General features: G+C 32.2%; 7 protein-coding genes and 1 long non-coding RNA gene across 11 annotated transcripts; 2 read left to right on the forward strand and 6 right to left on the reverse strand.

Annotated features, from left to right (window-relative positions):
* Window positions 1–244: 244 nt before the first annotated feature.
* Window positions 245–20,381, reverse strand: LOC134716248 (glycosylated lysosomal membrane protein-like). The gene is made up of 6 exons (XM_063579123.1): window positions 20,233–20,381; window positions 19,061–19,345; window positions 18,249–18,458; window positions 15,819–16,046; window positions 14,942–15,222; window positions 245–993 (listed from the first exon to the last, which is right to left on the reverse strand). The coding sequence occupies exons 1-6, from the start codon at window positions 20,320–20,322 to the stop codon at window positions 807–809; spliced, it is 1,281 nt and encodes a 426-aa protein (XP_063435193.1). The 5' UTR covers window positions 20,323–20,381; the 3' UTR covers window positions 245–806.
* Window positions 20,382–23,612: 3,231 nt separating this feature from the next.
* Window positions 23,613–29,014, reverse strand: LOC134716249 (universal stress protein YxiE-like). Its single transcript, XM_063579125.1, has 4 exons — window positions 28,724–29,014; window positions 26,776–26,856; window positions 25,374–25,486; window positions 23,613–24,036 (listed from the first exon to the last, which is right to left on the reverse strand). Exons 1-4 carry the CDS (start codon window positions 28,791–28,793, stop codon window positions 23,809–23,811), a joined length of 492 nt encoding a protein of 163 aa, XP_063435195.1. The 5' UTR covers window positions 28,794–29,014; the 3' UTR covers window positions 23,613–23,808.
* A 4,302-nt stretch (window positions 29,015–33,316) lies between these two features.
* Window positions 33,317–50,295, reverse strand: LOC134714280 (universal stress protein YxiE-like). 2 transcript variants are annotated; one of them, XM_063575517.1, is made up of 4 exons: window positions 50,181–50,295; window positions 36,368–36,448; window positions 34,980–35,086; window positions 33,317–33,738 (listed from the first exon to the last, which is right to left on the reverse strand). In XM_063575517.1, exons 1-4 carry the CDS (start codon window positions 50,245–50,247, stop codon window positions 33,541–33,543), a joined length of 453 nt encoding a protein of 150 aa, XP_063431587.1. In that variant the 5' UTR covers window positions 50,248–50,295; the 3' UTR covers window positions 33,317–33,540. The 2 variants fall into 2 exon arrangements, with proteins under 2 accessions (XP_063431587.1, XP_063431586.1); XM_063575516.1 differs by lacking the exon at window positions 50,181–50,295 and adding an exon at window positions 40,361–40,674.
* A 2,489-nt stretch (window positions 50,296–52,784) lies between these two features.
* Window positions 52,785–60,859, forward strand: LOC134716250 (peptidylglycine alpha-hydroxylating monooxygenase-like). Of its 3 annotated transcripts, none has more exons than XM_063579126.1 (12): window positions 52,785–52,929; window positions 53,382–53,436; window positions 54,313–54,400; window positions 54,771–54,883; window positions 55,478–55,555; window positions 56,164–56,212; window positions 56,839–56,903; window positions 57,155–57,238; window positions 57,604–57,680; window positions 58,364–58,417; window positions 60,206–60,255; window positions 60,633–60,859. In XM_063579126.1, the coding sequence occupies exons 1-12, from the start codon at window positions 52,813–52,815 to the stop codon at window positions 60,829–60,831; spliced, it is 1,029 nt and encodes a 342-aa protein (XP_063435196.1). In that variant the 5' UTR covers window positions 52,785–52,812; the 3' UTR covers window positions 60,832–60,859. The 3 variants fall into 3 exon arrangements, with proteins under 3 accessions (XP_063435196.1, XP_063435197.1, XP_063435198.1); XM_063579127.1 differs by having other exon boundaries at window positions 52,808–52,943; XM_063579128.1 differs by lacking the exon at window positions 53,382–53,436 and having other exon boundaries at window positions 52,823–52,929.
* A 101-nt stretch (window positions 60,860–60,960) lies between these two features.
* LOC134716251 (dynein axonemal assembly factor 4-like) lies at window positions 60,961–81,273 on the reverse strand. Its single transcript, XM_063579129.1, has 11 exons — window positions 80,994–81,273; window positions 78,414–78,564; window positions 77,292–77,425; window positions 75,611–75,721; window positions 75,061–75,142; window positions 67,740–67,867; window positions 67,134–67,234; window positions 66,502–66,582; window positions 65,784–65,856; window positions 63,692–63,797; window positions 60,961–61,835 (listed from the first exon to the last, which is right to left on the reverse strand). The coding sequence occupies exons 1-11, from the start codon at window positions 81,114–81,116 to the stop codon at window positions 61,729–61,731; spliced, it is 1,197 nt and encodes a 398-aa protein (XP_063435199.1). The 5' UTR covers window positions 81,117–81,273; the 3' UTR covers window positions 60,961–61,728.
* LOC134716252 (uncharacterized) lies at window positions 69,838–72,175 on the reverse strand. The gene is made up of 2 exons (XR_010106853.1): window positions 71,558–72,175; window positions 69,838–71,117 (listed from the first exon to the last, which is right to left on the reverse strand). It is a non-coding gene; the product is annotated as an uncharacterized LOC134716252 (long non-coding RNA).
* An 8,595-nt stretch (window positions 81,274–89,868) lies between the features above and the next one.
* Window positions 89,869–103,750, reverse strand: LOC134716253 (uncharacterized protein C3orf38 homolog). The gene is made up of 3 exons (XM_063579130.1): window positions 103,577–103,750; window positions 91,257–91,450; window positions 89,869–90,745 (listed from the first exon to the last, which is right to left on the reverse strand). Exons 1-3 carry the CDS (start codon window positions 103,692–103,694, stop codon window positions 90,086–90,088), a joined length of 972 nt encoding a protein of 323 aa, XP_063435200.1. The 5' UTR covers window positions 103,695–103,750; the 3' UTR covers window positions 89,869–90,085.
* Window positions 103,751–118,371: 14,621 nt separating this feature from the next.
* Window positions 118,372–129,922, forward strand: LOC134716254 (protein fem-1 homolog C-like). Its single transcript, XM_063579132.1, has 2 exons — window positions 118,372–119,057; window positions 127,398–129,922. Exons 1-2 carry the CDS (start codon window positions 118,505–118,507, stop codon window positions 128,702–128,704), a joined length of 1,860 nt encoding a protein of 619 aa, XP_063435202.1. The 5' UTR covers window positions 118,372–118,504; the 3' UTR covers window positions 128,705–129,922.
* Window positions 129,923–134,506: the final 4,584 nt, after the last annotated feature.

Here is a 134,506-nt window from a genome sequence, read left to right on the forward strand (position 1 = left end):
AGTTGGAAAATATATCATCCCTTCTCATGACAGGAACACATGGTTATCTATTGTTACAAATACATGCAAATCACAAAGCCTTACTAAGACCAATGTATAAATCAAAGGAACCAATGGAAGACCTGACAATTTTTAGAATCAGTTCTTTTTTGTAGTTTACCTTAAAGTGGTGTAAAGATAGTTCAATTTTATTCATTTTTTCATTGTATGATTTTACCAGCCAAAACCCAAATATCAACATACATAAAATTTAACTTTTTTTATTAAAGTAAAACATACTTTAAGAACAAAGATATCACAGTTAAACAGATAATATGTACTTTTAAATGGACAGAAACAATTTCAATGATAATTTACTGATTTCAAATTGTATGGCTTTAAACCTTCCGTTTATTATTTGTAACTCATCTGAAAATTTATCAATTTTTCTCAGAAACTGATACATTTTCAAAAACACTTTTTGATAAAAAAATATTTGCATGTTCTTTAACAACACTGGTCACACAGTTAGCATACTATTTTCTTAACAATTGTCCTGATATTCTCATAAAAAGTTCTCCTTCTTCAATGCTTGTATTTCAAAATATAGCACAATAACATGTCAGTATCTATTATCATTTGATTTCCTTGACATATTTTTATTATCTAAAAATGTGTTTAATTAATCAGATACCATGAAAGCTGTAGACTATAAAAGACTTAATTGGATATTTACCTTATTTTAATAGTATATATCTAAGACTTATAAAGAACATTCAGTAAAACTATTAAATGAGTATTTTTTTAATCACTTCACAGAATTGAACTCAGTTTACAGACATAGCACTTTTAGAAACATCAACTAAAAGAGGATCTGATTTTTTCTTTAGACAGACAAAAATGCCGCCAAATATAATAAGTACAACAGGTATACCAAGTCCAACAGATATCACAACAACCACTAGAGATGATACAGCATCCATTGGAGGTTTCCCGTAACCTAGGGAACCAGTCCTGCAACAAAAAAAATCATTATTAATCAAATTGGAAATAAGAATTACTTCATTTTAATTTTTTAAATACCAGCAATCTAAAATTTTCATTACTAATCTTGTGTGTTTTGCCAACATTTTCATAAAAAGTGGTATACATTTTGATTTAAAGAAAACTGACATCTATGCAGATCAATGCATCTTATCTGAACTTGTATGTCAGTATATATCAACAAATGAAGTATTTCAAACACATCAAAGGGAGACAAGTCATTCTATTCGAACAAAGATGAAACAATATTTATTTTCTCATGAAAAATTTACTCTTTGGGCTGGGTGTTTTTTCTTGATGTTTTTTTTGTCTCTATTAAAAACCTTTTTAGGCAAATTTCACAGCTTACTCTTTAAAGTTGTTTAAAATTTTAATATTCTTCAACTAAACATTGCACAAATCACCAGATATCAGTTATAGTAATTCATAAAACTCCTAAATGTGTTGTACTGTCACGAAAAAGAAATTCCTTCATAACATAAGTTCTAAATGGGAAAAATATTTTGGAATATTATTTCCACTGGAATAGATATTAAAATATATGTTTCTAACAGAAATAAATGTTATAGAATATTTGTTCCAACAGGAACAGATATTATGTATGACATTGTTTATAACAAATTTTTTAATAGCAGTTCTGTTATGCAGTGGTAAAAAATATAACTACAGTACAGTACTACACCACAAAATTGTACCATGATTAAAGCAGTTTGGAGCTTAACATACAATATAGACATTTGTTTTTTGTTGATAGTCTGTTTGACCTTAGCACTTTCTACTGTTGTATTATACCTACATCAGTCAGGGGACTTACTGAAATAAGTGATTTTTAAATCACTTTTTTGAGTAGCAAATACGAGGTTTTGTCACAAATTGGGATTTTGTAGTTTTTTCAAAATTTTAAACACACAGGTTTACAAAACATCTTCAAAAATTAGTAAAATTAAAAAATATGAACTTTTTGCTTCTTTTAAGTAGCAAGGTTTATGCCTTTGATGCTATCATTTACCTGAAAATTCTATTTTAGTTCAAAAAATGCTATAATAATGGCATTCCATAATGAACTGATACTTTCTTAAAAGATATTTCACAGCAGTGGGATTATTTTTCCTGTGAAGTTCAAGGTTTCATCTTTCAGATTATGTAATAAAATTTTCTACTGTTCGCGATAAAAATTTCTCTGTTCAGGGGTGTTGAAATTAGTGGGGGTTATTAAAAGAATGATACTTAAAAAAGTGATTTTGGGAAGGAAATTGAGGTCTGATACTTAAACAAGAGATTTTTATGTCAGTATACTAGATTCAGTACAAGGTCATCACCTGACATGACCTGGTCATCCTAGACAACACAGATGTTGGTTCTGATAAGTTTAGAGACATAATTAGTCACTGGATCATTAGTATTCTATATTTAAAGCTACATTTATATTAAATCACTTCTTCTAGTGATTAATTTGTACTACTTAAATAGGTGATTATTAAAGAAAGACAACTCTAACTTCCAACCTTTATGGAAATAATGTTACTTGAATCAGTGATTTAGAAAATCACTTGTTTAAGTAAGTCCCCTGACTGTACCTTGAAGTCCATTTATTTCATCCTAAATTCATTTATAAGCTGCATAGCCAAAACTCAGCCATAGTGATTTGTTGGCCATTCTGTTTAAGCCTCTCTGTGGTTTTTTATGTACTTAACTTGTTCATACTTTGTGGTTGAGAAACTTTTGACCTTGACCAATAACTAAGCAATATGAAGTTTGCAATGGGCGTCAAGTTGGTTACCTATTCCCTATTCCCTATTCGTTACCTATTCTCTATTCCCTATTCGTTACCTATTCGTTACCTATTCCCTATTCCCTATTCGTTACCTATTCGTTACATATTCCCTATTCCCTATTCGTTACCTATTCGTTACCTATTCCCTATTCCCTATTCGTTGCCTATTCGTTACCTATTCCCTATTCCCTATTCGTTGCCTATTCGTTACCTATTCCCTATTCCCTATTCGTTACCTATTCGTTACCTATTCCCTATTCCCTATTCGTGACCTATTCGTTACCTATTCGTTACCTATTCCCTATTCCCTATTCGTGACCTATTCGTTACCTATTCGTTACTTATTTGATTTTTAATATCCATCCCCCTTTTTAATTATGGCATTGAAAAGTTTAATATGGCTGCCATGGAAACGGCACAATTGTGAAAAAAAATATGTTTTTGGTTTTTGGTGAACTGTTTGGATATGCTTCAACTCAGAATCATCATATTTTAAAACAATGTAGGTGCCCACTATATACAGGTGTTGGATGACTTTGGCGATCATTGGAACTACAATGTTGCCATGGAAACTACACCAAAATTTTCAAAATTCTCAAAATGCTCAAAACTTCATGAAACTTCACAGTAATGATGAGCAACAATGGTAGATGTGGCATTTGGAGTTGGAATTCCAAAATAGGTCTTGTTTCCATGGAAACAATGCAAAAAGGTCAAAAATTTCAAAAATAAGAATTTTGAGTAAACTGGATGAATCTTTACAGGATGGTAACTGGCATAGGCAGAGTCGGATTTTGAAGTTAAAATTTTCAAAATGGCAGCCGTAACCATGGAAACAGCAAAAATATCAAACATTTTAAAATGTTCAAACTTAATGAAACTTTGCAAAAATGTTAATAGACATCTGTAGATGCTCTCTTTCACTTTGGAATTGTCAAAATGGCTGCCGCTCACCTGGTAATAGGGGGAAGGGTGCCATCCGTTATTGCAATTACAAATCTAGTTGTTAATACTCTTACATATGGTAATAGTTCTTAATGTGTTGAGGTAAAATGATCTTTTTATGAACTATTTATATGTGTTTGTGCTCAACCGATCCTTTTACTTCATGTTCGATACGCATTTGTTCCTTACTTGTTTTTTTATACGTTCTACTTTTTAACTGCTTTATGTCCGTATGATTGAAGATGGATCTTGGCTCGACGGGATGAAATCACCGTGTTAGCACTTGCATAAAAAAGAAGATGTGGTATGATTGCCAATGAGGCAACACTCCACATTAGACCAAAATGACACAGAAATTATCAACTATAGTTTACTGTACGGCCTTCAACAATGAGCATAGCCCAAACCGTGTAGTCACCTATAAAAGGCCCAGGCACGATAACCTCATACAATTCAAACAACAAAATTGACCGCCGTATTTCATATACAATAAAAAAAACCGAAATATGTAACACAAAAACAAACAATGACTACTTAATTTCAGGCTTATAATACGAGTATCTTACGTTGCACCTTTTAAAACATCATTTTCAATTGTTTTGTTGTCACTGGTGGAAGATTTGGGCTCTTAGAGGTGATATAACTCTATAAGTGCATTTGTATCCGTTCCAGCGCTCGGAAAATACCCTGTTACCTATTCGTTACTTATTCGCTTTTCCAAAGTTTTTTGTACGTTGCACCTTTTAGGAAAGAATTTTCAATTAAGTTCATATCTCTGGTGGTAATAATGTGTTCTTATAGATGAAATACCCCTATTAGCACATATGTACTCGTTCTAGCGCTCGGATAATACCCTGTTACTTATTCGTTCCTTATTTGCTTTAATGCAAGAGGTATACGTTGCACCTTGAAATAAATCGTTTTTTAATTGTGTTCATGTCTCTGGTGGTAACAATGTGTTCTTAGGGATGAGATGACCCTATTAGAGCGCATGAACCCGTTCCAGCGCTCGGTAAATAACTTGTTACCTATTCGTTACCTATTCGTTACCTATTCGTTACCTATTCGTTACCTATTCACTTATGATACGTTTGTTGTACGTTGCACCTTTGAGAAAAGGATTTTCTATTAAATTCATATCTCTAGTGGTAATAATGTGTTCTCATAGATGAAATACCCCTATTACCGCGTATGTACCCGTTCCAGCGCTCAGTAAATACCCTGTTACCTATTCGTTACCTATTCACTTATAATACGTTTCTTGTACGTTGCATCTTTTAGAAAAGAATTTTCAATTGTGTCCGTGTCTCTGGTGGTAAAAATGTGTTCTTAGGATGAAAATACCCTATTGTCGCGCATGTACCTGTCCCAGCGCTCCGTTAATAACCTGTTACCTATTCGTTACCTATTCACTTTTAATATATTTGTTGTACGTTGCACCATTTAGAAAAGGATTTTCAATTGTGCCCATAAGTCTGGTGGTAACAATGTGTTCTTAGAGATGAAATGACCTTATTAGCGCGCATGTACCCGTTCCAGCGCACGGTAAATACCCTGTTACCTATTCGTTACCTATTCGTTACCTATTCACTTATAATCCGTTTGTTGTACGTTGTACCTGTTAGAAAAGTATTTTTAATTGTCTTTATGTCTCTTGTGATAACAATGTGTTCTTAGAGATGACATTACCCTATTACCGCGCATGTACCCGTTCGAGCGCTCGATTAATACCCTGTTACCTATTCACTTATAATACGTTTGTTGTACGTTGCACCTTTTAGAAAAGGATTTTTAATTGTCTCCATGTCTCTTGTGATAACAATGTGTTCTTAGAGACGAAATTATCCTATTAGCGCGCATGTACCCGTTTCAGCGCTAGGTAAATACCCTGTTACCTATTCGTTACCTTTTCGTTACCTATTCACTTATAGAACGTTTGTTGTACGTTGCACCTTTTAGCAAAGGATTTTCAATTAAATTCATATCTCTGGTGTTAATAATATGTTCTTAGAGATGAAAGACCCCTATTGGCGCGTATGTACCCGTTCCAGCCCTGAGTTAATACTCTGTTTCTTATTCGTTCCTTATTTGCTTTTTATGCACGAGGTATACGTTGCACCTTGAAATAAATCGTTTTTTAATTGTGTTCATGTCTCTGGTGGTAACAATGTGTTCTTAGAGATGAAATGACCCTATTAGAGCGCATGTACCCGTTCCAGCGCTCGGTAAATAACCTGTTACCTATTCGTTACTAATTCGCTTTTAATGCGCGGGGTATACGGTGCACCTTGGAATGAATCGTTTTTTAATTGTTTTCAAGTCTCTGGTGGTAACAATGTGTTCTTAGAGATGAAATTACCCTATTAGCGCGCATGTACCCGTTCCAGCGTTCGTTTAATACCCTGTTACCTATTCGTTACCTATTCGTTACCTATTCACTTATAATACGCTTGTTGTACATTGCACCTTTTAGAAAAGGATTTTCAATTGTGCACATGTCTCTGGTGGTAACAATGTGTTCTTAGAGATGAAATGACTCTATTCAAGCGCAAGTACCCGTTCCAGCGCTCGGTAAATACCCTGTTACCTATTCGTTACTTATTCGCTTTTAATGCGCGGGGTATACGGTGCACCTTGAAATAAATCGTTTTTTAATTGTGTTCATGTCTCTGGTGGTAACAATGTGTTCTTAGAGATGAAATGACCGTATTAGCGCGCATGTACCCGTTCCAGCGCTCGGTAAATAACCTGTTACCTATTCGTTACTTATTCGCTTTTAATGCGCGGGGTATACGGTTCACCTTGAAATGAATCTTTTTTTAATTGTTTTCAAGTCTCTGGTGGTAACAATGTGTTCTTAGAGATGAAATGACCCTATTAGGGTTCATGTACCCGTTCTAGCGCTCGGTTAATACCCTGTTACCTATTCGTTACCTATTCACTTATAATACGTTTGTTGTACATTGCACCTTTTAGCAAAGGATTTTCAATTGTGCCCATGTCTCTGGTGGTAACAATGTGTTCATAGAGATGAAATGACTCTATTAAAGCGCATGTACCCGTTCCAGCGCTCGGTAAATACCCTGTTACCTATTCGTTACTTATTCGCTTTTTAATGCGCGGGGTATACGGTGCACCTTGAAATAAATCGTTTTTTAATTGTGTTCATGTCTCTGGTGGTAACAATGTGTTCTTAGAGATGAAATGACCCTTTTAGAGCGCATGTAACCGTTCCAGCGCTTGGTAAATAACCTGTTACCTATTCGTTACTTATTCGCTTTTAATGTGCGGGGTATACGGTGCATCTTTAAATGAATCTTTTTTTAATTGTTTTCAAGTCTCTGGTGGTAACAATGTGTTCTTAGAGATGAAATGACCCTATTAGCGCGCATGTACCCGCTCCAGCGCTCGGTTAATACCCTGTTACCTATTCGTTACCTATTCACTTATAATAAGTTTGTTGTACATTGTACCTTTTAGAAAAGGATTTTCAATTGTGCCCATGTCTCTGGTGGTAACAATGTGTTCTTAGAGATGAAATGACTCTATTAGAGCGCATGCACCCGTTCCAGCGCTCGGTAAATAACTTGTTACCTATTCGTTACTTATTCGCTTTTAATGCGCGGGGTGTACGGTGCACCTTGAAATGAATCTTTTTTTAATTGTTTTCAAGTCTCTGGTGGTAAGAATGTGTTCTTAGAGATGAAATGACCCTATTAGCGCGCATGTACCCGTTCCTGCGTTCGGTTAACACCCTGTTACCTATTCGTTACCTATTTGCTACCTATTCGTTACCTATTCGTTACCTATTCGTTACCTATTCGTTACCTATTCACTTATAATACGTTTGTTGTACATTGCACCTTTTAGAAAAGGTTTTTTAATTGTCTACATGTCTCTTGTAGTAACAATGTGTTCTTAAAGATGAAATTACCCTATTAGCGTGCATGCACCCGTTCCAGCGCTCAGTAAATACCCTGTTACCTATTCGTTACCTATTCACTTTTAATATATTTGTTGTACGTTGCACCCTTAAGAAAAGGATTTTCAATTAAATTCATATCTCTGGTGGTAATAATGTGTTCTTATAGATGTATTACCCCTATAAGATTGCATGTACCCATTCCAGCGCTCGGTTAATACCCTGTTACCTATTCGTTACCTATTCGTTACCTATTCACTTATAGTACGTTTGTTGTACGTTACACCTTGTAGAAAAGGATTTTCAATTAAATTCATATCTCTGGTGGTAATAATGTGTTCTTGTAGATGAAATACCCCTATTAGCGCGTATGTACCCGTTCCAGCGCTCAGTTTATACCCTGTTTCTTATTCGTTCCTTATTTGCTTTTTATGCACGAGGTATACGTTGCACCTTGAAATAAATCGTTTTTTTATTGTGTTTATGTCTCTGGGTTTCATCTCTAAGAACACATTGTTACTATTAGAGACATGAACACAATTATAAAAAGATGTATTTGAAGGTGCACCGTATACCCCGCGCATCAAAAGCGAATAGGTAACGAATAGGTATCAGGTTATTTACCAAGCGCTGGAACGGGTACATTTGCTCTAATAGTGTCATTTCATCTCTAAGAACACATTGTTACCACCAGAGACATGTGCACAATTGAAAATCCTTTTTTAAAAGGTGCAACGTACAACAAACATATTGAAAGCGAATAAGTAACGAATAGGTAACGAATAGGTAACAGGGTATTAACCGAGCGCTTGAACGGGTACATGCGGGCTAATAGGGTCATGTCATCTCTAAGAACACATTGTTACCACCAGAGACACGGACACAATTGAAAATCCTTTCCTAAAAGGTGCAACGTACAACAAACGTATTATAAGTGAATAGTTAACGAATAGGTAACAGGGTTTTTACTGAGCGCTGGAACGGGTACATGGGCGCTAATAGGGGTATTTCATCTCTAAGAACACATTGTTACCACAAGAGACATGGAGACAATTAAAAATCCTTTTCTTAAAGGTGCCACGTACAACAAACGTATTGTAAGTGAATAGGTAACGAATAGGTAACGAATAGGTAACAGGGTATTAACCGAGCGCTGGAACGGGTTCATGCGCTCTTATAGGGTCATTTCATCTCTAATAAAATTGAGAATGGAAATGGGGAATGTGTCAAAGAGACAACAACCCGACCAAAATAAAAAAAACACAACAGCAGAAGGTCACCAACAGGTCTTCAATGTAGCGAGAAATTCCCGCGCCCGGAGGCGTCCTTCAGCTGGCCCCTAAACAAATATATACTAGTTCAGTGATAATGAACGCCATACTAATTTCCAAATTGTACACAAGAAACTAAAATTTAAATAATACAAGACTAACAAAGGCCAGAGGCTTCTGACTTGGGACAGGCGCAAAAATGCGGCGGGGTTAAACATGTTTGTGAGATCTCAACCCTCCCCCTAAGAACACATTGTTACCACCAGAGACATGTGCACAATTGAAAATCCTTTTTTAAAAGGTGCAACGTACAACAAACATATTGAAAGCGAATAAGTAACGAATAGGTAACGAATAGGTAACAGGGTATTAACCGAGCGCTTGAACGGGTACATGCGGGCTAATAGGGTCATGTCATCTCTAAGAACACATTGTTACCACCAGAGACACAGACACAATTGAAAATTCTTTCCTAAAAGGTGCAACGTACAACAAACGTATTATAAGTGAATAGGTAACGAATAGGTAACAGGGTATTTACTGAGCGCTGGAACGGGTACATGGGCGCTAAAAGGGGTATTTCATCTCTAAGAACACATTGTTACCACAAGAGACATGGAGACAATTAAAAATCCTTTTCTTAAAGGTGCAACGTACAACAAACGTATTGTAAGTGAATAGGTAACGAATAGGTAACGAATAGTTAACAGGGTATTAACCGAGCGCTGGAACGGGTTCATGCGATCTTATAGGGTCATTTCATCTCTAATAAAATTGAGAATAGAAATCGGAAATGTGTCAAAGAGACAACAACGCGACCAAAATAAAAAAAACACAACAGGAGAAGGTCACCAACAGGTCTTCAATGTAGCGAGAAATTCCCGCACCCGGAGGTGTCCTTCAGCTGGCCCCTAACAAACATATACTAGTTCAGTGATAATGAACGCCATACTAATTTCCAAATTTTACACAAGAAACTAAAATTTAAATAATACAAGACTAACAAAGGCCAGAGGCTCCTGACTTGGGACAGGCGCAAAAATGCAGCGGGGTTAAACATGTTTGTGAGATCTCAACCCTCCCCCTAAGAACACATTGTTACCACCAGAGACACGGACACAATTGAAAATCCTTTTCTAAAAGGTGCAACGTACAACAAACGTATTATAAGTGAATAGGTAACGAATAGGTATCAGGGTATTTACTGAGCGTTAGAACGGGTACATGGGCGCTTATAGGGTAATTACATCTCTAAGAACACATTGTTACCACAAGAAACATGGAGACAATTAAAAATCCTTTTCTAAAAGGTGCAACGTACAACAAACGTATTATAAGTGAATAGGTAACGAATAGGTAACGAATAGGTAACAGGGTATTAACCGAGCGCTGGAACGGGTTCATGCGCTCTTATAGGGTCATTTCATCACTAAGAACACATTGTTACCATTAGAGACATGAACACAATTATAAAAAGATGTATTTGAAGGTGCGCACCGTATACCCCGCGCATCAAAAGCGAATAGGTAACGAATAGGTAACAGGTTATTTACCAAGCGCTGGAACGGGTACATGCGCTCTAATAGGGTCATTTCATCTCTAAGAACACATTGTTACCACCAGAGACTTGAAAACAATTAAAAAAACGATTCATTTCAAGGTGCACCGTACACCCCGCGCATTAAAAGCGAATAAGTAACGAATAGGTATCAAGTTATTTACCGAGCGCTGGAACGGGTACATGCGCTCTAATAGAGTCATTTCATTTGTAAGAACACATTGTTACCACCAGAGACTTGAAAACAATTAAAAAAAGATTCATTTCAAAGGGCACCGTATACCCCGCGCATTAAAAGCGAATAAGTAACGAATAGGTAACAGGTTATTTACCGAGCGCTGGAACGGTTACATGCGCTTTAATAGGGTCATTTCATCTCTAGGAACACATTGTTACCACCAGAGACATGAACACAATTAAAAAACGATTTATTTCAAGGTGCACCGTATACCCCGCGCATTAACAAGCGAAAAAGTAACGAATAGGTAACAGGGTATTAACCGAGCGCTGGAACGGGTACATGCGCTTTAATAGAGTCATTTCATCTCTAAGAACACATTGTTACCACCAGAGACATGGGCACAATTGAAAATCCTTTTCTAAAAGGTGCAATGTACAACAAACGTATTATAAGTGAATAGGTAACGAATAGGTAACAGGGTATTAACCGAGCGCTGGAACGGGTACATGCGCGCTAATAGGGTCATTACATCTCTAAGAACACATTGTTACCACCAGAGACATGAACACAATTAAAAAACGATTTATTTTAAGGTGCACCGTATACCCCGCGCATTAAAAGCGAATAAGTAACGAATAGGTAACAGGGTATTTACCGAGCGCTGGAACGGGTACATGCGCTTTAATAGAGTCATTTCATCTCTAAGAACACATTGTTACCACCGGAGACATGTAGACAATTAAAAAACCTTTTCTAAAAGGTGCAATGTACAACAAACGTATTATAAGTGAATAGGTAACGAATAGGTAACGAATAGGTAACAGGGTATTAACCGAACGCTGGAACGGGTACATGCGCGCTAATAGGGTACTTTCATCTCTAAGAACACATTCTTACCACCAGAGACTTGAAAACAATTAAAAAACGATTCATTTCAAGGTGCACCGTATACCCCACGCATTGAAAGCGAATTCGTAACGAATAGGTAACAGGTTATTTACCGAGCGCTGGAACGGGTACATGCGCTCTAATAGGGTCATTTCATCTCTAAGAACACATTGTTACCACCAGAGACATGAACACAATTAAAAAACGATCTATTTCAAGGTGCAACGTATACCTCGTGCATAAAAAGCAAATAAGGAACGAATAAGAAACAGGGTATTAACTGAGCGCTGGAACGGGTACATACGCGCCAATAGGGGTCTTTCATCTCTAAGAACACATTATTAACACCAGAGATATGAATTTAATTGAAAATCCTTTGCTTAAAGGTGCAACGTACAACAAACGTTCTATAAGTGAATAGGTAACGAAAAGGTAACGAATAGGTAACAGGGTATTTACCTAGCGCTGAAACGGGTACATGCGCGCTAATAGGATAATTTCATCTCTAAGAACACATTGTTATCACAAGAGACATGGAGACAATTAAAAATCCTTTTCTAAAAGGTGCAACGTACAACAAACGTATTTTAAGTGAATAGGTAACAGGGTATTAACCGAGCGCTGGAACGGGTACATGCGCGGTAATAGGGTAATTTCATCTCTAAGAACACATTGTTATCACAAGAGACATAAAGACAATTAAAAATACTTTTCTAACAGGTACAACGTACAACAAACGGATTATAAGTGAATAGGTAACGAATAGGTAACGAAGAGGTAACGAATAGGTAACAGGGTATTTACCATGCGCTGGAACGGGTACATGCGCGCTAATATGGTCATTTCATCTCTAAGAACACATTGTTACCACCAGACTTATGGGCACAATTGAAAATCCCTTTCTAAAAGGTGCAACGTACAACAAATATATTAAAAGTGAATAGGTAACGAATAGGTAACAGGTTATAAACGGAGCGCTGGGACGGGTACATGCGCGCCAATAGGGTATTTTCATCTCTAAGAACACATTTTTACCACCAGAGACACTGACACAATTGAAAATTCTTTTCTAAAAGATGCAACGTACAAGAAACGTATTATAAGTGAATAGGTAACGAAAAGGTAACGAACAGGTAACAGGGTATTTACTGAGCGCTGGAACGGGTACATACGCGGTAATAGGGCTATTTCATCTATAAGAACACATTATTACCACTAGATATATGAATTTAATAGAAAATCCTTTTCTCAAAGGTGCAACGTACAACAAACGTATCATAAGTGAATAGGTAACGAATAGGTAACGAATAGGTAACAAGGTATTTACCGAGCGCTGGAACGGGTTCATGCGCTCTAATAGGGTCATCTCATCTCTAAGAACACATTGTTACCACCAGAGACATGAACACAATTAAAAAACGATTTATTTCAAGGTGCAACGTATACCCCGTGCATTAAAAGCAAATAAGGAACGAATAAGTAACAGGGTATTATCCGAGCGCTAGAACGAGTACATATGTGCTAATAGGGGTATTTCATCTATAAGAACACATTATTACCACCAGAGATATGAACTTAATTGAACATTCTTTTCTAAAAGGTGAAACGTACAAAAAAACTTTTGAAAAGCGAATAAGTAACGAATAGGTAACAGGGTATTTTCCGAGCGCTGGAACGGATACAAATGCACTTATAGAGTTATATCACCTCTAAGAGCCCAAATCTTCCACCAGTGACAACAAAACAATTGAAAATGATGTTTTAAAAGGTGCAACGTAAGATGTTCGTATTATAAGCCTGAAATTAAGTAGTTATTGTTTGTTTTTGTGTTACATATTTCCGTTTTTTTTTGTATATGAAATACGGCGGTCAATTTTGTTGTTTGAATTGTATGAGGTTGTCATGCCTGGGCCTTTTATAGGTGACTTCACGGTTTGGGCTTTGCTCATTGTTGAAGGCCGTACAGTAAACTATAGTTGATAATTTCTGTGTCATTTTGGTCTAATGTGGAGTGTTGTCTCATTGGCAATCATACCACATCTTCAAGTGCTAACACGGTGATTTCATCCCGTCGAACCAAGATCCATCTTCAAACATACGGACATAAAGCAGTTAAAAAGTAGAACGTATAAAAAAAAAACAAGTAAGGAACAAATGCGTATCGAACATGAAGTAAAAGGATCGGTTGAGCACAAACACATATAAATAGGTCAAAAAAAGATCATTTTACCTCAACAAATTTAGAACTATTACCATATGTAAGAGTATTAACAACTAGATTTGTAATTGCTAGCAATAACGGATGGCACCCTTCCCCCTATTACCAGGTGCGCGGCAGCCATTTTGACAATTCCAAAGTGAAAGAGAGCATCTACAGATGTCTAGTAACATTTTTGCAAAGTTTCATTAAGTTTGAACATTTTGAAATGTTAGATATTTTTGCTGTTTCCATGGTTACGGCTGCCATTTTGAAAATTCTAACTTCAAAATCCGACTCTGCCTATCTATGCCAGTTACCATCCTGTAAAGTTTCATCCAGTTTACTCAAAATTCTTATTTTTGAAATTTTTGACCTTTTTGCATTGTTTCCATGGTAACAAGACCTATTTTGGAAATTCCAACTCCAAATGCCACATCTACCATTGTTGCTCATCATTGCTGTGAAGTTTCATGAAGTTTTGAGCATTTTGAGAATTTTGAAAATTTTGGTGTAGTTTCCATGGCAACATTGTAGTTCCAATGATCGCCAAAGTCATCCAACACCTGTATATAGTGGGCACCTACATTGTTTTAAAATATGATGATTCTGAGTTGAAGCATATCCAAACAGTTCACCCCAAAAAAAAAACAGATTTTTTTTCACAATTGTGCCGTTTCCATGGCAGCCATATTAAACTTTTCAATGCCATAATTAAAAAGGGGGAAGGATATTAAAAATCAAATAAGTAACGAATAGGTAACGAATAGGGAATAGGGAATAGGTAACGAATAGGTAACGAATAGGGAATAGGGAATAGGTAACGAATAGGCAACGAATAGGGAATAGGGAATAGGTAACGAATAGGCAACGAATAGGGAATAGGGAATAGGTAACGAATAGGTAACGAATAGGGAATAGGGAATAGGTAACGAATAGGTAACGAATAGGGAATAGGGAATAGGTAACGAATAGGTAACGAATAGGGAATAGGGAATAGGTAACGAATAGGGAATAGGGAATAGGTAACCAACTTGACGCCCATAAGTTTGCAAAAAATATACAGAATTGTTTTTTTTTAAATTTACTGAAAAATTTTAAGTGAAAACACATCTCAGTTAAGTATACTTGAACCAATCATATTATTTGGTACAATTTTGTTTTTAAATAATATGTACTAACCAAACAGTGTAATTATTCTTTGTAAATGTTCCATCTTCACTTAGACCAAATGAAAAGTTTGTAGAGCTTATTCTCAAGTTAGCCATATGTGCACTTCCAAAGTAGGCTAGAACTGCACTTTGGTTTAATAAATACTGAAGGTCTGTCACTTTGGTCAGACCATAACCTCTGACATAAGTCCCAACAGCTCGCTCACGATGTGCTTTAGTATAACACACTGGTTTATGTTGAAGAAAACCACCCTGTTCTTCTTTCTCTGGTCTGGTTAGCCAGTTTGATATCTGTCAGAAATAAATTGGGTAATGTGAGAAATAAACAATAGAAACAAGGAACATGAATGGATAATAACAATTGGGAGTTTATTTACATTACATTTATCATGTTTATTGCAAAAATGTTTATTGCAAAAATGAAAACATTTACAGCATGAAACTCTACAGAACAGGAAGCAGAATTAAATTTGCTTCATCATTATGTAAAATAAATAAAGATAAATAATGAGATCAGCAAGAGTAATAAATAACTAAACAAGCCCTCATGATCAGTAAGAGTACTTTGAAAAGACAAGAGAATTGTTATTGAATAGACTAATTTATGAAATTACACATTCATTTGCAAAATGGGGGAAAATAAATAATAGTAAATATGTTATCATTTTCTCTACAAAAAATGTAGTACAAATGTATAAAAATAGGACAAAAACTATAAACTATATATACATGTGTTTGTTATAATTTCTACATGAAAGAACTAAAATTTGAATTATAAGATCTAGTGTGTTGGTCCTTGTCTAACAATAAAAAGGGATCACATGTGAACATAGCCAGTGTGACACTAAATATGATTAGAAATAAAAACTTAAATATAAAATACATACTGTAAACACTCCAGGTGTGTATTCATCATCTATAGACTTGGTCTCATCAAATTTCATATCTTTATCTGCAGAGTCTGTGCTGAACAATACAGTTTCTAAAGCAAATCTGGATAGTGACATGTTCCCTGTATTAATATTCATCAGTTTAAAGTCAAACTGACTGGTATCTTCAGTATACTGTAGATGGGGTAAATCTGTAGCCCTATCCATGTGGTCAAAAAACATAAACTGAAATTACAAATAAAACTATTTTTTTTATTGTGAAAGAAATGAGAGTCATGTGCTCTTGATCAAGGTATTTAAACTTTTGTCTAGTCTATTGTCCCATTGAATAAATACCATAGTTATTGTTCTCTGTAAAGTTTATTCAGTGGGAACTTTAAATTTCTTCTAGGAGAAATCTTTAACTCATTATTTAAGTTACCTGACCAAAAAAACATCTTCTTTGAAATGCTTTTGCTCCAATGAATTTGCATGTTTTTTGTGGTAGTTTAGTTATAGAATACATCTATAAAGACTTTGATTTAAGTGTCATCATTTTTTAAGTTTTTTTGTCAAACACACAAAAAGCATATTACATGCACCTTCGGGAGGATTACATGTCAGTCAATCATGACCCAATTCAAGCAGTTCATAAATTAATATTTTACATGTTTTTTTTGGTAGAATTTATATGGTGTGAATTCTCATCTTTTAAGGCAATATTTCTGTTTGGTTTGTTTGTTATTGAGTTGCGGTCTCCTGGAATACAATACATGTATATGAATCTCCATTCAGGGGCGTAGCTGCCGTAAGGCACTATAGGCACGTGCCTACACATAATTTTTCACAAATATTTTTTTTTTTTTTCTGAAAAAAAATGATAAACAACGTTATCTGTCAAAACTCTTTGATTATCGCATGTCATCTGTACACTAGCCTCTCGTTCTTATAGTGAATGAAATATTGGATAGAAATGAATGTCAGTATGATTTTACCTTTACATATAGAATCTATAAACTTGAACTTTAGTTGGTTCAGATCATTTCACTTCTATTAACAAGAACTTGAATAAACCTCAACATAGACACAGGAGGGTTTTATTTTAATTAGTTGTTGTTAGTTTTCAATTAGCTTTCCACTTTGCCTTCACCCGACTTGCCAATGTTGGTTGTCCGTTTGACTGTGCAGGATGTATAACTACGCAGTCACGTCAGGTCAGAATGAGGACATTAAATCCGATGCCTAGTTATAGAGAGAATGCCTCTCTTTGTGGAGTTCGTAGTTGGTCTACTGAAAGGCAAAATTTCTGCTCCTATCCAATAATCCCTCATTTTCCAATGCATGGCATTTTCAAATTTCCAGACCTTCGTCTTGGACGACACCTATTACAGGACCTATCTCCCTGTTGTATTTATTGTAAAAAAAATTGTCCAAATTCCTAAGCAGGTAGGGATTTTACAGAAAAGGATGTAAAGAAATACGAATTTCTTGAATTTTTTTACGATGGAATGAACAGAACAGAACTGTGTGTATGTGTTTGTGTGGCTATGGTAAAGGTTTAAGAATAAACAAATATTGATGTTTTTTTTGTCTAGCCAAAAAGATAGTTTTATTATAAAGTAATATCAGTGTTTACGTGGGTGCCTTATTTTTTTTTAATGAAGGATCGTCACAATATTTACTATTAATTAAGTTATACGTAATATATCAATCAGAACGGAATAGATATGAAAATACCAAACAGGGTGTACTGCTTAATTAAAGGGGTACGCTGATCTACGCTGGGCAGTGCATATATATATTGTAATTTTTTCACCATATTTCCGACTGTGCTGCGTTATCTAATTCACAAGTCAGATAACTCATAATTCTTCGAACTTTTCATCATGTATATTATAATTATCATGAATAAATGACCAGTAAATTTAATATTTTTGTTCATAAAATTATGCAGCTAAAATGCTGAAAACCGTTTTCCGTCTGCCTGGACCTACTGGGGGCTTTAAGCGGCCCCCAGACCCCCTGCCGATTGGTGCCTACAGTTCGCTGGATATCTAGCTACGCCCCTGCCATTCATTCATAATCACAAAAATGCATTCATAATCACATGAACAATGAGATTTTGACTGTTGTTGCAGTGAGTCATTACATTAAATTTAAATTATAAGTGGCTTCTTCAAATAACTAAAGATCTACATGTAATTGTTTGTTAAACAATTTAAATAAAAGTATGACCTAATGTGATAAGTACTTCTTCCGTAGTTAGTACAATCATTTTTCAGAAGTACATGTATCTTTAAATAAATTACTTGTTTGTCAATAAAATACATTTGTCAGAATGAAACATTACTGGTATGACTTAGTAGTTTAGTCATAATTATCCCTACAAGCATGACAAGTAACTAGTCTAAAATAAGTAAGGTATGTGCCTGTGAATTTTAAACTCACTTTAAATTCTAAGGAGCCATTATTTATTGTCTGTCCCATTATAGCTGAACTATTTTTAACCCTCAACTTAATAGCAGAATCTGATGAGATGGCTTTCAGGTCGAACCATTCAAACATTGATCTAGAGAAGTCAAACACTTTAAAGGCTGTTTTGTTCAGATTTAATTTCCCTAGCTCTGCTACATCTCCTGTGTCGTTGTATTGAAATAACTGAAAAGTAAATAAAATTATATTTATGTACATGATCAATGATGATTTAATTGAATATTAACCAAAGAAATCAATTTACACTATGATAATACAGTAATACATGTCTATTGATGTGTCTTCAAGAAATAAACTTACTCTAGATGTATAATAATATTAAGGTATCTTTAAGAAACTGATTATGACAATACATGTACATAAAGGTGTCCTCAAGAAACTGATTTATTCTATGACAATACATCATGTACATCAAGGCGTCTTCAAAAAATTGATGTACACTCTGATAATATACATGTATTGAAGTGTCTTCAAGAAACTGATTTACTCTTAAATAGTATGTTGAGGTGTCTTATTTTTTAGTTAATCACATTGTGATATAATACATGATACATGTATATGATATATAATATAATCAGTATTGAGTAGAGAACCCCCCAAAAAAAACAATCAACAGATTTATTTTATGCATGTGGCCTGTAAAATGAACAGAAAAATTGTCTGTTCTATGGTCATGATGATTGTGTTGTTGTCTCTTTGACACATTCCCCATTTCCATTCTCAACTTTAAGTGTATAAAATATATATATATATATCAGTTTATTTACCCTTGTAAAAACAACTCCATAAGAATACAATACTTTATAACTTGGATCTAGTTTGATTGAGTTTTCCATTTCTGTGATATTGCCTGATTTAAAGTTCTCCCAATTGATGCTTATTCCTGCATCTTTTGTTGTTTTCTCAGTCATGATGACCAGGACGGTGGGTGGTCCGATGGCTGTGAGTATATAATGGAATGTATTTTGATCTCCGATAGCTTTGATGTAAGCCACACCTCCTGCACAATCTTCCTTTGTGTCATCACACCCAGGATTTAATTCAGTTTGTATCTATAATTAAAAGATATATTTTAATAGCATCATCCATGTACAAATGTATCATATAAATATATAGACATGATAGACAGAACTGTTCAGCAGAATAGTTACTGTACCTGTAGATTTCAGAAAACTTCAACGAACAGAATATATATATGGCACATTTTATTTTGAATACAGTACACTATAGTGATGATTATTAACCTATAGATTCACTTATTATTCTGTAACAACATTTAATCATGATTTACATCAAACAGTTAATTTCCTTCTTTAATACACTGTATAACATGTATAATAAACTGATTAAAAGCTTTTTTTTCTTCTTTACATTGGTCTTGGTAGACTGAGTACCAGGGTGTCCTACCAAAGAGAAAGCAATCTGTCAAAAAATATAAACTCTGTGGTTTAAAGTCTGTAATATGAAAATAGTCTATCAATGCATTTTACTAGTAAACTTTAATATCACTATGTCCCATGACGCATTTTCCAACAAATCAACATGTCAGCCAGAATGGGTATTTTTAGGCGTATAAAATGTACTTGTTCTAGTTGAGTTACATGTTATTATAAAAAAAATATGCCAAATAGATTTACATTTTGTATTTATATACATGTACATGATGTATTGTAAGGATTTTTGAGGCAGTCTGATACGTTCTTTTTATTCTCAAATATTTTACGCTGAAATTGGAAAGTTGTCAATATCTAAACATTAATATTAATGGTATCAGAGAAATATATACACATATACATGCACATTTTTTATGTATCTAAAATTATAGTTGTACATTTAAATAATTTTTAAGTCACAGTTTTCAATTTCTCTTACATATCTCATTACTTGACAGAAATAATGGAAATATATTATTTTGTCTAAAAAAATAATATGATCTTACCGTTCTTAACGCAAAAGTTGTCTCCAATAGAACAATAAAAAGGAGAACAACTGAACAAACTTTTGAAACAAATGTTACGGTTACCGCCATCTTTAAACTGTGGTGATCACATGATTCATTATCAGCTGAGCGTCAAGTGATAACCAAAAGGTATGTTTCGTACCCGCATAAAACTTTTAAAGTATAACGGACTGAAAAGAACTTTATTTTTTATTTCAAATACTCTGTCACAAGTTAAAACAATTGTTTTGAAATAAAAAAAAATATAGTTTTGAGTAAATAGTTATCTCGTTATGGTCCAGTTAAAAAAATATTCCTTCAAAAATAGTTTGCCGCCCCGGCCTATGTCCTAGCTGACTCCGGCGGCCGTACTTTCAGTTAGGCTATGTAACGTAGATGTATTACACATGTTTTAGTTAGATTAGAACAAATTAATAAAAGTCTCAAGGCTTGCTCTCCGACATGATTTTACTGCAGATGAAATGAATTATGAAGTGCAAATAATAATCACGGTATTTTAATTATGTATTCGGTCGGGTTGCAGAAATATATCTAAAAAAAAACGAAAGATGTGTATACAATGATGCTATACAAATACTTGATAAGAATAAGGAGAGGTGAGCGGTTTTGATTACCAATAAGACAACTATAGGGGTATTCACTAATGTTCAAATATAGTGGATCGGCAAGCAATTATAGGCATCAAAACTGCCGACATGAAAACTAATGAAACAATTCAATTGAGCAAACTATACACCGGTTTAATTAGAACAAAACAATTTCGGTGAAAATATATAATAGACATGCACCAACAATCACTGAACAGAATGTATATGGCAGGTTCTTAACTTAATTGGGTAAGGTAACTATAAATATCGTCACGGTGGGTTCACACGGCATATATTTGAAGGTGCCTATCCACCCAGAACCCGGAAAAGTAATATCAACAGTACAACATATCAACTATAAACAATCAATTGAAAAGGGGTTAACTCTAAACATATGTTTAAAAAAAATGAAGTTATATCTAAAAGGAAAGTTAAGCAAAAGTCGATGTTCAGTCTATTAAGTCGCCCGGCGAAAGCATTCCAACATCATGAAAGATGATCCTAATCTCTAAACATTCAGCAACGAAACAACTTCACATAGTGAACGTCCCGCTTGAAATAGACCAGTCGGTCATTCGAATATATCATACTAGAGTTGATTTGATACTTTGGCAAGGTATATGACCCTTTATTTTACCTCCTATACATTTCTCGGAATATGATTGGTTAAAGGCAACCGCGTGGAGAACGTGTATATTTCATATGGGGTTTATTAAGTAGGTGGGGTTATTTCTTTACCCGGTTAGTAGTGGTGTTACTTACGTTCCTTTTTAAAAACAACACGATGGTTGGGGTAAATCTGAAGAGACGAAGAAATTGATGATGAACGATTACAAAATATTTAAAAAATGTACACCTAGACCAATGAAATTAGGTTCTTAATGCTAACGGTATTTAAGACTTGATCACTTTGATGGCCCGGCCTCTTGTCTAAATACCATATGTTAACATAACGGCAAGACAAATTCGTTACACAGTGTTCTAGTGACGAGGTATAGAAGTAAGCTTCACCTACAGTAACCCCATATGGAATATTCACGTTCTTCGCACGGTTTTTTCAGTCATTATCGTATTCCTAGAACGTTGAAAACCGTATATGTTTTGTTTACTAGTAACTTGTGTTGGTATATAACAACACCATCCTATCGGCATCAAAGTGGCTTTAGCAACAATCCAGATTAATAGTAAAATTTGATTTTTGTTTGAAACTGCGTAACTTTTAGCTGAATTTTGAAACATTATACTAGTGCATCGCTGTTAGAAGGCAGATTCGTTCACTGAATTTTGTAAAAAGGTTTAAAATCATCGCTGATGACAATCATGTAGTATTGTCTTGGAATTCAATAATTCATAGATTTGGTTTCCAACTTAAGACTAGTTAGAACTGGATGTCATTAGAACCTGCATTTTTTTTTCTATGTCACGGTCTTACCCCATCCTGTAACATCAGTGATTGGCATGTTTTGAGCTTATGGTGCTGTAAACAAACTGTCTATTGATGTCAGACCTAAACATGTCTGTTGGTAATTTCTTGTCGTTGGATTGCTGAATCGTCGACTTCCATCCGACACACGTCATGGATACGGAAACTATACATTTTCCCAATAGCCAGTGCTGAATAAGCATTGTAGATGTCCAGTTAAATAATTACGAATATATTCGAAAACTAGGTAAGATTCTAAATTCAGAAAAAAACAAGCATTGTGTTAGTCTTGCATGGCAATACATAATAGTCCCCTATACCAATTACAAATTCGTTGTATAGGAACACAATTCAAACTTGATCTATAACTTATCATGGTGTAAACTATATGACAAACAAGGACCCTCGGCACTAAAATATCAGACCGGAATAAAATTCCAGCTTGATATGTTGCTTGTCATGATCAAATCATAAAACCAATTTTCAAATCCTTATCTTAAAGCATGACGAACAAAAATTGCGGAAAACTGATTATTTGAGAGCATTTGTTTTAAGTCCAAGAACCATGTGCATAAAATCATCAGATTAGAACAAAATTCGAACTTGGTCTGTAACTTGTCATGATAAAAATTGAACGACCTTCATATAGTCGCAGGACACAACATATCTAAATTTGGAAAAAAAAACGTCAAACGGTTTTTATGTTATGGTAGAGATACTGTTTGGCAGACGACCACCAGCCCGACAACCCGACCGCCCGCGGTACATCTCAGTCAAATCAATAAACGATTTTCACTTTGATAATCCGGTTAAAACAACATGACTAGCGAAAATGATACCATACGAATGTATTTGCAGCCACCAAAGAAAACAAAACAATGACAAAAGCAAAACATAATCAATCCAGTGCCGGCAGTGACATGATTCATTTCACTCTTCACGACTTTAAATTTTCTATGAAATGTCATGTTGCGCTCTTTGTGGTGATGAATATTTTATCGTACTATCAATTGTAGTAGATATCATTGCATTCTTAGGATACCATTTGTTTGTCAGTTTTGTCATGACTGTACCAATGTCGTCAACTTATGTTTCGTGATCTAAACTCCCAGTGGCGGATCCAGTTCGCTCCTGACTCCTTGAACATGGATTTGAGAATTAAATTAAAAAGAATTACTATTATATTTTTTCTGTTTATTCAAAATATTATTTAACCTCAAAAATGCGCCGCACACTCACGCATGTTATTCAGTGTGAACCTTATTTTTTTATGTTATTTCTTCATACTACATAAAAAATATTAAAGTCATTTCTTAAATACTGATAAAATATACATAAAAACGTACAAATATAGTAAAGCAATAAACTTTTATTTGTCCTAAATCAAAAAGATTGTCGCTCTACACTTATCATAATATCGTTCATAAAAAGAAAATCAATCAATAAAATAAAATGGCTTTAATTTCTTTGCCACATTTCCTCCAAATTAAAAAATAAAAAAACATTTCCTCCGCCTAAAAAATCTTCGTCCTCATTTTTTTCATGTTAAGAATGCTTATCACTTCCATGATGATGATGATGTTCTGATTTACAGACAACTACAGGAATGTGAGCATGATGCACGAGATAATCACTGACACTGCCCATAATAGTTCTTCTGATTTTCCCTAAACCACGTGATCCTACTACGATGTATATTGCTTTGAGATCTTTTGCTTTTTCTAAAACAGCTGGACCTGGTTCTCCATTTACTCTCACAACCTCGCCTTCTATCTGATTAAAAAGAGATAAAAACACCTTTTTGGTATAATGTAACTATATACGATTATTTATATATTTGTTGACGTTTAGTATTCGTGTCATAATGTTTTGCGAAGATTAAAGGTTACAAATTAAAAAAACGTAAAAACCGCAAAATATAAATGTGCTAGATCCACTGGACAGGAATCTCGCAAGTGGTTGTCGTTTGTGATACCTTAAGGTAAACAACATGTATAGTTGTATTTCCAGCTTTCTGACAGGAAAAAAATACGTATTTTGGAAGGGATTTTTTTTCTTTATTACGATAGACATAAATATACTTATTTTTTTTTAATCGTAAAAATATTTGACTGGAAAATGTCTCGACTATCAGTTCTAAACCTGGTACTATAAGTACCATTATCCAAGGTTAAATCATTAATTTCACCAAAACGTGTAAAAGTGAGGAAGGGAGTCGGAAACAAAACTAAATGTTCTGCTTAATTGTGTGTTTTTTTTTAAATATGTCTTTGACGGCAAACCTTTGGTAGCCTTCATGGTAGCTTTATATTGTATTCACTTGCCTGGCCAATTTTAGAGTTTGATATATGTTACATGTACACATTTCTTGGAGATCAAATATGACACGCCTAAATAATCCAAAGAGATGTGGTACGATTTCCAATGAGACAACCATACACCAATAACCAATTAAAGGACGCAGATATGTGTATACGACCTTCATCAAATGCACAAAACCCATACCGTATAGTAGACGCAAACAACGACAGCCAATGAACAACATGGATTGGGAAACAATTTATATTGCAACTTATAGTAATCCCTCCTAACTTTGCGGGTGTGAGTGCTGCCTTGTAGCGGCATTAGCATGCTCTTTTTCAAAATCAACAATGGCGTCTTTTACGTGCAATATATATGGCTCTCACTTACTAGTAATACTAGTCAATCATTTATCTTCCCGATCCGACGGACTATCATTGTTTCTCAAGACCATACTCGCAAATGGTGTCAAAGGAGAGCCGTTAATTCCGTCTTTGGAATTTTCTCTCCGGAACGGGGATCGAACCAAGAACCTTTTTGTTAGTAGTCCGATATATACGCTAACTACTACACCACGGTTCTCTATCAAGGGGGGTCTAACAAGATTATACATGCACGTTCAAAATATGACATAACGGGACAATGTTTTTTTCAAAATACAGTTTAGGAGATTGCTGGTTCTTTTATCGTAACACATATCTTTTCTATTGAATTTATTCAGAGAATACATTGCACATGTTTTGAAAAATAAAGTTTCACGTGGACAAGACGTTATGTCGTCTCAGTGCTAGAAATTATATAGCTGTTACCTTCAAGTCGACTAAATCTTTACTTAGTTTTTTCACCATTTCTGTGCATTTAACCTCCTCCGACTCAACTATCCTCTGAACAAGAGCTGGATCCCCGGGTATCAGTGCAACAGCTAGAAAAAGTAAAAACTAAAACTTGATCTTTTTAATTTAAAAATAAGAAGACGTGGTATGATTGCAAATCAGACAACTCAACCAGAAACCAAAAGATGTAAAAGTTTACAACGTCAGGACACCGTAAGACGCGGCCTCCAAAAACAAGCAAAACTCATATAACATAGTAAGATATAAAAGAACCCGCAATAACAAATGTGAAACAATCCAAGCGAGAAAACTAATCAAGGTTTAATAAATATAGCAATTAACGAAAAACAAATATTATATACACCAACGACAACCGCTGAATTACATGCTCATGATTTGGGACGGGCGTAAAATTATACAGAATGTGGCGGGGATCAGGTTCGACATAACGAATGGACAAAAATGGCTGCGTTTACACATCAAGAACTAAACAGAATATTCCGTGCAGCTGGAAAAGTGTAATGGCCTGACATCCACTATATTTGTAAAAATTTAAGTGCCTTTTATGTTTAAGAAAGATAAAATCTTTTTGTTTTCTTCTTCCCTACTGTTGATGTAAAAAAATACAATGTAAACACTTAAGTTTCACCCCTTATTTAAATCACCTTTTGTGTAGATATATCTTTTGTCGATATCAATAAATACAAATATATGAAAAGGGCTTCTTAAACCATCTTAGTTCAGAGGCGAATTTAGAGGCAGGGTCCCCTCTTTTGTGGGAAAAAAATGGTTGACTATTCAAGGAGTAACTAGATGGGGCCCTTATTAAGGCAGTCAGTCAATGTTACTCTTATGGACATTTCTGGATCCGCCACTGTAGTTTATTTTTACGGCCCTCTGTATAGATTATATCGCCGTTAGACGCGGATTTCCGAATATGAAAAAAATAGGATTCCTTTACATTTTCCGCTACCATTGGCGTCTATTTTTCGAACATATCCAAGATATTGTTGATAGTAATCTATGATACAAGTGTCATACAAATCTTGCAAGATTTGTACATGTGTGAGCGTTAACAAGACTGGACTGATAGACATACGGACGGACGACAGATATGTTGATTTCTCCCATAGCGCGCACGGGTAACAAAAAGAACATATTTTCAAAGACATAAAATTTAAAACAGATTTTTATAGTATGAAGCTCAATTCTTTTTGATATTGTCTCTCAAAAATATAAAGTAACGTTTAAATTAGAAAGTACCACCAATGGCATTTTTTATTTTGATATTAATATTGCCGATTTTTAATAAAAAGTGTTCTCGCGTAATTGGTTTCCTACTATAATATAGACATGATAGAGATGATATCATACTTACATCCATAACTGATCTCGGTATAAGTAGCACAATACACAACGACTGCAAAATTACCAGGCTTGTAGAATTCTGCTGCATACTCTATAATTAAAAGAAAAGTACATGATTTTGTTTTTTTAAATATCTGAACTACAGTAACTCATCGAGAAAGTGAATGCGAATTCAAAGCTATTTATTTAAGGTGCGATATTTTTGTAATATAATTGCTGTATATTTTTATTGTAACTTTATTTTTCATGTTATATGAGGTAGCAATCTTATCCCACTGCTTACTCTCAAAATGAATTTTTGAGACGTCTTTCGAAATTTTTAATTGTCCTTCAAACATATTTGTATCAACAATGAATTTATACCCAGATGCTTTTCACTTGTTCCTTTGTTTAAAAGAGTTTGATTTTTGTAAGTTTTTGTGGATTTTCCCTTTAAAAATTTGTCTTGCAGTTCGCTATTTTATTAATGATTTTTATATGTGAAGGATACCATCAAGTCAGGTTTATAGACCGACTGAATGTTCGTGTAATTTGATGGCATCGACATAATATCTTATTCAACACGTCCACAAAATGACTATCTGATATCATTTCGTTTCTACATGTAAACTATAAATAGTGTGTAAATCCTATTCACAATTCTATATACATGCAGTATTGTTTGTGCACTTTTTTTAACATGTTTAGATTAAGGAAAGTGTGTGGTTTTTTTAAATGAATGCGACGTTTTTCTTGTAGAATAGCGATATGCTTTTATTATGAACAACTTTTCCAATGCGATATTTGTCTTATAGAAATGGATAGTAAAATAAAAAAAAAAAATACGTGCAATACATTAAAACAAAGAAGACAATTATTTATATTAGGTTCGATGGTACAGATAAAATAACACCTATGTTTCGTTTTACATTATGTACGTACATATAAATCAACCAATCATACGCTTACTATAAAATGAAGAAGGGCCTACTATTAAAGACACGATGTTCAATATCCCCTGCGGCAGATCGATCAATTTAGGTTTGCAATTCAAACTCGCATAACATTCTCCACATTCCTAATTCCGCTGAAAAAAACATGTCTAGTGTCATACTAGAACAATGAAGTCGGTTGACACAGATACATGTATTAATTGTCAAGTCTGTATCACGGGGGGGGGTCTCAACATGGGATTTTGGGTACAGGTGTGCAGCTGACATTTTAAAAACACCCCCCATTCATATATTGAATAATTGTGAAATCCCTACCTATACATATATTTCACAGCGAAATCATAACCCATTCATATATTTATCAGCTCAAATAGTACATATATGCATATACAATCTAATTATACATCAAAAACACTACCTATTGATATATTTCCTCGGTAAAATTGCACCCCATTGATATATTTGACGGATCAAAAAAGGGACCCATTCCAGCGGCACATATGTATATACCTTTATATAGGAAGAGACCCCCCCCCCCCCCCCGTGGTCTGTATTTAAAAAAGAAAAAAAGCATTGTTTGATTATGGCGCATGCAGACTGCAATGGGAATATTAAAGTTCATGTCAATGTCAAAGTAATTGAACTCCTCAGCATTATGGATCTTGGAAATAGGTTTCATTAATGCAGAAATTCTGAGAATTTCTTACTCTGCATCTCATATACAAAAGAAAATACGACAACTCCACATAAGAAACGGATTTCTCGATTCGCACTTTTCGACCGTTGTCTGTTTAAAGATCTTTAAAAATGAATTCACTTTTCACGGGTTTGTCAGGACAAACAAGGTAGTATCAGTTATACATACGTTTTATATTTTTGTTATTTGGTTATTTAGTACCTAAGTACCTAAATCATTTTCCTTTGGTATTCCCTACATAGTAAATATAAAGTACTTGTAAACTTATTGAAATGCAGTCAAGAATTTACTTAAAAAATAAATCTACATCTACTAGTACAAGTACTTACTTTGCAAAGCCAATTTAGCATGATCACTACCATCACTTGCTATAACCACCACTTTTTTCTCTTCGGCCATTTTCACATTTACGATTTCGTTTTTGTGTACAATTTAAGGTCAGCGTACGATTTTATCGCAAGGTCGTATTGGTACAAAGTGTCAATTTGGTATCAATTGTCAGTAACAACAAAGTGTATAACTGTAAACATTGTATATTTTTGTCGCAACATGTGTGCAGCGCAGTTAATGATATCAGTGATAATTGTATTGTCAGTTCTGTTATATCTGCAAGATTAGATAAGCTTGTGAAACATAAATTAGGTAAACTGTACGCCGCACTTTTGTACGCTAAGGAAACGGTTCAAATACACAGGTCAGTGACAAATCCAGGGGGAGGTTCCGGGCCCCCTTTTTTTGGACGATCAAATAATTTGAATGGGGACATATAGTTGTAAAAAACCCTTTTTTTTTAAATTACTGGATCCGCCTCTGCAGGTCATGGCACTGGACATGGCGTAACATAATTCATGTTTCAATCGATTATTAGCTTGTATTGCAAAAACAGAAAAAAAATCATATGGAAAAAGGTAAATTTTATTAAAATGATTCTAAATACAATTTTTAGAACATTCGATAGCGGTAGTTGACATCTGTAATCTATGTAAAAGCGCAATTGCCTTTTTTAGCTGGGATTATACAGAATTATATATGTATTTATGTCATACATGTAATTTGTATTTATAATCCACTTACATATTATTACTGTATATAACATGATAAATAGATTTAAAGGTTTCTCAAGGTTTATGACCGCTTCTGTGGCCTGTGAATTACGAAATTTTCAAATTGCAAAAGTATCAAAACAGCAAAGATAATGAATAATAGAGATGGGCCATTTTCTACCTATACCAAGTGGAAACTTCGTGCAAAGCATTATTATTTACAGTTTCATTGCATTTGATTGAAAAAGGGACGTTGCCAACTTGGTGAAAATAAAACAAACACCTTTGTAGAAAATGCATCGACTTTAATACCTAACACTGGTTTTTGTTATACATTTTTGAACATAGATTTTGAATAAAGATTATGCACTCGTTTTTCTATGATGCGATCAAATTCATTTGGTTTTTCGAAAACTTAAAAGTTTTGTCAACTGGAAATTTATTAATGTCAACAGCGAAGTGCTGTAAATTAATACGCCAGACGCGCGTTTCTTCTACATAAAACTCATCAGTGACGCTCAGTGCGAAACAGTTAAAAGTCAAACAAGTACAAAATTGAAGAGCATTGAGGACCTAATATTCCCCAAATGTTGTGCCAAATACGACTTAGGTAATCTATTCCTGGGATAAGAAAATCCTTAGTTTTTTCGAAAAACTTAAAGTTTTGTCGATAGGAATTTTATTAAAATGACCATATAATTGATATTCATGCCAACACCGAAGTGCTGACTACTGGACTGGTGATACCCTCGAGAATGTTTCTCGAGGACGAAACGTTCACCAGCAGTGGCATCGACCCACTGGTGTTAATAGTTATCAAAGGTACCAGGATATGTAAAACCCATCAAGAACCTCATGCATAAAATATGCTAATGGTGATATGCAGATTCTATTTTGAAATTTATGTTATATTATATGAAAATTGCAGGTTTTTGTTATCCATATGTTTCTAGTCTGCAAATGATATATTTTTCTCATATTACTATCATATTATATTTATAATTAAAAATGTTCTGATTTTAAACCTGAATGAATACATTGATTAACGATAAGATGGTTATTTAAATCGTATAGTAAACAATGTTAGAAACAAATTCTGAAGAAAAAAAAAAATAATAAAAAATAATATTAATTTATTTCAAACATGAGTATGATGAAATAATAGTATTAAATGATGCATGATATTCAAAAGATTAAAAGTTATGCAATAAGCCATACTGCTCTTCCGGGTTCTTGGACAGGGATGGTTCTTCCAATTCACTACAATCTACTTAACTGTGTAACTGTTATATGTAAGCCCGACTGATGGCAATGAAGAATAGGTCACTTAATATCCTTATAGATTTTATATAGTATTTTTTGACGTGTATAGATTGATAACTAAATAGGAAAATTACTTGATTTATGTTCTTGGTCTTGTGATACAAAATGTAACCTTCATAACATCACATCCATAATGATACTTTACATTGATTCAGCTATCATCCGATAAAAAAATGCGTCAAAAAGTTCGTGTGAAAAAACCCCGTTTCATTACAAATATTTCTGGATCTTTTGGCTGTCTTGTTATGAAAATACGGACAGCCAAACAGAAAATGTCCCATAAAACATGAAAAATAATCTTGAAGACCAGTTTTTATATAAACACACTTTGAATGCTAAATTAGTCATCAGCTTTCGAAAATTCACTTTCTTGCACAAAAACATTCATATTTGAAAATTCCAAAATGCAAAATTACATTCCTAACTGTTTATTGTTACCTAATGATTAAAATAAGTACACATGCTTAAAAATGGAGTTAGAGTTATAAAGGCATAAACTGTCAGAGATAACATGACCTTGTGCAATTCCAAAATAAATATTTTCAACAGAATTTAGTACTATAATTAAACTCATCATAGATACCAGGACTAAATTAGGTAAAAGAGTGCACACGCTGAAATGTCTCGCCTTCTTTACTAATCATAGATATTATGTTGATAGACCAAATACAAAGCTTTATTACAACTGTCACAGAAACTCAACATTAACCAAGAAAACAAAACATTGATCAATGAACCATAAAAATGAGGTCCAGATCAGATGAACCATGCCAGGCTGACATGTACAGCTAACAATTCTTCAATACAACAAATATAGTTGACTTATTGCTTATAAATTCAGAAAAAAACAGATCAAAACACAAGAACTTAACACTGAGCAATAAGCCATGAAAATGAGGTCAAGGTCAAATAAAACCTGCGTAACAGACATATAGATCATAAAATATTTCCATACACCAAATATAGTTGACCTAATGCATAAAGTATTAGAAAAATAGACCAAAACTCAAAAACTTAACTTTGACCACTGAACCATGAAAATAAGGTCAAGGTCAGATGACACCTGTCAGGTTGACATGTACACCTTACAATCATTCCATACACCAAATATAGAAGACATATTGCATATAGTATAAGAAAAACAGACCAAAACACAAAAACTTAACTATAACCACTGAACCATGAAAATGATGTCAAGGTCAAATGACACCTGTCTGCTAGACATGTACACCTTACAATCATTCCATACACCAAATATGGTAGACCTATTGCATATAGTGTAAGAAAAACAGACCAAAACACAAAAACTTAACTATAACCACTGAACAATGAAAATGAGGTCAAGGTCAGATGACACCTGCCAGTTCAATATGTACACCTTACCGTCCTTCTATACACCGAATATACTAGACCTCTTGCTTATAGTATCTGAGATATGGACTTGACCACCAAAACTTAACCTTGTTCACTGATCCATGAATTGAGGTCGAGGTCAAGTGAAAACTGTCTGACAGGCATGAGGACCTTGAAAGGTACGCACATACCAACTATAGTTATCCAATTACTTAAAATAAGAGAGAATTTAACATTACAAAAATTCTTAACTTTCTTTTAAGTAGTCACTGAACCATGAAAATGAGGTCAAGGACATTGGACATGTGACTGACAGAAAGTTCGTAACATGACGCATCTATATACAAATTAAAGTATGAAGCATCCAGGTCTTCTACCTTCTAAATTATAAAGCTTTTAAGAAGTTAGCTAACGCCGTCGAGTTTTCTGCAACAAAAGTTGCAGGCTCAACAATATACGCCAGATGCGCGTTTCGTATACAAAAGACGCTCGAATCCATTTTTTTTAAAAGGCCAAATACAGTACGAAGTTGAAGAGCATTGAAAACCCAAATTCCTAAAAGTTTTGCCAAATACAGCTAAGGTAATATATGCCTGCGGTAGAAAAGCCGTAGTATTTCAAAAAAATCAAACATTGTAAACAGTAAATTTATAAATATAGCCATATCATTGACAATTCATAGCAGCACAAGCAGTGCTGACTACTGGGCTTGTGATACCCTCGTGGAAATAAATCTCCACCAGCAGTGGCATCGACGCAGTGGTGGTAAATAAACTCATCATAGATACCAGGACTAAATTAAGTATATACACTGGACGCGCGTTTCGTATACAAAAGACTCATCAGTAACGCTTGAATCCCAAAAAAATAAAAAGGCCAAAAAAGTAGGAAGTTGAAGAGCATTGAGAACCAAAATTCCTATATCCATATCAATGAACAGTGCTGACTACTGGACGTGTGATAGCTTCGGGGAAATAAATCTCACCAGCAGTGGCATCGACCCAGTGGTTGTAAATAAACTTATCATAGATACCAGGACTTAATTTAGAATATACGCCAGACCAGCGTTTCGCCTACAAAAGCCTCATCAGTGACGCTCGAATCCAAAAAATTTAAAAAGGCCAAATGCCATTATAGTCATGGCTTTATAGGAATAATTACGTATATGCTTTAATTTATTGATAACGAAATCAATATTTGTACTGATAATTACAGCATTTCAAAATTTTATTACAGTGTTTGAAAAATAGAAAGCCTTTTGAACAAGTTTACTAATAAGATCAAAAAGTTTACACCGACTCTGATCATTTTCAGTATCACAATCTCGATAATTTGGAATCCGAATGCTAACAATATAAAATAGCAGCAACAGGTCAATTCTCGAACGAAAGCTGTAAGTTGTATGCCAAGACTGCAAATAATATTTTTCAACTTGGCATCTTGCAAACAACAATAGGGATGTGCGCATGGTGTAACAGGTAACTGCTGACGCTACCCAATAATGTTTTCCGCAGCTTTCCCAACCCACGTGATCCAGTGACAATAAAGCTAGCTTTAAGTTCCTTTGCTTTGTCCAGAATTGCTGGGCCCGGTTCTCCAAATGCTCTGATAATTTCTCCTTTTATCTGAAACATAAACAATGCATTTTACAATATGTGAATTAATGAATCCAATATACATTAAACCCGATCTCGCACCACTCCTATTTTCTGGTATATCGCGTGCCCAAATGCTTTCATGCGGCTCATCAGAAAACAGTCGCGATGCAAAATTTTGTATAAAAGATCGGTTTCTAATTAGATTTTGTTCAGTTGGGTGGTGGCGTTACATTTTGAGATGTGACCTGTATAAGTGTCCAATATGTTGGCTAATTCCTGTTTTCCTCTTTTTAAAATTTACAAAAATTATGTAGTCATGTTTTAGAATTTGGAAAAGCACTAAGGTTACACGGCAAGGTAAACGTGAACATATTAAGATCGGTAGCATCACTATTGAAGAATTATGATCGCTTCCAAGTACATGTATTTCTGTTGAATATTTCAGAATTTGTATAAGGTAGATAATTGCCTACTTGTGTTGCAATGAGATTCATTATCATTGGAACATTTGATTGTACAATCAAGTCATACAGATGCTTCATTATATGAAGGAGGTTACATTAGATATATCTAATATAACCTTCTTGATTATATCTTAAACAGTTGTGTTTCATCTGATTGTCATCTCTAGCGTATATTAATTTTAAATGAAACGTTCTAATCAAATGTATCTAGTATCTTAAATTTACAGATTAAGATGACGGAGCGAATAAGATAAACAAAAATATAAAAAAAAACAGTATATTAAAATGGAAGCGATATTTTTTTACTTAGTAATTAAAAGTTGAACTACTCATCATATATTTGAAGAAATTCTAGCAAAATTAAGCAAAAATGTGGTAAAATTCATAACCACCCCGATTCTTTCCAATAGTCTTTTTATTCGAATGAACATTCTGTAAAAAAATTTACCTTTTAAAATTAGAATAACAATTTATAAGATATTTATGAAATGGTTCTACCATTATCCTAGACCTTGAAAAATTATATCATAAATGATAGAAAAAAGTCTCAATCTTTCAAATCGGGTTTCGGATATTTTTTTCAAAAATTACCAGTGTGAAACCATTCAAGCAGGAAAATCAACGTTCTTGTCTATAAAAAAAACCGGGAAACGTGAAACACTTATGAACCTTAAAATAGTTTGAGACAACCAATAAAAAATAGAATTTTTAGGATACGTTTTCCAATGAAGAATTACACAACTAAAACATAAACTAAAAACCATTATCCATAACCTTATTTACTGTATTGGGTTCATACGTTACCTTACATTCATCCATACACGCCTTTACACGACTAATCTTCTCGCTAATTTTCTGTTCCTCTGCCTCTATAAGTGCCTTCACTAAAGATTTGTCCAATGGCCCAATAGCTAGAAACATACATAAAAATATGTATACTGAATTATTAGTAACAGTATTAACACATTGCAAGATTTGAATTGATATTGTTGAAATTGAAATTTTGCGAATACCTGTTTTGAAGTGTTATGTATTGCGTTACTGGCACATTTCAACATTTTAACCACAATTCATTTAATTGAATTAGATAATCACATCGGATAAAACAATACCTCACTAGTGCAGTTTTGGCAAATCGTCTAAGGTCCAATTTTGTTTCTTTGCTCCATAAAGTTCACCTGATATATATAATGGCCGCGGTACTTGAAATTTAATAAATCCCGTTAAACAGGGTAGGTGGTAGGTGTCTTCATTTGCAACGGATTGTAATAGTTTCAGCGATTTACTTACACGGGCACTCCTTGTCGACGAATTTCACAAGGAACAGAACTCAATGAGTAAAAAATACATAAGATTAAACGAATTTTTCACTTTTTGTTCCTTTTTAGTAATAACCAGGACACATTTCAACATTTTAACCACAATTCATTTAATTGAATTAGATAATCACATCGGATAAAACAATACCTCACTAGTGCAGTTTTGGCAAATCGTCTAAGGTCCAATTTTGTTTCTTTGCCCCATAAAGTTCACCTGATATATATAATGGCCGCGGTACTTGAAATTTAATAAATCCCGTTAAACAGGGTAGGTGGTAGGTGTCTTCATTTGCAACGGATTGTAATAGTTTCAGCGATTTACTTACACGGGCACTCCTTGTCGACGAATTTCACAAGGAACAGAACTCAATGAGTAAAAAATACATAAGATTAGACGAATTTTTCACTTTTTGTTCCTTTTTAGTAATAACCAGGACACTTATAAAGGTTAGCTTTCCAACTTTTTAGTTTCAATAATTCCTTATAAAAATTAACCCTCAAATGAACAGTTTACTCAAATTACGTTATACCTTGATACACTAGAGATCCATTAGTTATAGACATTCATTTCCCAAGACTGATGATAGATTGTATTCTATGTTTCTTAAGAATACAATGATTTGACGTTTGTTTAAAATATTTCTTTATACATTTCAGAACAATGCAAATTCAATGTAACAAAAACGTAACAAATGTTTTTGGCAGCTTACAGAACATATTAATTGCTATTTAAGTATAAAATCATAAGTATAGTTCTATCATGAAGTGTTTTGACAATCTTGCTCGACACAAGTGTTTTTTTTTGTCATTAAAGTGTCGTAGTGTAATCATTTAAATTATCCCTTTTGCATATTAAAAAGCGTACAAACTCACCACTGAATGCAACATCTGTCCTTTCGCCGACTAAAACAGCAACGACATGATGATTTGATTCCATTAATTCTTCTGAATATTCTATAATAAAAAAAAATACTATGAATTCCATTGTTAAATTAAACTTAAAAGTCTACTTAATGTATTTTCATAAGGCTTGTCGAACTTTAGCTTCTTAGTGTCCTATAGTCAAATGGCCTTCTTATCTTTCATATTTAGATTTTCAAAGGGTAAGGAGTCCTTTTCACAAGAACAAAAAATCCTTTGAATTGAGAGTGTATTTAGAGTTAAGCATAACATGGTCAAAGTTACTTACTTTATAGTCATTATGTCTTCGGTGGAGAGCTGTATCAAGAGCAACCATACCAACTCTCCTTATTTTGTATAATTAAACCATATCCTCTTGGTTTTTTATAGTGTTAAATGTCTTTCGACTTATTATTGTTCATTTATAAGTAAGGAGATGTACTGATGTAGCTATTTTGCCATTAGACAATTATCCAGCAGGTTGAATATAAGCATTTCTAATAGGTCATCATGTCTTCGATGAGTAAAACCTATGTCGTAAATTCAGCTATGAAAGTCACCGACACGAAAAATGTGAAACAATTCACAGTCGAAAACTAACGGCCTAATTTACAAGACAAACATGACAGACATGACCCAACGACAACCATGTTTGTGAACGCTCTACCCTCTCTCCCACCTGATCATAGGACAGTCATATTACAGCATAACATAATTAGGAAACTTTAAATCAAGTTGCTAATTGCATTGTTCAATGGATCGGAACGAAATACAGGGAAACAAATTATTACAAAAAGAATAGACTCAAAGCTCCGATATAATAGTCCTTGCAGTAACTGGATTCCAACTAATTACAACTGATAAATAAATCCTGTTATCTCAGAGTAAAGTATCATATAACCATCACGTAGCTTTGTATTTCTATCTACTAATTTATTTCATGTATTTTAATTTTAGTATATCAATAAAATACATCATTTGTATGTAGAATATTATAAACGAAGCTGAAACCGTTACAAAATCATATATTTCAACCAGCTGTGAATTACGTCTCTTTCATTATTCAATACAAACTAAAGCAACTAATTAGTTGGCTAATGATGAACCTGCTGTTTGTTGCCATTGCCAAAATTCCAACATAATCAAAACGCAGTATGATTATGCTCAAAATTTCCATATAGATGACATAGATTGAAGAAAGTATTTTAGAAGAAACAGTCGTTTTCCATTATTTCTCGTTAATATATATTAATAGTTATATTGCTTCAAAATACAGCAACGAAAATTCCACAAAGTAGAAAAGTCTAAAACATTTTCAAAAAAATGAAAACAACACGTTATAAATTTCAAAACTCTGAAGCGCTTTTCTGCATGGATTTATCTTTATAAGGAACGCTCAAAGTCGAATAAGTGTAAGCCTATGATCTGTATATATATCACCAAAACAGTTGAAGAGCAATATGATAAAGGAAAAATCCCGACCTAACGGCCTAAGCGAGTACCAAAATAAATCTAGGATCACTTTTCCTAAGCAAGATGATACCTTAGTTTCTTTACAATACAAAGAATTATATAAACGGAAAATATATGAAAAGTCTGTTCTAATTCATGTCAGGACCGAAACCTGATGACACCGTCGGGAATTAATTTCTTGGTCATTCAAGTTTTCCCCGTGTTCGGACCGAAAACTTTCTTGCTTTTCTTATGTAAAAAGAAAATCACAAAAATACCAAACTCCCAGCAAAATTCAAAACGAAAATTCAATAATCAAATGGCAAAACCAAAAGCTCAAACACATCAAACGAGTGGATAACAACTGTCAAATTCCTGACTTCGTACAGACATTTTTTCATATAGAAAATGGTGGATTTAACCTGGTTTTGTAGCTAGGTAAACCGCTCGCTTGTATGACAGTCGCATAAAATTCCATTATATTGACATATGATGCGTATACAAACTGACAAACAGACATAATAAATAAAAATGTCAATAATACAGTAGTCAACATTGTGCTATAATCATAATCACTAAAAAAAAAAAAAAACATGTAACAAAGAAGCACAAAATGGCATAAAAACAAGAATACAAAAATTAACCATAGTACAATAACACAATGACGGTAAATGTAAATTATAACTATTTTCACACTTTTTAAGTTATGCTATATTTCATGTCGTTTTAGGACTTTGCACTTAGACCTTTATCACATGATATAGGACACCCAGCAAATAGGCATTCGAGAACTTTTTCTTAAAATCTAAATCTTTTTCCCTACGGATTTGTCTAAAACGTCGAAAACCTTGTTAATCAAACAGCCCATAAATAGATAGAGCAAGTGGAAATGTTAAAGGAGGAAATGCTTTTGCCATTGTAAGTGTTATATCCTGTCGTAGAATAAAACTTCACTTATTACGTGACAAAAAGCCACACATTTTGATACCTGTGTCTCAGATGAACTTAATTTTTAAAATTTAACCTTTTAATGCATTGTCTCACATTCCGTATAAGTTTAAACATATTTATTTATAGTGAATTGGGGGAAAAGTTAGTTTAACTTTTAACAATCCCTTTCCACTTTGCTGGTGCGAGTGCTGCATTGTAGTTGCATCAGTCTGCTCTTTTTCGAAAGTTACAAGGGTGTCTTTTCCGTGCAAGAGATATTGCACTCTCTTCACATGGATCAGCCATGTATTGTCCCTTCCGACGTTCTATCGTTGTTCTTTAAGGTCATACTCACACATGGGGTCAAGGGAGAGCCGGTATTTGCCACATTCTACACACCGCAAATTCCATATAAGTAATAAGGTGGCAATATATGGCTTGAGTGTGCAGATGTTCTGGATCAGTGTGCTTACTCATAGGAATTTGCATATTTTTAACTGTCTGCCAAAAGCAATAATACGGACTTTAGTAAATAAATGTTCAGCATACAAAAACATACATAAGGTACGGCTAAAAAAACAGCCAATGCACTTTAATCACATGTTTAACTTTTTCAGAAACCAGTAATAGATAAATTCTAATCAGAGATTGCTCTGACGTATATATGTCTGTCCTTTCGAGACTTTCTTGGCCAAACATATTTCTTAAAAGACCATCGCAAGTCCGAGTAATCTCGAACTAACACATAAAACTGTCAAAATATGGTGAACAAAATAACATGCTTTAAACTTTACAGTAGAGAGGTCAATGGTCAGATGAAACACATAACTATTGTTTATGAATATCAAGTGACTACTAGTTGTATATGTATTTCACTATTGAAGTTCACAATGGAAATATTTAACAAAAAAAGAACAGAAAAAATGTCCTTGTTGATAACATTAATGTTTGACAATTATGTTTGCTTTAACTATTAAGGAAAAGACATAGCTCAAGCCAAAGAAACAACATAGCTCAAGTTACTGCTCACAAGGAAGCTATTAAACCAAGAGTTCCAAATGGTGAAGTTGAAATCATCCCTTCGTAAATTTTACGGACGCCATCACGAGTTGGTTGACCGTTATGGAATAACCGTTTCACAAATGATATCGGATATGTTCCTTACGTCGTAACTACAATCCCTTTCCCTTTCATGAATTTGACCTACCGAATTAGACTATTTACCGGATTTGTAATCACATAAGCAACACGACGGGTGCCGCATGTGGAGCAGGATCTGCTTACCCTTCCGGAGCACCTGAGATCACCCCTAGTTTTTGGTGGGGTTCGTGTTGTTTATTCTTTAGTTTTCTATGTTGTGTCATGTGTACTATTGTTTTTCTGTTTGTTTTTTTCATTTTGAGCCATGGCGTTGTCAGTTTGTTTTAGATTTACGAGTTTGACTGTCCCTTTGGTGTCTTTCGTCCCTCTTTTAAAAGAAACGACATAGCTAAAGCTAAAAGAAACGACATAGCTAAAGTTTAAAGAAACGACATAGCTTAACATGAATTTCGGAATGTCAATACTTCATATACATGTACTTACTTTTTATCGCGAAAAGAGAAACATCGCTACCATCCACACTTAGAAGTACAACTGAAATCTTTCGATCTTCCATATTTAATTAGTATTTTAAAGTATATAATCCCTATAATAACACTGCATACGTTTGAATAATATTAGATATAATGGCTACTGTTTCATTAAGTCATTTAAACATTTAAAGCGAACAATTAGTAAATATCGTATCTGATGAACATAGTTTTATCATCTTTGAAACCAGAGCACACAAAACTTTTTACAATTCAGGTTCAAAAAGTGACCCCTCTCAATATTCATTGACGTCACACGTCAGATTGGTATTTTGATTGCAAAAACACGCCTTGAAACTAATCTTTATTTTGTACATGTTACGTGTTAGACTGGAGTTAATAATATTTTGTTCTTTACAGAATTCATCATATAAAAGAGAAATTCTAATATTGACAACATATAGAATATCGATAATAAATATATGAAATTAATCTAACTGTCATTTCAGTTAATGACATTCTTGGAACAAAGATACCTAATTTTAGCACTATCAAAATTCCCTCGACCAATGATGATTATATATAATTTATATATAGATGTACCGTTATGAAAGAAGTAAATCAACACTAGTCCAGGATTTCTGAGGGGGAACAGTAAAAATTAGCAATATGAACATATTCAAAGACCCTTAAGGTAATGAATTCATTAATACAACGAATCAACCTGAGTACGAACTTTTCTGCAATATTGATTCTCTGTTTTATGACATAACATAACAAATAAAAAAGAAAAGAAAAAATAGTCCGAGGAGGAAGTATTGAACATTATCCGTACCCTTATCAATTGCAATAATAAAAATCTTCCATCCTTTCATTATTATGAGAATAAGTAGAGAGTAAAATCACAAAAATACTCAAAAATTCAAAACAGAAAGTCCCTGATCAACGGATTAAATAAAAAGCTCAAACACATCAAACGAATGGACAACAACTGTCATGATCTTGACTTGGTAATGTAAAAATGTCAAAAATACAGCAGTCAACATTGTGTTATAATTTTAATCACTAAAAAAAAAAATATGTAACGAAGAAGACAAGAATAATTGAACTAACTATAGTGCAATAACACAATGACGGGATGTTTAAGTACAAAGCCATGTTATATATGTAACAAAGAAACATAAAATGGCATATATACAAAGCAGAAACAAAAAACGAAAGACAAGAAACAAGGTTTTCGAAGTAACACCAATAAGCATATAGACAAAGCATATTAACAAACATGAAAGACAAGAATACGAGAATATCTTCAACAATAATGACAGGACGTACAAGTACCACACGTAGTCTTATAACCATAAAAACAAACAAATAAATAACAAAGAAGCACAAACAGGCATATATCAAACTTAACAACCTCATTCATTGCTTTCTTTCTTTCGAATTTGATTTATGTATGTTAAGTCCTCCCATAAACGACTGAAATAGATTGGATACTCTGTTTCGATTGTCTTTCTATAAGACATCGTTTATGTGAAATGTATTTGGAACAATAACCATGAGTTCAGTAACATCAATATGAACAACTGCTTTACCAACAATTAAGATACAAGAGTCACATTTGATACCTTTTGAAATATTTGTATGAGATATATTGATGCGAAAATTGTTTTTGAAGGATTTTAAAAGTTTAAAGCATTGCCTTGAAAGAGAAGAAAATGTATTGTATACTTTTCCACAATTAAAAGGGAAAAATGAATATCCTGCAAGAGAACAAAACAAAGAACAATTGTGTACAAACTTTTATATGAATTATCGTGCAGTGCAAACAAATGCATCCGTATCAACAAATGAATAATATATGTAATCGGTAAACAACTCTACTCCCATTCCCTGAGTATTCAATCACATGAATGAAAACGTTAAAAGGCCTACAATATTTACGAAAAGACGATAATCTGATTCTAATGGCACGAGGACAGTTTTATTTCGTAATGCATTTGTTACAGACAATCAAAAAGTAAAATCACAAAAATACTGAACTCAGAGGAAAATCAATTTGGAAAGTTCATAATCACATGGAAAAATCAAATAAACAAATACACATGTGAAAAATCAAAAGATGCACTTTCTCAAAAATATTGTTTTCAATTTGATGAAGGACTGGTGAGACAAATTACATCAAAATTATAGAAACCACTATTAACTAACTAACATATAGAAAATGTTATAAAAGGAACTTTTGAATTAAGTTTGACAGAAATATGATTTTGTTTACCTTTTTCAAAAACAGCTTTATTTGAAAATTCACTACTCAATTATTTTACAGCGTAGTGACTACTTTCATCTCTGTGTTTGCTTAATCAGGCATCACATATGAAGAAATAAATTAGGAAGTTTTATGAGACAAAAGTGTAATTAATACACATTGTCAATGTCAATGATCAGGGGAGGAGAAGTGTGTTCCTTAGACTGATTGGTAAACATCAACCTGATCAAGGGGTGACACATTTGACTCCTTGTTATTTTGGTTCTATGTGTTTATTTGACTGTTGTTGTCTATTTATCATCGTTTGTTTTACTCTGAAGTCTTCATTTTAAATGATTTTAATTGCATCTTGTAACTCGCATTCCATTTTTCTATTTGGTACATCATACAACAGGTTAATTTTATAAACTCAGCTATAGACTAAAAATGCAAAACTAAGCTTTTGCATTTTACATCTTATATTTCCTGTATTAAGCAAAATATCATATGTAGCCTTGTTCCTTGGTTCGGGACTGATACATTACAAACTGACATGAGATGACTACAAATAATTGAAAATGAAAGCAAAGACATTTGTCATTCTTATCTTTTAGTAGGTTTTGATGTTCTCTATTCAATAATCAATATTGCCTAATAGAATACTGAATTCTTATAAATGTAATCTTTTGTGCTAAATAAACTTTATGAACAAAGAAAGAAATGAGTCTCTACTTTTACATTTTAATCATAGAATATAGGTTTTATTTATATAAACGTCATTTAGTAATAAACGTCTCATTCTTCATGAACCTTTTATCAAATCAAACTGAGGTTTCAATATTGCTTATTACTACAAAATACAAGTTTTAAATACTTCTAATGTGTTGTCTCACAAACAACATACATTTTAACCCGATATCGTGATAGTGGTTTCAAACTAGTGAGGTATATAATTCCCCAAAAGAATGTTTATCAATATCAATGACCACCGGAAGTACTCAATAACTATCTTGAAACCATATGTCATACCATTTTTAACATATAAGTAAACAAAATTAAACACCAAGTTTAACAACATCACGAAGCGCTTGTTTGTATTAACCTTCATCAGGAATGCAAAAAGCAGAATATTTGAAGGCCGAGGATACATAAGAATCGATACCGTTGAAGAGCTATATGACCAAAAGAAATTTCTAAATATAACCCTTATGTATTGATGGTCAACTGCCTGATGTTAAAACATAAGGGTTTTTCTTTATATAAAAAAATAAGAAGCGGACAGTTTAAGAAAGGTTTGTGATAAATCAGGTTAGTACTGGAGTACTTACTACTGAGCTGATGATATTTATCAATCATGAACTGTTGACGAGGTCAATACGTTATATATCGACCGAGGACAAAGCCATTCGATTAAGCAAAATCAAAATCTGGTTAACAAACTAAAACCGTTGGAAACACATCAACTATTACAGACATCAACTATCACAGAAACACTGAAACAACAGGAACGATGAACTGCAACAAAAGCAAAGGACAACATTAATAGTAATGAACGATAGGTAATAACTTCAATATTCCTGACGACTAGGTACAGGACATTTAGGACATTTTAGGAATACATTGTGGGTTGTACCAGGTTTTTTGGCTTGGCAAACCTCCGTGTTAAATTGAAGTGAGAAAAATACCAAAATTCTGTACCCTCTTTGCAGATTTTTCTAAAACTTATACAATTCGTTCCATTAAAAAAATGTCAAACGGAGATGTAACCGGTTTTTTATGTAAATTAAAAACAACGTTGAGGCCTAGTATTGATAAAAGCAGCAATTTTTCATACGTGTGCGTGCTAAACAAATTTCTTGGTAGAGGGGTCTAAATACAGCACAAACAAAATTTTCCAATAGACCAAAAAGTGAAAAAATACATTTTAACAACACGTATTTGATTAGCAAGTTTAACAACGGGTGTTCTTAAACCCTGCTGACTGACATGGCGATTGCCAATAAACTCATCATAGATACCAAGACTAGATTTGCCAAATGATCGGATCACAAGATGTTACAAAATTTGATAACAAACAGAAAGCAGTAAACTTGCGAAAAGATGGTATCCTCCAAACAAAAGGTACAAACACCAGTACACCATATCCTGATTTCGACAATCAATATCTCTTCAGTGATGTTAGGAATCGAAACGGTATTTGGAAGGCAATATACTTCACCTCAATTGGGTAAAGACTCTTGAAATAGAATAAACGGATCATGAAAACCTGAAGAGGCAAATATAATACAAACCCAAACAAAAATATAAACATATCTAAATTTAAAACAAATTTATATATATAGGACTCGGCGGTGCGATTGGGACGCCGAAGCGCAATGGTCACGCTGAAGTGCGATGGTCTATAAAACGCATGATAGCTAGTCTAAAATAAAATTTACAAATGTGCATTTTTATGATTAGTATATGAAGATTTTTGTAATATTAAGTATATAGATTTGCATTCATTATTGTCTATGTCTGTCATTAGTAAACGTTGCGTACTAAATGAAACTTCGTCATTGATAAATAAAATCTGAACAAATCAATATACAGCGTATTGGCCTCGTCAAAAGTCCATAATTGATAAATATAGTATACCCTATAAAAAAGTGTTTGCTATAAACACTTCTTTCAGACCAAATACCAACGAAAAATATTCGTGTTTAGCTGTAGGAACAGAATATTGCACGATTTCATGTATATTACTAAAACAGTACATTCATTTTTATTTACCAAATTCAAATTCGATTTAAGTATGTACATATTTTACAGCTAAATGATCCTTAAAAATATGAACTATATATATTGTCACACTGTGGTTATCAGATATATATGTATTATCATTCGATCCGATACTTTTTCCTGCGTCCCATAATGTCAGCGCTCTTATAATTAAATGCAACATTCTTCAATAGTTTGATAATTTATAATTTTATAATTAAGTCATGTATTTGAACCAGGTTCATTAACAAACAATCTTTCAAATCGCAGATATTTGATAAGAATTATGTAATAATAAATTTGATATGGCGTGCAATGAAATTATATTGACTAGTATTGTATCTTAGGAGAATACGATCTAAGTTAGAGTCTTATTCGTTTTGTGATTGTTTGCTAATAAAACATGCTGCAACTAAACTAACAATCAAGAGAAGAAGCTTGTATCTATATTCCTTTGAATAGTACGGTAGTTAATCTCATCGCATTAGGAAAACAATTAAGCAGCCTATGCGATTATTCCTTTTAATTTATGCCAGTTTTTTAATGAGTTTCTTTAAATGCCTTTTACATGGTCACTTTTTGTCTCTACATAGTTCAATACAATGCATTGCTACATCGCTACGTACACTTTATGTCATAAACAGGACAATTATATCAAAACACAATCATTTTCATACCTTTTTACATTTTACATTTTAATGTGCGTATTGTTATGCGTTTACTTTTCTACATTGGTTAGAGGTATAGGGGGAGGGTTGAGATCTCACAAACATGTTTAACCCCGCCGCATTGTTGCGCCTGTCCCAAGTCAGGAGCCTCTGGCCTTTGTTAGTCTTATATTATTTTAATTTTAGTTTCTTGTGTACAATTTGGAAATTAGTATGGCGTTCATTATCACTGAACTAGTATATTTTTGTTTAGGGGCCAGCTGAAGGACGCCTCCGGGTGTGGAAATTTATCGTTACATTGAAGACCTGTTGGTGACCTTCTGCTGTTGTTTTTTTTTATTTAGTCGGGTTGTTGTCTCTTTGACACATTCCCCATTTCCATTCTCAATTTTACTGTTTATATTTGTAATTTTAAAAAATATCGTTATTTTTTCGATTTGTTTGAAATAATTAAAACGTTGTTACGCTTCTTGATCGATTTTGAATTTGAGCCAATTTTGATGAACCCAAAACTCAATATGATTTATGAACTAACTAAAATAACAAAAACTGGTTATGACCATTGTGCCCTATACAACTGATCAAGATATCGTTCAGATCATATTAAGCAATATTTCATGAGGAGCAATCATCAATGAATATAAAAGATACTTTGGTTTCAGAAACGAACAACTGCTTGTATTGCAACTGATCAAAAGCATAATAATGGCAATCGTAGTATACTGCTGTTCCAAAGTCATAAATCGAGTGGATGAATACACACTATAACTGAGGGAAACACATCATCTACAAGATGAAAACAAAGGAACAACAAACACACTGAGGTGCAACAAAAACAAACGCAAACATACATAGAAACGAACCATTTTATAACTGTCATATTCCTTACTTTGTACTGGCCATTTTATTTGGACTAACACATATACTTCAGTCATGTTATTGCGCTTATTGTTTAAATATGTGGTAATGTTTCCAGATATGACAAACATATTGATGTTGCCAATAACTACACGAACAATGAGTTGTTTTACAACAATTTGATATGCTCTCTCTATAACTTTTATTTTCATAGTTGCATTAAAAAAGATCAATGTGTCGATGACGGTAAATTAATAGAAGCAAAATATAATTTGTAATTACCTCTATTTATTACCTAATTTAGCCTTCTTATTGTTGAGATTCGAGTGACAACGCTAAGTTTTATTTTTCGTGTTTCACGTGTCTTGTTGGATAAATTGTAAGCCTTGTATCTTTGTTGAGTTTTTGTATCATCAGAAAAAGAAATAATTTCTATGCAACAGTAGACAATCGAGGTTCAAGTAACATAAATAAATTAATAAGTTACAAATCAATGTAAAAAAGAACATGTTTTTGCGAATTTATGAATGAGTTTCGAGAGACATCATCTAAGATGTTAAATTTTCGATTTTGTCCTATTCAGTTTTGTGACATTTTACTGAGTGTTGATTCACATGACAAGTGATGCAAGGGTTACAGGATACACTTATCCTATTGACACAAACGGTCACGCACCTTTGAGGATTCATGCGATTTTCGCAGTTTTTATTTGTGACCATGTATGGACTACATGGTTGGCGATATCCTTGTTAACAAACGATCCGATCCGCCAGCATAAGTAACGACTAGGTGGTAGTAATAACATTAAGGTTAACAACTATGTGCAGAAGATGCGCATTATAACAATAATTGTCTTTTCAGAGATGCTACCAAAATCTATACATTAAAATCTATATATGTAAACACAGTTAACAAGTAAACAGGTGTAGCTAGCATATCTGTGTCTATGATACATGTATGGTAAGACAGTGAAATATTGCCTAACTTACTGAAATTATGTAAGAAGCAACAGTTAACCCATGTTCAAATTCCATACATCAATTAAAAAGATATAAATCAAGGTTTGAAAAAAACGATGGCATGTAACTTATCAAGAAGACAGTTGTCCTTTGTATATCTAAGTCAATTCAAAAAGTAGCCAGTTTTCTTCAATCCTATCATAATCTATTAAAAGTTTCCTTTGGTCCTACATACCTTTGGTTCTATTTTTGACCTAGTCACATCAATTCATCCAAACATTGCACATGTTATAAAATTTCGGCATGGAGACGTGTACAAATTTTGGCATACATGTTATCAAAACCGGTATGTTAAAGTAAAATGATGAAAAAACTGAACTGTAAGGAATATTCAAAATGAAAAATTTCTTATCAAATGGCAAAAAAAACCTCAACCACATCAAACGAATTGAAAACAACTGCCATATTCAAAACTTGGTACAGGTATTTCCTTATGTAAATAATCGTGAAAACAGTCAGTAATTATTTCTAACTTAAGACATAACTAATAACTGAAACCCGGTTTAAATTTTAACCCTACCACCTATAACTACGTGTTTAAGATTAGAACAAATGTAGGTGTCCTTTAATACTTTTTTGGTATACTAAACTGAATAAATCAATTAATAAAGATATGCAGATCTTACTGACGGAATTATAACCCATTCATTTAAAATAAATAACTATATCGTTTTAAAATCAAATGATATAAATGTTTAAAGTAATCGAAGAACCTAATGAGAAAGCTGATATGTTATACTGAACATAGAACAATTGTAACTGATTATTTTGTTCACGCTTCAGCAATGTGTGAATATCTTCTTGTATATATATATATATATATATATGAATATAATCGGGGTTGTTTTACTTCAGGTTGCACTTTAATATCAAAATATCCATTCTGAATGTTCATCTTAGGTCGCAACCTTTTGGTTCAACAAAGAGTTAAAAGATTCATTTTGTAATTACGGCAAGTGTGTAGCTGACCTTTACAGATTTACAGTATGTGCTCAATTGATATCGTGCATTGCAATATTTTCGTCTAACTTTGAACTTTATTAATCTTATTTTTTTGTTTCTCTTCAATAATAAATAAAAATTGAGTATCGTATTATGACGATGCGACATATAAAGCCTATTTGGCTGGCTGAAGGTCACTTGTGTATTTCAATATAATTATAATTTGAGTTGAACTTTAAATATTCATTCATTATTTATTCAGACAAAAATGATGCGCACATTTTAGTCCGTAATTATTAAGTCTTATTTGATATAAAGGGAAGAATATGTGATTTCATAATTGTTCTTCATTCTGAATGTACTTGTTAGCTAGGAAATTAAGAATAATAAGTAGTGGTCATTTACTTGGAACATGGAAGCAGTTTCCGTTGGTCCTAACTAATTAATCATTTAAGATCAGACTTTTCCTTATCAATTCCCAATCAACTTAACAAGTTTTTTTAGTCTTATTTAAGTAACATGCAGACAGTTTCTCTTAGTTCTGTTATTGATATACGTAACATGCGAGGTTTTTGGCGTTACATACTATATATTTATTTTAAGTCGAGTACTATCTATTTCATTCTTACTTCGTCTAACTAATTATTACAAGTGAATTTATGTTGTATAATAGCTTTGTATTAAAAGAATGTGAAATATGGATAACATTAGGGTAACAATTCATTCAGTGCATATCCAGTACAAATTACATAAAACGTCAGTTTAAATTATAATCAACGTCTGCTACTAAACGTCTATAAAAGAAATTGACAGCTTATAATTAGTTTCCTTTTTGCTAAATAAACAGGAACCGTGCAAAGCAACTACTGATTTATAATGTCTGGTTCATGAGGAACATATACATCTATAAACGAAAGATATAAGTGCAACCAAGAAATGCAAAACTTTGAATTTCGCACTAAAAATGTGTCGGAACATATGAAAATGGCTGGTAGGTCAAGAGGCAACATTTATCAATTTATAGGGTTGTTTCGAAATTTTACCCAATTTTTAATTCGTATATGTTTTCGCATTTATTTAACCACTGATTACTTGGTAAATTTATCTAGCAAAGTTGAAATCACAATGTGTTCTCTTATTTTCGGCTTTTTAATAGTAAATATCTCTCGGATATGTTTGGTTTGGCTGTCAAACGTTTCATTTAATCTTTCCATCTTTCCAAATGACTTTGTAAGTCTAATCAAGCAGTAAAACAGTTCATTTTACTTTGATCGCCAGGTAAAATCTAATATAAAGTTTTGTAAATAAAGAGACACACTTTCATATTGAATAACTTACGTTGCAATGCACTAAGACAGCATTTGCTCCCATCGACTGCAATAATTACATTTTGCTTTGTTTCCATTTTGTACAAAGAAAATGTACATAAAAACTTAGGTCAACAAGCAGGAGGAGTAGCTCTATTTTAAATTAGTAATTTCTAACATTATCAAATTTGGTTTATTGTCTTAGGTTCATTTATTCTGTTTATGAGTTACTGAACTATTACTGGTTTTAAATCAGTAGATATGTCGTTAAAATTCCAAACAATAGTATCACTTAGTATTTACTTACTAGTCAATATTGTTGCTTATCTATAATCTATAATTGTTCGTCGAATATAATCTCTATTTCTTTTGATAAATCTTTTCATTCTTTTGGGTATTTAACTTAAAATCACATATCAAAGCGTTTTCAACCTGCGTCTTCAGAAGTCAGTTCTAATCATCGCTCATTTCGGTAACTCTGCCAGTCTGCTCGAAAGATCTTTGGTAGAAAACTGTCGTCTATGTTCTCCTACGAACGTTCTCTTATGATTTTTATGAAAGGGAATTATCCAAAAATTGGTCTGCAGCTTAAAAACTATTGAATTGAAGTGGGTAAGGTTTTTATTAATTTACACTGCAAAAACTTCGTGTTTATCGATAATTTAATCATCAATGAATTAAACACAGCGGCGCAGGTCTAGACCGGTATAGTTCTGATTTCAAATATCGCTGCCTTAGAAGATATACAATTCGTTCATTACATAATCATACAAAATCAAATACACTGTAGTTAACCGACTAAAGCATTGCTCTGTCACAAGTATGTGATAATTAGGTCTATCATATTAAGCAGAAAGTAAATTATGTGGGGTAACATTTTCAATCATCATTAACAAACATGTATGTTAGATCTGTAAAACACGAATAGCTGTTGCATGGGGTTACTACGATAGTGTTCATTTCAGATTTATTGAATGAATTGTATTTCATACATACCGAGTAATCGATTTGAGTTCTAGAGTTTTCTGGAAATGTAGTCTGAGAATGTGTTGAACATTTAATGTCTGTGTTTTGTTCACACATCGTTGTTTATATTATGAATTTGTATGTGACTGTCATACAAGTGAGAGGTTTAGTCTGCGATAAAACCAGGTTTAATTTAAAAAGGAACCAGAATTCCAATTTTTACTTACAAAGTGGTCATTGCCCTTTCTGGTCTGATAAGGGGTTATGCCTCAATTAAGGGTGATGATTCCTTATATCAGAGATGCGGTTATAATCAATATTTAAAGCATTTAGCAGACACAAAAGGAAAATATTATCTATTTGGCATAGAAGCTTAGAAAATATTTATGGTTGACACCAGCGAATTAAGAAGAGGTGTGTTCCTTAACCTAGGTCTACTTCTTGACTTAAAATATCTCGCAGAAACCTTTGTACTGTCGAACTTTATGTGGGACGCATCTATCCCATTGAACTAGAGATAAAGGATACTACATATACAGTTAAGTCGGCTTCATATCTTGACTTACATCTAGAAATTGACAATGAGGGTCGATTGAAAACAAAACTTTACGACAAAAGAGATGATTTCAGCTTTCCAATTGTGAACTTTCCATTTCTAAGTAGCAACATTCCAGCAGCCCCTGCATACGGGGTATATATCTCCCAACTGATACGATATTCCCGTGCTTGCATTTCCTATCATGATTTTCTTGATAGAGGGTTGCTGCTCACTAGGAAGCTATTAAACCAAGAGTTCCAAATGGTGAAGTTGAAATCATCCCTTCGTAAATTTTAAGGACGCCATCACGAGTTGGTTGACCGTTATGGAATAACCGTTTTAAAAATGATATCGGATATGTTCCTTACGTCGTAACTACAACCTCCTTCCCTTTCATGAATGTGACCTACCGAATTAGACTATTTACCGGATTTGTTATCACATAAGCAACACAACGGGTGCCACATGTGGAACAGGATCTGCTTACCCTTCCGGAGCACCTGGGATCACCCCTAGTTTTTGGTGGGGTTCGTGTTGTTTATTCTTTAGTTTTCTATGTTGTGTCATGTGTACTAGTGTTTGTCTTTTTGTCTCTTTCAATTTTAGCCATGGCGTTGTCGGTTCGTTTTTATTTATGAGTTTGGCTGTCCCGTTGGTATCTTTCGTCACTCTTTTATGATAATATAACGAATTTTAATACCGTTTATTTATATTTTTACTTTCCTTCATGGTCAATTGTTCGTTTGGTTACATCATATGAGTTTTTATTTTCGGTTGGTTTGATATTTACGTTTTGACATCGACATCCTAGATTCCAAGGTTATGCTATCTTCACTAACATATATGATAAGTCTACATAACTTGCACGAAATGATATAAATTGATAAAACGTCTTCATAATTCTATTTCAAAATGATTCTATAGTTGGCCAGTGGACATAAGTCCAAATGTAAGAATAGATTATATTGACAAGGACTATTGTTAATTCCTTTTACAGGTAGATTTAATATATAACTGATGCTTGCAATCTGTCGCGCAACATGTAAATTTAAAATGACCGAACCCAGAAGCACTATTTGTACAAAGCTTTTGACATTTTATGATAACTATTTTCATTATCTATGACGACTGTCCCTTATCTTTCACATTTATAACTATCATGTCCGGTAGTGAAGTATCGGTATTTATATTTCTGATTATCATTCAGATCATTATAACTAAAACAAATGAAGTTTATGGTCTTACTATTCGGATGCCAAATGTAGTTCCAGAGAAGGTAAGGAGGGAGAGGTATTTGCATTACTATATATGTCCTTTAAACTGTCTTTTAAAGTATATGTTGATATTTATTAAGGAAAAACTAGAGGAATGTCGAACCAAATTATAAGGAAACTTTAAAAACTAGACAATATCAACTGATTTGAACCTGACAGCGCTAATATTAAAAATAATAGATTGGAATAACTTACATTTAAATTGTACGAATGTTGTATCTACATTTTCAAGTAGTTGGAGGGTAATTTGTGTCAAATGTGCAGACATTACTGGGTTGCAGTTAGACACGTATAATAGATGAAAATGAAACGGTACTTGAGTCACAAATTTCCAGACAGATTCATGTAAAACTATATAACTTAGTATTCATATTGAATTAGCAACTGTTTTAAATTGTATGCATATACATTGTTACTAAAATATGAATTGACAAAATGTTCATTCTTCTTATAGCCCGATAGCTTACTCTGTCATGCAGTTAAATTGGACCCAAAAGAGTCATACATATGTAAGTAAAACGTCGAGGATGTGCTATTTTAGTATTTTATTGTATTGTAATCTAGCATGATTGAATACCGCATGTTACCAAAAGGTAAATAGATAAGTCATACTCAAACACAGAAAAACGGACGGGCGTAAGAACTCATCCCTTTATACGCAATAGACTTGGAAATTATACTAAATCCTTTGGATGTGACCTGATTGATATTTCATGGTGCTTGTCTGTTGATATGTTTTAAATTATACATCGTATATCTCACTAATGTTAAGATATATAACTAGCATTTCTCTGTTGAGCCTTTAAGAAAACAACAACCAACCAATGAGCATTAACACGATCACATTCGGAACTGTTCAAAGACAGAATAAACAGACATATATGTGATACACGAAGAATTAATACAGATCAATACAAAAACTTAGACAGTGAAAAAAAACAGGCACCTTTGCAATGTTATGTAACTAGTCTATAAACAACTTTTTGGAATTTTGGATCCTCAATGCTCTTCAACTTTGTATTTGTTTGGTTTATAACTATTTCGATATGAGCGTCACTGGTGAGTCTTATGTAGACGAAACGCGCGTCTGGCGTACTAAATTATAATCCAGGTGCCTTTGATAACTATAAACATATGAAGTAAACATGGCACAGGATAATTACTGTGTGTGTACAAAGTTTTGTTGAAAGATTATTGTTACTTAATGCAGATGCCATACAACAAAACTTTCAGTTAAAATATTTCTATCTTCACCAACATGAGATTCAAAATGAAACCATTTAAACTGTTAACTGTCTATAACTTCACAAAAATCTGATTCTTATAGTTGTTTATTTATAAAATAAACGGTCATGGGTGTATAATATGTATTACTATATTTATAGTGAGATTTGAACCTTTAGCTTCAAAGTCTGTGGCACATCATATGAACTTATTTGGATGTGATGAACCTGGATCTGATCTCCCGTCATGGTGGGTATTTTTTACTTTATTAATAACGGTATGCACTAAAATCTGAATTCTTTTGTAACAAAATCACTTGATGGATTTACCTGTATTAGTAACACTCAACCCAAAAATAAATTAAAAAGCAATGACAGATAACTACATAAACACATGAAGAGCTGAATGATCAATAGGAGCCTTGATTGGAAGGTCAATTTTGCAATTAAGTCAGTTTGGGCCACATTTGTTTTTAAATAATATCGCAATTTATTATCGTCATGTTGTTCTATCCGTATTGGTTAGATTCGTAATTGAAATTATAACGAAATTATCAAGTAAAGATTGTTTAAAGTGTTTTTCTTTGAGTAACAGTGACATCTCTGTTTTCAATACACAGGACTTGTGGCGAAGAAAATGAAGAGGGTCGTCGACTTCCTATATGTAAACACGGACCTCCACGTATCATATACGCATGGGCACTAGATGGAAAACCTAGGTCCCTACCTTCAGGTAAGTGAAGGTAAAAGAGAGGCGAAAGATACCGGATGGATATTCAAACTTAAGTCGATGAAAAAACTGAAGCCATGGCAAAAAAAAAGAAAACGATAAATTGTACACAAAACGCAGCATAAAAAATGACTGTGTACCATAAACCCTATCAGGGGGGGGGGGGGGTCCTCGGGTGCTGCTGAAGGGTGAGCAGACCCTGCTCCACATGCAACACCCGTGGTGTTACTCCTATAAAGTACGTTGATAAGGTATATCGAGTGATTAGGCATCACGCAATAGCAAATTGGTAGTTTGGTCGTGTCTAAACCTAAGACATGATCGTCACCTAATTCATAAACCTTATGGCATGCAAGTTTTCTAGTCATGAAACTTTACCAAATCATGGCGAACTTTTCCATGGCAAAGGATAGGCTGTAACCGGTAGCACAAAGAACAAAACTATTATTGTGAGAACATCTGAGACACAATGATCATCCAAATTGAAGTACAATAATTAAAAATGTTTCCTCTTCAATAATATATTGGTACGCAGTTTTGGTACAGTTCTTGTTTTATTTCAAAGCTGATTTTTATATTTCTTTTTGTTTTATACAGGTACTGGTTATAGAGTTGGTGGAACGACTGGTATTAATTATCTACTAATTAATCTGCATTACAAAGACAAGTTGAGTCGTAAGTTTCGTTTGTAAAAAAAAAAATTCTCCGAATTTGACAATTTCTTTGTAATTATTTCTAATCATCATTTTTCTCATAAAGAAAATTCCCTACAATATAATTTCAACACATGTTTATGTTCATTTGACTTTTAAAGTTGGCGAAAATGTATCAAAAATTCATTTTTTTTAATGGTATAACTTTGATGACTAAACAAAAAGTACAGTAAAACTTATTTGAAAACCGAAAAAAATCTCTTTAATCGGAAAATATATAAATTACATAATATTTAATGTTTAAACCAACAAAAAAAGCGTTCATTATCACTGAACTAGTATATATTTGTTTAGGGGCCAGCTGAATGACGCCTTCGGGTGCGGGAATTTCTCGCTACATTGAAAACCTGTTGGTGACCTTCTGCTGTTGTTTTTTTCTATGGTCAGGTTGTTGTTTGTTTGACACATTCCCCATTTCCATTCTCAATTTTATATTAAACCCGAAAAACAAAGCAGATCATGGGCACATGCGTGTATACATTTTGAAATATTGGCAGAGTTCGTCTCTTGTACCCTATTCTGTGTTTTTAAATGGAATATCAGAAATAATAATAGTAAAATGTTTTACAGCTGGTCAAACAGATAACTCAGGCTATTATTTGGAGATGACACACGATAAGTATGCATAACATTCAATCAGATTTATTAGTACAGTCGTTTCAATGTATTGACTTCGGTGAAGAAATAATGTCATTCCTTGGTCTTCCGACCGACATTTACATGATGTTTTAATAAGAAAATTTACGTTAGGTCAGGATGAGAGAAATTTAAACGCTTGCAACAACTATTCCAGGGTTCTGTCGGTGACCCGATGAAAGGCTCAACATCTGCCCCTTTCCAAAATACAAATATTTTCAAGTGGTGTTCGAAATTGTCCACCAATCATCTCTTTAGAGCTCCTAATGTATGACCTTCATATTGAATGTATTGTTAATTTGTACTAGTCCTGAATATGCATGAAGTAGCAGCCACTGGACGAAGAAGCAAACTACACAATAAGTTAAACTATTTGATTTACCCTTAAAATGACAAAGATAAAAGCAATCATAGGTCACTGTGCTGCCTTCAACACTGAGAAAAACTGATACCGTATAATCAGAATATAATTAAAAGAGCCCACACATGATAAATGTTAAATTCTTTTTGTCATTTATACTATACCTATGCATTTGACCTTAAAGAGTTATGACATCAACACATTTAAATTATCTATATGAATTGAAACGTGTATAGTTATTGTTTCAGACAACCTCTCCAGGTTGGACATTACATTCTTGGGACAATTGGTGAAATTCCACCTATGACCAAAGGTAAGTAAATGTATAAAGCTCATCTTAATACTTATATATCATGATGAAATACTTACCTTTAATTGATAACTTTCTTGATAAGCATATGTACTAAAACAATTTCATATTATTTATATCATTATTTATTTTCAAGTCAATATTAGGAAAGTCACAATTACGAGTACTTTGTTACACTTATATCGACCACAAAAATATTTTTCATAAAAAAAATGTAAAAACAAAAATAAATTGTTTTTTTCTCCTTGTCCCAGAGTTCCATGCTGACAGTGGGTGCAACTATGATTCCAAAGAAACTATCTACCCAATAGCTTATAGAACACACTCACATAATCTTGGTAAGTAGGAATAGTCTAGTGAATGAAACGTTTTAGAAAATATTTCCCTTTGAAGAGAATACTTACTTTAAATAATTCTGTTTAATGTATTTTGTTAAAGTTACAAACTACTTCTAAACATTTTATATCCCTTTCTATTTTTCATGCAAAACTTCTTATTATTAAATTGATAACATAGACTATATAATTATTGAAATGTTTTAAGAAATACATCTTTCATTTAATCAACTCTATTTTTCACTTGATCTTTCTTGACTTTAAAATATGCAATCTCTGAAACCATACTGCACTCATGAGTTGTTTGTCATTGAAAAGCAGTGCTATTTTGAATGAACATTCCCATGATAGAAAATTAATAAATACAGGAGTGGTGACTTCAGGATATAGATATAGGGATGGAACCTACACAGAGATAGGTCGAATGTCTCCTCAACTTCCTCAGGTAACTTGTTTTACCAAATTTAGATTTTTTTTTAATGCATATATAACATATTTATCTTTGATTCCATTTGTATGCTGCTGAAAATTATTGGAATGTTATGTAAAAAGAGGTATGATCAATTTCCCCATAATATATTTCACAATAGAATCAATATAAAAAAAAATCTTAAAAAAAGTTTTTTTTATTTTTTATAGTACATTGTAGTTGATATTTAATGTTAAAAAATAGCTGAAATCTGAAGTTTGTAGACAAACTTATAGGGTTACTTGAATAAACTCATCATAGATATATACCAGGACTAAATTTAGTATTGAAAACATACAAATTTGCAATTAATAACCAAATAGTTTTCAACAGCCATTTTTAGGTTAAAGCACAATTCTAATATTTTGGATATGGAAAATGTGTTTGCCAAATCCTTATAACCAAAATATAATCATGATAATGGGGGCACATTTTAAAGTATCAGATTTCACTTTCAGATAAACTCCTTTTTTACAGTATTAAATGAAATTCAAGTCAGAAATTGTTGCCTGTTTTTTGGTGATTTTTTTGTGTTATGCTTGATACACATAAACTGAATGAAAGTTTGTAAAATATTGCTGGTGCTCTTAAAATGTCTTTATATAAAAGCAATACTTAATATACAATGTAGATCCATTCCTACCTATTTATACTTGCAGACTTTTTATGATGTAGAAGAACCAAACATGAATATTACAACTGGAGATTTATTGGTAAATATTCATTATCTTTATTTCATGATTTTTTTTTCATAAATTATTGCTATTTTTGTTACCTTTTATCTTCCATCAATTTGGTTGAAGAATATTCCTCATGCTTTACAATGCTATGTTAACTGCAAGTCTCAGTTGTTTTATTAATTTTGTTCATTAAATATGTAAGCCTCAAATCTATGTCCGGCCTCAAATCTATGTCCTTTCCACAAATCTATGTCCTTTTTAATATTGCGTCATAGACGTTCCAAATCTATGTCCTGTATTGTCTCACATCTATAAATGTCCTTTATCTACTCAAATCTATGACCATTTTTGGCTCAAATCTATGTCCTTTCATTGACGTAAAACATAACAAAACGTCATCAAGTAAACAATGAAAAGTTAGAAGTACAGGTGTAAGTACGGCCTTCAACACGGAGCATTAACTCACACCGAACAAACATTGTACAAGGTGTTCATATGACAAAAGCAAGGTTAACATTTTATCTATTAATACACATAGTTTAAAATTGCTTTATGTTTTGTTATTTTAAACTGGAGGGAAATCTGTTATGAATAGTGGACTGATGAAATATTTTGAAAAACGTCAACTAGATATTTACCCTCCTCAAGGCTCTTCAAATTTTTCTGACAAATATCAGGATATCTTTACTCCTACTCAATGTTCTATTGTGGAATATTTACAATTCAAAACCAATCCAGGCATGAGCAAAGGGTATGCAGTGTTTACATCTGGTTTCTGGAGAGAAGGAATATGTCAAAACATAAAGATTGATTTTTTGGGGGGATATATTTTCGTTATTAAAGACATTATTACAAGTTAATTTTACATTTGAACTAAATAGATATCAGCTAAGACCAAACAATTGATATATGTTCTATTGTGATTCACAAATATTTCAATTAAAAATATAAAGAACGTTATATTTTCATCAATTTAGAATGATTTCAGGCTTTTAATACTAATATTCAAGGAGTAATAGATAAAGTGGTTTAAATGTTAATGAAACAGCAATATGAACAAATTCATAAGACAAAACGAAGTAAGTTGCAAACAAATACTCATTCTTTGCTGTCTTTTTTAGTAAAATAAATATGTGTAGTTTCATTCTTAAAGACGGCATACAATAATAACCCACGCATGTAAAGATTTTAACACATGGAACAATTACTTAATAATACAAAAAAGCATATAAGACCGTACTTGAAATAATATTATAAATACCAGCTAAATAATTTTTCCGGATTTTCTTAAACGCATACTATACTTTAGCTCTTGCACTTACATGGAGAACACACACCAACTTAATATTAAATTATGGGAAAATACTTAATAAAATAAAAAACCTATAAGACGGAACTTGTTAGACGGGCATACATTTGCGCATGGCGAAACAAATTGGAAAAAAACGTTACACAGATTTGAGACCTTATCTTTTTAACGGACACAGATTTGCAAATGACGTCACGATTGAAAATCGGACACAGATTTGAGGCCGAATATTTTTTACGGACATAGATTAGGGATTGACGTCACGATAGGGCATAGATTTGTGAAACGGACACAGATTTGAGGTCGTACACAGATCTGAGGTTTACAAATATACTAAATGTGATTCAGTGCTTGACACATGGTAAAGACACATGCCTACTGTGTACTAAACTCTAAATGTTTTTGTTTTGGTCTTATTGAAAAATACCACACATATCCATGCAGGCTCTTTTACTGATATAATAGTTGTTTGTGTCATATGTAGGAAATGAATTAACATTGAAATATTTTAGATATCTCGCTGTACCATGAGCAGTCAAAGAAAATTTCCTACAAATATAGGGTAAGGTTTTACACATAAAATTATAGGTCAGATTTAACTAGCACGAAATACACATAAATTAACATATTATTATAATATCCCATCACAAAATAGTTTTTTTTCTTTCAGTTGTTATGCCACCTTTTGATATCAATTCTGTCTTCACAGACTGATGGGTAGCTGTATAACTGTCATCCGTATTTGTCTAATTTAGTGATATCTTTTTCTGCAGATGTATTTTCAACATTTTTTATAACCAAAAATAAAGCAATCAATTTAATAGAAAAAAATGTGGTTTTTGAGTGAGTGCTTACAGAGGACTGGTCAAGATAATCACCTTTAAAAATAGTGATTTCTAAGACATAACAATCACACTTCTTTTCTAATTCTGTCCACAGATCAACCAACAAAGATGAGATGTGTAATTTCTACATTATGTATTATACATCCAGACAAGAGGATATACAAGATGAAAAAATGTGCTTCAGGGATCACAACAGTTTCCATCTCAAAGACTATTTAACAACTTTACCACAAAATATCAGCTCATTAGATGGACTGCCAAAGTTTGAAAGAACTGACCCATATGCTGTATAATCAAATCAATAAAAATAAACCATTCAAATGTATTCAGATTTATTTCTTTACAAATATAAAATAAATAAATAAAAACAATATTAAACATAACAAATATTTCAAAGTATAGAAAAACTGTTAAATATCAAATACAAATATTTGGACGGTATGATTTTTTCAACAAATATTGTTGAACAATTGACAAAAATGTAAGATTTAACTATAATGAATGAACAATCAACATATCCCTTTTAGATATGAATAAAAATGCTTTGTTTTGGGTACTTATATGTTCAATAAATTCATAAACTCTGAATAAAACAAACTGATGACCATCAAAAGAAACTCACGTTTTCAAATCAGTCATATAATTTTTGAATAAATAATGCTAAATGGAGTTATTGTATAAATCAAATTGTAAACAAATTGATACAAAGCAGCCTTCAGTCTCTTACAAACTGGTGTTTTTAGTGACCAGACTTAAATTCAAATTTTCTTTACAAATACACATGAAATGTAAGCTTTCATTGTCTATACAACATGTCATAATCCATTCAAAAATAAATCATGTAATCCGAATTCCTAGATGTCACTTGAATCGTTTCAATTACTTTCAAAAACTGCAATGAATAACATTTCTGTTCCTTATAAAATATCCATTTAAAAACAATTTTATACATAATATATCCATTCTCATGTCATCAATAGCAAATCTTTTGTACAGGTTCCTTTGAATACACTCTGATAATTAATCGTAATAATATTTGTAAACTCAATTCTTTCAGCAATTGAAAATTCAAAGCTGCTCCAATTACCAGTATAAGCCATCCTGCTTTTGTTAATATAGATCTGGTTGTTGGTCCTTCACTTAAACTGAACATTTCTGGTATCATTCGCTGATTCTCATGCCTTTATTCCTCAGCTCCCTGTACTACTCTGTATAATCTGCCTGATTTTCTCTGCATCAGCCTTTAACTGTTCATTGTTTGGATCAATTTTCAGAGCACATTCATAATCCTGTAAACCTGTAATAGAAAATATAAATAATCAGTTTTAAAAATTGCAGACAGATTTATTTTTATGAAAAAAGGTACAGGAGTAGCAATACAATAATTTGGCTGTCAAACTTTTAAAATCACATTTTTTTTGTATTTCTTGTAAATCCATACTTACTACAACTGCATAATAGAAATAAACGATAGATTTTAAAAAGCTTTTGAACTAAAACAAAAGAATTTCTAAATTAATAGATTGGATATAATTGCACAACAGTCAATAACAAAGGGTTTGGACCAGAAAGTGGTCAATTCTAACACCATAAAACACACCAAAACATGCTTTATATTATCACTTTTAAGTGTACTATAAATCAAAATGATTTTTTTGCCTAAAAACTATAACAAGTCTTTTCTAAAACATTTTTTTAGTGTAAGGAAATCATTGATTATAATAACCAGATTATAATTGACTAAAGTCAACTTCGTTCCATTTTTTTTGGCCCAAGGTATTTGCGTATCTATATATAACAACAATGAAAAACTATTGTTTAATCAGATTAAGGTAACAGAGTGCTTGTGTTTCACCCAAATGACTTTGTCTGGGAAAGACAACAAGAGGCTCTCAAGAGCCGGTGTCGCTCACCTTGGTCTATGTGCATATTGAACAATGGACACAGATAAATTCATGACAAAATTGTGTTTTGGTGATGGTGATGTGTTTGTAGATCTTACTCTATGAAACATTCTTGTTGCTTACAATTATCTCTATCTATAATGAACTTGGCACAGTAATTTCATTAAAAAATATTTTGTAAAAATTTAACCAAAATCTGCAAAATTTCCGTAAAAATTACTAATTTGGGGCCAGCAACCCAACAATTGGTTGTCCGATTTGTCTGAAAATTTCTTCTACTTATGGTATTTTAAAAACATTGTGGTACAAAATCAGAACAATTAAATTACTAATACACAACTTTTTGTCCTGAAACTAGATAAATGCTGTTTTTTGCCCCTTTGGGCCCATAATTCCTAAACCTTTGGGACCGTAACCCACAATTCCCAGCTTCCTTCTGTGGTTATAAATATTGTGTTAAAATTAATGATTTCTTTTTTTATTCAAAAGTTATTATCTGGAAACAATCCATCTTTGGACAGCGCTGACAACGCCAATGCCGATATGATACCAATAAACAACCAAAAAAATAAATTATTTTTGCATTCATATAAAATTGGTTAAAAATTGACTAAAGAGGGCAATCAACTCCTTAAGGGGTCATTTGACAATTTTGGTCATCTATAATAATATTCAAGATAATAACCAAAAACAGCCAATTTTCCTTGAAATTAATAAATTGATGGCCGCAACACAACAAAAGGTTGTCTGATTTGTTTGAAAGTTTTAGGGCAGATAGATCTCAACCTGATAAACAATTTTACCTAATGTCAGATTTTTTAAATGCTTTGGTTTCAGAGATATAAGCCAAAATCAGAAGCCAAGTGGTGAGAAAAGCTCACTTGACCTTTCAGATCAGGGGAGCTAAAAATTACCGGTACTTTAATTCTTTAAATTATGGTAATTTCATTTCCAATTAAAACAAATCTAGAGGTTTTTTTATAGTCCCTATAATTCCCTTTATAAGATCTAGAAATTAGAATAACCTGCTGTAAATTTAGAATGCTAATGATACAACAAGGTTATGGTTGCAATGATTTAAACCTCACATTATGAAATTTTTAGATGTATTTTAAAAACAGGATTTTTCTCAGGAGCTCTAAAATTAAAATTGCATTTTAGTCTAAAATGTCAAATTCACAATAATAAATGCACCCAATTATTTCTGAATTTAATTTAATACTTCTCCTATAAATCAATTACCACTTACCTTCTACATACAACTCTAGTTGACAGAAAGCTGTTCCCTTTCTAACCATGGCTTTTAATCTACTGGCAGCATTCTGTGGTACTGGTGGATGAAGCAGGTCTATTGCCTATTATAACAAGAATTGTATATTACAAATTAGTAGGTAGATTTAGCCTAAGCAGCACTGATGTTAACATTGTACATAAATGGCAAGGTTTTTTTTATTGGTGAAATCTCAAAAGCATTTGGAAGTAAAATATATTTTGTACTAGTTGCACAACAGCATTTTGTAAGTAAGATTCTGAAATTAAAATATTAAAAATGTTTCACAATGGTTGTGGAAGAGTTGTTGATATATTAAAAGTACACATTTATTTTTTTCTATTTATAAGATAATCTTTTTTTACTGCAGTAAATTAATCAATGAGTGATAAAGGAGTAGGTCCGGTAAGACCCTTTTATGGCCCCAAAATATGGCAGTTTTACAAAATTGTTAAAATGTAAACTTTTAGTTATTTATTGTATAGTAAAATGGTTCTGCTACATAAGTATGGGTTGTTTTTGACAATACAATGCACATATATTTGGTACTAGCACCATAAAGTCATGCTAAATTACTGAAATCTTAACAATTCCAGCATTTTACTTAAATTCTAAACGGTTTCCCTGTAAAACGAAAGTGGCCGCATTCGTGTTCATCCAAAATATTGAAATGGAAGTTGTATTTGATGATAATACATAACATATATAAAGGTTGAGGATGAACACGGATGCGGCCACGTTCGTTTTTGACAAAAACCATCTGCAAAGTGACATTTTTTTCGCATATTTGGTAAATTTTCATATTTGAGCTTGAATTGGATCGTTTTTAATGAAGAAATAAGTTAAAAACTATCACATATATTAAACGAAACATATAAAATAGACACTTAAGTGTTTAAAAAGTGGTCAAAATCTTTCGTCAGATGAAACTGAAATTTGAGGCCAAAATTGATCCTTACCGGACCTACTCCTTTCTCTTAGAATAAATTAAAAGGTTCCAGTGAATAAATTACAAAGAGACCAATAGCTATAGTACTTATTCAATGGGACATAAATCAACAGGTAACCTTCAAGTGGATCTGTGGAAAAGAATCATTTGGTTTGAAATAAAACCGATGTTTTTCCTTTTTTCTATAATAAGAAGAATGTCAAGAGTTGTTTCCCATACACCACAAATTTGACTTTTTTAGAATTAACATAATTTTGATATTTGGTGTAAATTTCAGTAGTCTCAATTTAGAAGTTTGTGTGGTGGTCTAAATATTTTTTTAGCTAATTTTTGTAATGATCAGATACTGTAAATTCAGAAATTAATATTGTGTACATTTATTAATGCAATTTTTGAAAAATTGAACAAAACTGGGGGATTTTGAAAATTTTCATACAGTTATTTGTATCAATTTAAGAATGCCAGTGCTTATTACTGCCACACTCATCAGGTCACATTATTTGCATTAATAAACACTGTACTATAATTTTAAATTAACAGTAAAATAATAAAAAAAAAATCAACTAAATTTTACCCAGATTTCATAATTACAACATGTACAAAACGGACTGCGCCAAAAAATTTATTGAAATAAAAAAAGGAAAAACAATAGGTGATATGGCGACTTTTGTAAAGAGCTTTCAAGATACTAAAGATATCACAAGATGGCTTTTTTGTTCAAATATATTGGGGACCCAGGAAAGGCACTGTGATTTTTAAATTCACAACTATTGTTGGGTGTATAAACAGTGAAATATAAACAAGGCCAAGCAAATCACATTTTTGTTGAAGATTGAATGATTGATTGATTTTTTTAAATACCACCATCAGCTAGCTTTGCTATTTCATGTCGGACAGTTTTTTCTTGATGGAGGAATCCAAGAGAACCTGGTGGGAAACAAACCCTTTGGCAGTAAAAATGGTAAGCCTAGTCAATTGCTTATTAAGGATGAGACAAAAGAAAAGAACAAGTATTTTCATAAAAGCATGCTTCACTTGACCATGGATATCACTATACTATCCACTAAATAGAGGTTATAATCAAGATGTGGATCTGATGGATCTGAAACAAGGAACACATACCTTTGAACAATCTTCTATGGTCTTGAAAAAGTTTCTTAATTTCAAATGACATGCAGCTCTATTTGAATATAATCTAAGTACATGTTAAGGATTATACATGGCCATGGAACATTTAATCTGTGTAACCAAAGTTATAAATCTTGTTAAAACAAGCTGCTGTTTGAAATTATAACTCTCTTTTTAGGTATACAATACATGCATGGGACTTCATTATGAAACAAAATCTTATCAAATTAAATGTAGTGTGTCTGGAAATTCATTATGGTGATGCATTTACCATAGCTTTAGAAGAATAAATCAGTACATGTATTGTTTTAGAGATCTCTGATCAGTGGCATAAAACACTATTTTTAGATCTTAACGACATTTCCCATTTTCAATATTACAAAAAAAGATTTATGCGACGACTATTAATAGATGAGGGTAAATAACGCACACAATAACAACTACAAGTGTTAAGAGCTCATGGTTTTGACAAATTATTGGGGTTCCTTTGCATGAATTGGATTCTAGAATGCAGCAATGGGCACTTGTCTTGGGTTTTCAATTATTTTCATTGGGTGATAACACAAATACCCAGCTTATCTGGAGCTCTGTGATCATTAACTATATCACCAAAATAATTTATTTCCACAAGCCTAACCTATTTAGTCTAAAGCATCAATATTGAAGTTACAATATAATTTATCATGTTACTATGATATTAGGAAAAGGATACGATGGCATCTTTGGACTATATCTAAGTGCTGTAGTATAGGCATTTACTGCTGCTTGGAAATTACCAGCTTTGAAAAACTCACTACAAAATAATAAACCAGCACAATATAATTACTTTATAATACTGACCAATTGATATTTAAGAAGTTATAATACATGATTGTTATAGGTATTTTTTAACATTTGAAATTTTGTTGATATCTAATTCTTTTTCAAGAAAAACGTTAGTTTCAAATGCAGATGAATTTGCTGATTGATCCACCATGTTGAATAATATATAATGATACTCCTAGTTGAAAATTAAAATGACTTTCTGACAAAATGTATTTTTGAACTAACAAAAATATACAATAAAACATAAAAATTGTTATTTCCAGCATTTTCATGAGTTCAAGGGTCTGAGGTAATAAACCTTATCGCTATTTGTCCGCCATTACTGGATATCACACAGGTTCCCGTAAAATTTTGACGTCATAAAACAAAATATCTGAGGCCACAATGGAAAAGTCATTGTTGTATGCGTGAAAAGGTCAAGTGGCCGGGTTGGCCGGCCGAGTAGGCTAATAGCGATAAGGTGTATTTGAGGTTCTAATTTGACTGAAAATAAATTGACCCTAGTATAAACACACATACTTTGCCTTATCTCTCATGAATAATGGATTCTTTTCTTCTTCTGTTAAATCTGAATCCTCTACCTCTAATGCCTTCCTGGCATCAGCTTGTTTCTGCAACCACTACAAATAGAAACAATATACAAGGTTAATATAAATATTTTTCATTTATACAATATTAATGCAATAAAAAAATCAGACAAACATATTGAGCCTTTAACGCCAACTATATTTCTTTGGTTTTACTCATTGTTGAAGGCCAAATGGTTGCCTATAATTGCTTAAATCCACTTCAGTTGAAATATGGTGGATATCTGTTTCATTGGCAATCATACCACATCTCTTTTATTGTAATATTTATCATTGTAAACAGATTTTAAATATATGAGAACAAATTATGAACACGATCATTGCAGAAAATAGATATGCAGATTTAACATGTATAAGATAAAAAAAAAAATTGTCTAAACTTGCTTTATTTCTATAAAATATCAGCTGTAAATTCCAAAGTTAATTTTTAACTTAAAATAAATTCCTTTTTTATACTCAAACATTGGTAAAAATAAAACCATAAATATAAAGAGTTGATCTGGATTACTCCCTTCTGACATTTGCTTTTACTTCTTACCTCTTCTTCTTGTGGAGTCTGTGATTCTCTGGCAGCTGTAGGAAATATCCTTTTAGTGAACTTCACTTCTATTTTACCAACCTCCCTCCTAGGTGCACCTTCAGCGGACTCTTCAAATATATTCTTTCCTGAAAAAAATTGGAATAATTCCTCATTTCAATTTTTGAGAAGTATGTTTAACTCAGCTTAAAAAATAACATATAGATCAGTATTTTTTTCTTTAAATTCATTCGACTTTTTTCCTACTAAAAATACCCCATTTGTAAAACTAGCAGTCTGAAATTTGATATTTGATATATTCTTTTTATGTGTTTGATTGTGAGAGCAATTCAGTGTTTCATTTGAAAGGACATTTTCCAAATAACTAAAATGTCTTTCGGCCTAGCCACAATCAGATGTGCTTTTTGTGTTTCACATATAGTCAAAAATGAGTATCACCTCAGGGAAAAACTCTCCTGATATTTTGGTTAAAAAATGGTTTAAATTATGAAAAATTGCCATTGTTAGGCTAACACTGGAAGCATTTATATAATTACATGCAGTTTTTGGAAGAGATATTTAATAATTTTATTAAATAAATGGTGTTTAAAAACTGTATAATTTTCTACAAGACATGGTCACCAGTGTCAGATTTTTGGTCAATGACAAAGACAACAAAATATGTTTAGAATTATTGAATATCAACTATTTTAATTGAAAAAAAATTGACAAGAACATGTTTAACTCACAGTTATTTCAAACAGTAGCTTTCTTTGATTATTAATCTTATCTGATAAAACTGTATCTAAACTTATCTATAAATAACAAAACTTCCAAAAAATAGAACATTAAAATAACTTGATGCATATTCTTATATCTAGTTTTTAGAGAATAAAGTATCTATCTATCTACAATAAACAATAAAATGTAGCAATACAATATATATTATATGTTTTGTCTACGGACAAGACATTGTATTCATATTTAATGAAATGTATTATTTCAACCTAATTTTGATATAGCTGAAAGTGTTCTCTTGAGAAATCAAAGCGCGAAAGCGCTGTAAAGGCAGTTAATTACAGGTTGTGTGTATTTCTAGTCCAGTTATATCATTATCTTCCATAGAACAGAGGTGGTTTGTAGTATTTAAGATTTAGAGTTCTCTTTTACCTAGTTCACCTATATCTATAGTCTACTGTTTACAGTATATTTTCTGTACCTCGCCATGAAATGCATTTTTAAGACATAAGAACTTTTCCTTTTTAATGTAAATAAAACTATTTTTAATTATTGATTATATACACATATTCAATTACTCCTATCCTATGAAAAATAATTCACAAAGATTGACTAGTCTCCGTTCTGTGTGTATTGCTAGAACATCAAGTAACATAATGGTTAATGTACATGTACATAGTAACATGTCAACTCTTTTGAAGACAGAACTTTTTTAAAATTCTCCCTCCAAGCAAAATTATTTTTCAGTATAAACATGATAAAGTTATCTACCTGTATTAATGACCTAGAGACTCTCAAGAGCCTGTGTCGCTCACCTTGGACGGTCTATGTGCATATTAAACAACGGACACATATAAAATGACAAAATTGTGTTTTTGATGATGGGGATGTGTTTGTAGATCTTTCTTTACTGAACATTCTTGGTGCTACAATTATCTCTATCTATAATAAACATGGCCCAGTATTTACAGTTGAAAATATTTTTTAAAAATTAACAAAAAATACAAAAATTTATGAAAATTGTTAAAAATTGACCATAAAGGGCAAAAACTCTTTAAGGGGTCAACTTAAAATTTTGGTCATATTGACTTATTTGTAGATCTTACTTTGCAGAACATTATTGCTGTTTACAGTTTATCTCTATCTATAATAATATTTAAGATAATAACCAAACTCTGCAAAATTTCCTTCAAATTACTAATTTGGGGGCAGCAATCCATCAACGGGTTGTCAGATTTGTCTGAAAATTCCTGGGCAGATAGATCTTCACTGAAGAGACAATTTCACCCTATGTCAGATTTGCTCTATATGCTTTGGTTTCAGAGTTATAAGCCAAAATCTACATTTTACCTGTATGTTCTATTTTTGGCCATAGTGGCCATCACGGTTGGTTGACCGGGTCTAACCACACATTTTTTAAATTAGATACCGCAATGATGATTTTGGCTAAGTTTGGTTAAATTTGGCACAGTAGTTTCAGAGAAGATTTTTTGTAAAAGTTTATGGACGACGAAACCAAGTGATGAGTCAGGTCAGGTGAGCTATAAAGGAGTTTTTAATCAAGGTAACAATGACATCTGGTGGCCATAAAAGCTGTCTCATTAGCATTTTAACCACTTCCCATATTTGCTTTTAAGACAATAGAAGAAAATTATTCAATGCAAAAACAAAACTTACTTGTAAATATGAAATTCTCTTTACAGTATGAGTTTTTCTCATTGTTGGAGATTGTACAGTAGTACAGTCCTGTAACTGCTTATACCCATTTCTAATCCCCTTTAGTTTGATAAACTCACAGAATATCATATATTTACATTGTGCCACATCTCCTTATTTTTATATGCATTACAATATTAACATGAACAATTGTAATTCAAATCTATATATCAAAGCAAAATGAATTTCACTACTTTCATTCATGCATCCTTTGGAAAAATATAAGTTCTAAAATGACACAATATATGTTTATTTATATAAAAATAATATTTAGTTTTCGACTCTTATCAGGTATAAACAAGAATGTGTCCCCAGTACACGAATGCCCCACTCGCACTATCATTTTCCATGTTCAGTGGACCGTGACATTGGGGTAAAAACTCTAATTTGGCATTAAAATTAAAAAGATCATATCATAGGGAACATGTGTACCAAGTTTGAAGTCGATTGGACTTCAACTTCATCAAAAACTACCTTGACCAAAAACTTTAACCTGAAGAGGGACAGACGGATGGACGAACGGACGAACAGACGAACGGACGCACAGACCAGAAAACATAATGCCCCCCTACTATCGTAGGTGGGGCATAAAAATGCACAGCTGTGTCATGATTTGTGAAATCTGTGCTGAAAACATAGGCATTTATGATGTTTGAGTAATTCCATCTGTGAAGCTCAACATTAGCTCGTCAGTTGGTGGTGGACAGTTATAAATCTTTCCTGCAGGATGAATGTACATCTGTTCAGGAAAACCAATTTCACAAATCAAAACTTTCCTCTAGATTTCTCCTAAAATATTCATCCAGTTTAGTTCTTTTGGTTTAACGGGACACCGTCCTGATTTTTAATTTTGTAAACCATTCAGTCTCTTGCTTACAAATGGTGCATGAAAATAGGATGGGAATGCATGACAGTAGACAAGTCTCTATAAAGTGGGTATGTGCCCTGAAAAAAGTTTTATAACATTAGCTTTTTTGAAACTTGTGAAAGACTTGTGCAACACACATACCTAAATAACTATAACATAGGTGGAGAGCATCATTCATGTCAATGTTTTGTTCCTGTTTACATTGTCATTGATATTTTTCAAGAAAGCCCGAGGCATAGCTCATGAATTCTTGCCATTACAACCGAAATTTACATAATTACTGCTAAAATAATTATCAGTATAATATATCTCTTGTAGAAAAACCATACAATTGTAGTATTAACCAAAAAATGTCAAACAGATGATATTGAATCGTAATCCCAAAAGTTATGACATCTTGAATTCACCCCCCTTTTTATTCTAAAACGATAATTGCGGTTGCAAACAGACTTTGGTTTACTTGCATGGCGATTATATAAATAACAGTATATATTTCTTAAAGAAAATAAAGTTTTACCATGAATAGTTTCCTGAACGTAGTCGTTTTCAGTAAAATGTGCCTTGCAAACAACAGCTGATTGATATGGGTTCTACGATTGCATCGCACATGACAATCTACGTTTGAGCCATGGCGTTGATCTAACTTTTCCTTCTTATTAAGTCATTTAGAAATGCAAGTCCTCCTCTTAAATGACACTCAGGTACACACCAACAAGGACTAGGCATCGTTAATTGTGTGATTGTTTTGCAGTGCAAAAACGGAAGTTAAGGACGGAACTGACTGGTCTCACTAATAAGAGACAAGAAGAATTTTAGAGACAAACAGCGACAAGAAGTTTAATTTAGTGACGAAGCGACAATAACTAACAAGGGACAAGCGAATCGTAATTCGCTCACGAGGCTATTCTCATTTGATGTGATAGGGTGAAGCTACACCTATCAAATATGTCCCTATGAAAAAGAAGAATTTCACTGTTAGAAAGGAAATGATATTGCATGGTTTTGATTCAATAAATTCATTAAAAGGAAATTGATTTTTTTTTGTTTTGATGGCCAATTTTTAGCGTGTGCATAAAATATATATTTTTTTATATCTAATAAAAACTAATCCCTTTCTTCTTAATAAAAACATATTTTTATCAGAGACATATAATATGTTATATTAATATATGTATTATATGTCTCTGTTTTTATCTATCAATGTACAGTAATATAAAAAATGTTTTATAAACCGCCCCTATAATAAAAAATAATGCATGTTTTTTTTAATATCTATGGGGAATAAGTTGTTGCAATGACATTTTTTTTATCTATGTATAGTCGCTATATAGTCTTCTTGACGCTTCTTCTCGCTAAATTAATTATATTGTCGCTTCTTATCGCTATTTTAATTTTATTGTCGCTTCTTATCACTTTTTGACGCTTCTTGTCTTTAATTAGTGGAACCCTATTCAGGAACGATAATTTCATATTTTACATAACTGAGACCGAAATAACTATAACGTCATACGGCTTCACGTACAGAAATACTTTAAATTGTATATAATGCAATATAATTCACGGTCAGTCGACTTTTAATTATAATATCATGTTATATCAACGAGTGAATGATTTTAAAATATCTTTAGATCGCAAATAGTACTCGAAATTGAACGGACCTCTTTCCACACGGAATTCGAATAATGATAGTTTGTAATCAGATTGACTGCTTATAATGCAAAAGACACATTAATAAACAGATTTTTAAAACGAACAATACACACTGATCGTTTCTTTATTTCCCAATGTAAATGAAAGGAACAAAAACCAATACATACCACAAAAAGTAGAGGAGAAATTTAAACATTTCCGGATCTATTTCTTGCAAAATGACCCCCAGCAAAGATTTGCGTAAGGAAAGATGAACCTCATGACTTGAAAGTCAGGCCTTAAAGCACTGCCTTTAAAAAACAACATACATTTTATCAGGTTTATCTATCAAATGATGCTCAACTTCGAAGAAAATGAAAACAATTACATTTTGATAATGTCTACTGACAAGACATTTTATTGATATTCAATTAAATGCTTTCAAAGATAATTGTTAAAGTTAAGATTAAAAGTGACCAATTTAATTTAAAGCTGTGTTTTTTAAATTTTGGAAAATATAAAAATGTACCCATAATTCTTTATATATCTCAATAATTTATTGATTAAGCCAAAATGAAGACACATATTTTTAACTGAAATCCATTCATCTGACTGTTTAAAACAATCAAACTATTATTAAAACTTAATTTTGACATAGTTGAATGTGTTCTCTTGAAAAAATAACATACATTTTACCTATCCAATTAGGCTGAACTCGAGGTAATTGGATACAAATATATTGTGGTAATGTCTACGGACAAAACAATTTCAGTTAAAAACAAATTTGTTTGAATTAATTGTGACTATATTTATGTTGAAAATACTGAGTTTTAATTTGAATGGATAACTTTCATCACCTATAAATAAGGTTTAAGTTCCATAGCAGACAAATAATTTAATTTTATACTTGTTATGTACAAGTGTCTTGTCATTAGACACATCCTCATCTGCTGTTAATACTTAAAATCAAAAGATCAAGTTAGAGAGAGAGAAATACTTTTTCTTCAATTGATTTAGTTAATCTTTTAAGGTATGCAGCAACTGGAATAAACAATATTGAAGTAAAATAAGGTATGCTTTTTATGACTGATAATCTGCCACTTTTTAAAATCCACTCAGGTGCTGTACAGTAGTTTTACAAAAAATGAGAACACTTAGATTACCATTTATTTATTAAAAATAAGATATTTCTAAGTTTAAACAACACATAGGCCTAATTTAGACTCATAAAGCCAAGCAATATTGATAAAAAGACATGTCTACGGACAAGACATTATGACATATTTTTGAAATTTTTCCTCTATTAATAGATGGTAGAAAAAAATGGTAGTAGTGTTTTCATATCTACAAAAGAACAGGAACTTAGCAATGCAACATTAATGTAATTATGTTTCCAGTTTACTAGGGAATGCATGTCTACGACAAGACATTTTTTCCCTTTATTTGTATATCCAACTTTGATGGCATTTATATCTCCAGCAAGGGTACTGCAATTTTGATAAATAAGGTAGTTTTTGATAATTTATATACTAGAAGGGAAAACAAAACACATAATAGCATAAATTTGATTCATTTTTCTGTTTGATCACTACACTGAGCTAGCTAAAAACAAAAGTACAAAATTTCATAACAAACACATAGTATTCAACTTTTTATCATAACTTTGTAACCACTGAAGATTTTTTGTTGCCACAACCAGTAAAAGAAAGATGAATAAATTGTCTATAACAGTGAACCAATAATGTAGTTTAAATTAAGTTCACTTATCAACTATCAATTGATAAAAACAGCGAAATTTTAAATGAAACAACATAACGTGAAATTTTGCCCATTTTCAGCGCGTATTTTAGTGTTTTTTTTCAAAACAGTAACACCTATACATGATATTTGATATTCATTGTGACACCCTACATTCTGTTCTTCAGTTCAAAGATGTATTACTTATGTAAAGTTTATCTTCTTGTCTTTACAAGCCTATAACATAGACCCAATATGAAATGCACATCTGATCTTGGCTAGGCCGTTTAAACTTGAATCAACCTTTCACCAGAGATTTTAAAGCAAGTTTTACATGTACAACACTTAATGTGGTTATTTTCTACCAAGTCAGAATACCAATCTAAATGTAATTAGTATATAAAATCCAGAAAAGTTGTAATACAAGCTAGACAAAATTCCTAGGATTTAACTTTGAATATGGTCTATAGTTTAAGCAAAGTGTTTAACGAACTGAAACTATTTCTGTTTTTTTTTTCATAGTGAAAATCAAAACATACTAATTTACTGTTTTAGTTTTCTAATTCAATTGTCAAATTTAAGCACAGCTGTATAATGCAAATCAGAAATTAGTGACTATCATGTGAAAAGCTCAGTATTCTATTATTAAAATACCTTTCTTTTTTCTCTGTTTTCTTTCTTCTTCTCTCTTCTTTGCTTCCTCTGCCATTTTCTCCTCCAATATTCTTTGTTTTTCCTAATCAAGTCATACAGAAATATATCAAAGTTCTATTAATTTAAAAGAACTTTAATTTCTTTAATATGAGATTTTTACCACAAAAAAATTAATAAAAGCATCAAAAGCTGATCATCTCTTTAAATTCAAGGTCAACACTGTCTGTTTCCACTTTCTTATTTTGAGAAAAATATAATCATGGTGAATAAATAATTTTAGTATGGTCAAGAAAAAAGTGCCAAATAAACGGGATCAAACTTTTTACCTCAGATTTACACATTCAGAACGCAAAGGATTTTATTAGTTTGATAAACTAGTGATGACAGGGGGAAATTTTAATACCAATTATCAGTTTAAATTGTAAAAATTTAAAGACATAATTGTACCATTTCATTATTGTTAGGTTTTTTTTTAAATAATATTTGAAGCTCTTTTCACTTGGGTATTTTAGTTTGAACAAAATCAAAACCAAGTTCTAAAATTACAAACCTCCTGAGCCATTTCTCTTTGTTCTTCTTTCCATCTCTCTAAATCCTCTGTGGCTTTCTGCCTCTCAGATTCTTTTATATTGCTTATTCTCATCCTATCTTCGTCTTCAATCTACAAATAAAATATAGTCTATCAGTGTATATGGATTGTTTATGGTGTATTCAAAACAGCATATGGCAATTATATAATACTACCAAATCATAGAAAGTTACATCAGGTTGCATAAGAAAAAGTGTAGAAACATATTCCCTTGAAATTGACAGTTGTAGGAAATTGATCCTACATTTGGTAACATTTCACTGCAGTAACATGCAAATTTAACAAAGACTAACAGGGGATAATCAACGGTGGTATTAAATACATCTATTATATCCCTATCATTATAACTACATGTATTGGCATTCACACACATAAGTTTAAATTGTAATTCAATTTTGCCACTACCTAAATACATCATTATTACTGGTAATATGAATAATTAAATTAACGGTACCAATTTTCTTGCACCAGATGCGCATTTCGACAATATATGTCTCTTCAGTGATGCTCGTGGCCAAAATATTTGAAATCCAAAGCTTATATAAAAGATGAAGAGCTATAATCCAAAAGGTCCAAAAAATATAGCCAAATTCTTAAAGGAATGAGAGCTTTGCACGAGGGAGATACATTCCTTAATTTATAATAATTTCTAATACTTTGTAACAGCAAATTTTAAATAACACAAAAAATCCGTATTTCATGCCAGTACCGAAGTACTGGCTACTGGGCTGGTGATACCCTCGGGGACTAATAGTCCACCAGCAGAGGCATCGACCCAGTGGTAGTAATTAAATTAACGGTACCAATTTTCTTGCACCAGATGCGCATTTCGACAATATATGTCTCTTCAGTGATGCTCGTGGCCAAAATATTTGAAATCCAAAGCTTATATAAAAGATGAAGAGCTATAATCCAAAAGGTCCAAAAAATATAGCCAAATTCTTGAAAGGAATGAGAGCTTTGCACGAGGGAGATACATTCCTTAATTAATAAAGTGAGAGTTGAAATGACATGTCTAGGAGATTTGTTTAGTCATTGAAATAAAATTAGCAACTGTAACTACAGTGACAAAATTTCAAAGCTGTTGAAACTATTCAAACATAACATATATTAGACTGGGTTTCATGAATTCACATTAATTGGTCAAATGAGTTGACTCAACTGTCAAGGCAAATGAGAAAGAAATGTTTAAGAATTTTTTGTGGAAGACAATTTATTTTAAATGTAAATTGGTCAAATTTTACCAGCAGTATTCCTTCCTTGTGACAAGACTGTTCCTTACATATAGCCTAAATCTATTATTATAAATTATATTTTACATTTAACTGGTACATAACACTACAGGGAGATAACGTTTAAATCATGTTTTATTGTTAAGGAAATATTAAGCTTATCAATGATCAAAATTTTTATTTGAAAACTTCTAAATATCCAAGTAATTTTTTCCAACAAAGTGTGTGGTTCAAGTTTTTTGAACTTTTATATAAGGTTCATAGTAAACATTTGTCAAAATTTTGTGAAAATGAGGCCTAATTTATTTAATTCAATGTGTTTTGTACCAACTTAACGTATAGAATATTTTAAGTTCACACCAGGGAGGTATATATACACACTACAGAAGTACATAGATAATTATCTCTACCTTCATCATTTCATTAACTGTATATTTTTCTGATGCCCTCTTTTTCTCTGCCTTATCTTTTCTATTCTGTTCTGCCCTCTCCTGATTCTTTTGAATGGCTTCTTCTTTCTTCTGTTTAATAAGTTGTTTGTCAACTGAAATTAAAATGTGAAATATATCATACAAGCTTTTTAAGATGAAAAGGATTTTCAGCAATTTTATTAGTCAGAATAGTAAATGAATGAAAAACAAATGTGTAACACAGCAATAAACATCAACCGCTGAATACAAGCTCCAGGGCAACCATATAAAATGTGGTGGAGTTTAACTAGTTATCAGTAAATGAAGTCAAACCCTCCCTCAAACTTGGGACAGTATTGTAACAGCACAAAACATTAACATACTCTAAATAAACCTTAAAAGAATAATAAATGTGACAAACAGTAAAAAAACAACATACACTCAAACACATGTATTACAGGCTTGATTACATTACCATGAATACAATTTTTTCATTGTAAATTGATTTTTCAGTTTTGTGCTATTCTTATAATGGAGTTGTGCCATTTGATGCAGGACTTACAACTTTGAATCCTCTTAATCTGACAAATTTAGACACCAAAATATGCAAGCTTAACTTAAGCTAGATGACTTTCTTTGCAATCATAAAAAGATAGTATAATGGATTTTCATTGAAAACCTAATAAATAAAACAGCTGAAGCTGAAGACTTTTTCCAAAATGTGCGACAGATATTTTGCTTTAGAAAGCTGATCTTTGAAAATTCAAGCTGCAATTTCTAAAAGCAGGAAACATGCATGACCTCAATACAAGGGGTAAACACTGGACTGTTTCTTAACAAGTACTTTATCTGGATATAACTTTATATTCACACATCTGACATTATGTTAAAATGCCAGTCTCCAGACTTTTTAAGATACATATACCCATCTTTCCCTTATAATACTACAAGAGGGCAAAAAAAGGGTTTAGAACAGAAAGAAATCAAAATGTAGTCAGATCCTTTTTAGCAATTTATGAACACTGTTACAGAATCAGCATTTTCACCATCTTGTACACACATACTATTACATGTAAATTTACAATTTTCAGGGTACACTCATACTATTACATATATATTTACCAATTTCATCTTTTGAGAGCTGGTACCACATTCCAGGTTCTTGTTTCTTCAGTTTAAACACAACAGCCCCATTTCCTATTTGAGCTGTACTTGTTTGGTCATCCACTGGTGCATGTAATAAACACTCAAATAAATATGGTGGAAAACTGACCTAAAATAATCAAAATTATATGTTTCTTTAATCTTTATGTAAAATGTTTTTAAACATGTTAAATATCTTATGTTTACTAAATTGCTTAAATCAGTCAAAATGTAAAACTTGAGAATGATTCATTATGAGTCATGATAGCTTAACCTGTGCCTTTTACTTCGACAGCACCTTCCAGAAGTAGGGTACATGTACATGTAAGAACTTATCATTTCATTTCAGGGTATTTTATAGCTGACTTTGCAGTATGGTTCGTTCATAGTGTATTAGTTTACATTTTTTGATTGAGTTAAGCCTGCCAATTGATATTTTACTGTGTGTTTTTCTATGTTGTGATGTTATGCTGTTGTTTCAGAAAAAGGGAGAAGGTTTGGATCCATTAAAACCTTTAATCCCTCTGCAAATGTTTGCATCTGTCCTAAGTCAGGAATCTGATGTACAGAAGTTGTTATTTGTTTATGTACAAAAAAATGTAATTCATACGTGTTTCTCTTTTTTTTTTTTTTTTTTTTTTATATAGATTGAACTGTTGGTTTTCTCGTTTGAACTGTTTTACACTAGTAATTTTGGGGCCCTTTATAGTTTGTTCGGTGTGAGCCGAGGCTCCATGTTGAAGGCTGTACATTGTCCTATAATGGGTTTTTTTTAAATTGTCGTTTGGATGCAGAGTTGCCTCATTGGCACTCACACCACATCTTCCTATATATAATAAGGCCAGACAGCGACCTATATGTTAATTTCTGTGCCAGTTAGTCTCTTGTGAAGAGTTGTCACTCATACCACATCTTCTCATTCTCATATTATCCTTCTCTCTTAACCTTAAATATTTGAAAGCTACTCAGTAGTTATAATCTAACTAAATTTAGTGATCCTGTACATGTTTCCTGTGACATTTTTCTTTGAGAAGACAGACCTGCCAACTTTTGAAAATCTCCATGGGGGATTTCCCGCGCAAAGAATTTTAAGGGTTACAAATTTAGCGACTTTTTTGTGATCATTGTTTTTTACTCCTAAAATAGTCTAAGTTCTCTTCTTTTTTCTTTTTGTATACTAATGATGAGCTTGTAGGCCTTGATTTCTTTTATTTGCATGATTCTTGTACTATTAAATTATAAAATTGACAAAATAACTGAGAAAATGGCATTAAAAATAAAGGATTCAAAGTAGAGACCCTCCCCTTTCCCCCCTCCAAAGACCTTCTCATCTATGAACCTTGACTCAAAACACCTAAAACTACATGTCCTAATGTAAGAAGAGAGAAGACAGATTTTGATTTAGTCAGGCTTACTCATAGTCTTATCAGTATCAATGAGAAAATGGATAAAATTTGAGTTATCTTTCTTTGTATTCAGAGGTGCTCTTATCGGCGGAGGCTTATACAGTAAAACAGTAGAAGTGTATACAAAATGGCGTCAATTTCAAATCAACAGACACACGATGTCTGGTTTCAAAAATAAAACAGATTTCAAGATAAACGATGTTTTCTTGAGAGTTCATCACAGATCTCATCTTTCAATTAATTATTATTTTGCTGTGGAACTACGGCAAATGTTGCAAATTGTGCTTGTATGATAAATTGATTAAAATTGAAAGGCTGTTTGACCAAATTTGTGTATACAAATTAATTTTGAGGACTATTACGACCCATTAGGTAATCTGATTACACAAAACCACTAATTATGACACCTGTTGTGACTGTTGATTAGCGCAGGGTCATTAACTTGTCATAAGATGTCCCCAGGTAAAATGATTGAGTTTTTAAAATTGATCAGAAAAACTTCAAAATCGGTAAACAATATTAGGGTATATTTGTTGAAAATCGGGATTTTGACTAATTTTACGATCCCTATATCGGGATTCGGGTTGAGGGGTAAAAATCGGGATGATACCGCGAAAATCAGGATAGTTGGCAGGTCTGAGAAGATGAAATAATTTACTGAATGATGTACGTGTTGACCTACTTGGATTCTGTTGGGGGGGGGGGGGGGGGGGGGGGAATTTGGAAGGCTTGCTGCAAATGATTCTAAAAAGTAGTGATATACCATTTTGTAGATCTATACATGTATCTTTTATTTTAAAGTAGATTTACATTAAGTTTCAGTTGATTAGCAACCATGTAAGAGAACAGTAATGGCAGGTCTTGACAGTCGGACCTAGAACAATTTCTTAAAAAATGCAGGTTGGGTACCTACTACCTTGTTACATTGTGTAAAAAAGGGAATATAGGGTGTGGATAGTAAACCACACATTGATTAATGACAGAGGTGGGTTTTTCTTCTTCTTCAGATATGCAAAAAAACAAGTATGCTGTGTTAAATAACTAATGAACCCGGACTCACATCACCAAAGGGATAACTGATCACACCTGCTTTCAACATTTACTTTTTATTACATTATTATTTATATATATGTTAATTCAAATCAAACCTAACCTTAATAAATTCCTCTGAAGACAACAAATCAACTTTGTTGGCTCGGACACCTTTCAATGGAACGGTGATAAACATCATTTTCTCTGTTTCTTCCCAGGTGTAATCTCTGATTAATAACGGCATATTGGCTTCTGTCTTCTTAAAGAACAGTTTTGTGAAAATATTAAAAGCTGACGAAGTACTGACTGTGAAACTAAAACTACAAGAATAAACACGAAGTCTGCTAACAGGTATCGTCCATGACAGTTTCAATAACCAATGAAATCAACTGTGATACCAGTGATTAACAATTGTCCAATCAGAAAGCCTGTTGTGAACGCTTTTGGTTATCGATGTAAACAAAAGCACGTTGTGAAGTGTCAAAATAGATGCTTCCAGAAAACAAGAGGCTCAACGCCGAAATTGTCGTCGATTATTCCTAGTCTCTTATCAATAAATTTATCCGACTTTTAAAAGGTTTTATTACAGTTTTATTATATTTTTGTGGGTCGTGATGCAGTCGTAGATCCAGAATTTTTTTAAATAGGGGGATGGGTATTGGCTGCATTTTAAAATCAACCAATTTTTTTCATCAAAAGTTTGGCCCTCCCCTAAATTTGCCTCTGTGATACGTTTATGGAATCGAGAATAATGGGAATAAAGTGTTTCGCCTAGCGCAGGATGATACAACTGCAGAGGTCCAACCCTGGACAGTTGGGGTAAAAATGGACACAATAAATATTTGACACATAATAGGTTTCTGACACTCAAAATAAATATAAAGAATTAAATAAAAATAAACCCCTTTTTTTTGCTTTTGAGCAATACATTATGCTGTTGCATATTGGACGCCCCACCCCTATCAAAACAAAAATAATCCCCCCTTTTTTTGTAAAGAAATTTTGTTTAGTTTCTGGAATTTGAATGGGAAAAAGTTGCCCCCTCTCTTTTTTCTCCCCCGTAAAATTGTCTCTCATGATGTCATAATCTCAATTCAAATTTCCATTGGAGTAGCAACAATAATTACCCATTTAAATACATCATGGAGTTTAAAATAAATAATTGAAAAGGGAGGTAATCCAACATTGTAGTTTATTTTTTGGATTACCTCCCTTACACTGATTAACCAGGAAACCCTTATTTTCCAAATTGGATTGAGCCATAACTCCCTCCCCCTCTAAAGCCAATCCTTACCGGCCCTTTTGTAGTATGGAAACTTTTGGTTTAATTTCTGCAAGATCGATACACCATTCCTCAATGCAAGTTTTTTTCTGGAAACTAGAAAAAAAATGCTTATTTGGGCCCATTTTTTCTTCTTCTTCATTCCTAAACTGTTGGATTGTTCCCAAAATCAATGCCAACCTTCCTTTTGTGGTTATAAACCTTGTGTTTAAATTTCATAGATTTCTATTTACTTCCAATCCATAACCTCAATCATTGCTCTGATAAAAGCTCCTACCTTGATTTAAAACTAGTGAAGGCCCTTCTTAGGTTGTTTATTTGGGATAATGACCCACTTTTTAAATAATCAAACTTGAATCATTTTTTGTTTCATGATGATGAACATTAGCCCCCTGTAGCCACAGAAAAAGAATTGTAATGTGGAATAATGATCTCAATTTCTTTCTGTCATTTCTTTCACAACCAAATTATTTGTTTGAAAATCACAGCTATATATGCATTTAGGTGAAATCAAAGATCATAATTATGTACCATTCTCTACCCCATCCCCCCTCAAACAAAATTTAAATCCTCCAAGATTGAAAGAAGATAATTTTATGAAAACATGTTGATGATAGTTATTTGAATAAAAACTAGAGGCTCTAAAGAGCCTGTGTCGCTCACCTTGGTCTATGTGAATATTAAACAAAGGACGCAGATTGATTCATGACAAAATTGTGTTTTGGTGATGGTGATGTGTTTGTACATCTTAATTTACTGAATATTCTAGCTGCTTACAATTATCTCTATCTATAATAAACTTGGCCCAGTAGTTTCAGAGGAGAAGATTTTTGTAAAACATTACTAAGATTTACGAAAAATAGTTAAAAATTTACTATAAAGGACAATAACTCCTAAATGGGTCAACTGACCATTTCGGTCATGTTGACTTATTCGTAAATCTTACTTTGCTGAACATTATTGCTGTTTACAGTTTATCTCTATCTATAATAATATTCAAGATAATAACCAAAAACAGCAAAATTTCCTTATAATTACCAATTCAGGGGCAGCAACCCAACAATGGGTTGTCAGATTCATCTGAAAATTTCAGGGCAGATAGATCTTTACCTGATGAACAATTTAACACAGTGTCAGATTTGCTCTAAATGCTTTGGTTTTTGAGTTATAAGCCAAAAACTGCATTTTACCCCTATGTTCTATTTTAAGCTGTGGCAGCCATCTTGGTTGGTTGGCTGGGTCACGCCACACATTTTTTAATCTAGATACACAAATGATAGTTGTGGCCAAGTTTGGTTAAATTTGGCCCAATTGTTTCAGAGGAGAAGATTTTTGTAAAAGATTACCAAGATTGAAGAAAAATGCTTAAAAATTGACTATAAAGGGCAATAATTCCTAAACGGGTCAACTGACCATTTCCGTCATGTTGATTTATTTGTAAATCTTACTTTGCTGAACATTATTGCTGTTTTCACTTTATCTCTATCTATAATAATATTCAAGATAATAACCAAAATCAGCAAAATTTCCTTAAAATTACCAATTCAGGGGCAGCAACCCAACAACGGGTTGTCCGATTCATCTGAAAATTTCAGGGCAGATAGATGTTGACTTGATGAACAATTTGACATCATCAGATTTGCTCTAAATGCTTGAGTTTTTGAGTAATAAGCCAAAAACTGCATTTTACCCTTATGTTCTATTTTTAGCTGTGGCGGCCATCTTGGTTGGGTGGGTGGGTCACGCCACACATTTTTTAAACTAGATACCCCAATGATAGTTGTGGCAAAGTTTGGTTTAATTTGGCCCAGTTGTTTCAGAGGAGAAGATTTTTGTAAAAGATTACTAAGATTTACGAAAAATGGTTAAAAATTGACTATAAAGGGCAATAACTCCTAAACGGGTCAACTGACCATTTCGGTCATGCTGACTTATTTGTTAATCTTACTTTGCTGAACATTATTGCTGTTTACAGTTTATCTCTTTCTATAATAATATTCAAGATAATAACCAACCAGTTGCTTCGCAGGGCCCAGCATTATACGACCGCAGATGTAGAACCCTGAACAGATGGGACAAGTATGGACACAACTTTTAAGTTTGATACAGCTTTAAATGTGGATTGTGATTAAATAGTTGAAACAACATAGGTTTATGTCACATTATGATTTGGACCTTAATGTAGACCAATTTGAAAACTGGACCAAAAATTAAGAATCTACAAACACAGTTAATTAGATTTGGAATATCAAAGAACCCCATTTATTCAATTTTTGATGAAATCAAACAAAGTTTAATTTTGGACACCGATTTGGACCAACTTGAAAACTGGGCCAATAATTAAAAATCTATTTTCATTTTTAGATTCAGCATATTAAAGAACCCCAAGGATTGAAATTTTTGTCAAAATACAACAAAGTTTAAGTTTGGACCCTTTGGACCTTAATGTAAACCAATTACAAAACGGGATCAAAAATTAAGAATCTACATACACAGTTAGATTTGGCATATCAAATAACCCCAATTATTCATTTTTGATGAAATCAAACAAAGTTTAATTTTGGACCCTTTGGGCCCCAAATTCCTAAACTGTTGGGACAAAAACTCCCAAAATCAATACCAACCTTCCTTTTATGGTCATATGAACCTTGTGTTTAAATTTCATAGATTTCTATTCACTTATACTAAAGTTATAATGTACTGATTTCAATTCAAATTTCTTAAGTTTGCAACAATAACTGCTGATTTAAATATATCATACAATATTAAAATGTAATAAAAAGTGCTTGTTATCACTGAATGGTAAAGATTGTTTTAATTTATTAGTTGGTAGTAAAAATGAAAATACATTGTATATTGTATAAAACTATGATTAAAGTTGATTCAACTACTATTCTATACAAAGAAAGATAACTCCAATTGAAAAAATTAATTGCTATTTCACAGTATTGTGCAATTAGATATTTCTTGCTATTGTGCAATACTGTGCAATTGAAAATTTCTTGCTATTGCACAATACTTAATATGATAATTTTGAATCCTGATTTGGACCAACTTGAAAACTGGGTCCATAATCAAAAATCAAAGTACATGTTTAGATAAAGCATATCAAAGAAGCCAAAGAATTTAATTTTTGTTAAAATCAAACTTAGTTTAATTTTGGACCCTTTGGACCTTAATGTAGACCAATTTGAAAACTGGACCAAAAATTAAGAATTTATATACACAGTTAGATTTGGAATATCAAAGAACCCCATTTATTCAATTTTTGATGAAATCATACAAAGTTTAATTTTGGACCCTGATTTGGACCAACTTGAAAACTGGGCCAATAATTAAAAATCTAAGTTCATTTTTAGATTCAGCATATTAAAGAACCCCAAGGATTCAATTTTTGTCAAAATCAAACAAAGTTTAAGTTTGGACCCTTTGGACCTTAATGTAAACCAATTACAAAACGGGACCAAAAATTAAGAATCTACATACACAGTTAGATTTGGCATATCAAAGAACCCCAATTATTCATTTTTGATGAAATCAAACAAAGTTTAATTTTGGACCCTTTGGGCCCCAAATTCCTAAACTGTTGGGACAAAAACTCCCAAAATCAATACCAACCTTCCTTTTATGGTCATAACCCTTGTGTTTAAATTTCATAGATTTCTATTCACTTATACTAAAGTTATAATGTACTGATTTCAATTCAAATTTCTAATGAAGTTTGCAACAATAACTGCTGATTTAAATACATCATACAATATTAAAATGTAATAAAAAGTGCTTGTTATCACTGAATGGTAAAGATTGTTTTAATTTATTAGTTGGTAGTAAAAATGAAAATACATTGTATATTGTATAAAACTATGATTAAAGCTGATTCAACTACTATTCTATACAAAGAAAGATAACTCCAATTGAAAAAAATAATTGCTATTTCACAGTATTGTGCAATTAGATATTTCTTGCTATTGTGCAATACTGTGCAATTGAAAATTTCTTGCTATTGCACAATACTTAATATGATAATTTTGAATCCTGATTTTGACCAACTTGAAAACTGGGCCCATAATCAAAAATCAAAGTACATGTTTAGATAAAGCATATCAAAGAAGCCAAAGAATTTAATTTTTGTTAAAATCAAACTTAGTTTAATTTTGGACCCTTTGGACCTTAATGTAGACCAATTTGAAAACTGGACCAAAAATTATGAATCTATATACACAGTTAGATTTGGAATATCAAAGAACCCCATTTATTCAATTTTTGATGAAATCAAACGAAGTTTAATTTTGGACCCCAATTTGGACCAACTTGAAAACTGGGCCAATAATTAAAAACATAAGTACATTTTTAGATTCAGCATATCAACAAACCCCAAGGATTCATTTTTTTGTCAAAATCAAACAAAGTTTAAGTTTGGACCCTTTGGACCTTAATGTAAACCAATTTGAAAACGGGGCCAAAAATTAGGAATCTACATACACAGTTAGATTTGGCATATCAAAGAACCCCAATTATTCAATTATTGATGAAATAAAACAAAGTTTAATTTTGGACCCTTTGGGCCCCAAATTCCTAAACTGTTGGTACCAAAACTCCCAAAATCAATAACAACCTTCTTTTTTTGGTCATAAACCTTGTGTTTAAATTTCATAGATTTCTATTCACTTATACTAAAGTTATAATGTGAAGACCAAATGAAATGTTTATTTTGGCCCCTTTTTGGCCCCGATTCCTAAACTGTTGGGATCTCAATTCCCAAAATCAATACCAACCTTTCTTTTGTGGTCATAAACCTTATGTTTAAATTTCATAGATTTCTATTTACTAAAACTAAAGTTATTGTGCAAAAACCAAGAATAATGCTTATTTTGGCCCTTTTTTGGCCCCTAATTCCTAAACTGTTAGAACCAAAACTCCCAAAATCAATCCCAACCTTCCTTTTGTGGTCATAGACCTTGTGTCAAAATTTCATAGATTTCTATTTACTTAAACTAAAGTTACTGTGCGAAAACCAAGAAAATGCTTATTTGGGCCCTTTTTGGCCCCTAATTCCTAAAATGTTGGGATCAAAACTCCCAAAATCAATTCCAACCTTCCTTTTGTGGTCATAAACCTTGTGTTAAAATTTCATAGATTTCTATTCACTTTTACTAAAGTTAGAGTGCGAAAACTAAAAGTATTCGGACGACGACGACACAGACGACGACGCCAACATGATAGCAATATACGACAAATTTTTTTTCAAATTTTGCGGTCGTATAAAAACAGCAAAATTTCCTTAAAATTACCAATTCAGGGGCAGCAACCCAACAACGGGTTGTCCGATTCATCTGAAAATTTCAGGGCAGATAGATCTTAACCTGATGAACAATTTTACCCATGTCAGATTTGCTGTAAATGCTTTGGTTTTTGAGTTATAAGCCAAAAACTGCATTTTACCCCTATGTTCTATTTTTAGCCATGGCGGCCATCTTGGAAGGTTGGGCGGGTCAACAGACACAAATTTATAACTAGATACCCTAATAATGATTATGGCCAAGTTTGGTTTAATTTGGTCCAGCAGTTTCAGAGGAGAAGATTTTTGTAAAAGTTAACAACGACAGACGCCAGACGACGGACGCTGAAGGACGCTGGACGCCAAGTGATGAGAAAAGCTCACTTGGCCCTTGGGGCCAGGTGAGCTAAAAATAATAAAAATAGGAGAGAGAATTATACATTCATTTCCAAAACCCTTTCATATATTTTTGACAATTAGTATGCTTTGATTGTATTCAGCTTCTTATGATTCAGTAAACTTTGTCACACAGTACATTTCATCTCAACTTCTTGGTTTTGTTATACATAATGAAACTTAAATTAATAGTCAAACATGTAAAAGGGGAGATAATCAAATTACTTAAACTTCATTATACAAATACAGGTATCCCTTCTTATAACTTATTAATCAGCAGGTTTTTTGTGTGCGCCAGTGGATGGCTTATAGAGAATAGCATGCATATATTATATATGATACAATGTTTATCTAAACATCAAATTCTCTGTGAAATGTTCTTGCTTTGAATATATTTACTATTATAGTTTTATATTATCATCTTTAGTTTTATCTGTTAAAAATGCTGCTATAAATGGTTGTTTGTAAAATTATCTATCTGCCATTAATATTTTTTAATGTTTTGCTACATGCAACAAAGAATATTTACACCACTTACCTATAGAGATTGGCATGGCCTACCACACCAGGAGAAGCAAGCATTTTCACCCTTGGATTTCTGATTTCCTCTTATATCAGCATTTTATGCAAATGCTAGCTTTCTTTCAGAAGGTATTTTTTATATTGATAAATTGTACATTCATACATTATTAATGTTTTGTTGTCTTTTATAACTTTTATAAATTTGTATTTCTGAACTGATTTTTTATGTGTGTTCTTCAGATGTTCTGTGTGCTTCTTTCATTTAAAATTGAACCCTGTCACATGTTGAATTTGGTCTTTTCTAAATTTAAGGATGTCTTTTCTAAATTTAAGGATGTCTTTAATTTTATATCTTTATGATTTTTGTCCTTATATAATTTGGTGTTAATGGCAGATCAAAGTTTTTCTCTGATAAAAATAACCAAATATTTTTCTAAAGCTTCGCATATTACAAATACTTTTACCTACTGTTGAAGATAGTATGATGACCATGTAGTACATCTTTTTTTTTTTTTTTAGTCATTTGGGTGCTGTCTCATTAACAATTTACTCAAATACACAAAAAATCAGCAAACAAAAAAATTGTGAAATTGGATCAAACACCTCTGAGATTTATTCATCTCGTATACATCATTGAACATGTTACCTAATTGCACCTTATATAAGAAAGCAAGATTTTGATTGGTTGATAGCCAGTGTATTTTTCGCATATTCCAATATGTTTTCCTCATTTCAAATGAATTTGCCAGTTTTTCACCACTGCTGGTGAATTTGCCTCAAATACCATGGTATTTGCCATTTTGGATATTCCTTTTTTTACCCTTGCGAGCATCTTCCCCCCAAAAGATTTCGGATATGACGTAACATAATGAAAGCGAGCTAACACGTATTAGTACATGTATAATTCCCGCAGTTCTATGATAATATCCACTTATACTCAAAATTATGCATAAACATGTTTATGAATTTCAGCTTAATAATATTTATCTGCACATGTACAGAGAGTTTCAATCCAAATCTATTCGGTGTAATTAAACAGATATATCATGTTAGGGAGGGGTATTTGCCAAAAATACCAGTCTTGGGACAGAATTTCCCTAGCCTGGCGGCTCGGAAAATTTCAGTCCCTTGACTGGTATTTTTCGCAATTACCCCTCCATAACATGATATATCTGTTCAAAATAAATTAATTTTGAAAAAAGGGTACATGAAATTTTTAAACTAAAAGGAAAATATTGTTACACTTTGAATTCAGGAAATAATAAATATTATCTAGCAAAAATCGTTGACAGTATTGGCAAAACAATACTGAGGCTTTAAGAAGCTGATCTACATATATGACAATATCTTAACATGAATGATGTACATTGCATATAATTATATACATTTACCTGTATTATGAAAAATCAACTATCATGAATATGCATATGTAATCAGGTCATTTCAAAACTGATACATTCAGAAAATGCAAAGGCTATAGTTAATACAAAAAAAGCAGTTGCAATAATTAACAAAAAAGAAAATGCTTAAGTTTATTCACAATATTCTATAAAACAGAATTATGGACTTTTGAATAAAATTTAAAGGCTCTGCATTATTATTTTCAATCTTTTTGGCATGCATTATATACTTAACACAAATAGTCACTTTTCTTTTAATATGTCTGCAAAGTTTTGAACATTCTTCTTTTATACCACAAAATTCATTTATAAATTGACATTCATTACATGTAATATTATACTGCTATCAAATCTTTAATTTCACTTTCAGGTCTATCTTTAAGTGCAGGTACATGATCAACATTGATGTTATGAAGTTTTAATTTAGTCAGCTTTATTTTATAATTGTCATTGAATCTAGGATCTTTCACCAATCCAAACATTTGATCAAACACACCTAAATGTTGATTTTGTCTATGAATTGTTCCACATACTAGCACAACTACCATTCCATGGCGCTCAGACTTAACAAATACTCCATCACGGCTTATATTTGGATTAAATAACAAATATTCACTTTTAGTAAACACAAGGAGTCTATCGGAAACTAATTGTGATCCTGTCAATTCATCTTTTGTTGACTGATCATCTGTTACTATTAATAACATTAACTTTGCTTCATCCCAGAAATGACATGGACCAAATTCTTCTGCACTAATCCCCATATGAGGGTTTTGAGAGTTTAAAACTTTATAGAACCATCTGGCAAAGGTTTCTCCTAAAAGCTGGAGGTCATTTGCATTTGAACTTGCAGACTCACAAGCATTGCTATAGTTACTTGCCCCTGGTGAAGGAGTCAATTCTGTACTGTTTACTTGTGGTATCATAACTTGATTTTTTTTAGGTTCAGAAAAATTCTCACATGATGAGCTTGATGGCATATCTTCGTCGTAATGCTGAAATAAAAAGAAACAGAATTTAAACTATTAAAAGTAGATGTCAAAACAATCAAATTGAAATTTTATCTCAGCACTTACTCATTTTTGTGCTTGGTTAAATCATTCCAAAGTGTTTAAATTTGAATAACAGGTTAAAAATGTTAACCATGAACATGATGAATTATATATATTACATATATAGCGGTATTGTGTCCTTTAAAATTATTGTACTTTACTTGGTATTACCATGCATTTCAGTTTTACTGTATATAAAGTCATGCATTTGGTTTTTTTTTAATTTCATTATTTATCAATAAACTACGAAAGCTGTCAAATTAGTATTAGTTTAGCTTCATCTGATATATGCAAGTTTAGCACATTGTATAATGGTTTACTTTAACAAATTGTGGTGGAGAGTTGTGTCATTGGCACTTAAATCAAATCTTTTTACATGTCTAACATCTATTAATAGTCTTGGTTCATAATATCAAACTTTCAAAATATTCTATATTATTATATAAACAATTACCGTCATTAAAGCTGATATATTTTTGGTTCCCCATATCTTTAACAGTCTTTCAATAATTGTCCTTTTGTCTGAACTGACAGATACAACTATGCCTTTATCTACCAAATACTTAAACAATAGATCCCTTTTGATTTTCTTCCTCTTCAACAATTCACATGATGACTGAGAATAAGTCAATATAGCTGATATTGCCTCTGAAAATAAATGCTAAAAATGTACCTTCAATCTGTTACTTATAATTTATTGTCTAGTAAAACAGTGGTAAATCATTAAAGCTGTGTGTGTGACTGTTCTTTTTACTCCCTGTTAGATAAAGCTCAAACATTCTAATAATTCCGTAGCTTGCATGGATTATTTCGTAAACAACCACTAACATAAACCAGATGCTCCGCAGGGCGTAGCTTTATACGACCGCAGAGGTTGAACTCTGAACGGTTGGGGCAAGTATGGACACAACATTCAAGCTGGATTCAGCTCTAAATTTGGATTGTGATTGAATAGTTGACACAGCATAGGTTTCTGACACAGAATGAATGTGTTCTAATGAACTTAAAATTTTTGTTTTCTCTTAGAGCAATTCACTATGCTGTTGAATATTAATCCTCTCAAAAAAATGTTTGAAGAAATTTTCTTTTTATTTATGAAATTTCAAATGAGAAAAAATGAACCCATTTTTTTAATCACATCCCCCTTTCCCTTATTCCAAAACTAATCTCAATTAAAATATTCTAATGGAGTTTGCAACAATACCTATTTAAATACATCATAAAATATTAAGATGTAAAAAAACTGCTTGTTATCACTGAATGGTAAAGATCATTTAAATTTATCAGTTGGTAGTAAAAAGTGAATATACATTGTATATTGTATATAACAAAGATTTAAGTTGATTCTGGACAAAGAAAGATAACTCCAATTAAAAAAAATTCTTGCAATAAGATATTTCTTGCTTACTATTCTAGACAAAGAAAGATAACTCTAATTAAAAAAAAAAATTGCTATTTCACAATATTGTGAAATTAGATATTTCTTGCCATTGCACAATACTGTGCAATTGAAAAGACTTGCTATTGCACAATACTTAATATAATAATTTTAGATCCTGTTAAAGTTTGGACCCTTTGGACCTTTATGTAAACCAATTTGAAAACGGGACCAAAAATTAAGAATCTACATACACAGTTTGATTCGGCATATCAAAGAACCCCAATTATTCAATTTTGATGAAATCAAACAAAGTTAAATTTTGGACCCTTTGGGCCCCTTTTTCCTAAACTGTTGGGACCAAAACTCCCAAAATCAATACCAACCTTCCTTTTATGGTCATAAACCTTGTGTTTAAATTTCATAGATTTCTATTTACTTATACTAACGTTATGGTGCGAAAACCAAGAAAAATGCTTATTTGGGTCCCTTTTTGGCCCCTAATTCCTTAACTGTTGAGACCTAAACTCCCAAAATCAATACCAACCTTCCTTTTGTGGTCATAAACATTGTGTTTAAATTTCATTGATTTCTTTTTACTTAAACCAAAGTTATTGTGTGAAAACCAAGAATAATGCTTATTTGGGCCCTTTTTTGGCCCCTAATTCCTAAACTGTTGAAACCAAAACTCCCAAAATCAATCCCAACCTTTCTTTTGTGGTCATAAACCTTGTGTCAAAATTTCATAGATTTCTATTAACTTAAACTAAAGTTATAGTGCAAAAACCAAGAAAATGCTTATTTGGGCCCTTTTTGGCCCCTTATTCCTAAAATGTTGGGACCAAAACTCCCAAAATCAATACCAACCTTCCTTTTATGGTCATATACCTTGTGTTAAAATTTCATAGATTTCTATTCACTTTTACTAAAGTTAGAGTGCAAAAACTAAAAGTATTCGGACGACGACAACGACGACGCAACGTGATAGCAATATATGACGAAAATTTTTTCAAAATTTGCGGTCGTATAAAAATCTGTTTCATTCTCAAAACCATAATTGTCATTTTGATTGACATGTTTTTCTCGATTGACATGTTTTTCTCGTAAGCTATCGTCAAATCCAAATTTAACATTTTGTAACTAAGGAGCTGCCATGTTGACTTGCTGAAATTAGTAAATATGCGAATAATGCAATGGAATAGAAAATCAAACAAAACCTACCTTGATAATCAATTTTAATACAATAGTAAACAACATGTCAATGGTTCATGTAACAGAAAACTTTCAACTCTAGTGTTTGTTTTCGTTTGTATGACGTCATGTTTTGAAATGACTAATTAAATGCGCAAAAAACATTAATAGACTTTCGCGGAATTTTATTTTATTTTTATTTTGGTTTTTCCAAGGTCTTGTGCATTACTTCTGTTTATTATGCATCCAAATAAGAATAAAAGTGATTTTGCCTTTTTTTTATTTGCAATTTTAACCAGTTGCTTAGCAGGGCGCAGCATTATACCACCACAGATGTAGAACCCTGAACAGATGGGACAAGTATGGACACAACTTTTAAGTTTGATACAGCTTTAAATGTGGATTGCGATTTAATAGTTGACACAACATATGTTTATGTCACATTATGATTTGGACCTTTTGGACCTTAATGTAGACCAATTTGAAAACTGGACCAAAAATTAAGAATCTACATACACAGTTAGATTTGGAATATCAAAGAACCCCATTTATTCAATTTTTGATGGAATCAAACAAAGTTTAATTTTGGACCCCGATTTGGACCAACTTGAAAACTGGGCCAATAATTAAAAATCTAAGTACATTTTTAGATTCAGCATATTCAAAGAACCCCAAGGATTCAATTTTTGTCAAACAAATCAAACAAAGTTTAAGTTTGGACCCTTTGGACCTTAATGTAAACTAATTCGAAAACCGGAACAAAAATTAAGAATCTACATACACAGTTAGATTTGGCATATTAAAGAACCCCAATTATTCATTTTTTTATGAAATCAAACAAAGTTAAATTTTGGACCCTTTGGGCCCCAAATTCCTAAACTGTTGGGACCAAAACTCCCGAAATCAATACCAACCTTCCTTTTATGGTCATAAACCTTGTTTTTAAATTTCATAGATTTCTATTCACTTATACTAAAGTTATAATGTACTGATTTCAATTCAAATTTCTAATGAAGTTTGCAACAATAACTACTCATTTAAATACATCATACAGTATTAAAATGTAATAAAAAGTCCTTGTTATCACTGAATGGTAAAGATTGTTTTAATTTATCAGTTGGTAGTAAAAATGAAAATACATTGTATATTGTATAAAACTAGGATTGAAGTTGATTCAACTACTATTCTATACAAAGTAAGATAACTTCAATTGAAAAAACTAATTGCTATTGCACAATAGTGTGCAATTAGATATTTCTTGCTATTGTGCAATACTGTGCAATTGAAAATTTCTTGCTATTGCACAATACTTAATATGATAATTTTGAATCCTGATTTTGACCAACTTGAAAACTGGGCCCATAATCAAAATTCAAAGTACATGTTTAGATAAAGCATATCAAAGAAGCCCAAGAATTTGATTTTTGTTAAAATCAAACTTAGTTTAATTTTGGACTCTTTGGACCTTAATGTAGACCAATTTGAAAACTGGACCAAAAATTAAGAATCTACATGTACATACACAGTTAGATTTGGAATATCAAAGAACCCCATTTATTCAATTTTTGATGAAATCAAACAAAGTTTAAATTTAGACCCCAATTAAGACCAACTTGAAAACTGGGCCAATAATTAAAAATCTAAGTACATTTTTAGATTCAGCATATCAACAAACCCCAAGGATTCAATTTTTGTCAAAATCAAACAAAGTTAAAGTTTGGACCCTTTGGACCTTTATGTAAACCAATTTGAAAACGGGACCAAAAATTAAGAATCTACATACACAGTTAGATTCGGCATATCAAAGAACCCCAATTATTCAATTTTTGATGAAATCAAACAAAGTTTAATTTTGGACCCATTGGGCCCCAAATTCCTAAACTGTTGGGACCAAAACTCCCAAAATCAATAACAACCTTCTTTGTATGGTCATAAACCTTGTGCTTAAATTTCATAGATTTCTATTCACTTATACATGTACTAAAGTTATAATGTGAAAACCAAGAAAAATGTTTATTTGGGCCCCTTTTTGGCCCCAAATTCCTAAACTGTTGGGATCTCAACTCCCCAAATCAATACCAACCTTCCTTTTGTGGTCATAAACCTTGTGTTTAAATTTCAGAGATTTCTATTTACTTAAACTAAAGTTATTGTGCAAAAACCAAGAATAATGCTTATTTTGGCCCTTTTTTGGCCCCTAATTCCTAAACTGTTAGAACCAAAACTCCCAAAATCAATCCAAACCTTCCTTTTGTGGTCATAAACCTTGTGTCAAAATTTCATAGATTTCTATAAACTTAAACTAAAGTTACTGTGCAAAAACCAAAAAAATGCTTATTTGGGCCCTTTTTGGCCCCTTATTCCTAAAATATTAGGATCAAAACTCCCAAAATCAGTCCCAACCTTCCCTTTGTGGTCATAAACCTTGTGTTAAAATTTCATAGATTTCTATTCACTTTTACTAAAGTTAGAGTGCGAAAACTAAAAGTATTCGGACGACGACGACGACGCAACGTGATAGCAATATACGACGAAATTTTTTTCAAATTTTGCGGTCGTATAAAAACAATAAAATCGGCAAAGGGTTTGCAAATAGGTTTCAACACACAGGGATTTACATGGGAAGTATATTGTAACAGCCATTATTATGTACACCACGGAGTCTGCGCTAAGTATAGATATATCGTGAATTCTAACATGACCTCCTTCAAACGCTTTGAGTACACCCGTGGTAAAATATGAATATATTGCTAGGGCTGTTCCTATTGTACTCCCACGTCATATGTATTTTAATGAATGAGCTACCCGATGTCATAGAACAACGACGTCAGAATATAAGCATTTTATGGGAAAATACACGCTTGTGAAACCAACAAGAAAAAGTAAACAAACGATGCTAAAATGTGATACAAGCCATTTTTTTTTTTTAAACATATAAGACATTTGAGTAAATTATCATTAAATTCATCCAAAACTTATCTAAATAGTTATTACATTATTCACTTATTCAGTTTGTTCCATTCTTTTACACGACTTGAATGGTGCGTTTATTTATGGGAACGGCAAATATCAGCCTCCACCTAGGGCGCTTTGATCCAAAAGAATTGCAGTATTTGTCCTATTAGAATCGAAATAATTCTTCGTGGGCTTGAATATATCTATATTTTACCACGGGTTGTCCCTTTATGCCGATATTTTACCCTTTGCTATGGCTCAGGGTAAAATATTTGTCATAAAGGGCCAACTCATGGTAAAATCACGATATATTCAAGCCCCCATGAATTATTTCTTAATTTTATCACAGTGGTTTTTTTACAAAGCGAAAGCAGCACGTCATATTACATTGTATTAGAATATACCATATACAATGTAGATTAAACTTTGGTCATAGCCTTTGGTAAATTAAATATCTTGTATTATATGCACATTATATGTCCTGATGTATTTTTTCAGTATTTGTATATCTCTTTTGTCTTCTATACTATGCCAAAAAAAAACGAACCAGCTATAACTGTCATCGTTTTGGTCATAGCCAAGTCAAATGTACACTTCCCAGAAGATGCTATAACTGTGGACAAGAGAATTGTACAGAAAAACATTGTATCAAAAGCTCTAAATGTCCAAATTGCTCAGGAAATCATAAACCTTCATCATCAAAGTGTCCAAAATTTCTCCAATGTGTTAACGATAACAGAATTAATCAGTCAGACCATGGAAGTATTATATTGTCAATATAATACTTCCATGGTCAGACTAAGTACAAAATGAAAATTCTCTTTATAAACGCTCAGTCATTTAAAACTGCATTTGGATTACATGACATAGTAGAAAAATACAATATTGAGATACTATGTGTTAATGAAACTTTTGAAAAACCAAACTCGCCAATACATTTCAAAGACTGGAAAGTTTATTCTTCACCACGAAAAGACAAAACTGGAGGAGGATCTGCCATCTTCATCAAACCAACATTAAATTTTGTTACTATAAGAAAGCCTGAATATGAATTTGATTCAATAGAAATGGTGTGTATAGAGGTAAAAGATAGATCAAATAAAACATTTAATATTTGGGTCCCATATGTTCCACCAGAAAAACCTAAATTAATGGAGGAACTTTGTAATGTTGTAAAAAAGAAGAATTGAAAAATCTAATTTTATTAGGTGACTTAAACGCAAAAAGTATGGAATGGAATAATCCTAAGGAAAACTCACATGGTAAACTATTGGAAAACTGTATGACAACTTCAAATTTAATATGTACAAATGATGGACAATATATACTAGAAGAAATAGTTCAAGTGTAATTGACATAGTAATTGTCTCACAAGAAATATACAATTCTGTCTCAGACTGCATAACCCTTACTCATGAAACTGTACAATCTGACCATATTGCTGTATACTTAAACATCCAAAGTGAAGAAAATGTTGAAATAGAAGAAATGGAGAAAACCTGGAACTTAAACTAGAGGCTCTTAAGAGCCTGTGTCGCTCACCTTGGTCTATGTGAATATTAAACAAAGGACACAGATGGATTCATGACAAAATTGTGTTTTGGTGATAGTGATGTGTTTGTAGATCTTACTTTACTAAACATTCTTGCTGCTTACAATTATCTGTATCTGTAATGAATTACGTCCAGTTAGTTTCAGTGGAAAACTTTAGTGAAAATTTACAAATTTTAAGAAAATTGTTAAAAATTGACTATAAAGGGCAATAACTCCTTAGGAGGTCAATTGACCATTTTGGTCATAATGACTTAATTGTAAATCTTACTCAGCTGAACAATATTTCTGTTTACAGTTTATCTCTATCTATAATAATATTCAAGATGTTAACCAAAAACAGCAAAATTTCCTTAAAATTACCTATTCAAGGGCAGCAACCTAACAACAGGTTTTCCGATTCATCTAAAATTTCAGGGTAGATAGATCTTGACCTGAATAACAATTTTACCCAATGTCAGATTTGCTCTAAATGCTTTGGTTTTTGAGTTATAAGCCAAAACTGCATTTTACTTATATGTTCTATTTTTAGCCATGGCGGCCATTTTGGATGGTTGGCCAGATCATCGGACACATTTTTTAAACTAGATACCCCAATGATGATTGTGGCCAATTTTGGTTAAATTTGGCCAAGTAGTTTAGGAGGAGAAGATTTTTCTAAAAGTTTACTAAGATCTACGAAAAATGGTTAAAAATTTACTATAAAGGGCAATAACTCCTAAAGGGGTCAACTGACCATTTCGGTCATGTTGACTTATTTGTAAATCTTACTTTGCTGAACATTATTGCTGTTTACAGTTTATCTCTATCTATAATAATATTCAAGATATTAACCAAAAACAGCAAAATTTCCTTAAAATTACCAATTCAGGGGCAGCAACCTAACAACGGGTTGTCAGATTTGTCTGAAAATTTCAGGGCAGATAGATCTTGACCTGATTAACAATGTTACCCCTTGTCAGATTTGCTCTAAATGCTTTGGTTTTTGAGTTATAAGCCAAAAACTGCATTTTACCCCTATGTTCTATTTTTAGACATGGCGGCCATCTTGGTTGGTTTGGCCGGTCACGCCACACATTTTTTAAACTAAATACCCCAAAGATGATTGTTGCCAAGTTTGGATTAATTTGGCCCAGTAGTATCAGAGGAGAAGATTTTTGTAAATGATAACTAAGATTTACGAAAAATGGTTAAAAATTGACTATAAAGGGCAATAACTCCTAAAGGAGTCAACTGACCATTTCGGTCATGTTGAATTATTTGTAAATCTTACTTTGCTGAACATTATTGCTGTTTACAGTTTATCTCTATCTATAATAATATTCAAAATAATAACCAAAAACAGCAAAATTTCCTTAAAATTACCAATTCAGGGGCAGCAACCCAACAACGGGTAGTCTGATTCATCTGAAAATTTCAGGGCAGATAGATCTTGACCTGATAAACAATTATACCCCTTGTCAGATTTGCTCTAATTGCTTTGGTTTTTGAGTTATAAGCCAAAAACTGCATTTTACCCCTATGTTCTATTTTTAGACATGGCGGCCATCTTGGTTGGTTTGGCGGGTCACGCCACACATTTTTTAAACTAGATACCCCTATGATGATTGTGGCCCAGTAGTTTCAGAGGAGAAGATTTTTGTAAAATCTAACGACGACGGACGACGACGGAGGACACCGGACGCCAAGTGATGGGAAAAGCTCACTTTGGGCCAGGTGAGCTAAAAAAGCAGATTGGAAAAAATGGAAAGAATCAACAAAAGAAAAATTCCAACATTTTATATTTGATAGAGAGGAAAAGGTACAAGATTTGTATAACAGATTTGAAAAGGAAATTATGGAATGCATGGAAGAGTCAATTCCAAAAATTGAGAAAAAAAAGTTCTTTGCTCATAGGCACCCGGTTTGGTGGGATGACGCCGTAAAAGATAGTAAAAAAAGCCTTAATCAAGCACAACGTAAATTCAAAGTTAAAGGTACTCCAAATAATTTTGAAAATCTTAAACAAGCAGAAATTAATTTCAACAAAGTAAAGGATTTGGCCCAAGAGGAATGGGGAAACAACCTAGCAGAAAAGCTATCAAAAGCATCTAATGTCAAGGACAAATGGAGTGTATTTAGAAAAATGACAAAGAAGCAAAATAATAACATGGTACTTCCTTTTGTTGACGAAAATGGAAATGTAACTTTTAAAGAAGAAGAGAAATGTCAACAACTAGAGACAACTTTCTTCAAGGGAAAACACTTAAATCCCATTTCCTTTGATGCAGAATTTTATACAGAAATTATGGACAAATATCATTCAATCTCAGAGGATAAAGAACAACATTTAGAAGATAACAATGATATTGATATTAACTTTGCCATAGAACAAGATGAGCTGGCTGGTGCAGTTTACAGACTAAAAAATGAAACTTGTCCAGGACCTGATAATTACTTTTCATTATTATTTATTAATGGGGATGATAATCTGTATAGCACTTTATTATATATAATGAACAAATCATGGGATGAAGGTTCCTTACCAAAATCATGGAAACAAGCATTTATGTCAAGTTCATCAAAAAAATTGGTAAACCAAACTACAATAATCCCTCATCATATCGTCCAATTAGCTTAACAAGCATACTAGGTAAACTAATGGAGAGAATAGTAACATCAAGGTTAAAAGGTTATGTAGAGTCAAAATTTATATAAGATAAAGAACAAGAAGGTTTTCGACATTTCCGCTCCACCGACAATGCTTTATTAACATTTGTTCAAACCATCTTTAATGGATTTAATAAAGATGAAAGTACTATCCCATTAATGATTGACCTTGAAAAAGCCTATGATAGTATTTGGAGAGAAGGACTTTTAACAAAACTACATGGATATGGAATAAAAGGTAAAATCTGGATGTGGATAGAAATTTTTTTTAAAGATAGAGAAGCAAGATGTAATATAAACAAGCATCAGGGACAATGGTTTAAAACTCAAATTGGGCTTCCACAAGGATCAGTAATATCCCCCTTACTTTTCAACATCTTTATTATTGATATTTTTGCCAAAATTTCCTCTAACAAATGTAAATTTGCTGATGATGGGACAATCTGGAAAACAGGCAAAGACAAACATGAACTAGTAAAGGAGTTACAAAAAGATATTAACTCTATCCATGAATGGTCAACAAAATGGAGAATAAACCTTAGTATAGAAAAAACAGAATTTTGTGTATTTTCCAGAAATGGTATGACAAAAGAAAACATCAAGATAATGTTACAAGGAAAAGAATTAAAATACAATCCAAACCCCAAAATTTTGGGCCTTACTTTAGATGAAAAATGTAATTTCAACAAACACATAGACACTGTTGAGCAAAAAGCACAAAAATCCTTAGGGATAATCAGAAACATCAAAGGAATAGCAAAGGTATCTACAAAAATTTTAATACAAATATATCAAAGTATAGTGCTATCTACAATGTTATATGCTAGCAGTGTATGGCAAATCAACAACAACACCCATATAAATAAATTAAATGCTTTTCAAAGAAAAGGACTAGCCTTATGTCTCAACCAACCAACAACAGCTAGTATAGAAGCCTTAGAAGTAGTAACAGGAATACTACCACTGGACCTCAAAAGAGAAGAAGCCGGTATCAGACAAATTGCAAAAATAAAATCATATAAAATCACTATCCCTATTAAACAAATTTTTGAAGATTGGAAAAATATAAATGAACCTGAAAAAATAATCTCACCAATTGGAAGAATGGTATTACAGGCTGAAGACATGAAAAGGTCAACAGAGATTGATTCTGACTGTATAGAGTCTCAATTTGAATTCCGAAGGTTAACAGCCTCAAAATCACCACCAGAGTATTGGAAAAATCTCGGAAGTTCAAAGTCTAGATCAGAGGAACAAGCATTTCAGGGAAAAAATATTATTTTGGAAAAAATACATCAACTTAAAAATAACACAACATTAGCTTTCACTGATGGCTCCTGCAAAGGAAATCCAGGTCCATGTGGTGCTGGGGCAGCTATTTTAATATCAAACAGCACAGAACATGTGGAGTTAACCCAGCCAGTTTCCAATAGAGGATCTATTTTATTAGGGGAATTAGTAGCTATCAAGCTAGTAATAGATTTTCTTATAATTCCAAACAACAGAAAAAACACTGAATCCATCCAAATTTTCTCAGACAGCCAATCAGCAATTGGAATTTTAACTTTAAATTGGAAATCAGATAATTATGGCAAAACTATTCATGATATTAAAATTGGTATATTGGCACTTAAATCTGAAGGAATCATTGTTTCCATTGAATAGACCCCTGGACACGCTGACATACAAGGTAACGAACTAGCAGACCAACTAGCTAAAAAAGCAGCACAGGAGGCAGAAAAAATACAAAGCATTCCAATATTTACAAAACAAGATATACAAAAAGGTGCAAAAGACAGTGTTATGGTAAAATGGCAAAACCGATTGGACACCAGTGATAAAGGAAGAAGATATTATGCCTTTCAACAAAATGTAAAAAATACACTTTCAAAAGACAAGCCGTCAACTGAAATATATAGAATAACTACTATTCTAAGAACAGGATATTGCAATTTAAACTTTTACAAATCAACAATATGCCCAGCACTCATCGACAAATGCAGCTGTGGACAAGTAGAAACAGTTGACCATTACCTACTGGATTGTGAAAATTATGAGGAGGCTAGAGAAAAACTCTGCTCAGCACTCTACTTCATAACAGCAAAACTAACACTTGAATCTGAAGTATTGTTAGCAACAACAGAAAATGATAATTACAAACATCACATAGAAGATATTCAAGATTTGCTAGGGGTCTTTATTAACGATACTGGAAGGTTCACAAAATAGATAGTTAAGGTTTTATAAGGGTTAATTATTTATTCAATTTTAATTTAATTTTTTTGGGTAATTAATTATTTAATTATTTATTCAGTTACATATTTTTTTCTGCAGTGCCACATTATAAATACAAATGTACCTCTGAGTTTTATACAAAAGTGACGTAAATTTACCAGTGTGATTCAAATTACAGAGAGATTATAGTGTCAAGTTGACACTTCTAAAGACTAAAGACTGCTAAAGTTAGTCTTGAACAATGAGGCAAATAGTTTTTGCATCTCTGACACTTAGTCCAAATAATTATGACATCTGGCAAGGCTAATTTTTTTTCTGGGACGCGTAGGAAGGCGTACCAGGCAGAAAAAAAAATAGCTTTGCCAGACGTCATAATTATTTAGACTACTCTGACACTGTGACTTCATTGTGAACTTCAAGAGGTCAGAGAAAGAACACTAGTCTGCAGTATTGAAAAAAAATTCTGATCTTTTAATGTGCATATACTAATGATCAGTCAATAACTGATCTTTCTTTTCCATTACAAAAATGGTCAAAATAGAAAGTTACATCTAAGGGCAATAACTCCTCATTTTATCAGGATTTATCACTGTCATATATATATTGTCTAAAACCAATCCTGTGCAATGTCAATCCAACAGCTTGGACTATTTGATGTTTTGGGCGGAACGTGATTCTTTGGTACCTTACACTATCAAACAAATAGAAAATATGCAAGTCAGGGTTTTTGAGAAAGAGCTTTCGTTTTTCTTCACATATTTTTTTTATCTTTTTGAGGGGTCATTGCAAGTTTTGTTTCAATGTTTCAGTGATACCTGATCGTGTAGTAACTTTAATTAGTTTCTTTGTAACTGTATCAGTTAGTGAAAGTAGTTCTTCTGTCTGTATATTTTCTAAAATTTCTCTACATCCTAATGTTTCTTTTTCGTTCATGTTTACATGTTTCTTTTTACTGGTTCCTATTCTTATTTCGTTGCTGTTTCACTTAAACATGGAAATGTGAAAAACCAGTCGATATGTAATTTTAGAGTCTAATATGGATAGTGAATGATTTTTTATCCGGTTAGACACCTCAGTGTTTTTATCACAGTAACTCGATTTTTAGCAGATTAAAATTTTGTGTATCAAGGGTTTTAAATTTTTTTTTGGCTCTTACATAAGCTTGCCTTTGTTAGTCTTGTATTATTTTTAGTTTTTTGTGTACAATTTGGAGTTTTGTACATGGCGTCAAGGACTTACGTCCTTGCCTGGCGTTCATTATCACTGAATTAGTACAACATTAGTATAATTTGTTTAGGGGCCAGCTGAAGGACGCCTCTGGGTTCGGGAATTTCTCGCTGCATTGAAGACCTGTTGGTGACCTACTGCTGTTGTCTGCTCTATGGTCGGGGGGTTGTCTCCGCTTTGAAACATTCCCCATTTCAATTCTAAATTTTATTTCAGGCTCTTGAATAAGGATCTTTAATCCTTTTTTTTTGCATTTTGTTTTTATAACTTAGTTAGAAAAAAAGGAAACAAGAATGAGACCAAGTTACACGTATGCCCTACTTGTACTATCATTTTCCATGTTTAATGCATTATGTGTACTAAATTTCAAGTTGACTTGACTGCAGCTTCAGTCAAAATATACCTTGACCGGCAAAAACTTTAACCTGATGCGGGACGGACGAACGAACGAACGAACGGCGGACGGCGAACGGACTCACAGATCAGAAAACATAATGCTCCTCTTCTATCGTAGGTGGGGCATAAAGCATAGAAAAGATCAGCAAATGCCATGTTCTGTTAAAGACAGACATCTTTACACAAAGTCTATTGGGTGTTGGATGCGTGCACTGATTGGATGATATTTTATTCTTAGATATATATTGTTTTATTAGTTGTTAGTGGCTTTAGGCCAGGTATCTGAACCACCATGCCGGCCGTTCATATGAATACAAATGTCGATGCCTTAATTGGTCAAACCATGGAATAGTCTCAATATTACTTCCATGGTCAAACCAAGCGTGTTTTAGTATAGCCATTTTCTACTTCTAAACCATGTAAACCAAAACCGACGCAATTAAAAGTAAGAGTAAAAGTCTCAGACTGATCTGGTCGAAGTCAGATTATATCATACAAATATAGCCTTTGTATGAGGTCGATACAAGGATATATTGACCTGAAAGAAGTATATTGACTGAGGACGAAGTCCGAGGTCGATATACTTCTTTGGGTCGATATATCATGTATTGACCTCATACAAAGGCTATATTTGTTATATTATTAATTTCCGACCCGGCATATTTGTATCAAAATCGTCATTTAGGTTTGTTGGAATTTTATAGATATTACATCAAGTTGTCTCCTTGACAATAACAACATATTAGTTGTTATTTTTTTTTTACATCTTAGTATGTATTTGAAGATTTTTTTCGTCAAATTATCGATCACAGATATCATGTGTTTCATTATTAATTCGTATATTTTAACAAATTTGATTCGTTTAGAGATAGTCGCATGTTAAACTATATTTTCGAAGGTAGAGAGAAAACGGCGGATAGCAAAAAGCATATTGGCCGGCAAAAAGCATATCGCACGGTTATTTTTAGAATATCTAAAAACCGATATACTTTGTGACGTCATGTAAAGAATTTCAACATATTGTTTTTAAACGTTTTCTTATAACACATGATATCTGTCATCGATTATTTGACAAAAAATCTTTAAATACATAAGATCAAGGATTTGTATAGTTAGATCAAGGATTTGTATAGTTAACTATACAAATCCTTGATAAGATGTAAAAAAAAAAAAAAAAAGTAAATGAAAAACAGCTAATATGTTGTTACTGTCAAGGAGACAATGTAATATCTATAAAACTCTAACCTTAACATCAGCACTGATTTTGTAAATGTATTGATTGGCTTTGTTGAACATTCTATCATAACGACATGATAAAATAAGTATTTTAATAAAAAAAAAAAAAAAAGATCATGGATGGGGTCACCGGTAATAAGAGCGAAAAACGGTTTATCGACTGTTCGGTGTTTTCTGTATGTTCTGAATTCGAAATTAGTCACAATTTATATAATTTACAGAAAAAAGGTTTCGTTTATTGAAAAAAGGTACAAATCCTTGCAAAAAGGAAAATCAAAGGGAGTTTAAAGTTTACAAAAAATAAGGATGAAAGAGGAAAGAAGGGCAAGAAGCCGAGGAATTTAAAAAAAAAACAAATGAACGGATAGCTGGTAGCAAAGTTAAATGAGCCATTTTGAAAACTAAAACTATAATCAACGGTGGGCGACTTTTTAAAATAAAATATTATTTTAAAAATCTGTATCTTATACATGGAGTTAAATCAAAATAAAATAAGTTAAACCCCGACTGCCCCCCCCCCCCTTTTTCCCCCGCAAAAATACAAGCCTATGCCGATTTATCACTTGTTTTAATCAGGTTGAAATAAAATATGCCTTTGATTTTAAATACGAATTCACTTGTCGTTTGATCATTGTAAAAGAAATCGACCACCTGGATATGCATTTTAAAAATATTTGCCACTGGACGTTAATTTATAAGCCAATCGACCATTGATTGTAACAGCCTATTTGTTTATTCATAATGCATTTATCAATAGACTGATAAATTTATTTAATTTAGTCGTTTTGATTTCTGATTATTTAGTTGATTATAATACACTATTGCCCTTTGATCAAGTAGTATTATTTAATGCCCGTATTGCCAAACGGTTACCTGTTGACTGCCTTTAATACTTCCAAGTTATCTTGGACAGATAAACATAAATCAATTTGTTTCCGATGTGTAATACAGGTGGCATTTAAGTTTTTTTTTTTTATCATAATTACATTTTCTGCGAAACTCCATGCATACAAGGACGTTAACTTCTATACATCTTTGACGTATATCTCACAAGTAAAAAAAAAAATGTTTTTACCATTTCTAATTTCATTTGAGTTTTGGAATTTCTATTTTTTTACAAAACGGTTGAGTAGTTTTTTTTAAACAAATCTAATTTTTCAACGGTTTTAATATTCTTGTGTGCCTTAATTAATGTTCAAATCAGAGACATATATAATATTACATACATATTTCTGTTCGAAATAATATCTTGAATAAAAAAAAATCTCTCAACATTGATATTTTCATTCATGTAAACATTACACCTGTCAATAATTTGAATGTAGCGATCGTAAAGCAGCGGGATACGACAACTGAATTATTTGGGTGAACCAGTGACATACATTGTATAATACTGTATATATTGTATTATATGTCTCTGTGTGAATCTGTCAACTATAATTATTCGGTGGTTGCCCCCTTTCCCCCAAATAAGGGAAGAAAAGTATAAAAAAGTTGAAAATACTTTACAGCGTAAAATGATTTCGCAAACAGTTTTAATTCCTTTAATCATAAATTTGTAATGATTTTTAAATTATTTTTTTGTAAGTCTTTTTTCGAATAGATAGTTAAAATAATATTACGACACAAGAAAAAAAATAGATTTAAAATTACCCCCTTTTTTTACAATAAAAGTGACACCAGAGACATACAATACATGTATTATATGTCTCTGGTGACACAATTAAAAAACAAAGGAAATAAAGGAATATTTTTAAAATCCCTTTAACAAATAGTAAACACACACGATATATGCAACAATTAGATTTCTTTTTGAAAGATGTGTTTGGTCCTTAAAAGGACCTTTTGTATATTATAGCATTCCTGTAGTTTTTCTGGTCACTCCGGCGCAAATTCCGTATCATCTTGGTCATCGTCTTCTTCTTCCTCACGGTTAGTAACTATCTGCACTATTTCTCCAAAGAGTTCTTGTCTCAACTGTGCCACTAACTTAGCCTTTTCGTGTGCAAAGTCATAGTAAACATTCCTCATGCCTTCCGCAACAGCCAGTCTAAGTCTCAAATTATATCGGAAAGAACGAAAATTAACTTTTTTGGCTCTGTCATATCTAGTTTGTAAATTCCCAAGAGTTTGATTTAGCAATATTATTTGTTCACATGATCTTCTAAAACGTCTTTCTGCAGTAAGAAGTGCTGTTCTTTTGTCGTTAAAAGCCCGGCTTCCTCGGCGTAGCGTCCTCATCGTTTCCCGCTTACAGTGAAAATGGCTTAACAAATGGTCAACATCGGTTATATAATTTCCGGTAATTTGACAATATTTAGATAAAATCTGCCAAAGGCGGAGTGACAGCTATCGCTTAATATCCCGTGTATATCAAATGCAATCTACAATAAATCTCTTTAAACGTTGTGTTGTTATCTTAGAAAATTAAAATACAAACAAGATTAAAACTTAATTGTTCATTGTTATTGGAAACATTATAAATAATTAATTTGCCCTAAAATTTAAATTGTTTCTAAATCACCACAGGGAATCCTATGACAAGATTATGACACCTGGTGCATTTGATCCTATTAATTACCACTGGCAATTAACGCAGACATTTGGCAGCCACTAATCTAGTTAATTGCAACGTATAGAACCTGTTGGCACTTAACTGTGAATTCCATAGGGACAGGCCTTTCATATTCTAAATCTGTGACAACAAATGGAAGTTTTTTACGATTTTGACTGGCTATACACGTACACCTGTGCTTAATTTTTATACTGTTTTATAGTTTTATCTATATTAAATGCATTTCATAATATGCAATAACCTTCGACGAAACAACCACCTCGTGCAAAAGAGAGGCGACATTTTAACCAAGATATGTATATTTAAATATACAATTCCTTGTTTTAACTAATAAGTCGAAAATAAACTACCTCACAACTCCATTGCAAGTAAAGACTAACAACCTTACCAAAGCATAACACAGAAAACCAAGGAAGGATTTGTATATTTACTAAACAAATCCTTGCGAAAACTTAAGAATGAGCAACAACAACAACTTGAGGGCATTGTATTATTTAAACATATTTTTTTAAAAGAAACAATTCAGTGAATTGTATATTTTATTGATATATCATTCTTTGATCAGCGTTAACCGGGAAACAACCATTATCTTTCAATATATCAAATATGGTTGAGATTATACTTTCAAAAATTAAGCTTCTTAATTTTATCTCTTAATACATTTGAAAGTCTGCGGCAGGTGTGTTTTGCTAAGGTGATGGGCTATCATGGATTAATTACTTCTTTTGAAACACAACAATGATCATACAGGTACTAGCAATACAAAAATGCTTCAAGGGTTATCTATATTTATCTAAAGATGAATAGTACGAAAACGAAACTTTATGACATCACATGAAGATGTTTAAAAATCAATTTCAGTTATAAAATTTACAATATGGTGCTATTTTTATAATGTAAGTGAGATCGGATTTTATTTTAAAGACGGCGTAACCACATATAAAAAAATAGAACCCAATCCCCATAAGCTCTATCAGGCTCTTAAAACTGACATCTTTATCATATATAAGAATACAAAAATTAGAATATGTCACATTACCAAAACTGTATTAATTATTTAAAAGCATAAAATATTGCATGTTCAAAATCTTATATCTTAAATTTTGTAAATATCCAAAACATCTGGTTAAATCTTCTAAGATCTTCTACTGAGATTGGTAGACTGATTTACCAAACAACAATAATGACATGCTATAATCCCGCCTGATGGACACATTTTTCAAAGCCACTGTCTGGTAATCGATCCTCATTAAGTACCAATTATTATGTTTGAAGTGAAATCAAATGTGAAATTTCTCAATCAATTCAAATTCAAAATCGAATTAGTATCTCTAAGTCTGCATGAATAAAGGTACGAATGGGGGACAGACAGCAAACAGCATTTCTAAATCCTTTTTGAATTCATTAAAATCTTTTCATTACGGACCTCTTCTGTTTAGCTTGCTAAAAGTTGGTAATCATAGGTTTTGCTCACAATACATGTCCAAAAGGTGACATATAATTGCACACACATTTATCCTCTCAATCTTTAATGAATCATATATTCCATTATTCTCACAAAAGCGAATGCATGACACCATGCAGTCGAGATATAACAACAGAATATATACATGTATGTTCAAACTCTTTTAGGTCATGTTTAGTAGCAATAAACAAAAGAACTATGTCAATTGGACATACTTTGATACTATATCTGCCCTTGAATTTTTACTAGATAACATTTTTGTTCGCTTTGGAGATTCCGTATATCGTCAGGTTATAGGAATTAAATTGGGGACTAACTGTGGACCACTTATTGTTTTGCTATGAGTTACAATTTTTGACAAAAATTAGCAAGGACCCATCGAAATAACATCTGATAGTAAAATATAATAATACTTTAAGATATTTGGAAGATAGTTTGGCTCTTTATAATGACGACTTCAGTATGTATACTAAAGACATTTATCAAGTTAAACTTTAAATAAAACTAATCCTAACAGTGGCCACTGCCCTTTCATCGATCTTGATATCTATATCATTTACGGAAAACTTAATACTAAAATTTATGATAAAAGAGATGATTTTTTTATTTACAATCGTTAATTATCAATTTTTAGATGGTGACGTTCACTTGTCACCATCTCACGGTGTTTATTTATCTCAACTTTTACGATTCGCTAACGTTTTAGATTTTAATGAGAGAATTTATGCATTACTAAAATAATATTACACCAGGGTTTTCGATATCACAGACAGGTGAAAACATTTACTAGATTTTATGATCGGTACAAGGACATTATTCCTAAATATAGCTCATCATGCAGACTTCTTATACGTTGAGGTTTTTCACATTCAATCTTTTATGGTAATATTCTTTATAAAGCACAAAAAACCCTGACGGGAGAGATTGTGCCGATATTCATATGATGCAGACATAATCTTTCAATCAGTTAAATTGAAGTCTGTAGCTAGCATCATTACATTGTCTTATCGGGGCCTTGTATAGCTGACTATGCGGTATGGGCTTTGCTCATTGTTGAAGGCCGTACGGTGACCTATAGTTGTTAATGTTTGTGCGGTCATTTTGGTCTTTTGTGCATCGTTGTCTCATTGGCAGTCATACCACATCTTCTTTTTTATATCATCAGTTCAACTGCTAGTAGTCTGTTGCTATTTTTGTGTCATTGTCATTTTGTTTATTTTCTTTTGTTACATCTTCTGACTGTAGACTCGTACTTCTCTTGAACTGAATTTTAATGTGCGTATTGTTATGCGTTTACTTTTCTACATTGGCTAGAGATATAGGGGGAGGGTTGAGATCTCATAAACATGTCAGGAGCCTCTGGCCTTTGTGAGTCTTGTTTTATTTTAAATTTAGTTTCTTGTGTATGATTTGGAGTTTAGTATGGCGTTTATTATCATTGAACTAGTATATAGATTTGTGTAGAGGCTAGCTGAAGGACGCCTCCGGTAACGGGGATTTCTCGATGCATTGAAGACCTATTGGTGACCCTCTGCTGTTGTCTGTTCTATGGTCGGGTTGTTGTCTTTTCGACACATTCCCCATTTCCATTTTCAATTTTATCAACTTTTTACAATATATACAGAACAAGAAAAAAGGTTATAGAAGTCACTAGCCAGAAGGGAAAAAAAGGTATAAATATTTTTTTAATAAAATATTAAAAAATATCATATTTAAAATATTAGAAAATGTATTTTCAATATTAGAAAATGTATTTCTAATATAAGAAAATGTATTTCTAATATAAGAAAATGTATTTCTAATATAAGAAAATGTATTTCTAATATTAGAAAATGTATTTCTAATGTTAGAAAAGGATTTTGTAATATTAGAAAATGATTTTCTTATTAAAGAAAATGATTTTTTAACCCAAAAAAATAGCTATTCTTGTCCATTTTGGCTTGCCATATTTATAGATATTAAGTTTTTTTTAATGTTCATATAGTTCAAATTAATACAGCAGTCCCACTAGGCCACGATCGTACTACGATCTGTGAAAAAAAATGCAAATTTTGATGATCGTAGTACGATCGTGTAGATCGCAGTAAGGTCGTATCGAGGTCTTCAAGATCGCGATGAGCGTGGCCAACTTTGAACATGTTCAAAACAATCATGGTGCGGTCGCTGTACCATCGTAGCGAGGGCGTGCTCTTATTCGGAGAGACTGCACTACGATCTCACAGCAACGTTATGACGACCTCATTTCGACCATCACGTTCTCACAGCGATCCAACTATGCTTCCACTAGTCTACGACTATACCACGTTTACGCCACGATGTTCAAGACCATTATGACGGTATGCACGTTATTGCGTCAATACCGTGTAATCAAACAGTACACACTTATAAACAGCTATTCTATAAAATCATAAAAAGTTATATAAAACTTATATCCATAGAATAGACAGATAAATACTATTCCGAAAAAAGTACAATTTCCCCTGACTAGTAAGTCTATCCAGTGTTTAAAATTTGACTTGCTACAACACAAATATCAAAATATATTTACCTTTTTCTATTCAAATAACACAAATGTCTTTTAAATAGAATAAATGTCATTCAAATCACAGAAGTTCTGTTACGGAAGATATTTAAAAAAAATTAGAAATGGAAAAGGGAATATGACAGAGAGAAAACACCCGTCCAAAAATAAGATAACAGCCGAAGGCAACCAATGGGTCTTCAACGCAGCGAGAAAATTCCGCATCCAGAGGTGGTCCTCAGGTGGCCCCATAATAAAATTATGTACTAGTTCAGTGAAAATGGACGTCACACTAAACTCCCAACCATAAAAATGAACTAAACTAGAAAAATAAAATACATGACCAACCGGCAAAGGCCACAAGGATTCTGACCTGCGCCGGCGCTAAAAAGCTGTGGGATTAGACATGTTTAGTAACTTCTTGAAGAATTAAGAAACCCATATAGCAATATTACTTTTTGTATTTCCTGTCTATTTGTGATACTTGATAAAACGATTACGTAATCAACGTCACGATGACATCAATTATTATATTTCTTTGTTTTCTAATAATAGACAGCATACTATCCACATCCGTATAGGATTTTACAGTATACAAATAGGGGTTGAATAGTAAACTGCGCATTTTAACCACAAATAAATATAGTGATGCAATCGTTCAAAAAATGTGAATAAAGTACTTTTTTTTAGTACAAACAGACAGGAAATTTAAAATTAGTAAAAAAAACCAAACATTGGTTATCTTTTTCAATCTGTAGAGTACTAGTATTTAACCTCTCATCCGAGGTCACACATTGTGTGCTCAGCTTACGGAATTCATAACACAGAGCCGAGCAATACTCCCCCCAAGATGCCTGCATAAATACTGAAAATGAAACGTTCATACCGCAGACGGGAAGTTTTGCAGATTTTCCATATGGTGAAACATCAGAGATAAATTATGGAACTAGACACATAGGAAGATGTAGTGTGAGTGTCAATGAGACAACTCTCCATCCAAATAACAATTTATAAAAGTAAACCATTATAGGTCGACAATATAAAAAAGAAGATGTGGTATATTAAACGTATTTATACTTTTGGTATTTAGCTGAATTTTGTCTCCAAATGACCTAAGATCGCCTCCGAATAACCTTTTGACTGTATAATTTATACCTTAAAATATATGGCATATACATGAACGCCATGCAGTCCTTTTCTTTTAATTAACACATGACATGGGTAAAATCTCTTTGTTCTTACTGTGCTATAATCTGGATAATGCACATCAAAGGTGCGCATTAACTACCTCAGATATACTGCAGTCAAATCTATTTTTACCTTTATAGGGGTGTACGCAATAGACACTTTGGATACTCTCGTAAAATAACTAAAAATAATAATAGTAATGAACACCCTGCTGATAAAATGAAAATTGTATATTAATAGACAGAAAAATTCGATATATTTTTTCTAATTTTCATTGAAAAAAATCGCCAGATTGCACAATAAATTAAGTTTGAATTTCTTATTTTTGGTTTAAATTTGAAATTAGTTCTAATTTTTCCTTGTCATTTTCAAATGTGTAGAAGTCGGACCCAATTTCGGTTACCAACTTTTTTTTTCTTCATTATCTTTTTGGTCTACGTGTATACAGTTTCTTATAAAAGTCGCCGGACAAGCCATTTACGTAAACCTGTTACCTAAAGTCCATTTCCATGATTTCTCTATTTAATTATTTCAAATTTTATTGCTTCCGCGTCACAGCATTTTTTTGTTCGCGACAGGTAAGGTATATTAATTATCGGCTGATAAGACGAGTGCCCGATAATTTAGATATAATTGATAAGTAATAAGTCTATTGGGGGATGCCGACAAATATCATTTACATCATAGGTCTGCACTACGCGCAGCCAGTGCCATGCTTTAGATATTTCAAAGGAAACTACAAAGGGCACAGTGTGACATATTCTGAGTACTTATCTGTGGCTATAAATGCCAGTGCTTCAAAATTTATCGTGTTTATGCTTTTTAATTGTTAGTATTTTATGATATTCAAGTGATTTGCTGGTTCCCCTTCTCAATGCACATAGAGAATTCGGGATCATTGAGGCTTTTCTTTTTAGATATACCTCCTATCTAAAAATATGTTTTTTTTCTCGTTTTCAATCCTAACTAAAGGCTGGAATTAGACAACAAATGGAAGGATTTTACGACCTTGGCTGACTATACAACCCTTGCATAGTCGGTCTGGAATACACTAGTTCAGGGAAACAATGCGCATGTGCAAGATCGATCGGGATTTTGCGTTATCGACTAATTAGATACGAGATTTGACGAACTGGGGGCATTATCTCAGATCGGGCATCGTTATTACTGTAGTCAAATTAATGAATACTTTATTTCAAGAAGCATATACATGTATGCTATGGGAAACGAAAATATATAATATATGACAAACAAAAGACACAAGAACAGAAGTTACAGAGTATACAATCCGTGTATACAATAATATGACATTATATGTGATCTAATTTTCCAAGCTGCATTTAAACTCTGATTTAAATAATTGCATAGTATATTTCTAAAATGAACAGATTCATGCTGTGATGTTCACAATGGTTCACTTAGCAGATTGTCTATATATCCAAGAAGGTACGGGTGCTATATCTGAAGCACTGATCGTCATAAAAATAAAAGTCAATCAACACCTAGGGCATATGGTATCATAAAGTTTTACCTTAAACTATTAATCTCACCAGGCGACAGTTAGCCAATGATACAATTACTATACCCTTAATAATCATAATTATGTTCTGACAATATTAGGTACCATTAAAAAATATTTTCAAAATATATAAAGCCCTGATTGCAAGCGTGTATTGAATTTACATAAAGTTTATTGTGCTTAATTCCGAAATGCATCAAATATTGACAATTTTTTAAAGGAGGGGGGGGGGGGTCTGGGTTGTTCAGCATTTTATTTTGAAATATTGTAAAGCATATATAATATTGTATACAGAATGTCTAATTAATTTGAAACAGATTTAATAAGATCTTAAACAGAATAAAAAATAATTTAAATTTTTGTGTTGTTTCTCAAGTTCAGAAAGTAATTTTTCACACATATATCATAGTTTGGCATTTGATTACATACTTTTAATGAACAGTTCTGTTATTTTATTTTTGTGTCAGAAAATTCATGTTAATATGAAGAAAATGATACTAAATGTGAGAAAAAATTGTTATGTTACAATTACTAGTCTATAGAAAAAAGACACACACCCTTCCCCCTATAGACAAAAAAAAATCAATTATTGTCGTCTTGTAGAAAACACGGAGGTCTTTAAGATTTATGAGTGAAATAACTGCCTACTTGGATCTTTTGACATACAAGCTTCTTTTTGACAAGTTTCGCGAAAGCGATACTTAGCGATCTTAGATTCCGCCGACTACTTCAGCATTAAGTTCAGTCTGTGGTTAATGTTTTGTTTTACATCAAAATCGTTGTCAAACATGATGGAATTTCGGGAAATTGGGATAGAAGCTTCTTTATGTCCAAAATACAGTATCCAGGGCAAAATTTTGCAAATATTTATTTTTATTTTTCCGTATTTTACTATTAGATGGACTCCGTTTTTCCTGAACAGTTAATTTCATGTTTTGTCTGAGGTTAAATATATTCTCGCAGTCATCAAAAACCGTTTTGTTTAAACGTCCAGTTGCAAGTTAAATGCATATCCATGCAGCTCAAGATCATGATAATGATATATGAATGTCGAAAATATTTTGTTCTACATTGCGCTGAATTTTCACTCGTTTGTTCAAAATGCAACAGTCAGAGTAAAGACATTGTATATATATCTTATTAGGGGTGCATCTTTTTTTCTAAGAGTTCCATATGACGACCTGTAGCTGTTTGATTTTATGGGAACTTATTTTTTATGGTTTGAACAAGGAAAGTATATACTGCTCCAAGTGTAAGCTATCAGATTATTTATACAAATTTGAAAACATAACATTTATGAACCCATGGTTATTTTTTTATTGAAGACATCGCATAATATCATTGATTGCGACTATGTGTGATGACCAGCAACAACTTTTAAAAAAACTCCGTTTTACAAACAATCATAGTATTTAGATTGTTTATTTATATTTTCCAGAGAAAAGCTAAAGAGAATATATAGTGTAGTGTCACCATTGTATGATATACTGTTTTGGCAATTAATGCCATTACGCCAGCATGTTATTATCATATCTCATTCGCCAAAAATGATATTTCTTCACATAAACTTCCTCAAAGTTCTAAACAGCCTCCAGTGACTTGAAGGTTCTCGTTCCTTCTTTATCCAATTTTTCGTTTTGGTTATTTGCAAGCCGTAATTTCAAATTTCTTTTCCAATTTTCTCCCGTAATTTTCAAACACCATGTCTCGAAATTTTTCAAAATATTTTTATTTTACTTTATTTAATTTAAACATAAACAAACAAAAAACAGATGACACTCAACTACTTCACAGGTAAACGGGAAAGCGGCGGGCGTCCTAATAAACTCCTATTAAACATCGAATATTGATGTGTACCATATATGACTTTGCCCCCAGTTCGTCCAAATCTCGCATATTCTCGTATGAATTTTAATTAAACGCTTGACCCACTCAGAATTCTAGGTCGCGAACAAGCTTTCCCTGAACTAAGGTATTAGTAATAAATTATGAAGATAAATAAATTAAAAACATATACGGAATTTCTTGACTTGATGTCTTTAAATGTTATCATTTAGGCCAAGTTTATATATATTATAAATATATATATATATATATCACAAACATATAATTCTTTAAAACTTAGTTGATTTTGATAAACGACTAGCCTCGACTTTAAAATAAGAAAGCAATCCATTGAATAAATAGTTCTCAAGTTTAAATGAATCCCACCGTAAGATTGATGTCCATTCCAGTCTTTTAATCTCCCCATTCAGGCCAGGGTTGTGGAATCAGAATTATTTTTTTTTCGTCTAGATGAATGGAATTTAATAAATTTTATTTTTTACAAGTTTCTAATTTGAAGTTTATTTGAAACTACCAACTTTGTAATTTCTGGTCCGTCCAAGTTTACGTAATTTTAATCATGTGATTATTAAACATAATTTGTTCAATGAAAATTTAAAAATCTTATTTGATGTAGAAGAACATTTTCAAATTTTATTTGAGACATTAATTTCAAGAATATGAGAAAAAAAAATCAAAATTGAAAAAATATTTCAAAACATAATTAAAAAATTTCATAAATGGATGTATGAAAATCATTTCAAATTTAATTAAGAAAATACAAATGTTATTGAATAAAACTTAAATTTGGAGGAGTGAAAAAGAAATAGCAATTTAAAAATTGCCCTGTATATTTTAAGGTCCGTTCTGGTCTTTAGTATTACCATTATCAGTGATCGAGTTTTACTGGAGTTTTAAAAGCTTCTAAATACACACACATGTGAATAGAGTTGTTTTTTGAAATAAACATGGGTAAAATATCTTTCCACAACATTTATATTGTACTGAAACGTTTTATTGGAAGATATTGGGGTATATTGGGGTAAAAAGTCATTTTGTGATCGTAAGCGGCTGACAAGAACGGAACAAGTTTCAATGAAAAAAGTGATTTAGAATTAAATATATTTATAAAATAAAGTATTATTGGTGTTGAAATAACAGAGAAATGCCTTAAATGATATTATTATTCAATAATATAATGTTGAAACTGTTTTTTGAGGTATATTGGGGTATATTGGGGTATGTTGGGGTATATTGGGGTAAAAAGTCGCACCCTCGACGTCAAGCAACAATCACTTTTTGATTGTGACGTCAAATTTTTGAATTGTTATGTCAAAATTTACGGGAACCTGTGTGATTCTACGTAATGGCGGACAAATTAGTATACAAGTGTAAATACGCCAATATGAGACAACTGTCCACAAGAGTATATGTCGCTGATAAAATAGTCCCAGATGATTACCAAACAAATATAAGATGATAACAGTACGGATTTCTTGGTGGTTTTTTTTTTACATTTCTTGTCTGTTTATAATATAATGAAATAAGAGATAACTGAGAAATAAAAAAAAACGTATTCCACATTAAAATGTACGTTATAGTATATGTTTTAGTTTTTACAGTTAGGTGTTTAGCTAAACAAAGAATACCGGAAATGACGCCCCCTGGCGATAAACTGTCTTCGCCATATTTGACATATTTGGCAACGAGGAGAGGAGTTGGACTCACAATATCAAGCAAAAGGCCCTTAAAATTATCATTATATAGGTCTCCTAATCAATAAAGCCTTCTCATGAAGGCTATGGAATATAGAAGTGTTGTTTATAATGCCGCACGGGACGGTAAATTGAATCGTCTGAAAATTTTCCTCGACCACAAATCGAAGGAAGAAATAGGGAAACTTGTACACGCAAAAACAAATGGGGCTACTCCACTGATAATGGCATGCCGTAATGGCCATTTAGAAGTTGTAAAATACATCATAGAACTATGTACTGCTGAAATTGAACAAGTAGGGTCCGTGACATTTGATGGAGAGACAATTGAAGGGGCACCACCTTTGTGGTGTGCGGCTGCTGCTGGTCATTTAGACATTGTTAAATATTTGATACAAAAGGGAGCAGGGGTCAATAAAACTACATACACTAATTCAACTCCTCTAAGAGCTGCTTGTTTCGACGGACACTACGAAATAGTAAAACACCTAGTGAATAATGAAGCTGATATTGAAATTGCAAACCGACATGGTCACACCTGTTTAATGATAAGCTGTTATAAAGGTCATAGAGAGATTGCTCAGTATTTATTAGAATTGAATGCAGATGTCAATAGAAAAAGTGTGAAAGGTACATAATAGTAATTTTTATTTATAAAAGTTAATTCATGTAGTTATATGTTGTCTATTTCTTTAATATGAGGCAGGCATTACCTGTAAATGGGGACGAAGTCTGTATGAATTATTTTTCTGTAACTTAAATATTTGTTAATAAAAGAAACAGAAATATACCGTAACGTTTCCAATTTTGGTTCTGTTGTTAGGGAGTTTAGTTGTGCGTAAGTTATGACGTCATATGAAATGTAAACAAAGAAAAGCTTTCATTACGTAACGTTTTTTCATATAAAAATGAAATTGATATTGCGTTCCTTCCTATTTATAATAGACTGGTAAATATATATTTTACTGAAAGTTTCATACAAACAAAACCGGAAAAGGGAAGTACATTGTAGATTTCTGCGCAGGTCCTGGATTTCAAAACATGACATAAATAAATTGAATGATTTTGAGTTCATTAGTACAATGAAAAATTCAGGAAATTTTCCCGAATTTTTTTTTTATTGAATTTTCTACTGTTATTGGGGACTTCGTCCCCATATGACGTCATTTACCATAAACAAATGTAAAAGGCGCATCTGTATCGGGGCTTTCAAAAAATATTTATAGCCAGCTTGAATCATTATAAGTAAAACTTTATTTTGATTAGGCATATTGACAAACAGTAAAAAACGTATAAGATCTAATGAGCTTTTTACTGAATATAAAAACGTTTTCAATAACAAATAAACAAGGCATGCAGTATGCAAAATAAATAATAAAAATCAGCACCAAATTTAACTCTAGCAATAGCATATACATGTATCTTGCTAAATACCAAAACCAAAACATATAAATGATGCACTATTTTTAAAGCAATTGCTTTCATGCCGTCGCGTATGGCCATCTTTGTGACCCAGATCAGAGACTCCGCCCAGATCAAGCCATAGTATTTTGTTAAACAGGCTCCTGGTCTGTCATTCTTAAACACCTATGTATGTTTTCTAATGCAATACATAGCTTGAAACTTTTGAAAAACGTGAGTGGATTTAAGAAGTTTCAGCATACGTTCTTGTAGGTGTATTTTTGTATTTAGGGGGACAACCGTTTGACTATCAAAAAACATAGACGTCCGAGTGAAAAAAATGCATTCTTATACCTGCGATTCCGTTTTCCGTTCGTACGATGTTTCAACAAAATATGGAATCATTTCAGTTGTTGATTTAGTATTGAAAATTTGACTGAATTATCTTTTATAATATACGGTTTTATATGTTTAATTGGTGTTTTTTTTAAGAAAGAGGATAGGTGCTCTTGTTCATTCATAAAATTGTCGTTCATTCATAAATTTATCGTAAAATCAAAATCACTACACAGGTTATCAGGTTATACGTAGTGTCAAATGATTACCTGTAATCTAAAAATAGACAAAGTTAACTAACCTATTTTGTTGATTTGTTTGCGCAAATAATTTAGAGGAACGAAACCCTTGTTAAAAACACATAACAATAAGTTTGTTTTCCTTTTTTGTCATAACTCCGTAAGATTTATCGATCACCTTACTAATGAAATGGACCCGTCCAAACGTGATAGATGCCAAGTCCAGATGAAGAGATATTTACAATTTGGAATTTTCTAGTTTCATAGATTAAAAAAAGTACATCCTTTTTGGATATCATATTCAAAACTGGGTATGAATGACAAATGATGAAACCATTATGGAAAGACGAGTCTACTACGTTTGTTGACCCTCGACGGTCCACCGTGTTTGCAATTTTATTTCACATGTTTTCGAAATATTGAAGATCATTTTCACAATGTTTCCTGAAAATTGGATAAATATCAAAGCAACTTAGAGCTGTTTGTTCTTGTTCGTATAATGACGATTTAATGTCGTGTTTGTCTGTGATGGCCCCTCTTTTCGGGATTGCATGAGAATTATAGTTATCTTGTACCGCATGAGGATGACACATATCAACTGAGCAATAATGTTTGGGACTTAGTTTTTAAGAAATGATGACAAAGTAACATTATGAAAATACTTTTAGTCAGCTGAAATATATATTTATTTTTTACATGTTTATGTCTGGTAATATATTTTGTTTCTTTCCGTTTTTTCAACATTTGCGTCTGGAAAGTTGAAATGTTTTAACTGAAGTGTTAAATTTAAATTAATTATGAAAATTAAATCAATAAAGGAAATTATTGCCCAGTTACAAACACTACTAGGGGATAATCCATAATAATTTCTCTTGGAGTTATATGTTTCAGCACATGTATATTTGACCCCAACTTTAGCCTGGTAAACGTGTTGTCTCCTTGTGAAATATAAAACATATTAAAAATGACTTTCTGCTAAAGTCTTTAATTGATATAAAGTTAAAACCTTCTCAATTCTCACTAGACAACACTCCTGTCATGTTTAATTCTTAAATATATGTGGATGAAAAAAAAGTGCCCAAAACATAAACATGGCAGCAATTGCCTTTACAGCCTTTCAGGCTTTGATTATCAAAGTTACCGTTTAAAATTTATTTTATTCCTTGACATTGAGACTACATAACAAAAGGAAACCATGTGATCAGTTCAGCATCATTTGAATTATGTAAGACAAAAAAAGGTATTTGCCTTGATTTTTGTTGAAATGGCGAGACATACATGTAGCGATCCTACATTAGGTCATTGTCGGCCTGGTCCACAAGTATGCTTTCTGTGGTTAAAGTTTTTAAAATTTAAATAACTTTCTTAAACTGTCCTGGATTTCTACCAAACTTGGACAGAAGCTTGTTTTTTTTTTTTTTTATCACAAAAGCTTTTTGTTTATGATCATCAAAAACTAGTGTCTACATGTACAAGTAAAAAAAAGTAAAATCACAAAAATACTGAACTCAGAGGAACATCTAATTGGAAAGTCCATAATCACATGGCAAAATCAAATGACAGAACACTTCAAAAATGAATGGACAAGAACTGTCATATTCCTGACTTGGCACAGGCTTTTCAAATGTAGGAAATGGTGGATTAAACCCAGTTTACAGCGGTTAACCTCTCACTTTGATGACAATCTCATCAAATTCTGTTATCATGGTTATATTTACAATGATGCCTGAACTTAACATACATAATAAATAAAATAGTCAAAATATGGGTACAGCAGTCATTAATAGTTATCCCACAAGGACGCAGTGTGTCAGTAAGATCACCCTGATGGCCTGAGGCCAGAGGGTGATCTAACACTGACACACTAAGTCAGAGTGGGATAACTATTTTACATCCCAGCTGTTTAAGATAAGACGGAAACCATTTACAACTCATAAAATCTAGTTTAGAACGCCACACAACCATGATAACATACTTTATATATTACTATATGATGTATACCCTTTATGACCCCTGGACAGGCTGAGTAGCTATCAAACAATGTCAACTCGCCTCACTTTCCGATCGGCCCACACTATATCGCCACTTTATAAAAATAATCGCCCCATCTTGTTTACCAACTCATCCAACTCTTGAAAAAAGTGTAAAATCAAATTATACAATCCGTCTTACAACTCACTTATTAATGAGAAAGGTTTAAACCCCACTGTAAAAGGTCTGCCAATTTGCCCCACTTATAAAAAGATCTTGCTTTCTTTAAGTATGTTAAATTATTATTATTAGTTCGTATCCAGTCGTTGTGGTGTCAGACCACCAATTATAAATCCCTATCTGTTCAACCAAATTTTGCAATTTTCACAGCTTTCTAAAAATTTTACCTTAAGTTTAACTTCATAGAAACCAGGTATATCCTGAATTGTACATGTTTCAGCTTTCTACATGCCAATTTTCAGCATACCTTTAAAGCCTTCTAACAAAATAACTGACCTTTAAATAGAAGTACTCCAAAACAAAAACCTGGTTTTCTGGAAATCTAAAATTAGCATACTATGGAGCGCATTAATCCTCAATTTTTAATGCAAACTCATAGACAAGTAAATTTTGGCTCAAAATGATCTAGATATATTTATCTTTCACCAAAAGTTTCATTTCTGCAAATTTGTTTGTTAGTTTAAGTAAACAAGGACATCAAAAGCACTATTTTGTGTCAGAGTAGGTCTACTTTTACATACGTTCTAAATTGGACGGAGTAATTGGTGGTCTGACACCTAAAGAGCAAAAAAAGTTGATCAGAAATCTTTTGTTTTGTTTTTTCTTAATTCTTAGTCAATTTGTAGTAAAAAAAATCCTTTCTGAGCATAATGCGACTCATATTACAAATTTCACAGCTCAATTTAAACGGACTGTAATGTAAGCCTTTGATAGAAAATACTTGAAAATCTCATTTTGGACTAGAGGTACATAAACTTTCAATGTCAAGATCAGTTTTTGTTGATTGTTCCTTGTTTGTTCTACTGCTTTAAAGACTTTCCACAATTTTTACAATGAGTTTAGTAAAAAATCAAAGGTATTGAAGAATCAAGGAATATTGACCCCCCTTTTTTACACCTGGTGTCAGTAATGTGACTATAAACTGATCAAAGTGCAGTGTTGGCCATCTAACTGTTTTATTTACTATCAGTCAATAAAATTTAAGGTATAAAACTTTCATTTGAGATAATAAATGAGATTTTTGTTAGTTTATGCAGTGTTTATATCAGGCTATGTTATCTGCCATATACATGGTATGCCGCATTGATATAAGGGGTAAAAATCAAATAATTTCATTAAATCTTCATGACAACAATTTTTTTTGGGGTAGTAATCAACCTATGGTTTAATGTTTAACACCACAGAAACAACTTACTGTGCAATTATAACAATTTATAACATTTTTTATATGAAAGCATATAGTCAGGGTGGGAAAAGCTAAAAATAGCACAAATTCAGGTTTACGGCTCCAAATTTGCAATATGTGACTTTTTACCCCCAAAAAGATTAAAATGTGGCTACTACTATTTCCAATAATCAGTTAAGACCAAAAAATCAATTGTTATCTGAATTTTGGGTTTCACCGCATTTCTCTTAAAGGTGTCAGACCACCAATTATAAATCCCTATCTGTTCAACCAAATTTTGCAATTTTCACAGCTTTCTAAAAATTTTACCTTAAGTTTAACTTCATAGAAACCAGGTATATCCTGAATTGTACATGTTTCAGCTTTCTACATGCCAATTTTCAGCATACCTTTAAAGCCTTCTAACAAAATAACTGACCTTTAAATAGAAGTACTCCAAAACAAAAACCTGGTTTTCTGGAAATCTAAAATTAGCATACTATGGAGCGCATTAATCCTCAATTTTTAATGCAAACTCATAGACAAGTAAATTTTGGCTCAAAATGATCTAGATATATTTATCTTTCACCAAAAGTTTCATTTCTGCAAATTTGTTTGTTAGTTTAAGTAAACAAGGACATCAAAAGCACTATTTTGTGTCAGAGTAGGTCTACTTTTACATACGTTCTAAATTGGACGGAGTAATTGGTGGTCTGACACCTTGTGGTGTAGTGGTATCTGTCGTGGCTTGATATGCTAAAGATTTGAATCCCAGCATATACACTGGATTTTTTCTACGTGAATTTTGATAGATAAGTCCTTTCCTTTTATTATACGACCGCAAAATTTGAAATTTTTTCGTCGTATATTGCTTTCACGTTGTGTCGTCGTCGTCCGAATACTTTTAGTTTTCGCACTCTAACTCAAGTAAAAGAGAATAGAAATCTATGAAATTTTAACACAAGGTTTATGACCACAAAAGAAAGGTTTGGAATGATTTTGGGAGTTTTGATCCCAATATTTTAGGAATTAGGGGCTAAAAAGGGCCCAAATAAGCATTTTCTGGTTTTTGCACAGTAACTTTAGTAAAAGTAAATAGAAATCTATGAAATTTTGACACTAGGTTTATAACCACAAAAGGAAGGTTGGGATTGATTTTTGGAGTTTTGGTTTTAACCGTTTAGGAGTTGGGGGCCAAATAAGCAATTTTCTTGGTTTTTCGCACAATAACTTTAGTCTACATGGTATAAATAAATAGAAATCTCTGAAATTTACACACTAGGTTTATGACCATAAAAGGAAGGTTAATATTGATTTTGGGAGTTTTGGTCCTAACAGTTTATGAAAAAGGGGTCCAAAATTAAACTTTGTTTGATTTCATCAAAAATTGAAGATTGGGGTTCTTTGATATGCCGAATCTAACCGTGTAAGTAGATTCCTAATTTTTGGTCCCGTTTTCAAATTGGTCTACATTAAGGTCGAAAGGGTCCAAAATTAGTTTGATTTTGACAAAAATTGAATCCTTGGGGTTCTTTGAAATCTAAAAATGTACTTAGATTTTTGATTATTGGCCCAGTTTTCAAGTTGGTCCAAATTGGGGTCCAAAATCACATTGTTTTTGTTTAATTTCATTAAAAATTGAATAAATGGGGTTCTTTGATATGCAAAATCTAACTGTGTATGTAGATTCTTAATTTTTGGTCCTGTTTTCAAATTGGTCTACACGAAAGTCTAAAGGGTCCAGAATTAAACTTCGTTTGATTTTAACAAAAAAATAATTCTTGGGGTTCTTTGATATGCTGAATCATGTACTTAGATTTTTGATTATGGGCCCAGTTTTCAAGTTGGTCCAAATCAGGACCTTAAATTATTATATTAAGTATTGTGCAATAGCAAGAAATTTTCCATTACACAGTATTGGGCAATAGCAAGTCTTTTCAATTGCACAGTATTGCGCAATATATGCAATTGCAATTTTTTTTTTAATTAGAGTTATCTTTCTTTGTTCAGAATAGTAAGCAAGAAATATTTAATTGCACAATATTGTGCAATAGCAAGAAATTTTTTAATTGGAGTTATCTTTCTCTGTCCAGAATCAACTTAAATCTTTGTTGTATACAATATATACAATGTATATTCACTTTTTACTACCAACTGATAAATTAAAACAATCTTTACCATTCAGTGATAACAAGCACTTTTTTTACATCTTAATATTTTATGATGTATTTAAATGAGTAGTTATTGTTGCAAACTCCATTAGAAATTTGAATTGAGATCAGTTTTGGAATAAGGGAAAGGGGGTGTGAAAAAATTTGGTGGGGGGGGGGGGTCAATATTTCTCATTTGAAAATTCATAAATAAAAAGAAAATTTCTTCAAACATTTTTTTGAGAGGATTAATATTCAACAGCATAGTGAATTGCTTAAAAAGAAAACAAAAATTTTAAGTTCATTAGAACACATTCATTCTGTGTCAGAAACCTATGCTGTGTCAACTATTTAATCGCAATCCAAATTTAGAGCTGGATTCAGCTGGAATGTTGTGTCCATACTTGCCCAACTGTTCAGAGTTCAACCTCTGCGGTCGTATAAAGCTACGCCCTGTGGAGCATCTGGTTAATTACATGTATAAGTTTTATAGTGGATTTGACATTCCCGCCCAAATGTAACAGAACAAAGGAAAGTATGCATAACAAAGAAACTCATACTTGGGTGATCCAGCTCAGATCACCCAGGTTAGAACAAAGGAACTGGGATGTAATCATTGTGTCACAATTTTAAAAGGAACAATTTAACATAAATCACCTGTTTTTGTTTCAAAGTGTGTTGGAAGTTATGATGCCTACATGTACATTTTGGTTGCATGGTGATGGAAGTCACCTGACAGATTCAACAGAAAAACATTTTTGAACTACAATAACCTTGGTGTGGTCACTTGTCTCTAAAAAAATATACCTAGAAATGTGTAACTTTTGTATATATATATACAATGTATAGGTACATTTTGTATATATATTAGTTCACAAACTTAAGATCTAGACTTCGTCTTGTTCATATAGTCTAACATAAAATTTTCTGTTATTTGTCTCAATACACACAAATTGCACTATGCTATCTATGCATTGTGTCAGATACTTCAAGACATGCACTATACCTCCACGTGGTCTATATGATGTAAACAAATGGTCTAATCTTTATATTAAAAAAAAAGAGAACTGAGAAACACTTATAAACCACATAAAGTTCAACAAACTAAAGCTTCTGACTAAGGACAGGTGCAAACAAATGCAGTGGTTTTTGGAAGCTATAAAAGGTACCAACCTTCACCTTATCCAAAACAATAGTGTAAAGTCACAACATATTTGGCACTCATAACACATCTTCCTATTTCTATAAAAAGACACACTATAAACTTTCAATTGAAATGGCATACATTGTAACTACAGTATAAAATTTAAGTCATTTATTTATACTTTTGTTCTGTGATGTAGATTTCTTTGTGAATTATTGGTTGTAAAAATTTGCTCGTGTTTTAAAAATTTGGAGTCTTGTCAACTTAAGCCATTATTTTGATCTTGTTACATGCATATATATATATCTTCCATTCTTATTTCAGGAAACACTGCTTTACACGACTGTGCAGAATCAGGAAGTTTAGACATCATGAAATTATTACTGAAACATGGAGCAAAAATGGAAAAAGATGCGTATGGAATGACACCTTTAATGGCAGCAAGTGTGGCCGGATTTTCGAAAATAGTTGAATTCCTAATTGGGAGACAGGAATGTACAAAACATGAGCGAATAGATGCTTTAGAATTATTAGGTGCAACATATGTGGATAAGAAAAGAGACATGTTAGGTGCTATCAACTTCTGGCGACAAGCAATGGAAGATCGTTCAAATGATCCTTCTCTACCAAAACCTAAACAGGGTTCACAGGTAGCCGCATATGAAAACTCAGAAGAAGTCACAAATCTGGATGAATTAGATGAACTTATTTCTGATCCTGACGATATGAGAATGCAAGCCCTATTAGTGCGTGAACGAATTCTGGGACCAGCCCATCCAGATACTTCATACTATATACGTTACCGAGGTGCATTATATGCAGATATGGGTAATTTTGAGAGATGCATAATGCTGTGGATGTATGCATTAGACATGCAGCAGACAGTTTTAGAACCTTTAAGTCCAACCACACAAAGTAGTTTTCTTTCGTTTGCAGAATTGTTTTCGTTTATGATGACAGAATGGAGGAACCGACCCGCTCACTCTATAGCATTCAAAGACATTCATAATGTGTTATTACGTGCGATAATGGAACTAGAGAAAGGGAAAGCTGATGAAACAGCTGATAAAGACAGCAGCCATTTTAGCCGATTACTTGTGATAATTATGCATCTCTTATGCTTAATGTGCCGTTTACAGAAGATCATGAAAAAATCAGAAGAACATTCATTTAAAGAGGTGGTTTATAAACTAGTTCGCATGAAACCTATCGGCACTAAAGGTTTTTCTCCGTTGCATTTGGCCTGTTCAAGGGAGACCACCAATGTTGGAAGATATCCTGTTTGTTCCTTTCCCTCTGCCGACGTAGCCCAACTTCTAATGGACGTTGGTGCTGATGTAAATGCTATTGACCTTGATGGAAATTCACCTTTACATATAGCCTCAAGCAATCGCCCGTGTAGGTCAGAGGTTATACGTACCTTGTTAAGGAATGGAGCTCACTTAGATAGATGTAACAAAGACCGAAAAACACCAATGCAATTGATAAGAGGAATGTCAATCAATGATATAGTTTCACCATTAAATTATTTGACGCTACAATGTCTATCTGCACGGAAAATTGTAAAATGTAATATATCGTATAAAGGACAGATTCCTAAAAAGTTGGAGAATTTTATAGAAATGCATTAGAATGAATTGTAAAGTGATTATCAAATGCTTTTGAATGTGATATTTCTTTTTAATTAATCAGTTCATAAATTCAGAAGTTTAGAAAACAAAACCTCAAGAAGAACCAAAGCAAAATTTATATTTTGTAAATGATAGTTTCTTTAAATATTCGTTCACATATATAACATGTATAAGATACTTTTTAATGATATGAAAATCAAACAAGTTTATTAAGGCTACCAATGTAAGTTTGTACTTCAAAATTAACACAGTACATGTGTTAAAAATACAATGTGTTTATGTCCACAGTTGTGTATGTACATGTACAAACGTAGGGAATGGGGTGGGGGTCTAATCACATACAATCTATGGTCTTTCTTGATGGTTAAATGTACTATCCATTAATTAATTTATGAATTGTAAGGATAGGTAATGGTAATATTTCTTTTTCTGGAAGAAATATACATGTCCAATGTAGGGAACACTGCTGCAAGGGTATCTTAAACATTATGTACTACATTTGCACATGTAAGCATCACAGTTTATTACTATTTTTAAATGGTCAGTTTGTGCATAATGTGATATCAGCACACATTCACCTGCATAATAAATATAAAGCATGATCATGAATCATGATGATAAACTGCTTAAGATTTCATAGAATCATGATGGTGACAAATTAAGAAAATTCAAACTTTTGTTCTCTTCATGCTACATGTAACATTTTAATTATCATGTTTATAGACATGATAGATCCATACATATATACACTATTGAAAAAGAGAGAAACCACAAAATTGTCAAATAATTATTATATTTATAAATATTAAAATGTTTGCACCTGTATGTGCCATCATCAGTATCATTGGGCTATAATAATTTACAAATGTACATGTATGAATCACAATATTTTCTTTAAACCAAAAACTTACAAACTCATTTAAACATACAATGTATATCAACTTGCTTTTTTTTGGTTTCCATTTATAGCTTTAAAACCTTTTTTTGAATTCCAGCATAAGCATGTCTTACATTGTCTTCATGGTCTTAGGGAAAAAAATAGAGAAATTATTTAGAAAAAAAAGAAATTTAACCCCCCAAAATACATGAAAATAGGTAAAATAAACATTATGAAAAATTGCTTATAAAAATAGTTCTTAAGGTGGTACCTAACACTACAGGGAGATAACTCTGTAAAATCAGCTAAACGTTGTAATTACGTTGTGTTGTTAAAGGAGTAAGTAAGTAAGTAAGTAAGTAAATGTTTATTATAGTGACCTGTGTAATCACATTTCAATAAAGTTCAAATATATTACATACACAAAAAAAATACACCCGACCCATTGGGTCTGTCTATAAGTCACTTTCAAATAATAAAACATAATTCTTTTATCACAGATTTCAAACAAATTAATGAAAAGTAAGATTAAGCTAAATTTCAAAATGATTAATTAATAATGAAAAATTCAAACTTATATAAATAAATAATTAAAAATGAATTTATTAGAAGATTGATTTAATAAATGTTAAGTTGAATGCATAATAAAAGGAGTATTAAGCTTCTCAGTGATCAAAATTAGGGTTTGTCAAACTGCTATAATATATATTTATATTATAACCAGTGTAATTTTTCTAATCATGCTAATAAAAATGGATGGTTCAAATTTTTGGACATTTTTATATTTTTGTCGTACATGTCATAGGGTCAAAGTAAATCATTTGTCAAAATTTATGAAAATTCCATTTTAAACATGTTAAACGAGCCAAATACATTCCTGTGAATGTGTTGGGTACCACCTTAGTTGTATCATAATTCATCAGAAAATAGTAACATTACAACATTTACAATATACACAGTCAGGGGACTTATTGAAATAAGTGATTTTAAATCACTTATTTAAGTAGCAAATTCAAATTTTGTCATAAATTGTGATTTTGTAGTTTTACCAAAATATCTTTTCATTAGTAAAATTGAAAAAAATGAACTTTTTGCTTCTTTCAAGTGGAAAGGTTTATGCCTTTGGTGCAATAATTTACCTGCAAATTCTATTTTAGTGGATAAAATGCTACAATAACGATCTAACTTAATGACCTGATACTTTCAGGGTTTCAGCTAGGATTTTGAGGGCTTTAGTCACAATAGCAAGGGGTCTAATAAAAATTCCACTGTTTGTGATAAAAGATAAAAAAAAAAATCACTGTTCTGGGGTGTTGAAATGAGAAGGGTTTATTAGAATAATGATACTTAATTAACAAGTGATTTGTTGGAAGGAAATTGAGGTGTGATACTTAAACAAGTGATTTGTATGGCTGACATTATCCTAGATTCAGTACAAGGTCATCACCTGACATGACCTGGTCATCCAAGACAACACAGATGTTGGTTCTGATAATTTTAGCAACATAATTAGTCCCTGGTTCATTAGTATTCTATATTCAAAACTACAGTAAAATTACATCATTTAGTCTAGTGATAAAATTGTACTACTTAAATAAGTGATTATCAAAAAAAGACAACCCTTACTTCCAACCTTTTTGAACATAATGTTACTTGAATCAGTGATTTAGAAAATCACTCATTTAAGTGAGTTCCCTGACTGATATGTAGATACACATACATGTACATGTACAAATACAAATGGAACAACCTTGTAATTACATCATACCAAAAAATCTAAATTGTTGAACACACAAATCTCAGAATAGATAAATTAATTCATTATCTTTGGTTTATTAGAGGTATATTTTGTTTGTACATGTATCAAATTTTTATTTTCTCATTTCATCATAGCAATTTTGGCTGTTTGATGTTTGGATTTTCTTTATTACAGACTATTTTTTGTGTGTGTTTATTTGATGTGAATGTATATCTTCAGTGTCTAGTATATGTGTATATATGCTTTTCAATATCCAATCAAAATTCAAATTTTAGGGTGGCATAACAAAACAATGACATGGTTTGTACACAGGTTCAATTTAATTGACCAGGTCTCTTTCTGTTTATTTTAATATAACATCAGTGATATTTGCATGTACAGTTGTTTAATGAAGCTGTAGTCATGGTATTATTATGTACTTGTTTAAGTGTTGCAAACCTCAGTTAAGTCTATGTGTATTGAAGAACACCCATGAAATATCGAAAGTATAATTTCATTTATAGTTGATTTAGGATGGTAATTAAGAAAGACTTACATAAACATGATAAAAGTTATGTACTCATATAAAAGAACAAATGTACAATTAGTGCTATTATTAAGGTATGACACTATTTGTTTATGCTGTTGTTTTGCGTACAGTGCATTACATTTTTTTAGAAACCTCAAACACAGGTATATGTTATTTAGAGTTTATTTTTTTGTATAAGATTTGTTTTTAATTTGAATTTGTTAAGAATATTTATCAGTCAATTACAATGAGAATGTGGTGACATAATGTTTCCTAGGAAAATATCAATTAAAGTCAGAAGAAACCTCAAATTAAAAAAAAATATGCATATGTTTTATTATAACTAAATGGATAGTTTTCATTATACAACTTATGTACATATACTTTTTTCTGAGGAAAATTCTTTCATTTGTCCACATTTAGAAGAAGTTCACTTATTTTTCAAAACAATAAATTTTTCAATTTTCTGCTACATTTCATCTCTGAGCTTTTGCCTTATATTAATTTTGTAGCCGAAAAGACCCACTCATTTTCACAGCCTTAGCTAAACTACAGCCATGTGCAGAATTAAAAAAAAAACCAGTAAATTTTAAATAAAAAAAAAACACCAGACACAGACAAAATTCTGCCAATAAATCTCGACTTTGCACATATACTCTGGAGTAAACAAGTTTTACTTGAAGCACCAAATCCAGTGTTACGGTTGGTTTTGCTCAGTTTAAGTACAATAATAAAATTCTAAAGATTTATTTTACTTTAAGATTTAGATCAGGCTTAAAAATATTTGGTTTGTGATTAAAGTTTTTGTTTGTTATAATATAGGAATTTGCTTGTATGCTTGTATGAGTTTTATAAAAAATATCATGACTTAGTGTGATTACTATAATTAAGAGAATGTAGTTTGAAAAAGATGTACTCTCCATATGAAATCATTTGTATTTTCCCTTGAAATAAATTATATTTGATGATCTTAGGAACTATATAAAATTTTGGTATTGATGTAAAAGATGTCTGTTGTTTTGTATGACAATGCATTCAAAGCCTGACATGAATGATGAAATTGTTCTTATTTTGAACTGATAAAATGTGGTAATGATATTTTGAAAAATCAAATAAGTGTTAAACATTGTAAAATCTATCTATATACTGTAAGTTTTGAGGTATTTTCACATATGAATCTTTATTAAACCACTTCCATTTATTAACAAGTGTATAACTTTCTAAGATTCAGGTATATCTAACAACTAATTAATATAAAGAACATTCCAGTTACTTGTACTAACTCCCTACAAATTAAAAGTTCCATTGTATAGTTAGAAAACCAGCTTTGAGTAGTGTATATGTGAAATTGATTCATACATGTACAAGTTTAGTACATGAAAGTTCAGAAAGTACGTTTTATAGTAAGCCAGGTTAAGAAAGAAAGTGTATGTTTAAGCAAAATCAGATTTTTGGATAAGGGTAGATATCGTGATTTGAAATTTCTTTATATATACATTTCAGCACAAATGATCAGTATTTTGGATGTTATGATTTTGAAATATCTATACAATTCTATTCAGCTTCCTCCTGAACCTTGAAGCAAGCAACAAATAATCATTCAGGATTTTTAATGTCAGCAGCAAATTGTTATTTTCTTTTTCCTGGTGACAAATTTTTATCATTCTGATCATAATGTCCAAAGTGAGAATGAAGGCCAATGGTAGTTAGTTAGAGAAGAAATTTGAGTCTTCTAATGATCTAGAGAAGAATGTGAATCTTCTAATGATATTTTTCTCTAGAGAAGAATGTGAATCTTCTAATGATATTTTCTTTTATTATTTTTGTTTTTGATGCTTCATTAGTACCTTCCCTATTACATTCATTCAATTTGTTATGGGATGTTTGCGTATGATGTCAAACTTTCCTCAAAGTGATATGTATATCCATGCAGAATAAATATCTTATAAAACCAATGTTGATCTTTTTTTTAAATAGTTTAGTCTAGGCGCTTCTGTAATGTCTTTAAACAACATTTTAAGGCAGTGCATCTGACACATCTTCCTTGTAAAAAGTAAAATCATAAAAATATTGAACTCTGAGGAAGATTCAAATCAAAGACTCTTATCAAATGGCAAAATCAGAAGCTCAAACACTGAAACAAATGGACAACTGAAATATACCTGACTTGGTACACACATTTTTGCATGTAGAAAATGGTGGATTAAGCCTGGTTTTACAGCTAGCTAAACCTCTCACTTGTATGACATTCACATCAAATACCATTACTAGTAAGTATATTGGCAACAATGTGTGATCAAAACAAACTGACACAATAGGTAAAAATGTCACAAATAGGGGAAAAACAGCAACACAAACCCACCAAAAGTTCTGGAAGAACCAGTTGTTGAGTGGTATACAATTCAGCTATAGTTTATCTGGTTTACCATGCTCACTTATCCAGATTATCCAGTCTCTGATGAATCGGTCTCTGCACAGTTAGGCTTTAACTTCAACTAACTTCTGAGATGGTTATTAAGGATCCACAGATACAATCGAAGTAATATCTGTTATGGGGTTGCGCATGTTGATAATCCATTGGCATCTGCATTCACATTTCCTGATCTGTATACAATTTTGAAATTGTAAGATGACAGATCTGTGTGTGATAGCATCACA

This window comes from Mytilus trossulus, chromosome 4 (genome assembly GCF_036588685.1).
Source record: "Mytilus trossulus isolate FHL-02 chromosome 4, PNRI_Mtr1.1.1.hap1, whole genome shotgun sequence".
Classification (NCBI taxonomy): domain Eukaryota; kingdom Metazoa; phylum Mollusca; class Bivalvia; order Mytilida; family Mytilidae; genus Mytilus; species Mytilus trossulus.

What these genes read in the sequence shown, in the direction of transcription:
- LOC134714280 (XM_063575516.1), bottom strand. Translation starts at nt 40,433, where the DNA reads ATGGAAGATCGAAAGATTTCAGTTGTACTTCTAAGTGTGGATGGTAGC. An exon ending in TTCTCTTTTCGCGATAAAAA is followed by an intron (nt 36,449 to 40,360) that starts GTAAGTACATGT and finishes TTTTTATTATAG; the next exon opens with AATATTCAGAAGAATTAATG. An exon ending in GACAGATGTTGCATTCAGTG is followed by an intron (nt 35,087 to 36,367) that starts GTGAGTTTGTAC and finishes GTATGTTTCTAG; the next exon opens with CTATTGGGCCATTGGACAAA.
- LOC134716251 (XM_063579129.1), bottom strand. Translation starts at nt 81,116, where the DNA reads ATGCCGTTATTAATCAGAGATTACACCTGGGAAGAAACAGAGAAAATG. An exon ending in GCTCTCAAAAGATGAAATTG is followed by an intron (nt 77,426 to 78,413) that starts GTAAATATATAT and finishes TTTTAATTTCAG; the next exon opens with TTGACAAACAACTTATTAAA. An exon ending in AAAGAGAAATGGCTCAGGAG is followed by an intron (nt 75,143 to 75,610) that starts GTTTGTAATTTT and finishes TGACTTGATTAG; the next exon opens with GAAAAACAAAGAATATTGGA.
- LOC134716248 (XM_063579123.1), bottom strand. Translation starts at nt 20,322, where the DNA reads ATGGCGGTAACCGTAACATTTGTTTCAAAAGTTTGTTCAGTTGTTCTC. An exon ending in ATGGCTCCTTAGAATTTAAA is followed by an intron (nt 16,047 to 18,248) that starts GTGAGTTTAAAA and finishes TTGTAATTTCAG; the next exon opens with TTTATGTTTTTTGACCACAT. An exon ending in ACACACCTGGAGTGTTTACA is followed by an intron (nt 15,223 to 15,818) that starts GTATGTATTTTA and finishes TATTTCTGACAG; the next exon opens with ATATCAAACTGGCTAACCAG.
- LOC134716250 (XM_063579126.1), top strand. Translation starts at nt 52,813, where the DNA reads ATGTCCGGTAGTGAAGTATCGGTATTTATATTTCTGATTATCATTCAG. An exon ending in TTACAAAGACAAGTTGAGTC is followed by an intron (nt 55,556 to 56,163) that starts GTAAGTTTCGTT and finishes AATGTTTTACAG; the next exon opens with CTGGTCAAACAGATAACTCA. An exon ending in AAATTTCCTACAAATATAGG is followed by an intron (nt 60,256 to 60,632) that starts GTAAGGTTTTAC and finishes TTCTGTCCACAG; the next exon opens with ATCAACCAACAAAGATGAGA.
- LOC134716253 (XM_063579130.1), bottom strand. Translation starts at nt 103,694, where the DNA reads ATGAACGAAAAAGAAACATTAGGATGTAGAGAAATTTTAGAAAATATA. An exon ending in TAAAGTTACTACACGATCAG is followed by an intron (nt 91,451 to 103,576) that starts GTATCACTGAAA and finishes ATTTATTTTCAG; the next exon opens with AGGCAATATCAGCTATATTG. An exon ending in ATATATCAGCTTTAATGACG is followed by an intron (nt 90,746 to 91,256) that starts GTAATTGTTTAT and finishes TTTTTATTTCAG; the next exon opens with CATTACGACGAAGATATGCC.
- LOC134716249 (XM_063579125.1), bottom strand. Translation starts at nt 28,793, where the DNA reads ATGGCCGAAGAGAAAAAAGTGGTGGTTATAGCAAGTGATGGTAGTGAT. An exon ending in TACCGAGATCAGTTATGGAT is followed by an intron (nt 25,487 to 26,775) that starts GTAAGTATGATA and finishes TACTTTTTCTAG; the next exon opens with CTGTTGCACTGATACCCGGG. An exon ending in AAGATTTAGTCGACTTGAAG is followed by an intron (nt 24,037 to 25,373) that starts GTAACAGCTATA and finishes CTTTTTAATCAG; the next exon opens with ATAGAAGGCGAGGTTGTGAG.
- LOC134716254 (XM_063579132.1), top strand. Translation starts at nt 118,505, where the DNA reads ATGAAGGCTATGGAATATAGAAGTGTTGTTTATAATGCCGCACGGGAC. An exon ending in CAATAGAAAAAGTGTGAAAG is followed by an intron (nt 119,058 to 127,397) that starts GTACATAATAGT and finishes TTCTTATTTCAG; the next exon opens with GAAACACTGCTTTACACGAC.